Raw genomic sequence first — 144,179 nt, forward strand, 5'->3', positions numbered from 1 at the left:
TTCTGTATGTCTTCCTTTTTTGTGTCAATTAAAAGGGGACTATGATCAGAAAAAGAATGCACTAGATGTTGAACTTTTACCTCAGGAAACAAAGAAATCCAATTCTCATTTGCAACACCCCTGTCCAGATGTTCTTGTATATTTGTTTCAGGTAAATTTCCTCTCTCCCAAGTAAACCATCTACCAAAATATCCAACATCAATTAGTTGACAAAATTTCAAACCTTCTCAAAACATCTCTATTCTTCTTTCATCTCTAGGCAAGCCCCCTTTTTTTTCAAAGCCATACATGATTTCATTGAAGTCTCTACAAACAAACCAAGGAAAGTCTTCGTCTTTGTAAATATTTTTCAGGACTGCCCATGAATCTTCTCTATCTTGTGCATACAGGCTCCATAAAATCCTGTAAATCGCCATTTAACATCTCTTTCATTATCAACCACTATCACATCAATATATCTTTTAGAAAAGCTTTGAAGCTTGATGTTAACATCATTTCTCCATGCCAAACACAAACATCCTCTAGTGCCCTCTGAATCTACTTCAATACCATTCACAAAACAACATCTCCGTCAAACTTTTTCCATCTGGATTTTACCAAGTTTAATCTCCATAAAGAAGACTATTTGGGAATCATAAGTCCATAGTGAGTGCTGAAGTCTTCGTATTGTCCGTGGACTCCCCAATCCACTGACATTCCAACTTAAGATTTTCATTGCTCCCGGTCGGCTTGCCACTTGGCAGCCGCCGATGATAAGTGATTAAGATCCACCATTCTCCTACTTCTTGCCATTATATTACCCATCTCTTTTTTTTCTGTAAAATCATCAAGCTCCCCTCTAGATCTCTTCTTCCCCTCATTCTCTACACGGATTGCATCCTTTAGATCATGATTCATCACATCTAAAGCTTATTCTGTCAGTAGATTCTCCTTTCCTTGGTCGTCAGATGATGAACCTCCTTCTAAGTTAAAACCAAGAACTAAATCCACAGGCTTCCCATATTTTACTTTGTATCCCACCTTCCACTGGCCTATTCCAAATCCTCTATTTTCCTCACCAATTCCTCCCATATCCCCATCACCTTCCTTACGTAACCAGACACTATTCATGGTCAAAGCCCTTCGAGATTGTACTCGTATAGATAAGTCCCAATCCATTTCAGTAATTTCCACTCCAAGGTTTATTTTCGCTTCACAGAATGAATTCCTATTTCCCAATCTTCCACAATAAAAATAGAAAAGTGATAATCACTCATATTTAAAAGTAACATATGAACATCTCCCACCAAATAAAATTTGCTTCTTTCTTTTCAAAGGATGCCTTATATCAATTTGGCCTTTATTCGCATAAAATTTTTATTCTCTTTCCCCAAATTGAAAACATCGTATTCTAAAAAATTCCCCAAAAAATTACCTAATTGCATTGCTAGGTTTTCAGAAAACAGACCAATAGGAACATCATGTATATGAACCCAGAAATGTGTCAAGACTAGAGGGACCTGTAACGGATCCTCCCCCCATTGCAATTTGTAAAGCATCAGCAAATGATTATTAAAGGTCCAAGGAGAACCTTTAAAACCCTTTCCATATCCATAGCATGAAAGAATTGAAACAAATACCTTTTTTCCCTCAAATCTCAAATTCAAACGCCTCAAACTGGATGCCACAGATTCGTCATGATACTTTTCATGGCTGGAAAGTGAATTTATACTGGCTGTGAGAAAACAACCCACTAGTTGAAAAATCTCATCCCTTCTTCCCGAGCCTGGATCTATTTGAATTTGAATAGCCTCCTCTTATTCTTCATTAATTGATAATTGGGCTAATTCATTCTCCATTTTTCCAAGTATAAATCACTCACTTGTGAATCGTACTTTATGTTGAGAGAAGATAGACTTGCGTGAGACCTAGATTTCAAAGGACAAAAGAGAAAAGAACAAGAAAAACCTAAAGCTCTTGCCAGGGGCGGTAGACAGAAAAGTGCTAGGGTAGCAGACCTAGTATATCTTCCATTCATCACTGGTCCATTTGATTGTTAATTTCAGGCCGATCCATTTAATTTATTTTATTGTTTACCAACGATAAAAAAATTTAAAAAAATATATTTTATATTAATATTAATAATTACAAATATTGTTAAATTTTAAAATAATAAAATAAATATATAATGGAGCTTCAATCGGGCCTGCAAAGGATGGGTATGAAAGTGAAGGCGGCACGTTGGGTGTATTATTGTGAGAGGAAAGTGATAATGGTGGCAACTAGCAATTTAAGAACAACACACGTTTCTCACAGTATTGTTTTAAAAGGTTAGCACTCATTATCTTTTATTTTTATTAGTTGTTCAATTTTTCTACCCATCATGTGATAATTACTAGCATATATTTTTATTCTAAATTAAATAAAATATTTTTTCAACAAATTAAATAAATAATATTAAGTAATTGTTGTTGATGAAATTAAAGCTTTGCTTATTTTTGAACCTATGTCATGAAATTTTAATAAATGAAAAAAATAAAATAAAATAATTTATTTATGTTACTCTCCTACATGGATGTTTTCTCTGGATTAATATTGTACTTTCTGACTTCCTTTTTTTTTTAATGGAAAAAGAAAATGAAGTACCTCTTTTAGAAAAGTTGGTTTTATAACTCAAATGCAAAGCAAGGTATATTAATAATAGTTTTTTGAATTAGTCTCTCAATGTTAAAAATTACATCCATTTTACTGTAATTAATCTTTCTACGTCATTATGCTAAGTGGTACTATCTGATTGTTCCATCAACCCCATTAATACTTAATAGAAAAAATTGACAGAATTTTTACCGAAAGGAACAAAATCAATTTGCTTTTTTTATTTAATACGGGGTAAAATATAATCCAAAGACTTTTACTTAATTTTTAAAATTATTTTTCAAGATAATTATATTACCAAAATATATATTTGAAAGAATTGGAGTTTTTATTCTCATAGGTTGTAGTTTGAAAAGAAAAAACCAACTGGGCCCCCAACCATCATATTCATCAAATCAAAAATGGTACATCCTTAATAATTATTTTATTACTACCTTTTGAATTTTGCAGCAAAGCAAAAAAAGAAAATCACAACAAAGTGGGTTTTCATGATAATTACATAGATTCAAGCATTTCCAGAAGTTCATGTACCCCTCTCCACCTCCATTACCTTAACCACACCTTTTTTTTTGAAATATTGGGTTTTGTTTTGTAGAGTTGTAATGTTTAGATTAAATTTATAATTGAATTGGATTATATTCTAAATTCAAATTCGAGTTATTGTTTAAAAGATATCGAGTTTATTAACTTTTATATATTTAGTTGAAATTACATGATTAAGACATTGAAAAAGATTGGGGTAGCACATGATGGATGGCTACAACTCAAACAAGGTTCACAATTCCATGGTCCCAATGTATGTGGGGTTTTAACTTTTTTTCAAACATTCTAGCACTTTGAGAGGACGAGGAAATTGGGAATTATCCAGCCCCCTACCATACTTTTTGTTTTGCCCTTAGCATCAAATCTATGAGAAGAAAAAGATAGGAGGGAAAACAGTTGAGTAGTGGGTGGGGGAAGGTGGCACACTAGAGGAGAAAAATAATAAGGGGTTGCAAAGCATACAACACCACAAACTAGGAAGCAATGCCAAATATATATAGCCCCAGATGTCAATCAATGGCTAATCAGGATATATTATTCCCTTTTTGTATGCAATTTTCATCGTATCACTTGTCATTCATGAACTTGAGGTAGGACAGGCTTTGGGGAAGTTGTTCTTCATTAATGTTCTCCTTTATTCCCATTGGTGGAGAGAAAATAACTCCATAAATAAGTGAAACTGGATGTATCGAAATATGATAAGGAAGATTGAAGTAGAATCTGTAACGTTGAGTGTAGTAACAGATGATGATGGTTTGTATGATTGAAAAGACTAAATGTAGTTGAGAATGAGGCTGAATAAAGGAATAGTCGAGAGAACTCTAGAAAAGAAATGTTAGAAATGCCAAAAGTTCTTTCACAAATTATGAAGAACTCGTATTTATTGATTACAAGAATAAATGGGTATGTGTTTAAAACTTGACCTGCTAAGCGTAAATGCTTATATTCACTTGGTAGGTTATCGTGCGCTACGTACAGTTCATTTTGACGAAGTGCTCTTGCTCTGTTGTATTTGTTGTTTGTTTAGGAAATTTTACGCACTCAAGCTCTTCGTAGAATTAAAAGAAAAAACCTCGATAAAAAATAATACTAACTCGTTAAGGAGTTAACAAACTCGTAACATATGACACTTTAAAGATTTTTCCCCAAGAAACCGACCTCTTCTCAACAATTATAAATTTAATTTAAATTAACATCGGTGGCGCACATCAAATTTATTGTGGAGATTCTTGAGTTATGATGAAATAAATTAATTTTTAATATTTTAAATTAAATTGATTAAACTAAACTAATCGATTGCTTACTTCCACAACCACTAAAAAACCTTTGAAGTTTTTTAAGTAATCTTGGAGGCAAATATATCATGATATATTGAAAGAGGCATAATTGAAATATGACCCTTATTTTGAAAAATTAGATTAAAGTTTTAAACATGATATTTATATGGGTAAATTATTTAGTTGGTCACCTAATTTTTTGGACCTTTTTTTTTTGGTCATCCAAATGTAATTTGGTCATTAACGTTACAATAATTTATTGTTTTGGTCACTCAACCATTAGTTGATTGTGCATGCCATGTCATCATTTTTTTTTACTTTTTTTAACATTGTTACTATTCATCTTCTTCTTCTTCAACTCATTTTTTCCCTCCACACCACCCCTGCTTTTTTTTAAACAAAGCTACCTTGTTGAGAAATTTTGGGTGAATCTTTTCTATTATCTAAGCACATTGTTCCAATTAAAAGTAATAAATGTGAAATAAGCAGGTTTAATGTAAAGTCCAAACTTTTGCTTGTTAGAAGAAAAAAAAGGTCCAAATTGTTGGCAACAGAACAAGGCTAAATGTTGTAAATAGCAAATGACTACCATATATGAGGATTGCTCTAGATATCTATGATGTGATGATTCTGTTGCGGTGGGAACTGACATTTTGTCAGTCGTATCCCATGTTAGTCTCCAAAAAGCAAAGTTGGGATGAAGGCATTTCATCCAATTTCTCCGCTACTTCTGTCAATGATATTTTCAAGGTTTGTTCCTCTATCAAATTTATTTATGTTGATGGATTTTTTCTCGGTCCCCTTTGGGAGCAATTCTTCCATATTTACAAGGCACGATTTTTTGATGTGACATACTAGGGGATAGTTAGGCGCCATGCATATGACATGTTCCCTCTTTATACTCGACACGTACCCTTAAACATGTCTTTTTGGGTAAAGAAGTATCATCGTAGAAAGTGCAGCTCACGAGGTGGTGAGGAGAAACGTCGATGACGTGTAACCCGCTTGTATGGCTTGCGAGGTGGGCGAGGCATTGCTAGCTTGTTAGACGTTGTCGGTGTGCACCCTGCACGTATAGCTAGCAAGTGGGCGAGACGTTGGTGGTGTGCGGGAAATGTCCAGCTCACATGTAAGGCTCGTCTGATATATAACTCGTCAAGTGCACAGTTTGCATGAGTGGAGAGCTAGCAGAGTGGCAAGCTAGCAAAGATGGCGAGCTATGAGCGAAGTGGCAAGCTATATGACATCCTTTCCTTTATCGATTTTGATTCTAGATCACCTGAGCGGATTAGATTTCGGGTAATTGAGGGTTTGTTATGTAAGTTTTAATTGAAACTTACTGAATAAACTTTGTTGCGTGTCAACGACATGTAAACTTTGTTTCATTGAATAGTGCTAGTGATACTGATTTAGGTTTTGATGTTTTTTCATAATAATAAAACTACCACTTAATTTAGCATGTAACATTAAGGATAACAGTAATGTGTACAGTGACCAGCATAGCAAAAATACGACGAACTGTATGGAGAAAATACCTGCAGTATATAGAAAAATTAGACAAGCTATACAACAAAAATTCAGCGAGCTATACAATGAAAATTCAACGAGTTATGCTTTAAAAATAGTGCAATTAGTACTGCAAAATACTGCGAACTGTACTTAAAAACTACGTAAATTTTCTGAAGATTTTGCAACTTTAAAATTGAAATCAACTGCATGAGAAAGTTGCAATCTTAAATCAACAAATGTAAGATTTTGGAAATCTTATAAGTATGAGGCTGAGATCTTAAATCGACGAGCCGCAAGATTCGAAAAATCTTGTAAGTATTAAGTTGCGATCTTAAATCTTAAATTTTAAATTAGAAAATCGTAATATTCGAAAAATCTTTTAAGTATAAGGCTACGATATTAAATCGGTGAGTTACAAGATTCAAAAAATCTTATAAGGTTGCGATCTTAAATTGATGAGCCACAAGATTCAGAAAATCTTAAAAGTATAAGGCTGTGATTTTAAATCGGCGAGTCGGGTTGCGATATTAAATTGGCAAGACACAATATTCGAAAAATCTTGTAAGTAGCGAATCTATGGAAGAAGAAAATCGTGGAGCAAATTGAAGGAAGGAGAAAATCGTGCCAATTTCATTCTACTAACAAAGCTGCCAAAATAAAAGAGAGAAAAACCCCAAAATAGTTTCGATAACTCTCCTCGCTACTTACTAACACTCCTCGTTAACTCATTATTTCACAATTCACCACTTCACATTCTAGCCCATAACACAATAGGCTATTATCTACTAAAAACATGAAATTATAATAATAAAAAAACACAAGCATGATATATTAAATCAAGTTACGAAGATGTACTTTCTCATAGACTCGTGCTGGGTCTTTGAAAGCTTAGCAGATAACCACCTGGCGAATAGTTCTTGTGTTATCCCCCACTTTGTATCCACAAACTCTACGGGGTGTATACTGGTTGCCCATGAGTATTTGACCGCTGCCTAGCTTGCCTATATTCTCGGTGAAAAAAACGAGTTGACCTTTTGATTTCCTCTACTTCCGCGAGCTTGTGAGCTCTTTCATAAAGGTCTATTGGGTTTTACAGTTTGTTACCTATGAACAAATACTGAACATGCTCACTCAACAGCCTCATGATGAAAGCATCAATGGTCTATTGATTTTCCAAGTTTTTTATATTCAAGGATGCCACATGAAAACGTTTTATATACTCTTGCAAAGACTCATCTTCCTTCTGATTGACCAATATTAAGCCTATTGAAGTACTCAAGATTGTTCTGTAGGCGCGAAATCTTCCTAGAAACAACTAACCTAAACTGTATGAGACTTGTAACAGAACTCTATGAGAAATAAAAATATTAATCCTTAGCGCTTCCCTTCAAGGTCATGGAGAAAACCTTACACTTTGCAACATCCGAGGCTCCCAGAAAATTCATGTAGTCGTTGTACTGCATCAGATTGTGGTCGTGGGTCCCTTCTTCCTTCGAAAATCTCTTTTGGCACTTTAAACTCTGAAGGTAAACCAACCACTACAATTTCTATGGCTAAAAAATTGTTAGAACAAAAGACTCAATCCATGTCCTCGATGTCAGGATGTAGCGTCTATATGTCTGCACAAGGCATCCATTTTCTGTTGCCATGGCCTTGCTGTAATAATCCAAATTTTACGGTTATCGGAAAAAGTGTATTTTTGGAGTCTCCGTTACTGAAAAATAGATCCGTAAATAATTATCAAAAATATTTAAAAAGTTAATTAATTTAATTAAGTGAATTTAGCTTAATTAAGGATAATTGATAAAAGAATTAAATTGAATAAAGTGTAAAAGTTTAATTATAGATTAAAAGAAAATAAAAGGACCAAAATGGCAATTAAGCCATTAGCATAAGTGAGGCGGCATATAAACTTAGATTTCAAATTATAAAATATATATATTTATTAATAAATGATATTAAATTAATTTATTATAATTATATTATAAGATATTTATATGATAAATAAATTAGTACAAAGACAAATGTATAGTAAATAAAATATATAAGTGTATGGATAAAAATACATATATTTGTAAAATATGTATTAGATATTAAATAGATATTTATTATTTTATAAAAGATACTTATTAATTAAATAATTATATTATAAGATTTTATATGATAAATATATTAAATAATGACAAATGTATGGTTATAAATGGATACAAATGTACTAATAATATACACATGAATAAATAAAAATATTTACTATTTAAATATAAATACATGTGTGTATATATATATATATATATATATAAAGAAGAAAGAATAGAAGGGAAGAAACAAAGCAAACGAAACAAGAGAGCAGAGGAAAGAAAGAAAGAAAAAGAGAAAAGAAAGAAGAAAAGGGAAAATTGAAGGTGTGAAGCTTGGAAGTTTAGTAGGTAAATCAATTTAGCCCTTTTTACTTAATTTTAATGTTTTAGAAGCTTTGGAACAAGATTTTGATAAAATTAAGTTGATATTTTGAAAGTTATTAGATTTCTAGATAATGTTCATGTTGAGTAAAATGATGAAATAAGGGTTTAATTGATAGAAATTCAAGTTAGAAATGAAATAAGGATTGAATTGTAAAGTAATTCATAAGTTTTATGTTGAAGGGCTAATTTTTAAAGTTATTATGGATGAGTGCTGGAAGCATATGATGAATAAACATAGAATTGAAGCTTTAATTTTGATATAAGATAATTTTATTAAGTAAAATTGACAGAAATTGATTTTAGGACCTAATTGTGAAAATGTTTGGAATTAAAGTCTAGTGTCGAAATTATGATTTCCAAAAGTTGTAAAGTAGTTTAAGGTGATAGAATAAAGTATTAATTGAGAAAAATCAGCTCAATTGAGAGGCTAATTGATTAGGGATGAAATTGTTATTTATTAAAGTTTGGGGGAAGAATGGTGATAAACAACTTACACAAAAACAATATTAGACAGCAGCAGTAGACTAACTTTGAAAAATCACCATAAATTTTATAAATTTAATTAGAAGATGAAAAAAATATGAAATTAAAGCTTATTGAATCTAGTTTCTCATAGAAGAAGCGGTGTAAACAATAAATTTATAAATAATGAGATATAATGAATTTTGTGAAACAATGTTAGAATGAATTTAGGTTCCCTTGTTCTGACTTTGGAAAATCATAAAAAATTGGATAAAAATAATTAGGGGCTTAAATTTATATGTTTAGAATCCTGAATGAGTCTAGTTTTAAGAGAAATAAATGGAATATCATTCGAATTCTGTACGAGGAGATAATTAATTTTAGTGAAGAAGGGTTATAATTTTCAGACAGCAGAACAGGGGTAACTTTAAAGAATAAACTGTACTTATTTCCTAAACAAAAAATTCTGAAAATTTTATTGTAAAAATATATATGAGTCTAGTTTCAGGAAAAATTAGCGGATCTTAATTTGGATTTCTATAGCTCTAGATATAAATAATTTAGTTACTATGACACAGATGGACAGCTTGAATATTCATAAAAATAAATAATAAAAATTATAGATGATGTTACTTACAAGTGTGTTATATACTATAAGGATGTGGAATGGAGAGGAGGAGGAGGAAAATATATATGAATATTCAGCTAGCATGACTAATTTGTATGTTCTAGGCTTAAGGACTAAATTGAATAAAAGTAAAACTTCAGGGGGTAATTTTGTAAAAACGTAAAAAATGACCAGATTGAAGAGAATGAATTGTTTTATTATCTAAATTAATAAATTGAATGAAATTATCAATTTAAGATCGGGTGAAAAATCGAGGAAAATGAAAAAAAAATTATCAAAATGCCCTTGAATCTTGGTATTTTTGTAATTTAGTCAGGTAAGTTCGTGTAACAAAATTATGCATAATTATAAGCTTGAATTAAATATCATACTTGTGAATTGTATTTTTGTCATGCATATGAAATTGATATGGATATATTTGATAATGCCCGATAAAATTATACATCCCGTTGAACAAAGGAAAATCAATGGATATAAGTTTCCCGAATTGGTTGTAGTTCTGCATATGTTGCAAACACACCATAGCTCGAAAGAGCGTCCCAATATTAGCCCTCTCAAGCTCCCCGTTATATGGTTCTTGCGAGCTTCCCGTTATAGCTCTTCGGAGCGTCCTGATAAGTTGTGATCCGCATGTGTTGTGGACACATAGTAGCTCTTAAGAGCGTCCTGAAATACAGCTCTTTGTGAGCTTCCCGATAGGCTCTTTGTGAGCCTCCTGATAGTTCTCGCTTGAACTTCCCGATATATGGCTATCTGAAGCTTCCCGATAGGCTCTTCGTGAGCTTCACGATATGGTTCTTTGTGAACTACCTGATTTTAGCTTTATTGAGTTTCCCGTTATAGCCCGGATTAGCTTCCCGATATAGCTCTTTATGAGCTCTCCGTTAAATAGCTCGAGACAGTAAAAAGGATCTAGCCCGGACGGGTGATCCTATCCTGATATAGCCCTCCCGAAGAATATGTGTAAAATGGATTTAGCCCGGACGGGTAATTCGAATTAGGGTCTGAATTTAGCCTGGACTGGTAATTCAGATCCAAGCTCATTAGAGTAATTGTCATTGTAGGGGATTTAGCCTGGACTGGTAATCCCGGCAATACTCTATGAGTTTATATTACAGGGGATTTAGCCTGGACTGGTAATCACACTGTAAGGATGAGGTTCGCGGGAGTGTGCTCTTTGAAATGAAATATGTAAGACCATGGTTGAAAGATACCATGGCAACCTGATATGAAATGTGTAAGACCATGGTTGAAAGATGCCATGGCAATGTGACATGAAATGAATAAGACCATGGTTGAAAGATACCATGGCAACATGACAGAAAACGAGTAAGACCATAGTTGAAAGATACTATAAGACCATAGTTGAAAGATACTATGGCATCATGTCGAAGATAAACAAAATTGTGAAAGAGAGACGCCAAGATATCTATTGATCAACTTATATTCAGGTAATATGTACCAGATGACAAATGGTTATATGAATTGGTTATACAAAATGGTTGTGTGAAATGTTTACAGGAATTGGTCATATGGAAATATATGTACAAAATAGTTGTATGAAATAATTAAGAAGATAGATAAATGAAATAAGTATAGGTACATGGAATTTAATTTATGTTGAGTTTAATACGAACTATTACCGAAATAAATATACATAGAATATAAGGAAATGATGGTGCATGAACTATTGATATAACGAAATGAATAATATATGCTTATGAAGAAACAGAAGAGAATAATGTATTTTCTAACATGTACATATATAATTATCTTTGATATGTTAATACAAGGAAATTATGTAAGTTGAGAATATTATTAAACTCAAGTGTGATATGTTGAGAAAATAGGTATATCAATGTTGAATTTATATGAAATATGTGCAAGAATACTAACAATGTTGTTGTTTGACGTTTAGACAAATGTTGCTGTTTGACGTTTAGACAAGTATCAAGCTATTGACTGAATGGTAACATGTTTAATTATAAGGAGCATTGAAATGGTAAATACTTAGAAGAAAATATAATTTAAGATTTTGGGAAAATTTTTTCTATGATCCCGATTTTATTTCGGTTGATTTCTAATGTATGTTTTGGGCTTCAAGGGCCCAATAGAGAGACATTATGATTATTTTTAAATATTAATAATAAATGACTTAGAAATTATCTGAAAATGTTTAGTAAACTCCGGTAATGCCTCGTACCCTATTCCGGCAATGGATACAGGTAGGGGGTGTTACACTTGCATATACTTTATAGCCCTCCTCCTATAAGGGCATGTTGTTATCATGATGACCAAAATGGTTTGACTGCATCTTTCGCATCATCTTGTCATTTTGTCTAAGCTATTCTTGATGAAAAAGTTGTTGCTCTTCATGTCTAACATTCTACAGTACCATCTGCTCCTTCAAAATGCGTACCTGCTCTTGTAGGCTTACAAGTTGTTGTTTCAAAGTCTCCTGGTTAGATGGGTTGGAAATCTCTTGATTTGACAAAAAATTAAGGTTGAAATTACAATGTGTTTCCTGTTGATCTGAGTTGTCCAAGTTTTTGGCAGGTTCGCGAACCATTTCGCAAATAGGTCAAGTTTATCGGGATGATTACTAACCTCTCCTCTAACATTCTGGCTTGAAAAAGGTGTGTTGGGGGATCTCTCGTTTGGGTGAGCCATATAAATCTGTGTTCAATCTGAAAGCCGGAAGTGTGTCCATGCTTACCGTACCAATTATTGATAGTTTTTTTCTCGGCCCCCATTAACAGCAATTCTTCCACATTTATAAGGCATGATTTCCTTATGTGACATAATAGGGGATAATTAGGTTCCATGCATATGACACGTTCCACCTTTAGACTCAACATGTACCCTTAAACGTCTTTTTTTAGATAGAGAAGTATCATGGTAGAGGGTGCAACTCGCGAGGTGGTGAGGTGAAACGTTGATTGTGAGCTAGCGGAATGGTGAGCTAATGAATGTGGCAAGCTGGAAGCGGAATGACGAGCTAGCGAAGGTGGCGAGCTGGGAGTGGAGTGGCGAGCTAGCGAATGTGGCGAGTTGGATGACATCCCTTCCTTGATTGAGTTAAGCTCCAAATCACCTGGACGGATCAAATTCTGGATTTGTGAAGTATTATATAACAATTTAATTATGTATTTTTTTTTTGAAATTTTCATTTCAGGGCAAGAAAGTTGTCATCTTTGAACTGCCTTGCCTGTAAGTTCTTTTTCCCCTTGTTTCTGGCAATATATATGGAAATTGAGAAATGGAATTTGATTTTGTGAGATTTTATTTGGAAAATCAGAGTTTAAAAATGTATATTAATTAAATCTGATTTATCTATATATGAGGTACTATATACATGATTTACTAAATAGTTAATAAAAAGTAATTTTTCACTAGGTTGTTGCTAGCTTGGATTGTCTAACCATGAAGAATGGGTAACAACTAAGAAGCTCCTAGGCAAATAAATGGGAAGTTTGTTTAGAAAAAAGAAAGGAAGAAGAAGAAAAAGAATGGTGGAAGCAAGAATATGGCATAGAAGGAAGATGATGAACAGTAATGGGGTAAAAAAAAGAGTAAAAAATGATGACATAGTGTACATAATCAACTGTCGTTAGTGATTTAACAAAAGGGTGGTTAACATAATAAATAATTATAACGCCAGTAGCCGAATTAATTTTTTTATTTGAATGATCAATTAAATAGTTTACCCTATTTATATAAATATATTACAGATATAATTATTCAAACAAATAAAATTGTCACAAAAGTAGCATTATAACACAATGTATGAACATGCTAGCGAATTAATTTTTTATTTGAATGATCAATTAAATAGTTTACCCTATTTATATAAATATATTACAGATATAATTATTCAAACAAATAAAATTGTCACAAAAGTAACATTATAACACAATGTATGAACATGCTACAATTTACATAAAATGTATTAAGAGCCTATAAAAATTTACATAAATTTATACAACTTTAAACATGCAAAAAGAAGTAACACAAAAATTATAAAGACATATCTTTCTTTAAATTAAGGCCCTGTTTGGCAATTAGTTTTGTTAGGATTTCGACCAGATTAAGCAATGAATAAGAAAATAGCGGAATAAATTGAGAAATTGAACACATAAGTTTAACGTGGAAAAACCCCTCCAAAAAGGATAAAAAATCACAGGCAAAGATAATTTTACTATAATGACAAAAGAACGAATAGTACAAAAGATGGAGATAAAAACTAAACCCCGGAAACTCGAAAACAAAGAACCCACAAAACGTAAACACAAAATTCTCTAAATGTGTTATGAGTTCTAACCTCTAATGGGTATATTTTCTAAGGTTGTAAAAGAGCCTATTTATAGGCTAAATTCATAGATCAAATAATAATAAAATAATCTAAACTAATCAGTGTTTGATTGAAACAAGTAAACAGAATTTAACTGAAAGATTATTTTTCAAATTTGACTGAAAATAGGAGTCATATTTAACAGGTTTATAGGTGATAGTTGATTGCTGATTGTTGATTGCAGTGGGTGGTTTGACTAGCTAATTCTATTAACTAATTTGATCAACTGATTCTATTAACTGTTTATTTAAAAGTGTTGGATAAAACTTAGCTGATAGCTGAAAGATAATATGTGTAAAATGATAAATAAGGGCGTGCCACATTTTATTGTTAAGTATTTATTTTATAATACTTTAATCATTATAAAGTGAAATTATTGAAATAAAACATTATTACCAAGGAATTAAAACATCTTTTATGAAAATTAGTTAGTGAATATTTTTGAAAATTTAAATAAACAAATTTATTAAGTTTCTTTTTGTAAATGTTAACCTTGTGGAAATTGATAAATATTAATAGTGTATCAATATAATTGTAAACTATATTCTTAGTGATAATTATGTCATATTCTTAGTATGTAAATTAGTGATAATTATGTCACACTTTGAATAAATTTGTTAAATAATATATTTCAATTAATATAAAGTTGCATAAGAAATTATTTTACACAAGTAAATTGAAAATAAATTAAGAGGACATAAATATTCAAGAAATAGATACATGTGGCAAATGGAGTAATTTTTTAGCAAGTATGGCCGGCTATGCCATTTCATATATCTCATTCCCAATCAACTGTGAAAAAAGTTGTTCATCCTTGCGTTTTTTGATTTTGGAAGTTTTAGCTTAACAAACTCTTGCAAATCTCAATTTACCAAACACTATAATTAAAGAATTTGACCATCCAAACCTCTATTTATGCTCAAATAAATTTAAAGAAAAACTCAAAATTCTATTTACCAAACATCCTTAAATCTTTATTATGTTAGATATGAGATGGAATGAGCAACAACATAAAACGAGTCATTAACATATAAAATATCAAATATTTTAATACGGACAAGAAACACAAATTTTATATAACTTTATAATAATCTGAACAAAATAAATACATATTTTATAATTCTCTTCTAATTCGCAATTAATGGGACAAATTTTAAGTTGGATTGTAGATTTATTTTTTATATTTAAATAATATTTAAATTTAAATTTTAAAATTATTATCTGAAATTGTATTGCTTATTTAGATAATAAATGCGGATTTATATATTTAAATTCACCTTATAAATTCTATTTTATATATAAATAAAAAGAATTTTAACGAATTTGAATTTTGATTTTGAAATAGTTTTTTTTTTGCAGATTCATATATTTGATAGATAATAAAATTTAATTTATATTCCAATTGGAATAATAATTTGCGGAATTAGATAATAATGCAATTATTTGAATAAAATTTTAATTAGAAAAGGTAATGAGGTTTTTACCGTTATTAATATTAATCTCCAAAATATAATTATTATTATTAAACACAAACACCTGTTTTTGTTATATGGTAGCAAAGGGTGAATTAGCTTGATATATCATATATATATATATAAATGGACAGGTTCATTGTTATAATAATAACTTTTTTTTGGCATTTTAAATTGTTTTTCAACAATGTCTGCCCCAGAGATGATATATGGATTGGACTTAGTCCTAATGTGGGTTAGTAGATGACAAATATAGTCCATGATGCAATAAGGGTTAAATTCCGTAGTAAAATTACAGGTGGAATATATGAGGTTGTTTTATTTAATTTATTTGGCTGATTGAATTACAGAATATAAGATTACTTAAAAGTATATTTTACTCATTTATTTTTGTTGTAGAATTTATTCTTTTAACAAGTTTAGATCTTTTAATATTTTTAGTCTCAATTTTCATAACATTATGATAAATTATTACAATTTATACATTAATAAGAAAGTATATTATGTTGAAATGAATTTATAAATAATAATGTATATTATGATTTAAGAACTCGTATTTATTAATTACAAGAATATAAGATTATAGGTTTAAAACCTAACTCTGCTAAGCGCAAATGCTCATATTCCCTTAATTTGTACAGTTTTTTGTTATGTATTTACATCTTATAAATAATGTCCTTAATTTGTAAAAGAAAAAAAAATTGTTGCAATCACCATTGATTTTAAATTCACTATTGCAGTATTTAATTTTGAAGGAGTGAATAAAACTCGATTCGATTTAAAAAAATTAATTTTTTAATTTTGAATTAATTAAATCGAGCTATTCTGAGTTAATAGATTTTTTAGAATTAACATGAATATGTAATTCAAATTTTTGAGTTCGAGCCGATTTAAATTTTACAGCTCAAATAATTCAAATAACTCGAATAACAAATTGATGTAAATACTCTTTGAGTCCCGATAGTTTTAAATATGTGCAAATTGGTCCTCTAAAAAAATTACAAAGAATTCAAAATAATCTTCAATAATTCAAAATATTTATAAAAATATCTTTTTCCAAAATTTTATAAATATATATTCAAAATATTATTAAAAATATTTCAACTATATAAAATGCTAAATTATATATATTTAAAAATTCCATAATGATAAATTTGAGGCAAATATAGTTTATCATTGTTCTTCTCTTTGTTTTAAAACAGGTTTTAAATATACATGTCATTTATGTTTTTAATTTGTAATTTAGTGATATTGCTAAGAAGATTTAGGATTGGTTTAATTTATTTTTAATTTAACTTCAATTTATTTATTTATTTGTGAATAAATAAACAACACAATTACATTAGATTAAAAGATCAAAACGCCTCTTGCTTTGTCTTGTTGGAAAGTATGCAAGACTTAATTAGGGATAACATCACAAATTTGTAAACTCGATTGCCATGTAAGACTCAACTTGGTCAAGTGATCCACAATTATGTTATTTTCTCTAGGTATATATCTCAACTATCATTGTCCTTCAGCTCTCAAGAGTAGTTGTACTCTTCTAAGGACTGTAATGCTTGAGTCTTCCAATCTATTATCAGCCAAGACTTTGATCACTTTTATATTGTCAAATTGAATTGTGGCTCTTTTGTATTATTTACTGGAGTTCAGCTTCAAAAGGCATACACTGACCTAAGTATCTATTGAACTCAACTCAAATTTAATTTCAATGAACTTGATTCAAGAAAAAAAATTCAAATTGAATTGGCATAATAAAAATAAAACTTGTCTACTTAATTCGAAAATTTCACTCGTGAGTAATCTATGTCTTGTGATCTAGAAGGGTATGCGCTTACTGCATTCTTCTTTTCCCGCTTAAACTTTTGGTTTCTTCTAGCTACTTTGCCAACTGCTTTTGTATTGTCATATCCTTACTGTATAGCACTCTTCTTTTTCGTTGGAAGAAAAAATGGAGAATAAGAAGAGACGGCAGAATAAGCAAATACATTAGATTACAAGACTAATATAAAATTACATCCATTCATGATTCATGGAAAAATGGTGGATGGATTTTTCCAAATTCCCATTTGTTATTCACTCTACTTTCTTCTACAACACCTTAACTAGTACATTAAAACCAAAAAGGATTAATGAAAAACATCACCATATCTATACACTAAGGAAGTTTGTTTTCTTTGGTTTGTTGCCTCCTGTTCTTCAATCATCACATTCAAATCCATCACCACTTGCCTTTCCCCCGCACCCTAATTAGCAGATAACACAAGCATTTGGATTCTCTTCCATGCTTTGAACATAGTAATAAGTGGTCATTTGAGGATTGTATGCTCTGTAAGCCTTCACAAGCTCCAAGACAGGGTCCGGTGGTGGCAGCAGCTGTGGCTGCTGCTGTGCTGGTGGCTGTGGTTGTTTCTCTTCTTCTTTCTTTGGCTCCTCTTCCTTCTTGGGTTCCTCTTCCTTCTTGGGTTCTTCTTTCTTTGGCTCCTCTTCCTTCTTGGGTTCTTCTTTCTTCGGCTCCTCCTCCTTCTTGGGCTCCTCTTTCTTGGGTTCTTCCTTCTTCGGCTCCTCCTTCTTCTCCGGCGGTTTTGCTGGCCCTACCGATACTATAGTGGTCGACCAGTTCTTGCGCAATTTGCTCACCACATTCACAGGATCAACCGTTCCAATCACTGTCAATTGCTGTGCTTTCATATCCATGGCAATGGAATCAATTCCTATCAAAATTTTCAAAGCCGAAAAAGACAAAGCTATAATCAATAAAAAGAAACCATTACTTTTTCCATGGCCAGCTCCAAAAGAACAACAACAATATAACATGAAGAAATCTCAGAAAATATAAGAACAAATCACTGTTAGCACGAAGATATTGTTGTCATCAAGATCCCTTAGTCATAGATAAAAAGGGGTTTTAACAATCCAAGCTAAAGTTCAAATACATATATAAATAACCAATGTATGTTGCATCGAAATCTGATATTCGAAACAACAATAATATCGAAAGATGTTAGAGAATATATATATATATATATATATATATACGTAATATGAAGCAGTCACATCATTTTCTGTAATTTAATATAAGAAACATTTGGACAGATACCTAAGTAAGCAACACTTTATAATAAAGATTGTGCATGTACCTGAAAGAGTCGAGACTGTTTTTAGAGCCTTGTGCTTGGCTTTATCATCATGCAAATCCAACTTCAGCACAATCTTCTGCAATTAAAATAAGAGAAAATAAAAGAGATCTGTTTCAGTATCTTTTGTGTAAGAATCTTGGTAAATCGATATGTAAATATATAAATGCATTCAAGTTACATACATTTTAAATATGAACATAAATCAAATTACTCAATTTTTTTTCATCCTTTTCCATTACTTAGCACATCAAATAAGATGACAAAAACCAAAGACTGTACGGATTCTTTTGAGCTGAAAAAATGACAAGAATCAAAACCCAATTCAAGAACAAGGCCTTATGATTCTCTTTAAATCCCCACGACAAATATTACAATAAAAAATTAAAAGAAAAAGCAAATAAAGAATCGGAACCCAATCAAGGAAAAGAAGAAGAGATCCCAAAGTAGGAAGCAGACCTTCATTTGGGTGGCACTTGAAACCCTTTTTTTTTTTTTGAGGGAATTGCAGAGATGCTTTTTTTGGAGGAAAGGAAAGTGAGATAAGAAGGAAAAGGAGGGGGGTGTTGAAAACAAGAGATAATAATGGAGGGGTTTGAAAAAAAAGGGGTACAAAGAAGAGAAAGATTTGGACAGATAATTGTAAAGGAAAAGAAAAGAAAATCCGAATGAAAACAAGAAATGCAGAATAGGAGAGAGAAACAAAAAAAGGAAAAAGGTGGGCAAACGAGGAGAACAGAGAGTAACAGAACATAGAGAAAGAGAGTGAAGTGTTGTATTGAAGGAAGTGAAAACTAGCGGGCAAGGCTCTTTGTCTCGACGAGGCTTTTAAGTTTTAATCGAAAAACACAATTAAAAACACAAAATGGGTTTGAATAGGTAATAGGGTGCAGTAAAAATGCGTCTTATTTTTTATTTTATATTATAATATTTAATTTTATTGTTATTAATATTTTTAAATTAAGCGCAAATAAACATATTGTCTATCAAAATTTAACCATAAACTTATAGTATGGTCCAGACCTATTTTTCTCAATTATAAACATGGATGGGTAAGTTTTAAAGGGTTATGTGTGGGTTTTCATAAAAATAATAAATAAATAAATAAATATCAAAATAATATTTTTTTAAATTAATTATGAAAATAGGTCATTTTCTGCAGTAAAATTAGGTGTTCTCTGATTAGTTGATTGTACCACTTTTATTTTTTTCTAAATTATAATGCAATCAAATAAATTTTTATTATTCTTGAATGACACATTAAGCGACACAGGACTAAAGTGTGATATATCAAAACGTTTAAAGACTTGAAAATTTTCCCTTTTAGATTGAATATTGTAAAAAAAAAAAACCTTTAGGTTGCATTTTAGGTTGGCTAATATTTCTTAAAAATTCACTTCAATATTTTAAAAGAATAAAGTATTGGCATTATAAGAGTTGAGATATTAAATTATGTCAAAAATAAAATAGAGATTAAATTTCAAATTTGAACCAAATATAAGGATGAAAACTAAAATTATCCATTATTATATAATCTCAAAAGAATATAGGGATTAAAACTAAAATTTAACGACCATCTTTTCATGTAAAAGAAAAAAGAAAAGAACAAGTTTCATATAATGAAAGGGACTAAAGTGGTTATTTTAAAAAATAGAAGTACCTTAAAAAGAAAATAATAAGCAAGGAAGGGTTTATGAAACAATTATGCCCCAAAACATATTTGGTGCCGCCACACTATCATGCAACACTAAGGTTTTTTTTTTTTTTTTATACAATAGTTAATCTAAAAGGGAAAGTTTCATTTCAAGTCCTTTTATGTTATGGTTTATGACATTTCAGTCTGGTGTTGCCAATGTGGTAGGTGGCACCAATAAAAACTCGTTTTTTTAAACTTAATGATTTGGAAAAAAAGGGTGGTGTCACCAACTAGTCAAGTGGCACCCAACTTTACAGTAGAAAATGATCTATTTTCGTAATTAATCTAAAAATAATATTATTTCCTTAATTAATTTTTTTGTATTACTTTTATAAAAAAAACCCAGGCTAAATTAACTACATATGTCATTTCTTATTTGGCTTTTTAGGGTTTAGGGTTTAGGGTTTAGGGAAATAGGATATTTTTTGGAGAGAGAAAAGAAAAGTGCGCCTAGAGAGGGTTAGGGTTTTCTTAATTATGTTAGGTTTAGGTTTTTTAAGGGTTTAGGACTACGGGTGAAATCGTAAAAGTTTATAGGTAGATTTGAGGGGTTGGGGATGTGATAATGTGCCTCAAAACACATACATTTCATATGTCATGGCGAAATAAGACCATTATCTCAGAAGCCCATATTGGGAAAGTCAGATTTGAGGGGTTGAGGTGACAGTGCTTGATACAGTCACGAGTCGAAGTATAGGTGGAGGTCCTAGTCGATGGTCGTAATATGATCACGAGATCAAGTATAATCGAAGGCCAGTTGAAGGTTGTTATGCGGTCACGAGTTCAAGCTTCTTGGATACCCGCAAATGATACCTTATATATACACCATAGATAATATTGTGGTCATAATCATAGGGAAAAACGGAGGGATTTTTGGTGTAATTAACATAATTTTTTACTCTATTTCCAAATAGTCAGTATCTTTAACCTTTCATTCTTATCTAAAGGCTGACACCGAGGTGGACACAAGAGGGCTCTCAGGCGGAGAGTGGATGTTCTGGCACAATAGAGGTCAAACTCAAGTTGGCTTGGTAGCGATTGTAGTTATTAATGAGTTGTTTAATAACGACAAGTGTTATCGTCACTTGTGATGCTTCTGTTTAGTTATCGTCAATTGTCGATACTGTTGAAGCCGTAACCAAACCCAATCCCCGACTTTAAAATTCAACTCTCTGTGCCCCAAATCATAAGTGGCTTTCATTCGTTGCTAAGCTTGCAAGAGTCTATCTCGAGCATTGTGTAAAAGTGCATCCCTATCTTGTAGAGCCTTATCCACAGCTTTAATCCTTGTAGAACCAGCTGAATAGGAGAGAAGTCGAGGTGGATCCCTACCGTATACTAATTGGAAGGAGTGGCCTTTAGGCGGTGTGATATGAGGTGTTGTAGCAATACTCACCCATGGAACCCAATCGACCTTTGTCGTGGACGATCACTAGAGAGGCATCGTAGGTACATTTCTATTGTTCAGTTAACTACCTCTGTCTGACCATCAGATTGAGGATGGTATGCTGAGGAAAAAGTGAGCTTAAAACCACTTTGACAAAATAATTCCTTTCAAAACAGGCTGAGGAAAACTTTATCACGGTCTGAAACTATAGATTCCGACAAGCCATGAAGTCGGAATACCTCTGCAAAGAAGACGGTAGCAACAGATATAGCAGTAAATGGATGGGACAAAGGTAAAAAATGAGCGTACTTCGACAGTCTTTCCACAACCACCATAAGTACCAATTTCCCTTTTACTTTGGCTAGACCCTCCACGAAATCCATAGAAATGTCAGCCCAAACATGTTATGGTATTGGAAGAGGTTGAAGTAAACCTGCGGGCTGTAAATTTTTCCATTTGTGGCGTTGGCATACTAAACAATGTTGCACAAATTCTGAGGTTGCAAGCTTCATTCCTTTCTAAAAAAAATCTTGGCGAAGACGATGCAATGTTTTCAATTCCCCTTCATGTGCCATAGCATGTATAGAGGAGATAAGAGTGGGAATAATTGGTGAGGTAGGTAAAAGGTACAACCTCCATTTAAAGAAAATCAACCCATCTTGTGCAACCCAATTGGACCCCAACTCTCATTGTAGAATTCTTTGCTGGAGTTGTGATAATTCTGGGGAAGCTTCTATTTCTCGTCTGATGGCTTTAAGAATTTCAACTTGAGGGAATGAAACAGTCATGAGGTGTGGTAAGTCTTCGTCTTTTCTAGATAAAGCATCTGCAGCCCTGTTCAACTTCCCTGTTTTATATTCCACTCGAAAATCAAACCCCATTAGCTTGCTGATTCAATGTTGTTGTGGGGATGTCGTAAGTCGTTGGTCTAGCAAATACTTAAGACTGAAGTGATCAGTACGGATGAGGAAATGCCTTCCCCAAAGATAGGGTCACCAATGAGTCACTGCCTTTGCCAAACCAATTAATTCACGTTCGTAGGCAGCCAACTTAAGGTGTCGATCTGCAACCTTGCAACTGAAAAAGGCAATGGGGTGTCCCTTTTGCTGTAGTACAGCTCCAAACCCGCTGTCCAAAGCATCACATTCAACCACAAATTCCTCCGTAAAGTTGGGTAATTGCAAAACTAGGGCTGCTGAAAGAGAAGTTTTTAATTGGGTGAAAGCAACATCAGCTTCCTTAGTCCAGTTGAAGGCATTTTTCTTTAGAAGATATGTTAAGGGTACAGCCACTTGTCCATAATTCTTGATGAATTTTTTGTAATATCCTGCCAACCCAAGAAAGCCTCGTAGAGCCTTGGTAGTTTTAAGAGTTGGCCAATCGGTGACATCTTTAATTTTAGTGTGATCAACCTCGACCCCTTCACCATGGATGACATGACCGAGGTAGGTTACTTGAGACTCTCCAAAGAAACACATGGATTTCTTTAAGAACAACATATTATCCCACAAGAGTTCAAAAACTAATCTTACATGATGCATATGTTCAGTCCATGTTTTGCTATAAATTAATATGTCATCAAAGAAGACTAAAACAAACTTACACAAGTAAGGGCGAAAAATGTCATTCATCAAACTCTGAAATGTGGAAGGGGCATTGGTAAGCCCGAATGGCATGACAAGAAACTCAAAGTGTCCATGGTGGATTCGGAAGGCTGCCTTTTCCACATCAGTAGTTGCCATTCTAATTTGAAAATATCCCAATCGTAAATCCAATTTTGTAAAATATTTTGCCCCATGAAGTTCGTCCAACAATTCATCCACGACAGGAATCAGATATTTGTCTTTAACAGTGCAAGCATTAAGCTCTCGATAATCAATGCAAAAAGGCTATGACCCGTCATGCTTATTTACTAATAGTACTGGAGAAGAGAATGGTGATCTACTGGGTCGAATGATTCCTTGTTGTAACATTTGGTCACACTGCTTCTCAATCTCATCCTTTTGAAAATGTGGATATCGATAAGGCCTGACTACAATTGGTCCTGTTCCTGGTTTGAGAGTTATACGATGGTTACATTTGCGGTTAGGAGGTAACCCAGATGGTTCTTGGAATAAATGCGCAAATTCTACCAGTAACTTATCTAATACTATATTAGTTAAATCCTGTCCCTGTATCAAGCTGAGTCGTGGAATTTCCTCTGGGTGCTGCCCTTGCCAGAGTATCTTCTTATTGTTTACTGCAAATTGCATAATTAAGGAGCTGAAATCCCATAAAATTGGACCAATGGTACACAACCATTTAACCCCCAAAATCATATCAAACCCTTCTAATGGTATTGTATAAAAATCAGCTTGAAAGTTGTCATTGGCCACAACGAACTGTACTGATTTACAAATGCCAATGCTAGGAACCCGTTCTCCGTTTGCCACACATACTTGCAACCCCCTTTTCTTTTGTATTTTCAGTCCCAATCTTGGCACTAGACCTTCGCGTAGAAAGTTATGTGTACTGCCTGAATCAACGAGAACTAACACTGTTTTTCCTGACACCTTTCTTTGGTAGTTGCATAGTAGATAAATTGCAAGTTCCTCTAATGGCATGTAAGGAAATTTCAAGATCATCTACCTCATCATCTTGCTCATCTTCAATATCTGGTACTTCTATCCAAAATAGCCTTTTACATTTGTGCTCCATGGAGTAAGACTCGTCACAATTATAACACAATCCCTTAGCCCTTCTCTCCGCCATCTCTGCTCGTGTCAATCTTTTGATAAATGGTGCGGAAGAACCTATTTTGCTGTTATTCCCCATTGGTTTCGTTGTTTGTCCTCCTCCCTTTGCAAAGCTCTTAGTTGTTGGAATAATGGAATTGCTGCCAGTGTTTTGGGAAGCTGACCAGTTTAGATTGGTTTGAGATAACATCTTGGAAAAGACTTTTTGTTTCTGTTCCAAAGCTCGAGCTATATTCATTGCAACTCCAAGGTTTCCCGGTTGTTGCATCTCGATATCAATTCTAAGTTCCTCTACTAATCCGGCAGTAAAAAGGTTTACTTGTTGCCGAGGTTTAAGATCAGTAGTCCTAGCCAGTAGTGATTGAAATTGACGTTGATATTCTTCTACCGTCCCAGTTTGTCTCAAGTTTGCAAGTTCCCCCAAGGGGTTATTACTCATAGGTGGCCCAAACCTGACATGACAACACTCTCTAAAGCGCTCCCAATCAAGATTTGCCTCCTCTTCCTCGATTTGATCAAACCACAATTGTGCTTATCCTAAGAGATGGAATGAAACTAAGCCGACTTTGTCTTCTTCGTTGGTCCGCTGATTGCCAAAAAACTTTTTGCATCTTTTTAACCATTCTAAAGGATCACCAACACCATCATAAGTAGGAAATTCCATCTTGGAGTATCTTGGCACCATGCCCCCATCGTGTTGTGAATCTGAATTTCTTTTTTTGCCTCCACTGCTGCCTTGTTCTTTATTATTTTTTTCTAAATTCTCTTTCGTTGTCTTTTGGACCGAAAAAGATAAAATCGCCATCTGCTCCTCTAATACTTGTTGCCTTGTAGCCATTTGTTCCATAAATGCCTCCACTTGGTCATCAAAGTTTTTGTCACCCATGACACCGGCTCGATACTAAGTTATTATGCGCCTTGGCGTAAGATCTAGTCACAGGTCTAGACGAGAAAGTATCCTTGCTTCGACTTATGGTTACTCAAAGGCAGATTCGACTTTGACTGAACCCCCTTCCCAAACTAACGTTTGTGATAAAAAATAAACTCCCCTTTTATTTCATATTGGCAGCCTTTTTATAGGCTGTTAATTACAAAGGAAAATCCTAATCTAATTCCTAATTTAAAGTCCTAATAGAGTTCCTAATTTAAAATTTATAAGGAAATAAAAAACCTAGTAAAACTAAAACTCCTAAAAAAATTAAATAAATGTAGAATTCTAATTCCTATTCCTCCGTTGATATTGTTTTCCAATAAAAACATCTATATCACCAATAAGCAAGTAATAAGATAAACAAGAATGTCACTCACCACAGTTTTAGAAAGCACTTCTCTTCCACTTTGGGATAATAAATTACGCTGCCAACTTTCCAATTTAGTATAAAATTTCTCTTTTAAAGTTTTCATAACCTCATAATTCGTTCTACCTTACAAGGAAGAAGCACCTAAGTAAGTTCTAGGATTGTCAGCTTTCTTTATACATAGAAGGTCACTAAGCTCTCTCTTTTTTTCCTCATTCACATTCATACCGAAAACAACACTAGACTTCTCCAAATTAACTTTTTTATTAGATTCTTTACCGTACTCCTCAATTATCTTGGTAAACTACCTACAATTTTTCCCATCAGGCTTTAAGAAAAAATAGAGAATCATCTGTAAAAAGAATGTGAGAAATAATAAAACTTGACCTACTAATTCAAATAGGAGGGATCTAGACTCCATTGCCTTAGAAATCATTCTTGAGAGAACATCAACAACAAATAGAAACAAAAAAAAAAAGAGATAATCGGTCTTCTTTGCCTAAGACCCCTAGTTGGTCTAATGACCTCACTATTTTTACCATTAATGACCAAAGAGTAAGACACAGAGGTTACACACTCCATAATCCATGTTATCTATTGTTTATCAAACCCAATTTTGGTTATGATTGCCTCTAGAAATCCCCATTCCACCATGTTCATGTCCAACTTTATACCCACCTCATACTTTCCACCTCTTTTCTTCAATTTCAAGCAGTGAAAAACCTTACCAACAATCACAACATTGTCTCAAGCCATCCTACCCTCAATAAAATCACTTTGGTTGCATGTAACCAATCCTCCCATCAATGATCTCAATTTGTTAACCACCATTCTTGAGATTATTTATAACAAAATTAGAAAGACTTATAGACCTAAATTGAGATACCAACTCAAGCCTTTTCACCTTTGGAATAAGCACAATCTCAGTCTTTTTCATTTCCTTCAACATTTACCCATTATGAAAAGAAACTTTGCACATACTTCACAACATCCTCCTTCATCAGACCAAAATTTTTGATAAAAAAAAAAACCCACAATATCCATCGGGCCCTGGGGCTTTCAACCCTCTCAACTGAAACACAACATTTTTAATCTCATCAATAGTCACCATTTTGACAAGATCCTCATTTTGTTCAACAGTTATAGACTTCTTCTGTAATGACCCGAATTTTACCGTTACCAAAAAAGTGTATTTTTGGGTCTCCGTTTCTGAAAAATAGATTCAGTAAATATTTATTAAAATATTTACAAATTAAATTAAGTGAATTTAATTTAATTAAGTGAATTTAATTTAATTAAGATTAATTAAGAAAAAAGACTAAATTAAATAAGGGTAAAAGTTAAATTATAGATTAAAAGAAAATAAAAAGGACTAAAAGGAAATTATACAAAAGTATAAATTGAGGCGGTCTACCGTGAAGAAAATCTAAGATTTTTTTATGTTTAGTATATTATTTTATTATTATATTATTATATAATAAAGATATTTTATGTTTTAATTATATTATATTATATTATATTATATTATATTATATATATAAACTAAAGAAGCAAATGAAAGGAAATAGAAACAGAATGGAACGAAACAGAGAGCAGGGGAGAAAAAGAAAGAAAGAAGGGGAGAAAAGGGAAAATTGAAGGTTTGAAGCTTTAAGCTTTAATAGGTAAGTCAATCAAGCCCTTTTTACTTAATTTTGATGTTTTAGAAGTTTTAGAACAAAGTTTTGATGAAATTAAGTTGATATTTTGAAAGTTATTAGATTTCTAGATATTGTCCATGTTAAATAAAATGATGAATTAATGGCTAAATTGATAGAAATTCAAGTTAGAAATGATATAAGGATTGAATTGTAAAGTGATTCATAAGTTTTATGCTTTAAGGACTAAATTGAAAGAATTTCAAAATTATGGTTTTATGATGAAAAATAGATAATTATGTCTAAGTTTGGTTAAAAATTGAGTAGAAATAAAGTATGAATTAAGATAGAAAAGTAAGTGAATTTAGTTAGGATTAAATTGAAATTAAAGTAAATCAATATTTTGTACTAAGACTATTTTGGACAGCAGCAGTAGTCTAAGTTTGAAAAATCACCAAAAATTGTAGAAATTGAATTAGAGAATGAATAAAATATGGAATTAAAGCTTATTGAGTCTAGTTTCTTATAGAAGAAACGGTATAAGCAATTGAGTTGTAAATTATGAGATATAATGAATTTTGTGAGATAAGGTCAGAATGAATTCGGGTTTCCCTGTTCTGACTTTGGAAAATCACCAAAAATTTAAGAAAAATAATTAGAGGCTTAAAGTTATTTGTTTAGAATTCATAATGAGTCTATTTTCAGGAGAAATCAACGGGAATATTATCCGAGTTCTGTACTGTGAGATAATTAATTTTTAGTGAAGAAGGGACGAAACTGTCAGACAGCAGAATAGGGGTGAATTTAAAGAATAAACTGTATTTAATGGCTAAACCAAAAATTCTGAAAATTTTATTGTAATAAGATTTGTGAGTCTAGTTTCAGGAAAAATTAGCGGATCTTAATTTAGAATTCTGTAACTCAAGATATGAATTAGTAATGTATTAATGATTATGAATTGTATTAATTTCGTAGTCAATGTGGTACCGGAAATCTCGGCTAAGAAAGGACAAGACAAAGTCAACGGGAGTTAGCTCGAAAATTACGGTTTGTATTTCTATAATCCGAACTTAGTTATTATTTGTTATATTTATATACATATGGCAATTATTAGTGTTAGAATTATGATGTTTTACAATTGGAATGGATTGATTTTGGTATGCGATGAATTTATTGAATTTATAGTGATTGAAATTATTTTGATTGAATTTATATTGATTGAATTATATAATATACATGATTTATGTAGAAATTTTAATATTGAATGAATGTTATATTGAAAAATATATTGATTGGAAATATGAGGAAATTGATATGAATATATGAGATTGTGATATTTGAATATTTGATATTGAAAAGTGAATTGAATTGTATTGAATTATGAATTAATGTGAATAATTGAAATATATTATTGAATTGAATGAAATTGTATGAATTGTGAAAATGGGTGAATATATGTGATTATCAGAATGGTATATTGATGAAAGAATTATTAAATTGAGAAAGTGAATGAAATACCCTATTAACTAGTCGGGCTGAGTTGGATATAATTGGCATGCCATAGGATCTGGAAGTGTACGGGATTTGCCGGCTTTACCGATCAGGCACTTTATGTGTCATATTTCAGGCACCTCGTGTGTCGTTTTAGGCACTTTATGTGTCGTACTCTGATCAGGTACTATGTACCGTTTTAGGCACAATGTGCCGTACTGGTGTGTTTGGGTTGGAATTCGTGTATCCGTCAAAGTCCGGGTTTGTTAATAGGGGTAAATAAGTAAAAGATAAATCGAATAAATTTGATTGATCAAGCTATTGAAATGAAACGAGAAATTGAATTGAGAATTGAAAATTTATATGAAATTGAAAATATGAACCAAAGGTTCATGAAATGATTGAAGTTCGAATTGATGATATATGATGTCACTTGATGAATTGAAATGTGATTTGAGATATATGAATCGTATGTTTATAGTGAAAGCTATCAGGGATAGTAAGCTGATATGATATAAATGAAATTGATTGTTATTGAAATGAATTAAAATGGAATATGATTGATAAGTGTATAGTTGAATATAGTTTAATGATATTGAATTGTGAATAAATTAAGGAAAGCTATACCGAATAGTAAGTGAAAGAATGGAGTAAATAATAATGGATTTAATTAAGAATTGAACAATTATGTTATTGTGTTTATTATATGATTTGTATAAAATTTATATTGTAGGTAGTTGAAATTTATCTATGAATAAATAATTGAATAATTGTAATTGTTATTATGATCTTAAGTATTTGTTATATTATAAATTGTTCGGATTATAGAAATACCACTGAGTATACCATACTCAGCGTACGGTTTGTTTCCGTGCGCAGGTTAAGTAAAGATAGTACGTTGAATCAGCATCCCAGCATGATCCCGAATTCATTAAGGTAAAGTATGTTGAGTATTGATAGTGACATGTACCCAGGATGTTTAATGAGAGTCATTTAGGTTGTAGAAGTATTGATGAAATGAGTAAATTATGGTTGGCAACGGTATGTAGTATGAATTTTGAAATTTACTAAAAATCCGTAGTGATTCTAAATTAGTCCCGAATTGAATTTACTGTTCATATTGGACCGCAAGGGCCCATTAAAGGGACGACATCTTAAAACTAGGATGTGTGTGAATATTTATTTTAATTAATGACCAGAATTGGGCTGTACTGACTGGTAATGTCTCGTAACCCTACTATCAATCCACTTCCCACACCCGTTTTTTAAATGAATCACCTTATTCCCCTGTCTCCTTCTAATAGTCTTATCACCATACAATTATTTTATATTTATATATCTACATCACACATTTTGATCTAATATTTTCATTCGAGTTAATATATTATTTGGTATTTGAGTTTGTCTCTAATATTCAGTTTAAGACATGAATTTTTTTGTCTCAATTTGATACTTGATTTTGATTTCAATATTCAGTTTGGTAGCTAATCTTTTCCCATTTGATGCTTGAGTATTTTTGTCCTAGTTAAGTACTTAAATTTGGCTTCAATATTCAATTTGATACTTGAGTTTCTTTTTTATCCAAAATTAAGTATATATATATTTTTTACTAAAGCACAAATGTCAAATATTCATTGGGTCATGTGATGTCATTAAGTCTAGATGCCAAATTAAATATTAAAATCAAACTCAGGGATAAAATTAAACATTAAAATCAAATTTGAGTACCATATGTTATATTCACCTTTACATTCGGTTCCCTCAACATTGAATCTTGCCATTCATCCCAACGAGGCCTTAATAAATTTATGTTCAGGGCTTGATTCCATAAAAGCAAAAGCCCAACAAATTGATGGCTGGAAGGAGCCACTAACCACCGACTTCGAGGGCTTAAGAAATCAATGATTGGGCCATGGCGTTGATTATGCCAACATATCCACACTCCACTGTGTCTTTTATAGTTATTCATTCGGTTTTAACGATTGCCCTTTTCCATCTTCTTCCAGTTTCAGGTGGGGGTTTCGTTTTGACACGGTCTATCTGTTGTTTTACCCATTGGCCAATTGCCATCACTTAAAAATTTACTAAAATTTACAGCCAATCTCTCCTTTTTTTTTCAAAAGAACCATGGAATCGCTTTTTATCATGATTGTTTATTTATGCCCATCATTCCTAATCTTCCAGAAACCCTAATTTTATTGTTTTCTCTAACGATACCTAGTTTCGTTGTTGACCCTGCAGTTTTCTTAACACATGGATCTTCAACAGCTTGATCCCTTGCAAATTTCAATCCCGAAAGCCTCGAATCCCTACAGTATCATAAACAATTCCTCCGTATGGCTTGAAATCCGTCTCTTTTACGTTCGGATAGCGCCCTGCGTAATCGATAGCGCGCCGGACCACCTCACCCTCTGCTACCTCCGCCGCGAAATCGGTTTCTCCCTCGAAGTCAACGGCTCTCGTGTCCCGGCTTCCGATTCCGCTTCGTTCACGCTCCGCCGCGACCGTCTCGACCGGGAGTCGTCGGAGGTCACTTATTTGAGCACCGATAGCGTTCGCGTCACCGGAGGGTTTGAATTCGAGGTGTACGAGAATGAAAAGATGATGTTGTGTGGCTCTTTGGAAAGGATGGAAGGGGAATGGAGCATGGATTGTTATATGGCGGCAGCGCTTAAGGAGCCTGGGAATTCTTCGTTTTTCCAACGGAAAAAGGGGGTTTCAGCGCCGGGCATTGAAGTTTACATTGCGGGGTGTTCCGCGGGTGTGCCTGTGATATTGACGAAGACGATAACAGTGAGTCGTTGGAGGAAAAATGGGTCGAGGCTTAGTTCGACATTGGATGCGATTCCTGAGGATGAAGAGATTGGCAAAGGGAATAACAAGGGTAGTAATGGATTGATTAGACACCGGAATTTGCAGGTAAAATTGGCATTGTAACTGATCATAAATTAATAATGTAGATTTAGATTCCATCATGTTAAGGGAATTGGCATTATTGCGTGAGAACCCTTGATTGCTTTTAGAATCTTATAACAGAGTTTAAGATGTTACTTTATGGCATTAGCATATGAATACTGTTATTGCTTTTATTTATAAGTATGCTGAGTTGAAATTGAAATGTTGCTGCCTTTTTGTTGTCTATACATGATGGGAGGTTTATTCTGTTCTTAGAGAGTAGGCGTATACAATGTTGTTGCTTTACCTGTTTCGTTATAAAAGCATTCTGTTGTCTGCTTCGGTCGGTATAATGATATTGGATTCTTCATTTGTAACTCCCAGTCCTTGCCACAGATTGTTTTCTGCTTGTTAAGCACGCTGAGTGGTTTAGGGTATTCATCAGCCGTTCTTAGTAAACTTTTTCAATTCGTCTCCTAGATTCAACTTTGAGGTTCTTTTGGGGGAAATGTAATTTTTTTCAAGTTCTGGGAGCATAACAACAACAGCTGCCTGTTATGACAATGAACAACATAGCAAGGTCTTAAAATGTAGGGTGACTGTTGCTTTGATGTTCCTTTTTCTGTTTATCATAGGTGCATTATAAGTTTGTACCTTTACTATAACAATAAGCTTCAAAATAATAATGGGGATACTGAAATGTGTTCATCAAGTGTTTTGGCAGATTCTTAGAAACTTCTTTGGGCTTTTCATACTTCTCAATTTGTCCAGAATTGGATTTCTTGTCCTCACATGCTGTTCTTTTTTTTACCATGTAGATTACTGAATCCGGACTTGAAGATTATGAGTTTGATGGAAAAATCGGACACGGCTACTACTCTGAAGACGTGTATGCTGGCGAGGATGGTCAGCTTTCATGGTTTAATGCTGGTGTTAGAGTTGGGGTTGGAATTGGCCTTGGGATGTGCCTTGGGGTTGGAATTGGAGTTGGACTGCTAATGCGATCATATCAAGCAACTACCCGGAACTTTAGGAGAAGGTTTTTCTAAGATAGATCCCATCACTTTGCAGTGTGACGATGTCCTCTTTTAATTATGAAGAAGTTGAATGGAAAAAGAAATTCAGGATTTTTGTGGCAGCCTGGAAGATATCAGTGTTGCAGGCCAAAAACTATCCAAAAGCTCAAGATAGCACCTCAAACTTATAGGCCTGGTAGGTTGTTATAGAAAGTGGATAGAAGTTTCTAAAGCATCCCTTACCTTGACCGTGAACTGCGAACATACTTGTTTATATAGAAAAAGAAGACTAAAGATGAAGGACAAATAAGAAGAATGTGCTGCCATATAGAGTTGTTCAACAGTAGGTGTAATGTGAGAGTGTATATGTATATATCTATCATTCCAATTCATTAGTTACAAAAGCCGCGAGTTGTTTTCAATTTGTAATGTATTATAGTTGTATCCTGGATGAGAGAACAAAAAGTGTTCAGTTTTAAGTAAATTTGAATGAAGGTTTTTTGGGAAGTTTGATTTGATCTTTCTTAAAAGACTGCTCATGCCCTTTATACGCATATTCTGTTCCCTACGTACATGGAAAAGGGCCTCTCGCTAATCGCCAAAAACTGGGACAAAACTGGGATTTTTGAAATTCTAAACAATGCCAAGATGAGATCTTTTTCAATCAGATACGAGATGCGTTTTCAGTCGACCTTACAATCTCCATCATTTGATATTTAGCCCCTGCAAATGCCTAAATTTACACCCATAAACCCTAACCTCAATTAACCACCACCCGAGAAATACTTTTACTGCCCCACTCCCTTGCTCAGTGATTCATTGGAAACAATAGCGTGGGATCCGAGGATGAATACATTCATCCCAACGACGTCGTCTGGGCTCAGATCCTCTGCCACGATGCCTCGCCGTAACAACCCTACGCCTCTCCCTTTGGTCGTTTCCCTCAACTGCGTTGAAGATTGCGTCCTCGAACAAGAATCATTGGCCGGCGTCTCGCTCTTCGAGCACGTCCCTCTTAGCCGCTTAGCCGATGGGAAGATCGAGGCCGCCGCGGCTGTCCTCCTTCACTCTCTTGCCTACCTCCCTCGAGCTGCCCAGCGTCGCCTCCGTCCTTACCAGCTCATCCTCTGTCTCGGCTCCTCTGACCGCGCCGTCGACTCTGCCTTAGCCGCTGACCTTGGACTACGCCTTGTCCATGTCGATGTCTCGCGAGCGGAGGAGATCGCTGACACTGTCATGGCGCTGTTTCTTGGCTTGCTCCGTCGGACGCACTTGCTCTCCCGCCACGCACTTTCGGCTTCCGGCTGGCTTGGCTCGGTTCAGCCGCTTTGCAGGGGAATGAGGCGGTGCCGAGGTCTAGTGTTGGGAATAGTTGGCAGATCTGCGTCGGCCCGGTCTCTGGCATCCCGTAGCTTAGCCTTCAGAATGAGTGTGCTTTATTTTGATGTTGTGGAGGTAAAGGAAACAAATTCCAGAAAGTTTACGTCTTTATTTCTTCACCAATTGGATTTTTAACAACTAGAATCTGCTTCATTGTTGAGATTATCATTTGCTATTAATCAATTAAATTTTGATAACTAGGTGAAACAAATTAATTTAGCAAATTCTTGTCGAATCCTAGCAATTTTGTGCTTGCATGTTTTTGGAATTTAGGAAAAACTAAATCTCTATTCTTTTATCTACTTTGTCTGGGTACTTCTGGAAAGTAGTATAGAATTTCTCATTAGGAGTAGAACTTAAAATGCACACCATTTGAAAAGTTTAAGCAAATTTTTGTTCAACTGTGGAAGAGTTTAGCATAATATAGCTGAATTGCTAATTTGCTATACTCATTTTGAGATGGATCTAAGGATCTTAAAGTTATAGTCTTTCTCTTATCATGTTATTGGCTAAATTTTAAAAAAATTAACTGGTATTTGTTAAATGTATTTAAAAGAAAATGATCTTCACATTTTTATGTTGGAATAAATCTCCTCTGATTCATGTTTTCAGGAAAATGGAAAAGTAAGAAGATCTTCTATAAGGTTTCCGCCAGCTGCCCGCAGAATGGATACTCTTAACGATTTACTAGCTGCAAGTGACCTTATATCGCTTCATTGTGCTTTGACGAATGAAACTGTTCAGATTATAAATTCTGAATGTTTGCAGCATGTAAAACCTGGTACATTTGCTTCATATTTTGAGATCTCTATTTCATTTTCTTTATTTTTTATTTCATCCCTTTCTTTTGTCTAAATTTGTTCCCCTTTGGGGTTGTTTCATTCAGGGGCTTTTCTTGTGAACACTGGCAGCAGCCAGCTCTTGGATGATTGTGCATTAAAACAACTTCTCATTGATGGCACCTTAGCTGGGTGTGCTCTGGATGGAGCTGAAGGGCCGCAGTGGATGGAAGCATGGGTATGAAACATATCTTAGGCTATGAATTCAAGTGTTGCTGTGGTATGCTGTTTCCTTAGGAAGGTAGTCGCTAATCAAATTATGATAACATCTTTGCTTCAGGTGAAGGAGATGCCCAATGTACTGATACTTCCACGAAGTGCAGATTATAGTGAAGAAGCATGGATGGAGATAAGGGAGAAGGCTATCTCTATGTTGCAATCATTTTTCTTTGATGGGGTCATTCCAAAGGATGCCATCTCTGATGAGGATGAGGAAGAAAGTGAAATAGTTGATGAAAAAGGACAATTTAGAATACAAGACAAAGAAAGTGCTTTGCAGGGATCTAGTGCTGAACAGTTGATCAATGAGATTCAACAAAGTCCTGAAAGCTCCCTTAAAAAGGATTCCAATCAATCTAAGCAGTCTAATCAGAGCCCAAGTCCTGGTTTACCTCATAACATTGCTGCCAAATCAGAGGGGAGACGCAGCAGATTGGGTAAAAAGGCCAAAAAGAGGCAGGCCCGTCAAAAAACCCTACAAAAATCAGATGAGCCCTTGATATTAGAAAAAGAAAGTACTTCACAAAGAGAAGATGACACTGCTATGAGTGGCACTGATCAAGCACTAAGTTCTGGTTCTCAGTCTCCAGAAGGCTCAAGAAGTAGGAAAACCCCTATAGAATTAATGCAAGTGTCAACTTCTGACCAGCTTCTTAAAACTAGCAAGAAGCTAAGTGAAGTGTCTGGTGATAGTCTGAAAGATGGATATATTATAGCTTTGTATGCAAGAGATCGTCCTGCACTCCACGTGTCCAGACAAAGAGTTGAAGGTGGTGGTTGGTTCCTAGACACCATGTCTAATGTAACCAAAAAAGATCCTGCAGCACAGTTCCTTGTTGTCTACAGAAACAAGGTTTGTTGGCAGGAACTTGTGACATTTGCAATTGGTCCTTACTTTCTGCCTTTACTTAAAATTACTATGATGGATGTATTTTGAATTAATTAACTACAGTTCTGAGCCTTTGGGCCAGCGTAGCTGAAATTTTTTATGCATATTTTTCAGGAGACAATTGGTCTACGATCTTGTGCTGCTGGTGGGAAATTGCTGCAGGTAACTTTACTAATTATTACATTGTTCGTCAAAGGATTGCTTTTTCTCTCAGTAAACCTAACTATGAATTCTCTAATTTATTCTGCTGTAGTTGGTTAACATATTCTCTAAAACTGAAACAGGGTTTCTCTCTGAGTTGTTCCTCTACTTTTGTTACTTCTTACGAGGAGTAGGAGTAGTTACTCTTAAGAATAATGCAAGTCCTATGACATCATTAGCCTAGAAATGATGGTGGTCTTGTTTTTGGCCCCAAAAGACAATTCTGACGTTTACTTTAAATACATTGAAATTGCCATATCATTAGGTCAAGTAACAGATTTCAGTTGCAATTTATTAAAAAAAAAATTCTTGTATTGTGGAGGAACTGAATAAGAATGCTGCTAGAGCAGTTGGTGTAGTGACTAGTGAGAAAGTCTTCCCCCCCTCCCCCTCCCCTCTCATTTGTTCTAATTTTTTATCAAGTTTATGCTTTTTGATGACTCACTGTTTTGTGCTGTGATGGCAGATCAACAGAAGAATGGAATTTGTATTTGCTAGTCACAGCTTCGATGTTTGGGAGAGTTGGACATTGCAAGGTCCTTTGGAGGAATGTAGGCTGGTCAATTGCAGAAATCCTTCAGTAAGTTCCCTATTATGTCGGACTATATAGTATAGTCTGACCTTAATCTTCGGTACAGGCATTTCTCTCTATAGATTTTGTTCCCCTTTGTTTCCATTGCTCTATTATCTTGTCTCATTTTAATTTGATTGAATGGCAGGCGGTTTTGGATATACGCATAGAGATTCTGGCGGCTATAGGGGAGGATGATGGGGTGACTCGCTGGCTCGATTAGATTATGAACATATATATATTTTTTCTTTTTTTTTTTTTGGGGGGGGGGGGTTTACTTTTTATGGTCTTGCTTGTGTTTGTGGGTTTTAATCATCTGAGTTTGCCTTTTTGCCAATTTGAACAGTGTGTAAAGCATTGTTTTTATTTGTTTATTATGATTATTATATTCATTTTGGGGGGTTGGGATATTTAGAATCATAATGTTAAAGGTGGTTTGTTGAGGCTAATGATGTAATGAAATGTGGTTTACGCTAGAGGTTTCCTTGGTTCTACTCCAAAACCAAAAGCACCTGTGAGTGTCAGTTCTTATTGTATTAGTAGGGTCTTGGGAGATGATGCGCATGAAACGTGCCTCAGTGGTCCTCCATCTCTAAGTTAAGTTAGTTGGCGTTTGGAGTACACTGTACAATTGTGAAAGCCCATTCACTCACGTGACTTTATTTCCATACTAAAAAGGAACTTCCATTTCGATTTTCTGACCTATCGGAGCAATTTGTCCATGCTTTACATCAACGAAACCATTCTTTTACAACAATGCCCACTTATTTTCTATTCCATCATCATTTTTTCCTTTCAATCACATCTTATACCTTTTACATCAAGCAAGCTAGCTGCCATGTGGATCACACATGTTGAAAATATAAAATAAAGCATACATTAAATTGGTATTTTATTTTGTTTGTTGACTTTTAATAGGATTGAATTCAACCTTGAATTACACGAAGCAATTACTTGTTACTGTCGGTTTGGCAATGTTTAAAGGTAAATCGGCGTCGTTATCAATTGTTTTGAGCATACATATTTGGTTCGTAGAAATCTGGGTCTAGGGTTTAAGCAAACAATCAGAAAAGAAAAATGGGAACGTGGAGGATAAGATCACGCTGTTTCAGTTCTGACTTCTAACCTGTCGCATGCGTGTCTATTAAATTTTCATTTTTCGGGGGTAAATTGTGCTATTAGTCCCTATACTTGTATTAATTTTGAGATTTAGTCCCTCTACATGAAAAGTTAAAAAAAATTAATATTATTAATTTAGTCCCTATACTCATCATCATTATTGAATTTTCTGTCAAATTTATCAATTTAGTAAATTTTGACGGAAAATATCAATATTATTAATAATTAGGCCGAAATTTTTAAATTAAAAAAAATTAAAAACCTAGCTTTTTAAATATTAAAATAGAAAGAGTAACAACAAATTTTAACTTTTTTTTATAGAAGAAGAAAAGTAAGTATGCTTTTGGCTGTTTATTTGGTGCATACTAGGAAGGGTGCAGCTGTAATTTTACCTTTGGCGACATTTGCGGCACATATGGCATCTATGTACTACCGCCGCCGTTCAATTGACGAATAAAACAATCATAAATAATAATTTGCGATGCGGATTCAGAATTAAATTGGTTGGGGTTTTTAATTTTTTACTTTGACTCGGAATATCGTGCTTTAATTTTCTATTACTTTTTTATTAAATAATTTCTAATTAATTTCATCTTTTTATTGACATCTATAAATGTTATACGTCAATAACTTGAGGCTCGGGTTCTAGAAAGAATCCGAGCCTCCAATCCACGACCCGACCACGAGTAAATAATAAGGTGAACCAGCTTTCAAGACAAGGCTATAGACCCACCTAACGAGAACCTTGCGGAAGCTCGTAACATTAGTCCGCGGATCCAGCTCGCAAGGCAAAGTTGCAAACCCAGCTCGCAGGAACCTAGGGAAGATGGCAGTCTCACTTCGCATACGCCCAAAGGACTCACTGAAAGGGCCACGTACGTCGTAGGCCATCCAGACTTGTGTCCAGTAAGTATGAAGTTTGCCCAGAGCGCCAGTCCAAAAAGCAGAAAAGATCGCGTACTCAGTAGATACGTGCCCAAACCTGGGGTTCGCAAAGAATGTCAGTACCAGAGGAAATATGATGGGCGTCGAAACCACCAAAAATAATTCCTACAAAATAACTCTAAATAGTAGTAAAGAGTGGTAGTAGGGTCGAGTCCACAGGAATTAGATGTTATAATCAACTTTCGTGTTTAACTTGTAACCAAAATTTTTGTCGTGTCAAAAGTCGTGCCCACGACTCCAAACGGACTTGCACAAAAAAATAAACAAATAAATCAGGGAGTTTTGAAAATGTTTAGAAAGTAAATAATCGAATTAGCGTAAATAAATAAATAATTAATATTGGAAATAAATTTAAATCGGGAAATAAATTTGGGTTTTTGTAAACAGAGATAATAAGCCTTAACCGTAGACTTAGTAGATTCCGGATTAAGAATCGATCCTCAAAAATTAATCTTCTCCTCCAAACGATAAGCTGGTTATAGCAGTTAAGAACGTCTTAACCACCAATTCTTCCTCTCGTAGCTGCAAACCAACCATTACCGATTATCTTATCGGGATACATATGTTCCCGATTCAAGATTCCGGCAGCCTTACGCTCTAAAGAACCCAACTCGAATTAACGGTCTCATTCGCGTGGGTCGTTTAAACCCGATCACTTTTTCCTTGATTTGTTCTCGGAGATCTGAATACAGCACAACCAACTTGTTTCTCCAACTGTCAGCAAACACGACTCCAACCTAACATGCACTTTTTAACTTGAAATCGAGTTAACTTTAAAGGATGAGTTGTCAATCCCGATACTTATGAAAAATGTGAATACCGATTAGAAGAATTTTTAGCACGAATAAGTATCTCACGATTTCCAACCGGAGAGAACACCAGCCTAAAACTAAGATGGAATTTAGTGAAGCATGAAATTATTCATGCTTTATAGATTTTGAAATGTGATTTGATGATGATGGTGAATAATGGGAAAGAAAGGTACTTGGAAAGCAATTAGACCAATTTTGAAAGAACAAAGCAATGTCAATGGAAACAACAAGATATTCACGTCCAATTCGAAAGAAAAAAGAAAATAATTCTATTCAATTCCAAATTGAAATCAGAATGCAGAATTAGATGTGTCTTTCCTAAGTGTATTAAGGCCCTATTTATATACATAGAATTTACTAATTTTGGCCTTAATCACTTTAACATAAAATTAAATAAAAATAAAATAAGATTCTTTTTTCTATTTTTGGCTTTTACAAAGTCAAAAAAAATCTGATGAGTCATTGGCTTTCTCCACATTTTTTATTCGGCCTCATTTCATTGATTGTGTTTTAATTTGGTCATTTTCTGCTCGTTTTTGTCTTTTAGCATCTCAATTGCATCCCTAACAAGATTAAAACATAAAAACACTAATTTATCAAGGATCAATCCAAAAAATAAATCGAATTAAACACAAAATGTCATGCAAATTAACATGCTATCAAAATAGAATCAAGACAAGGTAGTGAAGCCCTGCTATGAGCTGTAATAATACTTATAACCGTATATATAAATACTCCAACATTCCTATCAAGACATAAGAAAAATATTACTCAACAATTGGTGCGGTAAACTTAGACAGATTTCTGATCATCAGATTTTTTCGAATTTGATTAAGTTTTTTCATTTCTAGAAACAAATGACTCACCCGAATGAAAATCCCCTTATCAATTCATTATTAAGACAGGCCAGAGCGTTTGGTTCCGGTACTTAGCATGACGAAACAAACTTATTCGTCAGTTAGTTCGCTAACAGACCGAAAAATTTTGATAATGCAGTTTATCAAGAAACCTCCATACCTTTGGATTTGAACCTTTCTACCAGCCAAGGGCCGCCATTTCCTCTCATCTAAGAGGCACCCCCAACAGTTCCTGCCATCTAGGAGCAAGTAAGGCTCATGAGGGAATAGATGGTCTTTCAGGAGGCACAATTCATAGAGTAACAAGCCTTCTAGTAAGAGTTGTTGAAACAGAACAAAGAGTTGCAAAGAAATATGCATATTGATAACTCCAATCCCCGGGGCAATGTAAACACATAGGACAAAGCCCCAGCGAAATAATGGTGAAGCAAGATGGATGAGCTGAGGAGGGACATGCAAATGTTACATACTGAATCACAAGACATGGACTGGTTATTCTGTTCTAATAACTCACTGGCCACTAAAATCGTGGCAATAGGCTTATTACGCAACTTCAGTGTCCCGAAAGATATGTTCAAGGGAAGAAAAGACCTTTGAGCTCATCTGATGCAGTACAACGACTATATGAACATGCTAGGAGCATCGGACACAGTGAAGTGTAAAGCTTTTTCCACAACACTCAAAGAAAGTGCCAAAGACTGGTACTTCTCCCTTCTACAAGGTTCGATCTGAAACTTCTCACAGTTAGGTCAAATGTTCTTGGGAAGATTTAGGGCCCATAGGGCAATCATGAACATACATATGTTATTGAAAAGCACGTTCATGAGCGAGCATGTGCGAATCTTATAAGAAACATTCCCAATCCTAAGAACTCATGGCATGAAATTGAATCCGATGAAGTTTACTTTTAGGGTGCGAGCTGGTAGGTTCTTAGGCTTTATGATTTCAGAAAAGGGAATAGAGGTAAACCTAGAGAAAATCCAAGAAATCATGGAAATATCCCTTCCGCAGATAATAAAAGATATACAATGTCTTACGAGAATAGTAGTAGCACTGAACAGATTTATCTCGAGGATGGCAGACAAGTGCCTCCCATTATTCAAAACTTTAATAACCTCTTTCTCATGGACAGAAGAGTGCCAAGCAGCCTTCGAGTAACTACAACTATACCTCACTCCCCTTTACTATTGAAATCGCCTCAGATAAGAGATACACTATACCTATACTTAGTTACCTCAGAAGAGACAACTGCAGTCATATTGGTTAAGTCAGAAAGTGTCCACCAGTTCCCGGTATACTATGTTAGCTAAGTACTCCAAGATGGCGAACTAATGTACTAAAAATAGAAGATTGCATCTATGTTCTGGTTGTTGTAGCTTGCAAATTACGACCTTACTTTCAAGCTCATCCAGTTCTTGTGGTCACCAATCAGCCTATGAAAGAAGTACTATCTGTAAGACCCCTAACCCGTAACTATCGTCCGAATAGGTTAAAGGGCATTACCGGACTTATAACTCAGATCAGAACTGTCATAAACCAAATATCATCTAATTTCAATAATTATAAGTCATTTATATTCAATATGAATTTAAATCGAGCATACAAGGTATTTAGAACCAAATTAGTAACATATAAAAGTTTTTGAACTTAGAAAAATTTTCAACTCTTCGAAGGTCATACGCCCGTGTGAATAGGCTGTGTGCCTCACACGGCATTAGACACGTCTATGTGTCTAAGCCGTGGTGAAACAGGGCATACATACTGACTTGTCTACACGGCCACAAGACACGCTCGTATGCCTTGGCCGTGGTCGAAATTGACTTAAGTCACACGATTGACTACACGTCTGTGTATCAAGCCCGTGCTTAAGACTGACTTTAAATTGTAGGACTACCCGAGGGGACACATGGCCGTGTAACATGACTGTGTGCCGTACACGGCTGAGACACACGCCTGTATCTCTGCCCGTATAGACAAAAATAGGCCATTTGAAAAGCCAATTTGCCACTCAATTTAAGTCTTCCCTACAAGCATCATTCAAGCATCAATATACTACATTTTCAGTCAAGTTCAACTCCAAACATGTATCAATCAATCCATAATATCATCAATCAATTTCATGTTCACTTTCTATACCAAAACATACCAATATCACATGCCAAATTCATTTACTCATACATGATCAACATATCAAATTACCATATCAATCTTATACCAAGATTATACCATACATACATACCATAAAACATACTTCCCAAAATGAACTCATATCATGCCCAAATATACACAAACATTAACATCTTTAGCAAGCTATTTTCGTATGGCTACATATAAATACACAAGTCAAAATGAACCATCTCAAAACTAGCCTATACATGCCACATTACCAAAACTTAAAGCTTTTATTTACCGAAGCGATAATCGAATAGTGTGATGATGTCTACTCCAACTTTCAACCCGAGCAAGTCTCTGAAACTCTATAGACATAAGATAATACACAGAGTAAGCTTTGAAATCTTAGTAAGTCATAAGCAATTAAATCATTTCAATGATATTTATAGACCAATATCGCTAAACCAAAATTAACAAATCTCAATCAAATATACCTTCATTGTACTCTTAAATTCATGAAACCACATTAAATAATTCACTTAACTTATTTAATAATGAATGTATACCCCCACTTTCAAACTCGACTAACAACTGTTAGCTCATTCATATAAATCAAACTCACACATATTCATTTCATCGCCGACCAAACCATGGTCATTTATTACAAATCATACATAAAGTTATACCAACTTCTTTATAAACACTTCCAAACTCGAAAATCCATAATTTTCTTATTCACCTAAACCAAATTTACATACATGACTCATATAGCCAACTAAACCATTTTGATTTCATTATCTGTCCAAGTTTTTGAACCAAGCATTCATACATCAAAGCCATGTCTTACTTTTATTCCACATCTATAATCTTTTAAATAGCATTAATAATGCTATCAAATCCAACTCATTTCATCATTCATTTACATAATTTTTCATCTACTTCATACTTAATATCATCAACCACATAGGTTCCGTAAATACATGTACCATTATGTTCTTATCTATCACATTTATCACTCCAATGCTTGAAACACTAATTCATTCGATCGTCCTTGAACATTCAACGAACTCGCACACTTAGTGCCAATTAATTAGCTGAAACTATAATTGTATCGCACACTTAGTGCCAATTAATTAGTCGAAGCTATAATTGTATCGTACACTTAGTGCCAATACATTAAACCGAACTTACATCGGTATCACACACATAGTGCCCTTTTCTTAACCAATGTTGTTATAATCTTGCACACTCAGTGCCATTTTAATAGCCGTAGCTATTTCATTTATCGCACACTCAGTGCCTCAAATTCAATTCACATTTTACATATTTCAACTTCACAATTATATTTCTTTGCAACTCAATTCAGCACATATAATGCACATATATTTTAATTTAACAATAATTATTTACTTATGAACTTACCTCGTACTAACACGAACGAACCGAAACGACTATTCGATAATTTTTCACTTTTTCCGATCCAAAACCGATTTCATCATTTCTTAATCTAATTCAATAAAAATTTAACTTATTTAATAACATATTTACTCAAATTCATCCAAAAACACATAAATAGGGTAATTACACTTTTGCCCCTGACATTTCACATTTTTCGCAATTTAGTCCCTATTTCACGAAACACAAAAATAATCAAAATTTGACCACAGCCATGCTTGGCCGAATTTTACCCAATCTCAAATCAGCCCATACTTTTCACTTTATTCATACTTTTAACCACATAATTTCATAATTTCACAAATTAGCCCGTAATTTGCATTTTTACTTAAAATCACTTTGTAAAATATGTAAAACTATCATCTAACTTCCACATTTCATCATCAATCATCAAAAAAACATGAATATTCATCAATGGAAACTCACAAATTTATCAAAAAATACAAAAATTAGAGTACGGGCTAGCTAGAACACGAAGCAACGATCACAAAAATATAAAAATCATTAAAAACCCAGCTCGAAACATACCTCAATTTAAAAAAACAAGGGCCGAACCCTCAAATGCTTTCATGGCTGTTTCTTTTCTTTGCATGCGGTGGAAGATGAAAGAATATAACATGATTTTAGCTTTTATTTTATTTATTTCTAACTTTAATAACCTATTTACCTTTTTTACCCTTTAAAAACATTAATAAATACACCAAATGCCACTCCACTAACCTCCAATATCTCATAAATGGGCTATTTACCAATTAAGGCCATCATATTAAAAATCCAAGGCCAATTAACACCTTTAACTAATAGCATGCAACTTTTACGCTTTACGCGATTTAGTTCTTTTTACCGAATTAACCATTTAAACGGTAAAATTTCTTCATGAAATTTTCACACAATTCTAATATCATACTGTAAATATTAAAATAATAATAAAATAAATTTTTCAATGTTGGATTGTGGTCCCAAACCCACTATTCTGACTAGGGTCTAAATCAGGTTGTTACACTATCTAAGGCAGATACTTCAGGAAATGTAACAAAATGGAGTATTGAGCTCGCTAAATATGAAATTGACTTCACCCCGTGAACTACAATAAAAGGACAAGTGCTGGCTGATTTCATAGTAAAGTATTTCTTTGGAAGAACTGTCGAAGCTGTAGGTAGTGTGGGTTAAGATTTGATATTCTAGATAATATATGCCTTGTAAAAATTGTAAACTATGTGAACTTTGATGAATGTTAACAACTTGATCTATTGCATTTATAACAAAGCATGACATGCTAATGATTCAATGAGTTATATTTTATGATGAGGCATCACATGTTTCACATTTTATACTATAATTGCTCTTTCATTTGTTGAAAGTCGTTTAATAACTAACCACTCATCAGAAAGTACACAAGCAACTGAAAATCCAAAATGTTAGCTAGTTTACGTTGATGGTTCCGCAACCAAAATAGGATCAGGGGTAGGAATACTGATAATCGACCCCAATGGCAACTAATGGCAGTATGGATTGTCATTTAGGTTGCAAACCTCGAATAACTTACTAAGTATGAGGCATTGGTATCAAGATTGCAATTAGCATGCCAACTAGGAGCAAATGATCTAATTGTCCACATAAATTCACAATTTGTGGCAAAGTAGATGAATGGAGAATACGACGTGAATGAAGCAGTGCTGAAAAAATATTATAAAATGGCAACTCAGCTATTCAAAGGATTCAACAGAGCCCAAATTAAGCATCTTCCGAGAAATGACAACACACGTGCTGATGCTTTGTTGAAATTAGCATTCTCTATCATCATCGAACAAAGAGGAAAAATCCTGCTAGGGCATAGGGAAACCTCAAGTTGTGACGCACCTTAAGTACTTTGCATGGCTCAGGAGAAGACCTGGATGACACCAATAATCTGTACACTCTAAAGCAAGCAAGACAACCAAGATATGAAAGAACTTACAAAATTACCTTGCAAGGTTGCGAGGTATGCTATCATCACAAACCATAAATATTTGCTAAACTCCTAATATATGAATTGCATATTTGAATGCTGCAAGCTTATTATGTGATGAATTAAGACAGTATGTTTTATCTTACGATTAATAGATGCACTCTTTTGGAGGGTGTACTGTATAGAAAAGGGTTTTCGCATCCACTATTGCGGTGTTTATTGCCATCTGAAGAAGATTATGTTATGAGAGAAATCTATGAAGGAATTTGTGGCGATCACTTAGGAGGTAGATTATTGGCCTGAAGTCTATGAGAATGGCCACAAGTTAGTTCATACGTGCTATTCCTGCCAGAGGAATGCCAAAGTCCAGCAACAACCAGCGGAGCCCCTCTAAGTCATGACAGGTTCATGGCCATTCGCAACTTGAGGGTTGATATCCTTGGTCTGTTCCCTGTAGCCATAACACAAAAAAATTCATAGTAATGGCTGTAGACTACTTCACCAAATGAATTGAAACAGAAGCTGGGCAACCATCACATAAAAACAAATGGAGTCTTCAAGATACCTCGTACGATCATCATGGACCATGGCATATAATTTTAGGGAAAATTCAAAATATTCTATACTGACCTCCAAATAGTTTTGCCTTAAAGCTCAATAAAAATGCCACAAACCAACAAATAAATGGAAGCAATAAACAAAAAAATTCTAACGGCCCTCAAGAAAAAAACGGGCGAGGCTAAAAACTCTTGGTTAAAAGAGTTATCGAGAATTTTATGGGCTCTGTGAACTACAGTCCACACTGTAACATTAGAAACAACTTTCTCTCTGGTCTACGGTGTGGAAGCTGTAATCCCTACAAAAGTTGGTCTAAGGTCGCATAGAATATAACACTTCAATGAAGAAACTAATCACGAGGCTCTCAGACTCAACCTCAACCTGATTGATGAACTTGGAGACGCAACTGAAGTTAGAAGCACAACGTGTGCCCAACAGGTAGCTCACTACTATAATTCCAAGGTCAGAAACAAACAGTTTCAAGTGGACGACCTTGTCTTAAGAAATACTGAGAGCTTACCTACTTCTTAACGAGGAAAAATGACCCTAAAATGAGAAGGGTCATATAAAGTGATAGAAAAAAAATAAGTTACGAAGCGTATAAACTAGCAAGAATAGAAGGCACAGTTGTAGCGTGAACTTAGAATACCTGACATATCAAAAAATACTATGTATAACTCCTTACCCTATGAATGAAAAAATTTCCCCAACAATGTTCGTGTGATATTAAGGTTCGTAGGCAAGGAGCCGCAACCTCCAAAATAGTTAGCGAGAGCAAAGCTCCCAATTGTAACATTAAGGTTTGTAGGTGAAGAGCCGCAACCTCCAAAACAATTAGTGAGAGCAAAGCTCCCAGCTGTAATATTAAGGTTTGCAGGCGAAGAGCCGCAACCTCCAAACAGTTAGCGAGAGCAAAGCTCCAACTATCGTATTAAGGTTCGCAAGCGAAGAGCTACAACCTTCAAAATAATTAGTGAGAGCAAAGCTCCCAATTGTAACATTAAGGTTCGCAGGCAAAGAGCCGTAACCTCCAAAATACTTAGCAAGAGCAAATCTCCTAGCTATAATATTAAGGTTCGCAGACGAAGAGTCGTAACCTCCAAGACAGTTAACAATAGCAAAACTCTCAGTTTGTTATCTTTCAAAATTTTCTTAAGTATAAAACAGCTCGTGGATTAACACCCCCAGCTATGTTAACTTTCAAAATTATTGTTAAAGGTCATAATTAACGATCTTCGAAGGTTCTTCATAAATACTGAAAAAATTGTGCGATAAAAATAATTAAAGTCGCAAAGGCACAAAAACAATGACTACAAAATAAAACATATTCTCATTAGAAAATAAACAAAGTATAGAGTATTCAAAAAATCAAGGCATGTTATCCCTATCTACGCCTCGACAGACAGTATTATAAGGAGTAACGTCGTTGTTCGCAGCAGAGGGAACCACATCTTTAACAGGATCCTCCTCAATATAAAAATCTAGAAAACTCCTCCAAGTTGACACAAAAGAGTCTTATACGACACCTGAGGGACATAACACATCAAAGCCCAGCGAGCTTATATCCACCTCTTCGAGAGCATCAAAATCCATCTTGCAAACATCAAAGGGACCAGCAACGACTTCGGCGTGGAGAAGAATGTTTATCTTCAACTTCGAAATAGAACTTAAGACATTCTCAACTGTCTTTTTCTTAAAATTCTCAAAGACCCAAAGATGTTTGATAAATGATAAAAGTAATATATTTTAATCTCGTTCTTAATGCGTTTTTGGATGATTAATTATACAAATTAGTGATTTTTGATGCTCTTAATCCTTTAAATTTATGTTTCTATACTTAAAAGAGCATTTGGGAGCAAAAAGTGAGCCAAAATCAAACAAATAGAGCTGATTTCAAGAGCCACACAAACTAGGCCTTTCTACACGGGCTGGACACATAGCCACGTGTTAGCCCGTGCCGATTTTGCAACTCGCTTCCCAAACACGCCAAAGGACACAATTTTTAGGCTTTTTGAGCATTTTAAAGTCTATAAATACCAAATAGAAGAAAAAAATAAGGGAGCCATCAGAGAATATTGAAAAAAAACAACTTGAAGAACACCATTGGAGCTAACTCTGAAGTAGATCCCAATCAAGATCGAACACCTCCTTTTAATTTCTTTTGAAGTTTTTTTAGTTTCTTTGTTTCTTGTGGTTTTTTTTGACTTTGAGATGTTTTATTCAGAATTATGAACTAATTCCTTTGATACATAGGAAAGATGAAACCTATAATGAATTCTACTATTTGATTTATATTTTATGCAATAAATACTTGATTTTTGTTCTCAATTATGTGTGCTTATTTCTTATTTTAATATTTTTGGGATATTAATTCATGTTTAATGTGCTTAATTCAATGGAATAAATTCCTTATTTAAGAGTAGATCTAGCATAATTGAGTGGAGTTGCATGCAATCCTAGAAATAGGACGACATAAATCTACCAGATTAGAGTCAAATCTAATAAGGGAATCCATAAATCGAGTTAATGCGATGATAGGGGTTTTAATTAGAAAGAAATTTCAATTAATCAACTTAGAGTCAGTTGCTTTTGCTCTCAAAAGAGATATTAGCATAATTTAGGGATTTCTACGGATCAAGATACCAACAGAATAAATCGTTTAATTTAGATTCATAATAATATATGAAGTCTAGGTGGATTCTTTACTAGGTACTGTCTCTCTCATTGGTTATAATTCGATTATTTTTCTGATTTATTCTCTATTGAGTTCTTAGTTAAATTAGTTTAGTAATTTTAGTTTAAAACCCATCACTCTAAATTGTTGACTAATAATAGAAAAATAGTAATTACTAATACTTTTAGTCTTCATGAATACGATATCTCTACTCACCATAACTATACTATTTATCGATAGGTACACTTGCTTTTGTTGTATTTTTAGTTAGTCACGTGAGACACATCAATGTTCCCTGATTGTGCCTTCCACTTGATCTTGACACTCACAAATAATCCTATCCGTTTCGGCTACATGCTCTTTTGTAAGCCTGTCCAACTCAGCTTGTAGAGCCTCTTTACTTTTCTTTCCAACAGCCACCTCACACTCTAACCTATTTGCTTTAGTCTCTACTATGGCCAGACACTCTGTGAGATATTCATTTTGCTTAAGGATGACTTTATTTTCCTTCATCATCTTACGATGCTGCTTGCTAACTCTCGTCGACTCTGTCTTAAAATTCGCGAGCTCTTTTTGATGGGCTTCCTCATACCTTAGTCCAACCACATTGGCCTCAGAAAGTAAAAAATATAGAAAGGAACATAGGCTTAAGGCTGAAGGTAGTTGCGTATTGCTTGGCCTAATAGCTTTTAGAATTGAGGTTTGCCATCTGAGGGCTGTTACATCAAGGTTATAAGAGTACTCATGCGCGCTCAAGTCCCCATGCCAAGGAAATGAACCTTCATTACCCCTAATTAGCGTTCCTCTACCGACGGGCATAAGAGGAGAAATACGAGCAGTAGGTGAAGGGGTAACATCAGCATCAATAATCAGTGAACTAATGGGGGGAGTAAAAGATGGTAAGTTTACCGGTAGAAAACGTTTAGGACTTAAAGCTTCTTTAATAACCCCAACAGGATCTGTTCTTTTTTTACTACGACGCTCTAGTTGTGCAATATTCCTCTCCTCTTTACTTGCATAGCTAATACGCATAGCCCCTGAGGTGGTCTTATGCTTTTTGCAAGTATTACCGACTAAGGAATCGATGTCCATTACCTCGTCAAGTTCAAGAGAAAGGCTATCAGTCCCACTTGAAGTATATTTAGACCCTTGATCAATTCTTGCACCAACAATAACCTTGTGATCAGTGGGAGCAATTAATAAATTAATATCTGACCCAACAACCCCTTTTGCGTAAACTTAGGTAAACTTAGTAAAAGTAAACGGACGAAGCTTCATCTAACAAAAGTGGTAGATGAAGTTAAAGGGCTCTGCCATGTGACGTAACAATATCTGGGTCAATTGATCGAAAAAGTCATGAGGCCAGGTAACCCTCTCAGGCAACGCGCCAATTGACTGAGCGACCTCTTGTTTATCATCAAGCCTTCATCTGCTAGGCTAAAACCCTCCAAACAATATCTAAAGGGATCCCTCACAGTAATGAGAGTCTCCAGAGTCTGCGAGCGACCAATGTGAAACTTCCGAAACTGGGTAACAGCTTCATCTGTAGTAAGGCTTCGTTGAAATGTACACATATCCTTACTAGGTGAGGATTATCTTATAAGAAATCCAAAGTCCTTGCCAAGTATATTGCGAACTCGGACGTACTTTCTTTGGTTCAGATGAAGGTTAGAAAAATGATTTCGAATAATTGTTTGCACTCTCTTACGAGGAGAAAAATAGTAGAACCCTAATAAATCCTTCGAACCATGACCCTTCAATTGATACAAATGCTGAAAAACAGCGAGTATAGGTATCTCGCCACACTGACTACAGCCAAGGAAATACGTTATGGCAAGCCACCAGGAAAAGCCTGAAAGTTGGCCGAGAGCAATGTTGTAGTCATTTAGAAGGCTATAGAAGAAAGAGTGCAACGTTAAATGAAACCTAACCTCCAATGTTCGCCGGATAGCTCATTTCCAAAGGAAAGTTTATAACTATTCATCCGACTAATCCTAGCTATCATCGGTGGCCTCACACAGCCAATGTGACCCATTTGGAAAGGAAAACTCATATGCGAAATTGGGAACTTTTATTCTTCGCACCGACAGGACTCGTTCTAGCTCATCCTGTTTAGTGGTGCATGCATAAGATTTCTCTGTCACCAGAGTTGGAGTAGGCCAATGGACTAGGACAATGCGGTTACCAGCTTCTCTTATCCTCACCATGCTATCGATAAAAGAAGGAAACATAATTTTTAAAAGAAAAAGTAAAATTTCTAAAAATTACCTCTGTTTTGATTGTAGAAAATGCAAAGAGTGGAGGATTTTGGGTTAAAAAATATATCCTTTTAAAGAAGAAGTCCCATTCCCGCCTCTTAGACAATTCGTATGATAGCCCAGATGCGAACAAACGTAAACGATTCAATATTCAACAATCAGATACGCATACGCGAGAACCACTTGCGCACGTGGTTGAACAACCATTATGTATCACAGTTTGCAGCGTACCCAACAAGTTGCATTTAATCCTGATGTGATGGACCTAAGGAGTGCCATTTTATGACACCCCTTAGGCCTACTTGAGGGAGAGTAGATTGTTATACGTCAATAACCTGAGACCCGAGTCTTAAAAAAGATCTGAGCCTCCTACCCACGACCCAACCACGAGTAGACAACAAGGCAAACCAACTCGCAAGGCAAGGCTATAGACCTAGCTCGGGAGAACCTTGCGTAAGCCCACAGGGTAAGGTCATAGGACTAGCCCATGGATCTAGCTCGCAAGGTAAAGTTATAGTCGCAGGAACCTAGGGAAGAGCGCAATCTCACTTCGCATATGCCCAAATAACTCACTAAAAGGGTTACATATTCCGTAGGCTATCCAGACATCTGTCGAGTAAGTATGAACCCCGCCTAGAGCGCCAGTCCCCAAAGCAGAAAGGACCATGTGCTTTATAGACATGTGTTCAACAGACCTGGGGTTTGCAAAAAATGTCAGTACTAATGACAGCGAATGTTAATATCGAAGGCAATAGAATCAAAACAAAATAGTGGGACCTTACTATGAGCTGTAATTATACTTATAATCGCATGTATAAATACTCTAACATTCGTATCAATAAAACATAAGAAAAATATTACTAATAATAAACAATTTATTTAATTTCCAATCATTCATTATATTACATTTGACAAAATATATTTTATTTTTTATTGATTTGTTTTTTAAAAAATTAACTTTATTTAATAATCCAAGTACAGGACACAAGTACCAAATTTCACTTTCTTTTTTCAGTCAGAAAATACCTAAACAGCTAAATCCAAGGTGTACGGGCAATACCAAACCGGTAAAACTTGCCCCTTTAATGGCGGTGGAGTATCCTAACTGCCTTACTCAGTAAAACCCCTTCTTTTATTAAAAATAAACAAATTGCCAGAATCCGCCACTTGTCCACTTCCATCAATCCTATGGTTAATATTTCTCCATTTGTACGGTCACTTCTCACCCCTTCTTTAGGTAAAATCCAGAGATTTGATTTTCCTATATATAAAAAACCACGAGCTTGTCAGTTCCTCACCGCATTTCGTTTCCCACTGTTGTCTGACTTTCCAAAAAACCTAACTGAAAAACAAAAACAAAAATTCGAAACTAAAGACTCAAATTGAAATCAAAGAGAGAAGCTAAGCTAAAGATTGCGAATTGCTCTTTCGGAAGTTTTCAAGCTTATGGTGTCCGTGAACCCCAACCCAGCTCAAGGTTTTTACTTCTTCGATCCGATGAATATGGGTCTTCCTGGTGTTAATTCAGCTCCGCCTGCCAATAAGGTGGCGCCGCCGCTTCATGTTCCACCTCCTCCTGCCACCTCCGGTGCTGGTAATACTACAGTGTATCCGGAGGATCCCAGTAAGAAAATTCGAAAGCCTTACACTATTACCAAGTCTAGAGAGAGCTGGACTGAGCAGGAGCACGAGAAGTTTCTCGAAGCTCTTCAATTGTAAGTAAATTTGTTACTTTTTTTTTAATTTTAATTTTTTATTTTTCTTGCTGAAGCCTACGGATTTTTGTGATTGATTAATCTACTTTTTGGTTGGTTTTGAAATTGAATCGAGTGAAGGGGGACACAGTCTATTCTTTTTTTTTTCGATTTGATTTAATTGTATTATTAGGTACCTCGGAATTAGGGTTTTAAATTGGGAGTTGTTAATTAAAGGTGACTATGTAGTTATAATGTTTACTTGTAATGTTTTAGTGATCGTATGGTACATTTTTTGAGTTTAGCTGGGCGTGACCATACCGTAAATAGGTCCATGATCGTAATTTATATCCCAGTTTGCACTGCTATTATTCATTTGCAGATCATCTGGTTTTTTCCCTGCAAGAAATGATCTTGTTTGGTTGATAAGTAACTGGAATAGGATATTGATTTAAAATCTTTAAATCCAAGTGTGTGGGATTAAGTTAATTGAGTGCATACAATTTAAATTAATACTAGCCCCCAAGGTACTTTTACACTGAGCAAGTTTTTTGCTTTACATTTTAGATGCTTACTTTTTATCTCTTGGTGCTGATGTGTTTTTTTTTTTTTTTCACATTACTCGTTTTAGATTTGATCGTGATTGGAAAAAGATTGAAGCTTTTGTCGGGTCAAAGACAGTGATCCAGGTAATTTAGAAGATGTCTTGATTTCTTTCTGTAACTACTAGGCTATATGTTGTCTTCAACATGTTTCTCTGATTGTTTAATGGATGTTCTTGGCAGATCCGTAGTCATGCACAGAAGTATTTTCTAAAGGTTCAGAAAAATGGGACAAGTGAACATGTACCTCCCCCTCGACCAAAAAGGAAAGCAGCTCATCCATACCCGCAAAAAGCTCCCAAAACTGGTCAGTATGGCCAACATTTCAGTATCATCTATATCTTTTTTCTGGGTAGTTCTTGATCTTGAATTGACCGTTGGTTATTTTTGCATCTGTATAGCTTCTGTTGTACCCCAAGTTGCTGGACCATATCAATCTTCATCTGCTTTGCATGAACCTGGTTATACATACAGACGAGATTCATCATCAACACCTGGAAATCCAGTTGCCACTGCATCTTTGTCTTCCTGGAGTTACAACTCTGTGCCGCCTGTCACTGTGTCTCAAGTGACTAAAGGTTTTTAATTGTTTCTGCACTGTTTTTACCTCATATTTCTTCTCAAATATTAAAAGTATAACATATGGTCATGTATTTTGTAGATGATGCAGTGTTAGCTGGACCAACTATTGTGCATAATTCTTGTTACAGTAGCAGTAGTGAAAGTACTCCCAGAACTTGGTCATTTGGTGAAACAATTGATAGAGGAGATCACTGGAAGCAATCTAGAGGTTAGCATATTATTTCTACTTTGAGCTTGATGATAGCACTATTGGACCATGTTACCATATCACATGTCCAGAGGAAACATGTTTCTTCATTCATGCAATTTCTAAAAAATAATGGCATCTATACTGAAGCTTCATATAGCATTTTTAATCATCTACTATGACTTGCCTCAACTAGGATTTTAATACCTACTTGTGATTACTGAATTAAGTGCTTGTCATCAAAAGATAAGTCTGATTTGTTTGACATATCCACTTACTTATTTTCCCATCAATTTAAGGTTTGTTTATTGTTAGAAAAATATTCATGTTTCTCCATTTGCAAGAAAATGATCATCTTGTCTCATATGCTTACATGAAGAATTCTAGCTGCCTTATGATGAAGAAACAACTTATTTGACTCTGGGATTTTTTGGATTGTATTCTTCCCTTCTGCTTTTCTTTTTGCTGTAAACGTTGATGATGGTATGACCTACTAGGTTATTCTGAATTCTGTTGCTGCTGTTTTTAGTTTTTCCCATATTTACAGTACTGAAAATAAACATGTTACTTGTGGCCTTTGAATTGCCTAGTTTAAACAGCAAAATGCTTGAATGGGAATTATTTATTTTCTTTTTTTGTTGTTGATCGAGCACTGGATTATCAAGAACACGTGATAATAAGTGTCTTCTTGAGTAGTTCCTATCATCACATCCTTAAGTTTCCTTTGTCCCATTGATGATAAGTGTGCTTTCTATACTGTGCAGTTTTGCCAGATTTTGCTGAGGTGTACAGCTTCATTGGCAGTGTCTTTGATCCTGGTACAAGTGGGCACTTGCAGAAGTTGAAGCAGATGGACCCAATAAATTTGGAAACTGTATGTCATCCAAATGATATTAATAATTTTATTTTATTTCAATTGGGGTGTGTGTGTGGAGGAGATTGGAGTGTCATATGTTTACTTAAAATCCTATGGTCAACTCAAGCTGCTTTATTTGCCTCTTTGCAGGTATTATTGTTAATGAGAAATCTCTCCGTCAATTTGGCGAGCCCTGATTTTGAGGATCATGTAAATTCTTGTTCCTTGTCTTGAGCATGTTTTTATATCCACTGTTGGCTCATACATACTATATTTTATATTATGATTCAATTTTTCATGTTTGAATCTGAACTGATTACTGTTATTTCTTATCTTTGTTTTAGTTTCTTATAATGCCATCCTGTGATATTGCTTTAGAGTTTTGCATATCTACTCTGTTCTTCTCCACATTGGAGGTCTATACTTCATTGAATTAATTCCGAAAGAGTTCAAGACTTATCAGAAGTCTGACTTTAATTCCAAAAGAGTTCAAGATTTATCAGAAGTAATTTATCAAAACATCATTTCTTATGGATATATTTTGATCATAAATCACCATCGTCCTCTTGAGTGTTATATTTCTTATCCACACTTGTTTGACTTCTCTCTCATTCTGGCTTCACTTTTTGAGCCAAGGATGTTGTCATTACTGCCACCTCTGGCTTAGCCATACTCTGCAAAAGAAAATGGAAACTGGTTATTGCCGAAAGATTAAGCCCAACATCTATCACCTCAATATATAGGTTTCATTCTTTTCTAACTAATAACGAAATCAATGCAGAGAAGGTTGCTTTCAACATATGATGCAGGGTCCGAGGGTATCAAACTCGGTAGTCCATACAATGATGTTCACACTCGGAAATCAGCAAATGCAGTTCCAACAGCATGATAAGGTACAATCCAGTGTTCCCAAAACAGTGCACTCCCTTTTCTTTTCATCGTTGACTCATTGCTCATTCCATGACCTGATTGAATGCCACATGTTGCAGATAAAAAAGAAATCGAACGCGTTAACTTGCTAATTGCGGTTAGATTTGTATGTATGTGTAACATAGGTATGATGTTCCCAGGACTTGGCAACTTAATATCATAGCTTGTAAATACACTGATGTCATCTCTTATGTACCGTGTGTATATCATACAAAAGTCAACCTGTTAGAGGCTACCGTGTGTATAGGGTTTTGAGTGCTGCTTTTCTGAGTTTTGGCTGTATATATTTTTTTTCAGAATTCCTTCTTGGGGTTTTGATGGTGTAATAAAGTTAGTTTTGGGTGTCTTTTTTTTTTTGTTTGCCACCATTGTGGGTACACTGCTCTGCAGTACCAAAAACATTGTTCTCGAGGTTGTTTTACTCTTTCAAGTTATAAGCTAAATTGGATCACGTATAGCTGAATCCATCATTTTGGGGTATTATGGATTATGGATTATAATAGCAGAGCTGCAGAGCTGTTAATATCAAATCTGGGGTTCCAGTGATGGAGAATAATCCTATGTTTTATTTCTTTAGGATCTTTGTGTAATTATTTGTTTCTTTAGTTTCCAGTTGTTTAATTCAACAAATCGAAAGATGCGAAAAATAATATACATGGTTTTTAAACTTCTAATGATAAAAAATAAATTAATGAATTTTAAATTTGCAATTTCATAAAGATACATTTTTTTGGGGCAACAGTTATAGTTGAAAGAGAATGAGAAATAAGATGAAAATTTAAAACATACGGTTAGTTTTTAAATAAGTAATTAACGTTTTTTATTATTAAAAACTAAGAAATTTGAATATTATGTTTTTACCCAAAAGAGAAAGTAGCCGCAATAACTAATAAATTTGTATAAAATTGTAATTCGATTCCATTAATTATTCATCTAACATAAAAATGTGTTAAATTTGAAAATAATATGAATTCAAAACCTGATGTGAGAGGTAAATTCTACTAAAGAAGTAGAATTAAAACAATCTGAATTAGAATCGCTTGTTAGCGGCGGGTAAAGACTCTCTGAGCTCTGCAGCAGCAATGAACGACTAAGGATTACAGCGAGGAAACCAAGGAGAGTGGGCCCTGTTTCATTCAACTACATTTTTTATTTTATCTCTTCACCCGAAGAAACTGTTCATCTTAAAAGTTACCGCTAATTATAATTTACCACCAGTTGCAGTCGCGGCTTCCAATCAGGGAAACACCCGCATGTTTAAAAGATTCCTTGTTCGATGCTTAAAACCCAGACGGCCAATATAATTATTAACTCCACTCGAAGCAAAATATGGTAATGGTTTGCTATTATAATCACTTACTGACGCCTGTTGGTTGGGTACGGTTTTCGATTGCCAAACCTTCCGTTTTGAGAGCCGAGACCAACAACCCCATGGCTTCTGATCTCTCCTCTGACCGCTCTGTCTTCCGCGGCGTATCCTCCTCTTCTCCTATCCGCCGCCGTGATCTAGTCTTCATCGTCAATCCTCGAGGTTCTTATTCCTTTCTTCCCTTTTACTCTTAAAAATGTCTTTGCCACCCGGATTTATTACCCTTGTTTTAACAAGGGGATTTGGAGGAGCAGGTGCTAACGGGAGAACCGGTAAAGAGTGGAAGAAACTGCTTCCTTATCTTCAATCTCGCCTCGGCAGTGATTGTAATGTGAGTGTTCTTTTTTCCCTTTTTTTTTTTCCATTAATCATTGCTCAATTAATAAGAAAATCTCTTGCATTTGTCTCAGATATGTGAATCTTTGACTTCGGGTCCTTCTCATGCAATTGACATTACTAGGGAGGTAAGAATTAAGGGCTTCGTTTACATTTTATTTTATTTTTCCCAATTTAGACAATGAAACTGAATTTGGTCTAAGATGCCTATGGAAAACTTGAAGTTACGAATGACTATATATACTTGTAAGTTATAAGTGGGTAATGGTTTGCAGGCAATAAGGGAGGGTGCTGATGCCGTCATTGCAGTTGGAGGTGATGGAACGCTTCACGAGGTGCAGAATTTTCTTTCTTATTTTCATTTTCAGTATATAATCAAATACTGTTCTGAATTTGGAAGAGCAGATGATAAATTGAACTGTGATAAGCAGGTTGTTAATGGGTTCTTTTGGGATGGGAAACCTGTTGCTAATTGGAATACAGAGGCAGTTCATTCAACCGCTCTTGGTGTAAGAATTCCCATCAAGCTCTTTCTTTTCTTCCCCTCTTTCATTTTGTAAGTATTGTTGTTAGTCTCTGATTGAATGAAAGCCTTGGATTTATATATACGTCTTACTCATTTGTCTTTGCTTGCGCTATAGTAGAATTGTTCGATTCCCCCCCCCTAGGAATATATAACAAGGTTGGCCCTTCTTGCAGCTCATTCCCTTGGGGACGGGGTCAGATTTTGCCCGAACATTGGGCTGGTTAGTTTGTGCTAATCCAGTCTAGATTCATTTGTTATAAGATTTTATGATATTATTGCTTTCTCTCAAGTGTTTATTGTTATGCTTTTCCCAGGAAAAATGATCCCCGTGAAGCCATAGACCGGATTGCTAGAGGTATTTTATTCCCTTTCCGGTTCCTTGCCTCCCTTGTTACTTTTAGTAAATACAAGATGTAGATCCTTTTGATTCTAGGATTTGCTGATGCTGCTGTATTCTAGGGGTGAGATCACAAATTGATGTCGGTGTCATTAGCAGAGAAGGGGAAGGATCTCATTATTTCATTAATGTTGCTGATATTCATCTGTAAGGTTTACTTGGCCATTTTTAGAATTAAATCTTGATAAAACATAAGCTCATTTCACAAGCCTCACTGCAGTGTCTTTTGTGGAAATTTACAGGAGTGCTAAGGCAGGTTATTATGCTTCAAGATACAAGAAATTTGGAAACTTGTGCTATGTTATTGGCGCTTTACAAGCCTTTATTGGCCACCATAATCAGGACCTTAGAATCAAGGTATGCATTTTTAGGGTTTAGCAGTGTATTCCATTTCTAAAAGTTATTTTATTGACCAGTACATTAGCCTATGCTTTAGCCCTAGTCATGCTTATTTTCACATGACGGTGTTTAGACTTTTGACCATGAAAGTAATTTTACATGCAGGTGAATGAGGGTGAGTGGCAAACATTGTCTCAAGTGACGGCCCTCTGTGTTGGAAATGCAAAGTACTTTGGTGGTGGCATGAAAATTACACCAAATGCTGATCCTCACAGTGGAAGTCTTGAGGTGGAATAGTTTTTCTATTCATCTCACTACATGATTACTAGTATTTGTTAATTCTGAAGTGCGCTGATGGTTTGTTTAAGTTTTGCACTTCACTTTGCAGGTTGTCATTCTTCAGGACTTCAAGTGGTATGACTTCATTCTAAAACTGCACAAGCTCTACAACGGCACACTTTTGTCACTGAATAATGTGACCTCAAGAAAGTAAGCACCATCTCTTTTTAGTCTTGCAGCATTGTTTTAGTATCCTTTCTGCTTGCCCTCTCCCTTTTGTAGGTTTTCTTGTCTTCTTTAATGATTTAGGTGGCTTCTTTTTCAAAGGGGCAAAAAGTGCTCATAACCCTAAACTCTTTAAACACAGCATTTCTTCTTATATGGTTTTCCACTGTCATGAAAATTTTAAAAACTATTAACCATCCAAAATTCTTGTTGTCCTTGAATCTTTGCGAGGTGTTTAAAGCTTCTTGTGGTTATTGATTATGTTTTATTTCTGTGAATTATCGTGTTACCAAAAGCAGAATCTGTATGCCATCTGTTGCATTTTACCTGGAGCATGATGTCATTTAGTTTTCTTATCCATAGTATCTCAATATATGCATGCTTACAACTGAAGCTGTTTTCTATTGTTGCAGTGTATATACGATTGAAGTAGATGAGATTTCAGGGGGTGGAAACATTTTCATTCAGTCTGATGGGGAACATCTAGGATTTCTTCCTAGGAAGTTGTCTATTCTACCTGGTGCTATCGAGATGATATGCTAACGTGAACCCTGGAAGAAATTGATCCTATACAACCGGCGTATCAGCTTACTCCGAAACTATGCATCTCCATGGATAGAGTCCAGTAAGACAAGCAATTGACGTCATCAAACTTAGAAGTAGGAAGATATGGGACAGAACAAAGATAGTGATGGAGATGAGTCATTAGTGTTACCCCTTATTTAATATTTTAGTTACTTGTGCTTATGTTGAGTAAATTTTGTAGCAAGCACCATCCTTCACCAAAGCTGAGGACTTATTTTTCATTTATGCTGTGTGATTGGTTGTTTTCTTGCCAATGCCTTACAATAAATTGCAGCAGGGAGTCAGTAATTGAAAGTGATTTTGGAGGAGACTTTGGTAGATGGATTCTGGGAGAAATGAATAGCCGGCCACCAACACCGTGGCCAGCCCGTGGAGTAAAAGCATAGATATGGAAACCAAGCGACCAAGCTTGTTCTTATTTAAAAGGAACAGAACAAGCTTTGTGTCTTGTTATCATCTGCTGTGTAATTTGATAATGATTTTTTGTAAATGTTGTCATCCATGGAATTGCAGATCTTTATGAAATCTTATGGAGCTCGCCTCTTACTGCCTTTAAGAGGGAAAAAAACAGCTGAAGAACCACTTAAACTATCCTCATGCTCATCAGATTGGGATGAGTTTAAATACGAATGGGTATTATATTAATGAATCACGAGCAATGAGATATCACCATTTATGCCTTATTTAGGGGCTTTTCATATTTTATTTTTTTTCATTAGATTATAATTGGAGAAGAGATTGAAACAAATAAAGTTAATTTTCAAGAGTCTTAATTTGATTTACTTAATTTAAAAGAGACTGATTTTGAATAAATTAGATCAAGCAAGGACTTCTTTTTAGCCCCTTAATGTGTTCATGTTTCTTTACATAAATGATTCATTTTTCTTTGAAGTTATCGATTTTGAATGAAATGATATCATGATATTGGGAGACTTCTTATTCCGTTCACTTTGGAACTTGCTTTTGCATTGTATAACTAGACTTTTATATTAGTATTGTATACTCAAATCATGTTTTGTACGGGTTCATTTACAGTGAATTACTCTTTATACACGTATTTGTAGACAGACAACTTTGGTGTCGAGTAACCCAATGGTTTCCATTTCTATACTAATATTTGACTAGAGGAACAAGCTAATTTGGTAGGGTTGTTAAAGCAACACTAATATCAAGCAACTTCACACTAATATCAGTCTTAACAAAACCCTAACCAATCTGTGAAGAGTTTTTGTTTATGCAGCAGTAGTTTGGTGTAAGGATCTATAATTAGGGTAAGTTTTCTTTTTGGTTTTGTCTTAACTTTATATTTCTAGATGCCTTTGTGTTAGAGTTTCTTCATATTAATCAGATCTGGCTCTAGTTTATCTGTTCTCGATTTTGGATGTTAAATATAGTGTTTAAAGATTTGATTCGTTTAAATGTTTCTTTTGAGTGATTCGACTGTTTCTCTGTGCCTAGCTTGGACTAATAATGTTCAAGGAGGAGCCGTGTAGAATTAGAACCGAGGTAAGAGTGTTTAACCAGAGATGAAATTAATACAATCAAGGAGGTACCGGTTACTTTACCTTGATTGCTGTTCTTTCGCCACTCCTTGATTTATTTTCTATGTATTTGCCTTGATTTCAGAGTGAATAAATGTTCTCCACTGCTTTCAATCATTTGTTCAAGTCCAGAAAATCAGCTTATTCAATGGCTTATGAGAGTGATGGTGGGTCGTGGGGTTAATGGTTTTCTATTATTACGGAGATGGTGAATTTAAAAGCTTTTCTGGGTGTTTCTGTTTGTAATAATCCATCAAGATGATGGTGATTGAATTTTGTTCTTCGCTTCTGGATTTTGCAGTAAATACTTAAACATGAGCCGTCCTCAGGAACCACATCGCCCATTCTTCCATTTTGGAAATCCTTTACCAAAGGGTTCTCAGTTGTCTCCAAATCTGCTTTCTTTAATGAACGCATTTGAGGTCAACTTGTCAAAGAGGCTGCAAAAACTTGTGCCAAAAGACAAGGATGACATCCTAAGCTTGTCATGGATGAAACTAGCGACGGAGTCACTGAGATTCACCGTGACATAAACAACCTGATAGCTGATCTGGAAATCCCTTTGACTGATTGGGATGATAAGTGGTTAGATGTCTACCTGGACATAAGTGTGAAGTTGCTTGATATTAGTCTTGCTTTTACCTCCGAGATTAGAAGGCTCAACCAAAGCCATCTCTTACTTCAGCGTGTCTTGCATAAGTTGGAATCTCACTCCCCAGAGCGGTTCATGCAGGCCTGTTCCTCGCTTGATAGCTGGAGACAGCATATAGGCACAAAAAATCCTAGACTTGAAACTTGTCACCCAATCCTGCACAGTCTTGTGGAATCCTTAAACTTGCCCAAGGTTAAGAACTCTGCTAAAGGAAAGGTTTTGGTGCGTGCAATGTATGGAGCTAAGGTGGCTATTGTATATATCTGTAGCGTCTTTGCTGCAGCTTTATCTGGTTCTGCCCCAAATTTGTTAGATTTTTCTGTTCTTAGTACACTACCATGGGCATCGGTATTTTTCGATGTGCAAACTACAGTGAATTCAGAGGTTAGAAAAATGTTTTCTTGCGGAAAATTTACAGGTCTAAGAGAACTGGATGCCGTTGATGCATGTGTCAAGACATTGTATCCTTTGCTCCAAGATGGGTTCGGTTCTAATGAAGGGGAGTGGTTCCAGAATTCAGTATGGGATTTGAGAAGGACCGCAGAGGAACTATCACAAGGGCTGGATAATCTTTTAAAGGCAGTAGCTGGTTATTTCAAAATAGTTTCGACTGGGGGTTATGCTTTGCTTTGTAATCTAAGAACAAGCGTTGGTGTCCCAAATTCAATGCTAGGAAGAAAAGTAGAAGAGCAAGCTCTGAGATGAATCATGAATGTATTCAAGTTGAAGCTAATCTTGTCTTATACAGATGGTTTAGGTTGAGACCTTATGTTATCTCAGAAGTAGACATGCATAACCTTTACCTTGTTCGGGTTATGGCGGTACATGTCTTGTGAGTTGTAAGGTGTGTTACAATACTGAGTTTAACTTGTTTATACAATTACCATGCCTGCATTATCTCCATTACTGAACCATAATAGTAGGAAACTGGTCTTAACAACCACAGAGAGCTGTTTTGTGATTAATTTGTTTACATGGTGAGTAATAAGAACTCCATCTCTTCTTACATATGCATTTTTTACATTTCTTGAATTGCCATCTGCATAGTCAGTAAGTCCTTGGTATTTCAAAATTTATTAGATTTGTTGAAAGTTGAAACTGACAAATGATGTTTGTTAGCGATCGGACACTCATTTTGTTCAATATTATTTTTCGATTGAGGATTTTGTTTCTCATTTTTGTCAAGAGCTCAAACGCTTAAAAAGATGTCGATTTCATAGAACGGAAACATCCAATGGAGTGCCTGAATAAGTGAACTTTGACTAAACTTATGTCCTATAACATATAGGCATTTGAAGGTGAGCATCCTATCACTTGGGCTAACAATGTTGGATCTAGAAAATATTGTGGCTATGGCAGGTGAACCGAGAAGATATTTTTTGTGGTTAATCATGACCCGATGCGTAATAGAAATTGCCTAGTTGGTTATTGTCTTAATGCAACGGGTAGATGCCATTTGCCTCGAGTTAAAAGATTCGGAGTCTGAATGACATTCGATCCACTCTTCATAAATGCTGAGAAATTGCATCTTTCGATTACTAAGCATGTTAGGATTCATGGTCATCTATTTAGAACCCAACATCTACTCAAAAAGTGAAAGTGTTTAGATAAAAATATAGATATGAAAAATAAGTTTAGACAAAAAAGGAAATTCGTTTTCTAAATAGGCCAAGTCTCAGATAAGATTATTTGCCTGGCCTCGACTCGATTTGTTTAATTTTTTATTTCTGCTATTATTTTACTACCATTTCTCTATTATATTACTACTAAGTTATTATTATTGTTTGAATATTGTATAACTCTTGTTCTATTGTTAATTTTGTTACAATTATATTAGTATTGTTCAGTATAAAGACTTTTGTTTAAATATATTTTTTATTTGTAGGAAACATTTATTTCAATATTTTTAGTCTGTTTGATATATTATATTTTTAAATTTATTTTTATATAAAAATTTAATATAGGCTAACTAAATCAAGTTTAGGTTTAATATTTTTATTTCAACCAAATTTAGATAAAATTTTAAATCTGGGAAAGAAAATTAACTTAAAATTTGATATAAGTTTGTGCTGGTGTATTACTAAATATGTAAAAAGGGAAGTTTGACTATTGATTTGCAAGACTTGAACAAATATTTGTCTGACTACGATTCTGATGAGCTTGATAATAGTTTTGACTTTGAAACACAATGCAAATTGGATCTTAAAAATTCATCTAAATTAGAATTCAGGGTAATCTCCAAATGTTTGTAAGATCAGAATTCAACAGTACATTGGCAGTTCTGGGATTCAATTAGCTTCACATGCCTGCAATTGTTAGTGGCGCCGCCATCACGTGTCCATCTTCCGGATTAAACGGTGGGACTGGACCCAGTGCAATAGTTGTCTTCGAATTAGACTTTGAATTATATCAATTTTTATTTATTTATTTTGTTATTAATTTATAGAAAAGACCAGATTATTTTTGAATTAAAAAGCTACCATTTAAGTTAAAGAATAATTTTTTAAATAAAATAAAATGAAAATGATAAATTAAGAAATAAGTATAAGATTAAAATGTGAGAGATGAAAGAAGTGGAGAATGTGCCTGCAGCCGCAAATGGAAAATATCTTCTTCATCTAGTTTCTATCATAAATCTCAGTTCTTCTTGATTGGTTAAACTTAACCAACAGTACGGACAGGAGAATAACAATAACTTTGACTACATGAAACAGAAAAGTCATCCTTTTTTCCAGAAACGACTTCCAACAGGCAATTTCTTTGAACTGTAAACCCTTTTTCCCTGGAAAAAGCCATCAGGATAGAAAAATAAAGCCAAGTTTTATAAAAGAAAAGAACAAAACAAGTGGGAATCTTCACGGAACTCTCGAGCTTTTCTAGTTCAAAAGGTTCACACTCATCTTCCAATATATATATATATATAAAGAAAGAGTTCATACCTACCCACGCGCTCTCCCAAATTGTAACCCTCATTTCTTCACTTTTTCCTGTCTCTGAATTTCAGCTGTTATTAACATTACACCAGAAAAATCTTTCTTTCAATTCGGGTTCTGAGTTGGGTTCGGGTTATATCCAGGAAACATGTCAATGGGGTCAGGGGATCAAAGCATCAAAGGTATACCAACTCATGGTGGACGCTATGTTCAGTACAACGTTTATGGTAACCTCTTCGAAGTTCCCTCAAAATATGTTCCTCCTCTTCGCCCCATCGGCCGAGGTGCTTATGGTATTGTCTGGTAAGTTTTTTTCCGCTTTTTACTCCCTTTATTTTTTTTTCGAATTTTGTTTCCCTTAAAACTCCCTGTTTTGATTGATTTCCAGTTTTGGTTTGTCCCAATCACGATGTTCTACATGACAGTTTTTTAGTTTCTTTTTTGTGGGATTTTAGTAAATATTAAGGCTTGTATTTGTAGATTGATAATTTTTTTTTCCTTTTTCATGGTGAATTTTGATGATTGACAGGATTGAGAGTGACACTTTTAGTGTGGCTCTCATTTAGCATATCTTTAGCTGAATTTTGCAGTGTAATTGCTTTTAAAGGAAATTAAGGTTGCCAATTTTAGGGTCTAATTGAAGTGAATGGCTCCGGGCCGAACTTCCTGGTTGAGGATATTGAACGAAAGTGACCATTCTGTTTATTAGGCTCACCGGTGTATTTATTATGTTATTCATGATGTGAAGCTGAGATATGATTTGCTCCCCCATTTCTGTTAGTGCTGCTGTGAATTCAGAGACACAGGAGGAGGTTGCTATCAAGAAAATCGGTAATGCATTTGACAACCGGATCGATGCCAAAAGGACATTGCGAGAGATCAAGCTTCTTCGTCACATGGATCACGAGAATGTAAGTTCCTGCTAGCTCGACACTCTGCATTTTCACCTCTTTGATGGATGTTTCGATAATGTTGTTTAGATCAATAGACCCCCTAGTTGTTAGGCTCCTTGCATGCTTCAGGGGTCCGGTTGCTGTTGCCATCTAAACGATTAGCAGAAATGAAACAGGTCCTTTCTTCCCATCAAGTAAGCCTTTGACCATCCTTAAAAAAGGAGACAAAAACAATACCCACATTTGTTGTCCTAATTTTGTCTAATTATAGGAATTTGGCTAACCTTTAAGTTTATTTGAGTTCCTTGGGAAAGATCATCTTTGTACCCTACTAACTTTTAACCATTAAGCTAGGGCCAATCTTATGATGTCGTGCGTAAACCTTCAATCTAACTAGGAATGCCTACTTCAAATTACTAAGTAGTTAATGCTGATTGTTTGTTTTTCTTCAGGTGGTTGCCATCAAGGACATAGTACGGCCTCCACAGTGGGAGAACTTTAATGATGTTTACCTCGTTTATGAACTGATGGACACTGATCTTCATCAAATTATAAGATCCAATCAACCATTGACAGATGATCATTGTCGGGTTGGTATCAAATTCTTCCCCTCATATGAAATATACTGGGATGTTCCTACTGTTCGTTGTCATATTTAGCTAGGAACATGGTATGATTCCTGTTTCTGTGCTGGAACTATTGTTGATTATGCAGTGCTACTCTTGCAGTACTTTCTATATCAGATTCTTCGAGGGCTCAAATATGTACATTCAGCAAATGTTTTGCATCGCGATTTAAAGCCTAGCAATTTATTTTTAAACGCGAATTGTGACCTTAAAATTGGAGACTTTGGGCTTGCAAGGACAACATCTGAAACTGATTTCATGACAGAATATGTTGTTACTCGTTGGTACCGGGCACCGGAATTGCTTCTGAATTGTTCTGAATACACCGCTGCAATTGATATTTGGTCGGTGGGCTGCATACTTGGCGAAATCATGAGTAGACAACCCCTCTTCCCTGGCAAAGATTACGTGCATCAGTTGAGGCTTATCACAGAGGTACGTTATCCAGATTTCTCACAGGAAAAGTACCTGAAAACCCTTTAGATGTTCTTTAACACCTTACTTGTTCTTGTAGACCTGACGTTATTTGTTAACATTATGGCCCTTGGATGGTGAGGCTCTTCTGATGTACTTCTGATGTATTTTGCATAACCTTGAATTCTAACGAAGAGATCATCCATTGGCTCAGGACTTGCTTTTAACCTCATCTATCATCCATCTTTTACCTTAGCTGTTTTTGATTATGTAAACTTGATATTGGTTCTGCATTTGTATGTGATCTTAATGTGCTTGTTCTTTTAATAGTGCTCGTATTTCATGAACAATCGTCTCCTAAAAAATGCCTGCGATATTGTTCCTATCTCCCGAAAACTGAACACATAGTTTTTCCTCTTGATGGAAGTTTAACAAGCCTGCTAAGTTGTAAACAATTCCCTTTCTCCTTGGAACAGCTTATAGGTTCTCCTGATGATTCCAGCCTTGGGTTCCTTCGAAGTGACAATGCACGAAGATATGTTAGACAGCTTCCACAATACCCAAGGCAAAATTTCTCTTCTAGATTTCCTAACATGTCACCTGGTGCCATTGATCTGCTAGAAAAGATGCTCATCTTTGATCCCCATAGGCGCATTACAGGTAAAATTGGTTGCTAATTTCTTTACTGCTACTCCACAGCAATAACATTCTGACAAATATTAGATTCAGACAAGTCTAAACTTTTGTTTTAGCCACAACTTGCTATTCTGTGATCCATCGGTCCGTTCACTTGCTAACTACTATTTATTGTTTTGTTGCAGTGGATGAGGCTCTATGCCACCCTTACTTGGCACCACTTCATGATATCAATGAGGAGCCAGTTTGCCCAATGCCTTTCAGTTTTGATTTCGAGCAACCATCTTTTACTGAAGAAAACATCAAGGAGCTAATTTATAGGGAATCGGTAAAATTCAATCCAGACCCAATGTATTAAGGCTTATATGTATTGTATTTGTATATGACTCTGCAAGTGTGTGCCTAGCGGCATTACCGTTTGTGACCCATCATTCCCCTTTGTGATTAGAAACATTAAGAATAGAATACTCTTAAACTGAATGACAGTTTATTCACCTTCTTTTGCAACACGTGAGGTCCATTGACTCCTCCGATGTATCTCCACAGCCATAACATGCATACATGCATGATAATCGGTAAAAGTATATATATATATATATATGGTCTTCAGTTGCACGAAGCTTGAAATTGAATTCATCCATGTCCAAATCATCCTTAGAGTTTTAAGGGTAGATCAAAAGGAAAGATCGATAATTTCAGGTGGGATTAGACAAAATTTTATGACATAGAATGAAGAATTGGATGTTGCCTTCATAGTTTGTGTAAAAGTTTTGCAATTTTTAGAGTTACTTTCAAATCTCTCAAGAACTTTTCCCTCTGCCTTCTCTCTAAGAAAGATGGGTTTCCCTCCGCTTCCGGCGCGGCCAATGCGGACTGCTCTAACTTATCTATTTCTATTTCCATTCGTCCTTTGGCATAATAACCTCGAGAACATCCCCCATCTCCTTTTGGCCTTTGAACGACGAAATGATGGGCGGTCGGTTTCTCGACGTCACCATGGATCTTTTTCACCTTTTCCTTGGAGCTTGTCTCCTTTCTCCAACGGAGGGTCGCCTCGGTCTTGTTTTCTTATCTCTCTCGCTGCGGGTAAGGCGCTTTTGCGCTGTTGGAGCGTCGTTGCTGCTTTAACCTCCGATGGCTTGTGCTTGATAGTTCCTGATTTCATCGCACCAGATTTGAGTTGTTTGGTGGTTAATGACGTTCTCGGTGGTAGTGGGTCGCTCTCTTTCGAGAGTTTCCACTGGGTCCACGGAGGCGTAAAAGCTTCGTTTTTAGGCTTTCCCACAGCATAGCCTCTCCGTTGGTGGGGAGCATACCGGCGGTTGGTTCCTGGGCTACCTTAGCTCTCCTCTATCTTTCACAGCGGTGGCTGGGTGGGTCAGTGAAGGCTAGGATTTGTCCTCTCTTTGAGCCCTTGGGTCTTTTGGTTGTATTTTTCGTGGTTTTCTTTTTGGGCCTGGGCTTGTATGCGCTTCTATTGGAATGAAATTTCACTTTAAAAAAATGGTTATCTTTTAACAACTAAATGAATCCATTTGCGGAAATAATCACAACTGGAGTTGGCGTAATAAAGTTGTTAAATCTTGGTATCAAATTCTAGGGTTCAACCCTCATCCTTTTTCTCAAATATGTAATGATTAAGCAAAATTTATGAAAAAAACCCAATACTTTAATGGTTGGAATTATAGAGAATCTTGTTGTACGCTCTGTAACAAAGATTTTAATTTATACCAAAATTTCTAACGTGGAGCACATGAATGATGTAGTGGGTTTGACTTTTAGGTTTAGATATTCAATTGTATGGCCCATTTGGAGAGACAGGATGGGTAAGTTAATATAAAAGGCAATGTTTGAGCTTTTCATTAGTGCACATTACCTTTAGAGGGCATTTGATATGATGGAAAGTTTTAACTTTTCAAAAAATTTAGTTAGTTGGAATGTTTGGTGTGAAAAAATTAGTTTATTTTATTGGAATTCCTTTGGGAGTTTTTTCACACATTTTTAAAAAAAAAATTAATGCCAAGAGAAACTATTGAAAGTCTTAGAAGCATGTGTAACCTATCATGTGCCGCAGTTCAAAGCCCGTGACCATCGCATCAAATGCATCCGATGAAGGTCTATTGTATAGATGGGGATCATTTGGCTCGCAAGAACTGGCCCGATTCGGCAACCTGTTGGAGAAGCCTATCAAATTGAAGCCTGGTTGGCCCGATAATGAAAATATGACAACTTAACTAATCTTGGAAGATTGATAGGATCATATCTTGTAAATATTAGATTAGATTTGATATGACATATCATATCTTATAAATATTAGATTAGATTTGATATGACATATCTTGTAAATCCCTAAAATGAAGGGATATAGTTAATCTCGTTCGTCGATGTAAATGTATCTTGACCGTCGGTTTTGGGGGAGTTCAACATAAATAGAGAGCCTCCCCCCTCATTTGTACTCACTCCATTCGTTGTTTCGTTATTCTTTGTGAATAAGAGAATATTGAGAGCATTTACTCAAAAAACCTTGTGCGGGTTCTTTCTGTTGTTCTTTTGTTGTTTCTTTTGGAATAAATCGCTTCCGCTATATAAATTGGTGCCTTAGAGGAGTTCTTAATCATGTAACACCTTGTTATCAAATGATCGTCAAATCTGAGCAACATAATGTTACATTATTTGCTGAAGCAACCACAAATAAATCATGCTTAAGATATGCAATTTATTGATAATAAATCAAACAATTATACAATCATCAAGAAATACAATCATTTTAGGGCTTAATACGAGCTTACAGAAGCTCTAAAATTAAATCAAATTTGAATGACTCAAATGAAAAGTTTCAAAAATGAGGGCCAATGTCAATTTTGTAATGCCTATAGAAATTCACAACAATTGGTTCCCACGTCTTTCATTTCAATAACTCGATCTTACAAACTGGATAAACACAATCAATTATCATTTCAAACCATTTTATGTGGCATTGTACTGTTTTACATTTTAATTTCCTATTAACCTGACTAAGACTTAGACGGATGTATGGATCCAACCAATCACACCAATTTGGTACCCAGTGCTCATTGGATAAATTTGAAGTATATGAATTGCACTTTGTGCTCTTTGGTATAACAGAAGTAATTTGGCACCCAATGCCTCATCGACCTGTAGTCGAAGCAACCCTAAACTTTTCCTCTCCTATGGGATGCCATCTATATCTGACTTTGCTCGAACCGTTAATAGGGTAACAATGAGGGCCGATGTCGTGACATGAAGGAGTTCGTCGTCACACACGTCACGATGTCACTCACTGTCCAGTCTCGTTGCGATGATGGGGTTCTTCATCATGACATGATTTGGAGCTCAACCTCATCCTGACGTCCCGATTTTTGATGTCACGATGTGGATCCCTTATTGCAACTACAAATGAACGAAATCGCAACGTTATAGGTTATTTCTGCAAAATAATCCTACAAAAACCTGTAATTTTTAACAACACTAATTCACCATTCAATTTAACATGTTCAAATCATGCACCAAAACTTTTCAATTGGTGATTTCAAATACCTAAAACCTACCATTTAATTTATACATGCAAACATATAATACAATATTTCAACCACCATTACAAATTCCTAATTTTTCCACCAAAACTTCAACCAATATAGTATCAAATATGTTCAAAACTCATCCAAACAACATAACATGTTAAGGCAATTTATTCCCATTTTCCTTCAATAATATGCATCCTATGAACTTAATTCTTCCAACTATCAATACCAATCTACCTATCATAGCACACTACTTCCAAATCACCTACCAAAAAATCATCATACATGCACATGATTCCATCCATTACCAAGATTATATCAACATATATAAATATACAACTTACATCAAAACATCAACTCATCTTTCAAACTTAACACTAAAAGGCACAACTAGTTAACAAAATGACATGCTTAGGTCCATTCCCTTTACAAAAAAAAAAAAGAAATTCACCAAGGTTGTTGAGTTCGCGATTCTTAACGGATGCTGAGAGTAGATGATCGATATATCAAAACACCTAACCTGTGCATAGAAAAAAAACCGTACGCTGAGAAAAAAAACTGTACGCTTAATAAAAAATTTGTAAATGCTTGAAACATCAATCAATGTTCAATACAATACAACATAACATGATATAACATTTTCTCACATTCATTATCTCATTCGTATTCAATTTACTAGCATATAAATATAGTCAATTTTGTAATGCCTATAGAAATTCACAACAATTGATTCCCACGTCTTTCATTTCAATAACTCGATCTTACAAACTGGATAAACACAATCAATTATCATTTCAAACCATCTTATGTGGCATTGTACTATTTTACATTTTAATTTCCTATTAACCTGACTAAGACTTAGACGGATGTATGGATCCAACCAATCACACCAATTTGGTACCCAGTGCTCATTGGATAAATTTGAAGTATATGAATTGCACTTTGTGCTCTTTGGTATAACCGAAGTAATTTGGCACCCAATGTCTCATCGACCTGTAGTCGAAGCAACCCTAAACTTTTCCTCTCCTATGGGATGCCATCTATATCTGACTTTGCTCGAACCGTTAATAGGGTAACAATTTATCAAATTTTCGAATGTAGTTCCATTTATACAACATCATTTCAATCCATCAACAAATCATCATTTCATATATATATAATATCATGAATCAATTCAACTCAAGATTCATTTCACATTTTCATAAAAAACCAATATTTTTCATTCCTTTCATTTTCGTCTTCTACATCTCTAACCAAATCAAAATTGTATTAAATCAACTCAATTTACCAAATTCAGCTCACCTCATAGTCTTTCTATGCAAAACAATATAAAAATGCAATAATCGAAGTAGTTCAAATTATAGAAACACAAACTGAGAACCCTGAGTTATTCATCGACGACTTTAGCTTTTCCTTTCTCTTTTGAGGATTCTAGGTCGACGTTAGCTACAAATTAACATAAAAATATAATATAATCAATAATAAATCAAAATCAGATTCAATTGTCAATTTACACAAATTTCATATTCAATTTAATCCCTAAAATTGAGACTTACATAACTTTAAATCTAAAACTCATATTTTCAATCTAGTTTCACTATAGTCCATTTAGTACCTCTAATTTCTCAATTCTGCCACAAATTTTGAAATTTGTGCATTTTATTCCCTATAGTAGAAAACTATAAATTAACTTCTCAACTTAGTCCATTTTCACTCATAAGCTTAAAATCTATCAAATTAACGCCTAAAACTTCATGAATTCATTAATGACATCATTCTAAAACTTTAATAGTTCCAAAAAATAACACGCAGGTCAACTAGATTAAGCTCCTAGGATTTCAAAAACGTAAAAATTTCAAGAAAATGACTAAGTTGCACTAGTCGAATTAAGCTCCAAAGATTAAAACTCAAAGGTCGAATGCTCTTTCTTCTTCTACTTCCATGTCAACATGCAAAAGAAGGACAAGAGATATGTTTCTATTTCTCTCCACTTTGCTAATTTTATTTCTTTTTTCATTTATTATTATTTTATGATTTATATTTAAATTATAAGTTTTATAACATGACCATTTCCTATTTAATCACTATCCACTATCATTAGCATAATGGTAAAATTGCCACTTTAGGCCTTAACCTATTACTATTTATTAAAAAGAAATCTATAGTAATTGAATATTTACCAGCTTTACAATTTAGTCTCTAAACCTAATTAAACTCTAATTCAACAAAATTATTTATCAAAAATTCAATTCACCTATAATATAACTCTGTAAAAATTTAACAAAATATTTACGGGCTCCGTTTGTGAAACAAGGTCTCGAAATCAAATTTTCTGGCACCATTGACTTTTGGGTCATTACAATTCTTCTGTCCTTAAGAAATTTAGTCCCCAAAATGAGAATACTAGGTTTTTATGGTCTCTTCTGATTCCCAAGTTGCTTCTTCTACACTATGACTACGACATAAGACTTCCACAAGTGGAATGCATTTATTCCTTAGTTCTTTAACTTCCCGAGCTAGAATTTCAACTTGTTCCTCCTAAAACGATAAGTCAAGATGAATTTCAATTTCTTCCACTGAAATAATGTGGGACTTATCCGAACGATATCTCCTAAGCATCAGTACATGGAACACATCGTGGATCTTTTGTAATTCCTTCAGTAACGCTAGTTGATATGCTACTAGTCTGACCCTTTCGATGATTTTGTATGGTCCAATGAATCTGGGGCTCAACTTTCCTTTTCAACCAAATTAAAGAACTTTCTTTTACGGAGAAACTTTTAAAAATACATTATCTCTTAGAGAATACTTGATATCTTTTCATTTCAGGTCAGTGTACAATTTTTGCCTATCAAAAGCCGATCTTAATCTATCCCTGATCAATTTAATCGTATTTTCAATTTTTTGAATCAACTATTGCCCAATAATCTTTCTTTCACTCAAATCTGACCAGTAAATATCTCTTCTACACCTTCGACCGTATAATGCTTCAAATGGAGTCATCTAAATGCTCAATTGGAAACTGTTATTTTACACAAATTCAGCTAATGGTAAATAACGTTCCCAGTCTAACTCAAAATTGATTACACAAGCTCGCATCATATCTTTTAATATATGAATAGCCCACTCTGATTGGTCATCTGTCTGAGGGTGAAAAGTTGTGTTGAAATTTGATCTTGTACCTAAAGATTCATGTAACTGCTTTTAAAATCTTGAAGAAAAGAGAGGATCACAATCAGAGATAATCAACGTAAGTACACCGTGCAATCTAACTATCTCTTGAATGTAAACATTAGCTAGCTTCGGAAGTGACCAGTAGGTTTTAACTACTAAAAAATGGGTTGGTTTCATTAATCGATCAACCATTACCCAAATATCATTTCTTTTGCTTGGAGACAATGGTAACCCAATCATAAAATCCATTGTAATACGCTCTCAATTCTATTCAGGAATCGAGATAGGATAAAGCAATCCAATTGGAACCTAATGTTCTGCCTTTATGCGCTGACAAGTCATACATTTGGCAACAAATTTGATTATCTCTCTTTTCTTGTTGGGCCACCAATACATTTCCCGTAAGTCACGATCTATTTTCGTTCTGGCAGGATGCATAGGAAAGGGATTATCTGTAACACCTTTAACCCATATCCGTCGCCGAAACAGGGTTACAGAGCATTACCAAAAGTTTATTGATCAAATACAGACAATTTTCCCGTAAGTTACGATCCATTTTCATTCTACCAGGATGCATAGGAAATGGATTATCTGTAACACCCCTAATCCATATCCGTCGCCGAAACAGGGTCACAGAGCATTACCAAAAATTTATTGATCAAATACAGACAATTTATATCATTTCACATTCACATCAGAAATCAATCACAATGTCCCTTATATGAGCCCTCGAGGCCCTAAATATGCATTAGAAATAGAATCAGGACTAAACCGAGTACTCAGAGAATTTTTAGCAAAACATCAAAATTTTTCCAAGGTCTAAGGGATATACGCCAGTGTGGCTAGGCCGTGTGGGCATTCGGAGTTGCGACACACAGCCGTGTCCAGACCCATGTCCAATTTAAGGTGCTCACTGACTTGCATGCTAACTTGCATTAAATAGGTGTAGAGATCACACGGCCAAGCCACACGCCCCTGTGTTAGGCCGTGTAGATAATTTTGAGCATTTTGTTTCTCAATGGACACACGGCCAAATCACATGCCTATATGCTATGTTGTGTGTCACACACGACTGAGACACACGCCCATGTGGACGAAAATAAGCCAATTCCAAGGCCACTTTTCTCACTCAATTTGTCTTCCACCTACATCAACACTTTCACCAACTGATACAAGACATTTAAATCAAGCCAAAACCAAGTTTAATACATATCATAACACCCCATATGTCCAAGTATTCAATCTTACTTAATTGATCATACAAACCTATATGCATGTTTCTCTAATCATATATTATCTCAAACCATACATTATTATACTCATAAATTATTCATTACTCAACCACATTAAACATAACAAACATATTAAGCCACACATACATAACATATCAAAATATATCCAACTCAAGCCATTCTAATGGCTATTTACATAAAAATATTTTTAAGCCAAAAATTGGCTAAATTACCCTATACATGGGCCGATGGATAGTGTGATGTAGCTCCGATCGGCTTCCAACCTTTATGAGCTTCAGAGTACTGTAAGACAGAAAATAAAATAGAGTAAGCATTTAATGTTTAGCAAGTTCGTATAACGGGAAATTAACTTACCATACATTTGCATTTAAGGTAAGCATATATAATACAACCAAAGCAAATTGGTTAATAACCTAAACATATAACCTCATCAAACATGTTAGTAATGTATTTCACATGAACACCAAGAATCATGTATGAGCTCATCAAAGATCAAATTCCATGTATGTCATGCATATACGGGTAATTATTCATTTTGAACTCTTATTTTCTCATATTAGGATTTTTCCTATAGAATTATTTAAAATATCGATGGATACACAGGTAGTACACACGAAGTGCACAAATCTGAAATCCGTCAATTCATATTCAGGAATGCTCATACGAGCACATAAATGGGAAGCTCTGAAGAGTTAGTAACAGGAAGCTCATGTGAGCCAATATCGGGAAGGTTCAAGAGAACCAATATAGGAAAAGTTCAAGTGAGCCAATATCAGGAAGATCATGAAAGAGTCATTAATCAGGAAGCTCTAAAGAGTCATATATCGATACGCTCATAAAAGTTTCAGTGTGTCTACAACACATGCAGGATCACAACCAATCGAGATGCTCCGAAGAGCTATTAACGGGAAACTCACAAGAACCGTATAACAGGAAGCTCATAAGAGCTAATAACGGGACGCTCTTTCGAGCTGTGGTGTGTCCACAACACATGCAGGACCACAACCAATTCGGGAACCCTATATGCATTGATTTCATTTATTCAAACGAGAATTAATACTTTTCAATCATCGTCGAATATGTAATTAATTTCATACATGGCAATTACACAAGTCACATACACAACATTCAATTCAAACATATAAATATACAATTTAGTTACACGAACTTACCTCGACAATGTTCGTGTACACAAAAGCTACTCTGTATTTGATCTATCCGGATCTATACGAATAAATTTGGCATCAATTTAATACAATTCATATTTAATTCAATCCAATTCACATCTTAGGAAAAATTATCATTTTGCCCCTATACTTTTGATTAATTATGATTTTGTCCCTAAGCTCGGAAAATGAAATTCATGCAATTTAATATTTGTTCCAACCCTAGCCGATTTTTACATGTAACAATAGCAACCCATGTATTTCACAAAATTTATAATTTTTCCATAAATTTTACATCTTTTCAATTTAGTCCCTAAACTATAATTTCATCAAATTTCTCTTTACAAAAGTTGTTTATTTATCAACAACCTTTCATTTTCTACTATAAACTTCATGATTCATGTATACTCATCCATGTCAAAACTTTAATACTTTAATAACTTTGCAAATTAATCCCCCAGATAGCTAGATTAAGTTATTACAATCTAGAAAATATAAAAATTACTAAAAACGAGACAAGAATGCTTACCTAATTAAGCCAAATAAGCTTGCTTGAACTTCGATTTTCATGGCTAGGGTTTCCATCTTTTTATTTGGGAAAGATGATGAAAAAAATGATGATAAAATACTAAAATATCATCATTTTTTTCATCATCTTTCCAATTTAATCATTTTCTTTTCTTAAATATCCAATTATGAATCATTATACTTATCTACTAACTCCACTAAATGGTCTATTTTCCATATAAGGACCTCCAATTTTGAATTTCATAGCTATTTGATCCCTTTAGTTACTAGAATTCAACTTTTGCATTCTATGCAATTTGATCATTTTCATCAAATTAATCATATAATCGGTAAAATTTTTTTAACGAAATTTTTATATAATATTTCTATCATAATGCAAACCATGAAATAATATAAAAATAATTTTTCTTCTGGACTCGGATTTGTGGTCCCGAAACCACTGTTTCGAATTCACTAAAAACTGGCCGTTACACTATCGTGAGCTTCGCGAAGTATTAACTACTTTAAATTGGAAACATATAGAACACAGATTCAGTTATAAAATCTCAAACAACCACGATCATCTATACTGAAATTCTCAATTGTGCTTGTTGAACCATTTTCATTTTCTCAATTAACTTTTCATCAGTAAATTGTGCCTCTTTAATTTTATCAGGCAACACCGTTTTAATTCTCAGTTTGGCCATCAAGCTACTGTTTCTGCAAATATTGAGCTAGGAAAACATTGCTTGCAACTCAACTGCAGATTTCTTACTCAACACACCAGTCACGATATTAGCTTTCCAATGGTGATAATCAATGACACAATCGTAATCTTTCAATAACTTAATCAAACGAAGCTGCCTCAAATTTAGCTCCTTCTAGGATAGGAGGTATGCTAGACTTTTATGATCTGTATAAATATGGCACTTCTCATCATACAAATAGTACTTTTAGATTTTTAGAGCAAAAACCACTGTGACAAGCTCTAAATCATGCGTCGGATAATTGCATTCATGCGTTTTCAGCTGTCGGGACACATATGCAATCATCTTTACATATTTCATCAAAACTCAGCCCAAACTACTCAATGAAGTGTCACTATAAACCACAAAGTCTTTCCCTAATTTAGGAAAAGTTAAAATTGGTGCTTAAGTCAATCCTCTTTTCATCTTTTCAAAGCTCTCCTGACATTGATTTTTCTATACAAATGAACATCATTTTGGAGCAATTGCATCATTTGCATAGCTATTTTCCAAAATTCGTCCACAAACCTTCGATAGTAAGCAACCAAACCAAAAAAACTATGAACCTCTGACACATTTCTCAGTGTTTTCTATTGTAACATGGATTTGAGCTTTTTTGGCTCAATGCAGATTCCCTTTTTCGAAATAACATGTCCTACGCATACAATCTCCGATAAATAAAACTCACATTTACTGAACTTCCCTTAAAGTTGTTTCTCCCGCAAAACTTGCAAAATAACTGGCAATGATCCAAATGATACAATTCAACCTTCAATTTCGAAGGTCAATGAATGATGATCCCAATCAACACCTCAAGCGGTTTCTAACCATTTGTGATATTTTCCAATGTAATGGGGTATCCGATGACACTATTCGTTTTCAGTTATTCCCTTTCTCTTTTACTGGTGATACTTTTATGTGGTTAGATTCGTAGCCGATAGATTTAATTAACACTTGGGATGAGCTAGAGAGCAAATTTTTGGCAAAATATTTTCCACCAAGCAAGATGATGAAACTTCAGATGAACATTATGAATTTTTTACATTTGGAAGGAGAGTGTTGCGCAAGTGTTCTTACCATGGTTTACAAGATTGGCTGCAACTTTAAGTCTTCTACAACGGGCTTGACGGGATTTTACACTCTAGTCTTGATGAAGCATTCACCGGAGCATTCATATCAAAGACTTACGTCGAGGCTTGTCAACTCATTAAGAATATGTCAATAAACTCTTACAAGTGGCCAGCTGAATGGTTCACATATCGAGCCAAACAAGCGTTATCAAAGGTTGTCACTAGCGAAGATAAATATCAACAAGTCCTCGAGAGGTTTAATCAATTGGAGATGAATATGACCAAGGTGCAAGTCCAAAACCAACCTAATCTAACCAATTTTAATGCAGGGCTCGATAATGAGAGCAACCATATGGAGGCTAATTATGTCGGGAATATAGGATATAGCTCTTACTCCAACACCTATAACCCCGAATAACATGACCATCAAACCTTAGGTGGGGAAAGAACCAAGCGGGACCTTCAAATTAAGGGAACCAAAATTCTAACCCTCTAAAACCCAACGAACCATATCAACTTCCATTACCTTTTAGAACACCCCAAAACTAAGAAAGGAAGCCAACTTATAATACTGACCATCTATTGTAAATTAGGGTGAGTAAATTAGAGGTTTGCATGTACTGCAAGTTGATGTGCGTCAAGTCTGAAATCAATTATCAAATTAACAGATGATCAATCAAATTATCATTAATAAGATTATAATTCAAATGAACTTACCTCGACAACTATGATTGCAATAACCGAGTTGAAATATAATCCAAAGCTTTAGATTTTTCCCAATTTAAGTCCGGTTGTGGTTTATTTTAATCTAAATAGATAATTACATTAAGTACTTCAATTAACATCAAGCATTCAATTCAACCCCTAATTCATATTATCATAAAATTATGAATTTACCCCTCCTATTTTAACTTTTTCACAAATTGGTCCTTAAGCCCTAAACTTGTAAAAATACTATTTTTACCCTCCATACATGCTAGCCGAATTTCTTATGGACCCAATACCAGCCAATTAAATCATCATTTCATCATGTTACTATAAAATTTTACTATTTTCATAAATAAGTCCCTAAACCCTAAATTCATCAAAAACCACTTAATTAAACAAGTTTGTTTAACCATCAAGTTTAATAATCTATCAAGTAACATCAAAATATATTCAAACTCAATGATATCAAGTCCCTCAACCTTTAATATTTTTGCAAATTAACCCTCGGGCTAAGTATAGTTTAAACTAAAATGAGCTTAAAAACATAAAAACTACGAGAAACATATTAAAAATGAACTTACATGCAACACTAGCAATCGTCGAACCCTAAAAATCCATCCTTCTTTCTTCTATTTTCGATGGAGAAGACAATTAATGAAGATGATACTAATTTGTTTTATTTTAATTTAACATTTATTTATTAAATTACTTATTTATCCTTAGTTTATTAGTTACAAAATAACAAAAATAAACCCAAAATTGTCCATTAACCTTTCATATGGTATAAATACCATCTAAGTACATTAATTTGCATTTCAATAGCCACTCAATCCATTTAACTAATAGAACTCAATTTTTGCACCTTTTATAATTCAGTCCTTTTTACCTAATTAACCATTTAAACTTCAAAATTCTTTAACAAAAATTTAATATTACTTTAAATTAATCCAATAGACATTAAATAAATATTAAAATAATTACTCACTTGTTGGAGTTGTGGTCTGGAAACCACTATTTCTAACATCGCTAAAATTGGATTGTTACACATCGAGATTTGTTTTCTAGTTCCCATCTCTTTATCTTTTTTAGTTTATTCTGTGACCATAAATATGAATACTTGTTATGTTGATGTTCCTAATTTAATTAAAATGACTTAAATCTCATTCATGTTAGATTAATTGCATTTTGCCCAGTTGAGTTTTTAAAACATGTTTTTGTTGTTATTAGGCCTTGGTAAATTGTTCAATTAATTAAAATCTTGTCTATGTTATGTTTGCATTTTAATTGTAAGGTAGTGAAAGAATTAATTATTAATCGGATTGAAATTATAATTAATTGACACAGTATTTAATTAGTGCATGTTTAATCTTCTAAGGTAGTTGAGGATTAAATTAGTGATGGTATTCAATAATACTTTAGCCTTGCATAGCTTGTAAGATTATTATGTTTAAATTGTTTCAATATAGGAATATATTGTTACATCACTTTATCTTTTACTTGTTTATGAAAATTGATTAATTGTTTGAACTGACATAGAAATATGTTTAAGAGATTAATTGATTTAGTAAGTATGTATGTGAATTAGTTAACAAAAACCAAGTTGCCATGAAATTATTTGTAAAAAACATGAATATCATTTTAATAATTCTAACTTAAAGAATGAAATTGATTTAACACATTTATGTTATATTGATTAAAATCGTTTTTAAAAATATTGCATTTGGAATTTTTATTTACTTAGTTAATCACTTAATTAATTTTTATTTTTATTTCACCTAAAACAACATATTTTTCATCATCAAATTGTTTAATTTTACATTTCATAAATATTCCCTTGCATAGTTACTGTGGGTACGATAACTCAGCATACTGGTCACTTTATTACTTGTTACGATTGTGTACACTTGCACATTTCTATCGTTTTATAAGCAGAGATAGAAGTTGGTCTGAAGGGCTTCAGGATGCAATGAGTGGAGGGATTCAAACCAAATAGGATGTGCAAAGTGGCATTCAAGATGAAGATGTTTTGGTGTTTCCCTACAGGTCATACATTAGGGATAAAAGTTATCAAACATAGAAAAGTATCGCCAAAGGAAATCCTTATTTGGAAGGAAATATTTGCAAATCTTCCAGAGGAAGACTATATTTTAAAAAGGGGTTTGAGGTGCCATAGGTTAATTCATGCTTAATGGGAAGTTGATCCGGTAGTAAGTAAGCATTTTTAATAGAGAACATACCCTTGTGGTCAAATTTCCAAACAATCTTGTATCTACTGCCTTGTATTGAAAAAGGTCTATTAAAGAGATCAGAGGCATAAGTAGGTCCAAGAATCTCTAAAGCCTTTTTATAGTCTCAAACATTTGTATGAAGATTGAGACACTATTAGGCTTCAAAGGTTGAGTCATTTAATCTAACTGTATCCAAGAAAGGTCCATTTAGGTTAGTGGCAATCCACCAATTTCTCCAAATTCAAAGTTGGATATCTTTTACTTGATTATAAGTGTCTTTTCCATGGAGAACGCCTTTCCAAGCACAAGAGTTAGAATGCTTAGGTGTAACAATTTCAAAAGGATATTGCTTGCAATATATAGCTCGTAACACCCTCGAGATTAGGCAATTTTGTTCAGTAATTATATGTCATACAAGTTTTAAAAGGAAGGTCTCATTAAAGAGTTTAGTTTTACAGATTTCCATTGTGACACCCCTTACCCGTACCCGAGACCGGCACAAGGTACGAGGCATTACTGTATGCAAACATGACATTTTCAGAAAATCACGGGCTATAAAATTTCATCCCAAATTAAAACCGATCAAATACATTCATAGTGTCCCTATTATGGGCCCACGAGACCCAAAACTTGCATTAAGAAAGGTTCGGGACTAAACTGACAGCTTAAGAAAATCTTAGGAAAATTCCTAGGTTTAAGCCTCACACGCCCGTGTGGAGGCAATGTATACGCCTGTGTGGAGGCAATGTACACGCCCGTGTCCTTTATCCGTGTGGAATTAATTGAATTTATTTTCCATTTTGAACCTACAGGGGTTTTCACAAGGCCGAGCACACGCCCGTGTCTCTAGCTCGTGTCTTTCACATGGCCTAGACACACCAATGTTGTTTCCTGTGTCCAAAAACCTGAGTATTCTATTTATGATGTCATCATGCATTTAAGGGCACACGGCTAAGACACACACCCGTGTGCTAGGCCGTGTCCTCCACAGGGTTGAGACACACGACCGTGTCTCTGCCCGTGTGTTTACTACCATGCATACTGACCTAAAAATTTTAGGTGTAGGGGACACATGACCGTACCACACGCCTATGGAACTGACCGTGTGTCACGCATGGCCTAGACACAGGCCCTTGTGTCTACCCGTGTAGACCTTTCTGAAGGCTACAATCCAAGCCAATGGTCACCCTCAACATCAACTCACATCTATGAACTTCTATGGTATTTAACAGGGCCTAAATATGCCCAATGACTACCTTCAATGGTTTATTGCATGTTAATCTCATCTCATTGGTTTTATACATGCTAGATTATCCTCTCTGTATTAAGGATTACCATATCATCAAGCACATTTAGACTTGGCTCATTTTATAACTCATTGCCAATAATGACCTAGCCATCTCCGAGTGATTTAACTATATTCCATATGTCCATTCATGATATACCACATTTAACCATCTCATGAACATTTAAACACCAACATGCACAATTAGTAGGTTACAACCTACATCAAAATGAGCCATGTTTTATGGCCATATACAAAATGAATAGGTATATCATTTAAGCCCTTACATTGGTTAATCAATGACACATATAACAAAATAACCAAAAACCTATACATGCCATTGTAATAAAGTAAAGGTATCTATATACCAAAGTAAGATAAGCTGATAGTGTTGACAATACTCCAATCCTTTTCCAATCTTCACGAGTCCGCGGACTCTGTAAAACAGGGAAAGGAAATGGGGTAAGCATTAACATGCTTAGTAAGTTCAGATAACAGGAAGATAAACTTACAGGTTATTTTGCACACAAGCATAAAAGATATTCATGCCAAACATGCATAGTACAAATTTTCTATCACATACACTCAATCATCAAGTTAGTTTCCTCTCAAGCAATATAGCATTAATCTTGGTGAGCTAATTCATTCACACATATCCATTCTCGTGACTGATTACAGTCCCGTTGAATTTCTCAGAAATCTCGATGGGTATCCCATTTACCGCCAAGTCATGCTAGTGACCATTTTAAATATACACTCCTGTGAACCTCACTCTTATGGCGGGACTACCAGTCCAGGTTCAATCCCTTATAACATAAATTCAATGAGTATTATCGGGATTACCATTCCAGGCTAAATCCCTTACAACGATAATTATTCCAAAATGTTCGAATCTGAAATGCCCTCTAGGCTAATTTCAGTCCTTAATCATATTACCCATCCGAGCTAAATCCACAATACACATATATTTATCGGGAGGTTCGATCACTTAAGGAACACCCGTCCGGGCTGGATCCTTACTATACTGAGATCATTGGATTACTCGTCCGGGCTAAATCCTTTTTTGCAACACAAGTAGGATCTCATGTCATGTAAACAAGAATTTACCCATCAAATATCCCTTTTTCATTCAACCGAGACAATTGTCATCCTTTTTTCATTTTACATTACCACATTTCATGGATTGTCATGCAATCAATATCTAAATTAACATACACTTAAGAAAATGCATTTTCAAGTATATTTAAAGTTTATTTTGAGTTACACGAACTTACCTGGTAATTGCTTCGGTTTTGTATTTCGGTTATTCCAAAACCTTTCTTTTTCCATAGTCGACCTCCGAAATTGGTTCCTCGGGGTATATATCAGTAAAAATAAATTACTAATACCTCATATTATTCATTTTGGACCTAAATTTTACTCTCGAGCAAAATGACCATTTCGCCCCCAACATTTCACATTTTTACAAATTAGTCCCTAGGCTCGTATAATAGAATGCATGAAATTCCTTGGTTACCCGTGTCTAGCAGAATGTATCTTAAGCTCATACTAGCCCATAATTTCCTCTATTTCACATTTCTACCACATATTTTATACCTTTTTACATAATGGCCCTTTAGGCCATTTTCATAAAAACCTACCTAGTAAAAGTTGTTTACCATCCTTTAAACTCTCATATTCCTCCATAAATCATCAAAACAAAAGCATCTCAAGCATGGGTAAATTTCCAAACATGAATCCTAGCTTGAGATATGGGTAGAAATAGATAAAGCATGTTACGAAGATCTTAAAATTACAAAGAGCATTAAAAACGGGAGTAGGGGGCACTTACTATTGAGCTTGAAATGTTGAAAACCCTAGCTTATGGAGCTCTAGGAATTTCGGCAGCTATGGGGAAGAAGATGGCTGATTTTGGCTTTGCTGATTTTGGCTTTCTTTTTCCCTTTTTATTAAGTTTATTACCAAATGACGAAAATGCCCCTCCTTACAAAACTTTCAAAATTTTCTATACATGCCCATTTTTGTCCAAAAACTTAGAAATTGGGCAAATTGCTATTTAAGACCTCATAATTTATAATTCAAAGCAGTTTCATGCAAATTGCTTCTAGAACCCAAGTTTTGCAATTTATTCAATTTGGTCCCTAATTTCCAATTGGACACCTTATACTTAGAATTTATTCATGAAACTTTAACACATGCTTAATTTCATATCCTAGAACTCATAATAATTGCAAAATAAATATTTTAACGTCGTATTTGTGGTCCCAAAACTACTGTTTCGACTTGGCCCTATTTTAGGATGTTACATCCAGTCCCCTTTCAAAGATAAGGGAATAGAGCTTGTCCCATTTACAAAGATGAAACTTCTTTTCATTGGTGCCATGTCCCCACCAAAAGTTTTAGATAATTTATCAATGCTATATACACATTTTTAGGGGCTTTCAAGACAAAGAAGGAGTATAAAGGAAGGGAGGCCAGAGTGGTTTTGATAAGGGTAAGCTTTTCCTTGGCTGAATGACATTTAGATTTCCACGATGCAAGCTTATTGTTCATCTTGTCAATGATGTTATTGTAGAATTCTTTTTTTTCTCTGTGACTTTCCCATCTCCAAACCAAGGTATTTGTCAAGTTTGTTGACCCTTTTAGCATTTAGGATACCACTTAGCCATTTCTTTACCTAAGGAATTGTAGAAAAGACGAGGAAGAGTTCAGATTTATTGAAATTTACTTAAAGACATGAGAGACTGCAAATTTTACTAATATTCATTAATAAATTTATAATATATAAGATATTTAAAAGATAAAAATATTTTTATAAATTTATATTGTATTAACTCTAAATACATATTGTATATTTACCAAATAAACCACATAAATTTTATATTATTATTCCAAAATGAATCATAATTACACGTGAATTATTCAAAAATTTAATTTCATACATAAAAATAGACTATTTCAATCAACAATGGACAAAATTATATTGTATCATAATTACATTGTAATTATTTTAATTTACAATGTACACAATATTAAATCAAATATATTTTCAATTTACAAATTCATGAGGCTTAATTTCGATTTGGCTTCAAACTTTGGTTTGTATCAATTTGGTATCTAAAATATATTAAAGTTATATTTTTGGCCCTCTTTTAACAAAAGTTAAAAAAAAAGTTTGGATAATTTTAATCAAAGAAAGAGCACCACTTATATTGTGGCCAATAAGAAAAAACACCACTTCGCATTCCTTTATAAAATATATCATTTTCTTTGATAATATATATATATATATATATATATATATATAAATCATTAAAAGTCTTAAAATAGAAATAAAATATAAAAAATTCAGAAAAAATATATAAAAACATCTAAAATGTATGTCAATTTTAAGAAATTATCAAAATATATAAAAATAATCTAAAAACATATGTAAAACAATTAAAAATAAATAAAATCTAAATACATTCTAAATATATAAAATAAAATCTAAAAATTTATCACCCATAAAATGATTAAAAAACATGCATCGGAACAAAACTCATAGCTTACGGAAGAAGAAAAAGAAAAAGAAAAAAACAGCTTCCTTAACTTACTGTTTTTATTTCTTGTCTTGGTTTTCGTCATGTTATTCTTCTTCATCACCAGCTTTGGTACTTTGCTCTTTATTATTCGCACCTTCATTCGATAAGGATGAGATGGTAGATGAGTTTGGCATTGCTGGCAGGTTGTTTAAACACTCGGAAGATTCCGGTACGGGACAATGATTGGAGACTAGCTTGAAGCTTCTGCTCAGTGTCCAGCTGCAGTAGTGCTTGAGACAATGGTGGTGAAAGGATCAAAAGAGGCTGCTGCATAAAAGAATCGAAGAAATCTTGATAGATGTCAAGAAACTCCATGGAGCCTAATGAATCGCACTTATCTCCAGGGGCGAAGCTAGAATAATTTTTAAGGGCGGATGAAATTTCAATTTTTTATAATCTATATCTTTATAATTTGTAAAGGATTAAATTAAATTTTTATAATTTTCAGATGTCAAAGTGTAATTTTATCTTTACTAATTTAAAATTTTTAAAAAAAATTTAATGGCATAAATAGCAATTTTACATTTTAGGGGGGGCCGAGGCCTTGCCAGCCTCCCTTAGCTTTGCCCCTGCTTATGTCCTTTGCCATCGCTGTCACCTTTAGTCACTACCATGTTTGCTGCCGTTGAATTCTCATTAGAAAATTTTATATTAGCAACCGAAATATAACTTTAAAAAAAAAATCGAACCCTCAATTTTTATGTTCGCATTGCATTCTAAACAAATTATAAATTTATTATTATATAATAGATTTTAAATACTTTCTGAATTTTTATATATTTAATTATTTTATATATATTTTTCAGATTATTTATATATTTTATAATTTCTTTCTATTTCTATAATTTTATAATTCATATGTATTTTTCGATTTTTATATATTATGAATTTTTATATTTTATTTCTATTTTAATGATTATTAATGGATTTATATGCTTTTGTAAAAGAAAAATGGTATATTTTGTATAGAAATAACAAGTAAGGCTGTTACATTGGCCACAACATGTCAAATGACGTTGTTTCATTGTCCAAATTTACCCTTTTTTATTTTTTTTTCTAAAGTATGTTAAAAGGGGGCAAAAAAACATAACTTTGACTTACTTTAATTATTAAATTAGGACCACAAAAATTAACTATCAAAGTTAAAAATGGATATATTTAAAACCTTAATCGTAAATTAAGCTAATTCATAAATTAACAATGTACAAATATTATAATATGGAACACTACATATAAAATTTTATAATATGTCATTTTGGGATAATATATAATTTAGCTTTTAAATTTGTTATTTGTGCCTAGTTGGTTCCTAAATTTTTTGGACCTAATTGGTCATTGAACTTGTATTCTATCTACCAAATTGGTACTGTCGCACCAGTTAGTTTGTGCTGGTGTGGCATTACCAGCCAATCAATATCATATTTACTTGTAGTTCCACCAAAGTCTTGGGTTGAAATCTATTAGTACTATATTGAAAGTAAAAAAAAAAAAAAAACTAAAAATTGTTATCATGAAAATTTTATAAAATATGAGGACTATTCATCATCTTTTACCATTCTTCATTTGAATAGAAAAAAAATTATATGAAAGTTGGTAAAGAGTCAGCAACAAATCGAAATCTTTTTTCAATTTCAAGTTGATTGAATTATTCGATTTTTTGAGATAACTCAAATAAGTAATTCAGTTTTCAAATTTGAGTCGAGTTGAAATTTACAATTCAAATAATTCAAATAATTTGATTAACTCAAAAAACAGATTGATATAAATATCTTTTTTATCATTGTCAATTTAAAAATGGACAAATTGTTCTCTTTCAACAAAAGGTTATAAAAAATCAAAATAATTTCCAAAATTTTAAAATATCTATAAAAATTCCAAAATTTCATATTTTTAAAAATTATATAAATTAAAAAATTAAAATTCTAAAAAATTCAGGTATAATATTTTGGATAACCTAAATAAATAAATTACCAATTCAAGTTTATCATACTAAAGTGTTTTTTCTCTTATATTACTTTGATAGGATTTTGAAATATATATGATTTCAAATTTATGTGTTTTAACCTGGAATGAGTTATATTCTAACAAAATTTTACTTTGATATGTTAAGTTTTTTTAACTTAACTCAAAAAATCTCACTCAATTCGATTCGGCTTGATTTGAAAAAAATTTCAAATCAAATTAAAATGATAAAATAGAACTTATCAACTTGACTAACTCAAATTTTTTTTCACTTGATCTAATTTGACTCGATTTCATCTAACCTGAACCATAAAATTCAACAACCGGAGATACCCTCTAAGCTTCAACTTCAACTATTTTGCAAATTTTCTTTTATTTCATATATATATATATATATATATATATATGTCCATTGAATCAAAACTGTAATAAATTTAGTTGGTATCCATCTCGAATCAAATTTGGAACCTATAGAAAAAGGTGTGTCAATTTCAAAGTTGTTCATAATAAGTCCATTTTCACTATTGTTTCAATTAGACAACTCAAATGAGACTAAAATTGACAACGCCTTTGGAAAACAGCTAAGAAAACCAAGGTCCCAAAGTGTGACATTTGACAAATAGTTTATCTAAATAAAGTCGCTTAAGATAGGAGATGTAAGCAAGCATTGACTATCATAAATTTATAAAATAAATAGATATAATCATAATCATATAAATAATGGATTTTTTCTCAGCTGGAGGGAAGAAGAAGACATGTAAATAATGAAGGAAAAAGAAAAGAAAAATGGAAGTTGCTGAGAGGGACGGAAGGGCAGATGAAAACCACAAAAGGAGAGAGAGCAGTGCTAAAGGGGAAAATCCAAATGAAGAGTCAAAAGCCACGTTGGGTGATGAAGATAAAAGCATTTATAATTGAGAGAGGGGACATGCATCAAACATTTCTTTTAGGGTTTCTCAATCGGGTCCCATTTTTGCTTCATTAATCTTAACCATCTCCACTCGGAATCATTCTCTGCTCTTTGTATGTATTCCTATCTAAGTTCCGGTGAGTTCATTATTTTTTTTATTAAAGATATTTTAAATATATATTTAATATATAAAACTTTTAAGGACATTAGTTTCTCTATTTATGTGATATAGTTCTTGGATGTGATGTCCTAAGTAGGCCTCCATGCATACTAAAACGTACCCTATTCTAAGGTTAACACGTGTTCCTTAAGTGTGAGTTTGCTTGCATGATGATGTAGACCCACCACATGCGAATTCATGTAAGCGAACTATGCAGGCTATCACTACTGAAGTAAAAAGGATCAGGTCAGTCCCAGTCCGGTAACCAAATAATAAGTGTGTAATGGCAAACACCATAACAATTTGCCCCCCACCTAGTTCGAAGAAGAGTTATAAAGAGACTCTTCTAAGAACTTGGCCAAGCAAAGTGGGGGATTTTTTAGAATGAAACTTATTGTATATGCTTTTCGTTTAAAATTGATGTATACGCTTTACCACGTGTTAAAGGGAGGTACAACTGCATGAAATTGATTGGACTTTCATTCCTGGACATGTGAATTGTCAGGATTTGAATTTTTTTAAAAGGACCTAACTTTAACCATAAGTATTGAACTGTTTTGTAACAACCCATTTTCGATAAAATTAGAATAATGGTTTAGGGAGCACAGATCCGAGTCCAAAAAGAAAAATTATTTTAATACTATTTTATGATCTACAGTATGATAATAATATTGTATGAAAATTTCGTAAAGAAATTTTATTGATTATATGTTTAATTTGATAAAGGATCAAATTGCACAAAGTGAAAAAATTGAGTTCTAATAGCTAAAGGGATTAAATAGCTATAGAACTTTAAATTGGAGGTCCTTATATGCTAATTAGACCATTAAAAATACTTAGTTGTTAAGGATGATGATTTATCCATGGAAAAAAAAATTAAAGAAAAGGACAAAATTGGAAAGATGATAAATAAAGATGATAAATAATAAAAAAGATGAAAATATCATCATTTATCATCATCTTCCCCAAATATTTTGCATGGAAACCCTAGGAAAGAGAAAGCAAGCTTTCTTGGCCAAATTAGGTAAGTATTCAAGTCCCGTTTTTAGTAATTTTTATATTTTTGAGATCGGGACAACTTAATTTAGCAATTTTGGGATTAATTTGTAAAGTTATCAAAGTATGAAAATTTTTCCATGGATGAATATGCTGAAATTTTAAAATTTATGATAGAATATGAAAGGTTGTTGATAGATAAACAACTTTTACAAAGTGAATTTTGATGAAAACATGATTTAGGGACTAAATTGAAAAGTTGTAAAAATCATGGAAAAATTTTGTATTTTATGAAATACATGGGCCGTAAATTTTATATATAAAAATTAGCTAGGCTTGGAATAAAGATTTAATTGCATGAATTTCATTTTCCGAGCCTAGGGACGAAATCGTTATTAATTAAAAGTTTAGGGGAAAATAGTAATTTTGCCTAAGATGTGAATTGGACTGAATTGAGTTTAAATTGTATTAAATTGATTTAAATTTATTCGTATAGATCCGGATAGACTAAATTCGGAGTTAGACTGAAGAAAAGAGGAAAATATCAGATTAGTAGATTTTATGTACATGAACATTTGTCGAGGGAAGTTCGTGCAACTATATTGTGTATATTTATATGCTTGAATTAAATGTTCTGTGTGTGAATTGCATAAATATCATATACATATGACATTGAAAACATATTTCACAAAACTCGATACATGATAAATGATAAATATGTTACTTTTATGCTTGAAATGAATGTGGAATGTGTTTATCTGAAATATATGAATATTGTAAATGCATGAAATAATCACATGCCTGATAATACCTGAAAAATGTTAAATCCCATTTGAATTAATGAAAATCAATGGATACGTGATTTCCCATAATGAATATAATCCTGCATATGTTGTGGACGGGATTTAGCTCGGACAAGTAATCATGATATAGCCCTCTCGAGCATAATGTTATATAGTTCCTGCGAGCATCTTAATCGATAGTGATTTAGCATGTGTTGTGCACTACCGCAACTCTTTGTGAGTGTTCTGATATGTGATCGATTGTGATCCTACTTATAATGCTGACACAAATGCAGCTCTTCATGAGCATCCTGTTAAGCTCGCTTGAATTCCCTGTTACCTTATCCGGTGCTTCCTGATAGTATCTTTTCATAGATATATGATAAGCTCTATGAGCTTCTTAAGTAAAACTCTGATGAGTTTCCTGATTTGCCCTGATAAGTGTCCTGTTACACGATTACATGGTTCATCTGAGCATCCTGATATGTGGCTCGAGAGTGTGCTCCTTGGTTTTGTGCCCTGACGGGTACCCCTGAATATAAATTGATGGATCCTAATTTGTACAACTCGAGTACACTACCTGTGTATCCATCGATATTTCGAATAAATTCAACGGGTAAAAATCCTGACATGAAAAGAGTTAATACACGTATCTGCCTGAAATATATGAAAATAATGATATATGTTATGTGGAAGTACGAGATGATAATATATGAACATGGAATTTGTTTAATAAACATGTTCATCCATGAATATAGATTAGTACACCTTAAGTGTATTTCCCATGGGACATTGATATTTCAAATGATTTAATGTGTAAAGTTCTGATATGAAATAATCTGAACTCAAGATGAATTATTATGATGATGTAATTGAAATACCTGGATAAGATTTGTATATGTTATATAAATTCATGATGTGAAAAGTATATGAATATGAAATTTAGTTATTGTCGAGCCATACATGGTTCCTGATATTTATATGAAATATATGACTGATAAGGGTGATAAGGATATCTGTTAGGGCTCGTGGTTCAATTGACTGAATATGCCTTGTATGTTTATATTGAATTTAATTGAATGGTAAGTTTATTACCATGTTATACAAACTTACTAAGCATAATATGCTTACTCTGTTTTAGTTTCCTCTGTTCTATATTAATTCGGAAGCTCGTTGGTTTGGAAGCATTGGCGAAGATCACTCACACTATCCATCGGCACATCTTGGTACATATGGTAAATTAACTATAGTTATAATGGCATGTATAGGTTAATTAGCCAATGTTAGCATGTAAATATTTAGGTTATAACTAGCCATTGGAATGGCTAGTGATGGACATGTGTGGTATATGCTTGAAATGGTGGATTGATAAAAATTATATTGGCATATTAATGATTGAATTAAGTTAGCATATTTGATAAAATATGTATATAAGTGAACATGGTAATTTAAGTAAATCTATATACTTGGTTATATGAGGTATAATATCATATATATGACTTGAATTTTAAGTTGGTTTAAATGACATATTTATTTGTGAATATGTTGAAGTGTTGGTATAGGTTGATGACAATTTGGGTGAGAAATGTGGCTTGGAAAATAGCCTATTTTTGTCCACATTGTGTATGATCTGGCCGTGTGTCCCTTTTAACTTTAAAATGTCAAAACATAATGCTCAGAATTGATCACACGGCCTGGCACACGGGCGTGTGACTTGGCCGTGTGACCCCTTCACCTATACACGGCTTAGCACATAGACGTGTGACGTGGCCGTGTGTCCCAAGTCAGAGAGTTATACGACCTAAGACACGAGTGTGTCCTTGGCCTTGTGAACCGTACGACCTGACCACATGGGCGTCTAACCTCTGTACCTAGGAAAAATTTTAGGATTTTGTGAAAAATTTTCTGAGTACCCGGTTTGGTCCCGACTCATTTCTAATGCATGATTTGGGACTCGATGGCTCATGTAAGGGACTACATGATTAAATTCGATTGAAATTTGATTAGAATGTTAAATGCTTGTGAAATGTCTCTTACTTGACCTGTAAACTCTGGTAATGCTCCGTAACCCTGTTCCGGTGACAAATTAGGGTTAGGGGTGTTACATTTATTAGTATCAGAGTTACGATTTAGTCAGTTCTCGGACTAAACGTAGCATATGTGAAGTCTAGAAATACATGCCATTATACAACCTATGATAGTGTGAGATTTCCCGATTCTGATGCGAATTGTTTTACTAATAGATAGAGATGCTTTCCAACCGAGCTAATTTCGTTAATGTTGAAAGTGATACTTAAGTATCTAAGTAAAAATGTTACTTATGATGAGTATAGATTCATAAAGGTATGAAATAAATGTTTTACAATGAACATGCTGATGATAAATGTTATGATATATGTGTATTTATGAAAGTTAAATTTTAATGCTTTACAACCTCTATCCCTTTACCAGTACAATTTTATACAATGAAATTTATAAAATTTATATTGATTAAGTTCAGAAGTGAGACACTGAAAAGTTCAGTGGCTAAATGATTAATAATGCAATCAGAGTTAAAAATGGATTAGTAAGTAAATATGGTTTTAAAAGAGATATCAGATCTTTCTAAAGATTATTCGAGATACGCATTGTTACTGTCAAGGAAGAAGCTATTCATGAGTAATCGATCTATTCAGATATGATATGTACAGAACAGATTAACTGTGAATTTCTTCTGAAGTGGTTTCTTTAGTGAACTGAATAATGTAAGATTATTGGTGACTTTATTAGTTAATGGAATAGTGATGAAAATGCAAATATATGTGAATGTAGCTGTTATAATCGGATATATTACAGTAATCTCTTCTGGGTATTCTACATGTTTTGTTATTCTCAGAGGCATATGAAATTGTTCATGTTCAAATGCGATATTTATCATATAGAAAGATTGGCGAATCATGATATTAGACAGAATTATTGTTAGTCTGGTTGGTTTACGATTGACATTGCTCTATCTTTCTATGGTCTTCTAAAACTATTATGTTTGATAGAAGATGTAATAGCCCAAATTCAACCGGGCCTTAAAACCAAATAAAAATAGATAAATAAATAAATATTTATTTATTAAACAGTCCAAGTCCAGGTTACAAAGCCCAAACAGTAGGCCCAAAATCGAATACCTCAGACCCATTACCCGTGTACCCAGGTACTACCCAGCAGGCCTAAAATTACCCAGCAGACCCATTTACACCCTTGACCCAAACAGAAAACCAATAAACCAAACCCAAATAAAAAACGGCCCAAAAGCCCAAGTCACTTTAGGGAAACAGGAAACCCTAGGGTTTCTGAAGACTCTAACGCCAAGAAGACTTCGGAAGCCTCGGGGAGCATCTGTTCAACTCCCCAAATCGAGGCCATCAATGCACTGACGCACCATCAATGCATTGTCCAATAGTTTTTCCCTCTCACGACCGTCCAGCACCGTGATCTCAGGCCTTATCTCCGACCTTGGTACCTCCGTTGATGCCAAGATCTCTGCAAAAGAGACTATTTCGTGGTCATCAGTGCACAAATGGGTATCTGCCGAGATTCGAATCCATGACAGCACGATCACCATCGAGATCCTCGCAAGTTACCTGCAAGAAAAGGAAATAAATCAAAGCAAAAAAGGCAGCAGATATACTAGAACAGGAAATGGAAAGAAATCTTCTGATTTATTTCCAAAATAGGCAGTAGTTTAAGGCTATAAAGCCTTTTGCAAATCTGTAAAGACTTACATTTTTTTTACATACACAATAGTAGAGAGAATACATACAAAAACAAAAAAAAAGAAAAAAGAAATAGAGAAAAGCGAACGGGTGTAAACTTTTCGAAACACATATATAAATAAAAAGCAGTTTCAGTTGAGAAGGTAAAAAGACTGTTATTTTCCTTACTTACTTGCGTATTTTCTTTCATATATATACAAATCTTCCATTTTTTTTCCTTTTTTCAACAAAAAAACTAAAGAAAATAGAAAAGGAAAGAAGTTACCTGAGGACGGCGAAGAAAAAGAAGGGTTTTTCGAACCTTAGCCTCCATGTGCGGTGGTCCTGATGACGGCGTGTCGGCGCGTATGGACCACGCATGACAGAGCTAGGGGACGAGCCAGGACGGCCTTAATCCAGGAGCTCAGAGGGCTGGGGAATTTTCAGAGGATTTCTCTTAGTTTTTTTTTTTAAATCAGGTTTCTAAATGATTTTTAGGATAGATTTTGGCTTATATAGCCTATGAGGAACGGTGCCGTTTAGGCTTAAGTCAATAAGCCTAGAAACGGTGTCGTTTTAAAGCACAGGATCCGCGCATTGACCTGTGACCCGGGGAGGATCCGCATGTTTTTTAGAAAATGGGCAAATTGCTCAATTGATCCTCCTGTGTTTTCTGAATTTTCAATTTGGTTTTATTTTATTATTTAATTTGACCCTAATATTTTAGAATTGTTTCAATTTAGTCCTAACGGTTCTTAAATTACATTATGGTAAACGGCGTCATTTAGGATTAGGGCAAATTGCCCAGTGGGTCCTTTGTCGTTTGTAACTCTTGCAAATCAGGCCCAGAATTTATACTATTTTGCGAATTAGCCTTGTAATTTTATTTAAATTCAATTTTAACCCATTTTTTTATTATTTTTAAATTTTATTATTTTATTTTTATATATATAATTTATTTATTATTATTAATAGTACCATTTATACATTTAAAATCTTTTATCATATATTATTTTCCTATATATATTATATTTTATTATATAACATTTATTATATATTATTATTTTTTATATGTTATGTATATTATATATTATCTATCATATTATATATGTTTTAAATTACTCATTATATTATTTATAATTTTAGAATTTGTAAATTATTATTATTAAATTACATTTTAACTCATATTACATATATATTTCATTATTAATTATTTATTATGTGATGTTTTTATTTATTATATAATTATTTTGTAAATTATTTTATATACTTTCTATTTTATATATTATTTTTCTTAAAAACAAATATATTTTATTTTATACATAATAATTATTCTTTTGTAAATTTTTATTATTATATATTATATATTGTATATAAGATACTATTTTTAAATTATTAAATATCATATTCTTATTTGTATTATAACTATATTTCGTTAACAATTACTCATTTTATTTTATATTTTTATATATACTAATTCTTTTATATATTTTGTATATATATTTTATGTATTAAATGTTATCTTATAATTATTATTTAATGTTATATTTTATGAACATGTACATTGATATTATATTTCTTTTAATTGTGTATCATGCATCATTTCTTAATTATTACTATGTATGTTTGTATGTTCTCTTATCCATCTTCAATATAAGCTAGGTGTATCTTTGTATATATGATGTTATGTAGTTTTAAACATGTATGTATGTATCTAGTATATGATTTTTGTATTATTGCCATTATATCGTTTAAATGCGTGTTTTATTCACTTATTATTGCAATATTCTATTCCATAATGATAATGTGATTTCTCGTGCATTAATTAAAAACAAAATTCCAAAGTTTTCAAAAAAGTATAAAGGCAATGCTTGGTGTTTGGGAATTTCGAGAAAAGTAGTGCCCTAAATTATTGGGTTGCGACTTTTCTCGTTGAGTTCGAATAATCAAATACCCTTCTAAGTTTTTAAAGGTTTTCTAAATGCAAGCAATCGTCTTGGAATTTCAAAGCAATATGTCTTAACTTACTGGATATGGCGTTTTGTTGTTTCGAGATAGGGATTTCCAAAAAACTAACTTAGTGTCAATACTTTGATACGAGTGAACCCCAAATTTCAAAATCAAAATATTTTAATGAAGACTACATCTTAAAATTTTTGAATTTCTGACATTAAAGACACTTGATAATCAATTAGGTACCAATTTTTGGGCGTTACGAGGGTGCTAACCCTTCCTCGTACGTAACCGGCTCTCGAACCCGTTTTCTGATTTCGTAGACCAAAACTAATGATTTTAAAACAAAATGTTTTAAAGGTGATCCAATCGCACCTAAAAAGATTGGTGGCGACTCCTGATTTTGTTTTAAAGTCGATTCCCATTTTTCAAAACTCGATTTTAAAAATGGTTTCAACAGCTTGGCAACTCCACTGGGGATGTCTAAGAGAGTCAAGTCGTATAATTAATTACCTTTTGTCTTAATGTCGGAAATTTGAAAATTTTAAAATCAATCCTCCTTGCATTACATGTGTTTGTATTATTGTATATTCTGATACGCATTGCATTTGCATGACCGTTGTGGTCACACCCTTAAGTGAGAGTGAGAAACTACGCCTTCGTGAGGTTTTCGCCTCCGTGCAGGATAGTGGATCACTTTCGGGATACATTCGTACCTATGGTTTCGTGAGATTTTCATCTCCGTGTAGCCATAGGGAAATGTATTTCCCTGAACTGAACTCGATTAAAAATGAGCCTATAATGGGTGAGAATCGAGGAATCTTCTGGTTCGGGTACCTCAAACTTTAGAACCAACTTCATATCAAAAAACCGTAAGAGCCCAACTTAGTTAGGTTTAAAACTTAGATATTACCCTTATAAATTATCGTTGAGATTTATTGATATCATGCGATACTGACTATCTCTTTTCTTTTGTTTGCGTGTCATTTTGCATTTACAAAGGTATCGATTCACGATCAGTTTCTAAGTTAGGAAGTTTTATTATGGAGAACGGACTTCTTGATAGAGTGGAGGGCAACGCCAATGTCCATAGATGGCCTGAGCAAACTCAACTAGAAAAGGAAGACAGTATAGCTGTGGGATACGTGTCAGAGCTGTCAGATTACATTCGTATTAGTGTCAAGCAGAATAATCTCCAAGAGCTTAAGGAAATTTGAGATCAATGGGGCAAAAAGACCAAGCAGTTATTCTACGATAATTACGGAGACTTACCTTACTTGCTCGATGTCCAAGTAGACGAGCACTTATTCCGGGCCCTTGCTGAGTTTTGGAACCCAGCGTACAGTTGTTTCACTTTTGGGGAAGTAGACTTGGTACCTACTGTGGAGGAGTACACTGCCTTACTTCGTTGTCCCAGGTTTCAGAATGATAGGATCTATTCTCGAGCTGCTTGTGTCCCTACGTTTTGGAAGAAATTGATGATTATTACGGGGATGAGCGAGCAGTGGATCACGGCCAGAATTAAAGAGAAGGGTGAGTGCAAGTGCGTTTCGTGGGACGCTTTGAAAGATCTGATTCTGACACACCCTGATGAGACGAAGAAAGTAGATGTTTTTGCTTTAAGTTTGTATGCACTGATGGTTTTTCCTAGGGCTTTGGGATATGTGGATGAGGCAACCACGGATCTTTTTCATTGACTCAATAAAAGGGTCACTTCCGTCCCTGCCATTTTGGCGGAGACATTCAGGTCCTTAGGCGCATGTAGGAGGGTTGGTGCTAGCAGGTTTATAGGGTGTGCTCAGTTACTTTTGGCTTGGTTCTACAGTCATTTCAGATTAATAAATACGGTGGTTTGTCGGTCTTCTTCGAGGATTATTCATCGTTGAAGGACATAGCGCTACTTCAGAACCTTCAGTCGAAGGATGTCGAGTGGAGAGCTCCGTGGATGATTCCTGGCGAGATTCTTTACCGATGCAGCAGTTTCGATTGGGTCCCTCTGTTGGGGATTTGGGGTGCCATTGGTTATGCCCCTTTGCTCGTGCTAAGGCAGCATGGATTGAGACAGTTCGTACCGGCGACTCAAGGTTTAGCTTAAAGTGAGTTTGTATATAGAGGAGCCGATTACAAGAGGAAGGCTGTGAAGTTTCTAGTGCTTGGAAAAAGGCTTATCGGTTGAAGGGAGTAGCTATTAGCCCTACTACAACACTAGAATACGTCGAATGGAGAGGCAGAAGCGTTAATGATAATATCCCTAAGCCAAGCGTGGAAGGAGCTCGACCGATAGAGGAATATTTGCAAGTAATACCCTCAGAGTTAGAAATTATGAAGTAAGAGTTCGAGAGAAAGAACTTGGAGTTCGAGAAAAGGGTAGCAAAGCTCGAAGAAGAAAAGATGTACTTGAGCTTGGACGTCGACGTTCAAAAGATGGAGGTCGAGAAAGAGAGGAAAGAAAAGAGAAAGATTGAGGAAGATCGAGATGATCTAAAAGAGCATTACAAAAAGGCACAAGTATCCTTGAGGACAGCGAGAGTAGGAGGATCTTCATATCAGTTGCAGAAAGAGGTCCAAGAGGAAAAGGCTAGAGCCGAGTATTGGGAGAGAAAGTTCCAAGAGATGCAGTCACAGAATTTCGCATTAGAGGAAGAAAATAAAAGGTTGAAGACTAAGGTAACTGAGCTTGGAAGATCCTTAAATTGGCACCAAAACCATAATTCTACGGTCGAGTTAAAGGAGCTAAAAAGTAAGATTGAGGATTTGGAAGTGGCATTGCATGACGGTGAACTTCGGGTTGAGCAGCTAGAGGCGCAAGAAGATTATCTGAAGGGAGAGCTTCATCAATCTAGAGGACAGGTTAGAGAAAGGGATCACGTCATTGGTGAAATCGTAGCCCAGATTCGAGAGGTTGCTGAATATGTGCAAGACTTGGCAATTCGAGCTGATGTATTGAGTCTGATGTATTCATCGTCGTCGGATATAGGACGAGAGTTAGCCCTTTTATTAGATAGAGTTAAAACTTTGGGCCTTAGGGTGAAAGCGTATTTGTAATCCTCTTTTATGCAAAGATATTCTTTTTCTAAATAAAGTTTTCTAAATGAAGTTGAACCAAAATCGATATCCTTTTTACATTCATGCATTTGCATCTCATAGCATTTCATCGCATCATTTACATTCAAAGTTATAGAAAGACCCTAATTAGTTAAAGTTTACTTCCAAAGGTAGAAAAGAAAATCTGGAAATCACACATCCTTACGGTACTCGTACTAAAACTAAGAGTATGGATCAAAGGTTCGAGCAATTACAAAAGGATATACAAGACCAATTGCAAGAGCAGTTGGCCAAAATGTAGAATGAAATGAGGGAGCAAATGCTAGAGGCTCAGAGGAATATGATAGCTGAAATTGCTCAGCTGCTGAGAGCCACTGATAAAGGAAAAGCTTCCATGGCAATCACTGAAGAGGAGAATGAAGGTCCTCCTCCGGGCTTTACTCCGCCTCATGTGCCACTGCAAACTGAGGCACCTCCTAAAAGGCTATCTGTCACCGTGAGGCCTCAACATGGGCCAGTTGATGCTGGAATCCCCGTGAATTGCTCATCTGGGTTGGGAAATAATTTGGGTGATAGCTCGATCAACCCTATCACTCCTGATCTGGATCTGATGAAGAAGGAAAGAATGGCAACCGAATCCTCAAAACAGTTGGAAGATCGTTGCAAGTGGTTGGAGAAGAAGTTTAGGGTTTTGGAAGGCGCTAGCAATCATCATGGGATTGATGCCAAAGACTTAAGTTTGGTCCCAAACTTGGTGCTTCCTCACAAATTCAAGATGCTGGAGTTTGAAAAGTACAACGGGACTACTTGCTTAGAAGCACACATAACAATGTTTTGTAGGAGAATGACTGGGTATGTGAACAATGATAAACTTTTGATCCATTGTTTTCAGGATCGCTTAATAGGAGCAGCAGCTAGATGGTACAATCAGTTGAGCCGTGAAAGAATCAGTTCATGGAGAGATCTTGCACAAATCTTCATGCAACAGTACAACCATGTGACTGATATGACGCCAGATAGGATCACGCTTCAAAACATGGAGAAAAAGCCTAATGAAAGTTTTAGGTAATACGCACAACGATGGAGGGAGGTGGCAATGCAAGTACAACCACCATTGTTAGAAAAGGAGACCACCATGTTATTTATCAACACTTTGAAGGTGTCGTTCATTACTCACATGATTGGAAGCACCACGAAAAGTTTCGCGGATATAGTTATGGCAGGAGAAATGATTGAGAACGCCATAAGAGACGATAAAATTGAGGGGGAAATAGCTAAAAGATCGGCCCAAGGAGAAAGGACAATGAGGTGAATAACATGAATAACCTCAACTCGAGGACAATCACAGTTGGTCAACCCAAAGCAGCTGAGGTCGAGCAACAAAGTACTCGGAGATAGGAATCGGGAATAAGACAAAATTCGAAAAGGATACAATTCACGCCTATCCCTGTGACGTATCGTGAGCTTTATCAAAGCTTATACGATGCACATGCCATTGCTCCATTTCACTTAAAACCACTACAGCCACCGTACCCCAAATGGTATGATGCAAATGCTAAATGCGAATATCACGTGGGAATACTGGGGCATTCGATTGAAAATTGCACCGGATTCAAGAAAGTCGTGGAGAGGCTTATCAAGATGGGGGTTGTGAAATTTGACAGTACCCCTAATATTGAAAATCCGTTACCAAATAATGGCAATCAAGGAGTGAATACCATCGATGAAACAAGGGAAGAAAGAATCAAGGAAGATATTACTGAGGTGAAGACACCTATAAAAGTAATATGGGAGGAGATGGTAAAGAGAGGTATGTTGACCTCTGGAAAAGGTAGAAGAGGAATAGAGAATTATTATGAATTCCATGGAGATGTGGGTCATATGATCCAAAATTGTGAGGAGTTCAAGGCAATGGTGCAAGGCCTTATGTTTAACAAACAGCTACAGATTTTTTAGAGTAGTTCTTACAAAAGACAAATATGTGTGCTGGAAAATGAACGATAAGGAACCAGCCGGCCAAGAATTATTATTTCCTTACCGGGGAATAATGAAGTGGGGGCGCAAACTGGGCCCAGGGTTGTCATCTATAAACCCAATCCTTTCCCTTACAAGGATGACAAGAGGGTGCCATGGAGTTATGATTGCAGTATAACAGTACCTGAGGGGGAGAGTATAGCCAGCGCATCTAGGGGCATGCAAAACAAAAGTTCCCATACGCGGAGTGGGAAACGTTATGATACGGGGGGCGTTAGAGTGGAGCTCACAAAGACAAAAGGTGTCGAGGTTGAGAAAAAGAAAGAGACTGAAATACCCATCAATGAGTCGGTGAAAGAGGAGGAGGCTAAGGAGTTCTTAAAGTTCCTTAAGCATAGCGAGTATAGTGGGGTCGAACAGTTACGTAAGCAGCCAGCGCGTATATCAGTATTAGCCCTACTTCTGAGTTCTGAGGTGCATCGGGATGCATTATTAAAGGTGCTTAACGAAACATATGTCACCCACGACATATCCGTTAACAAATTGGACCGGTTGGTAAATAACATCAGTGCTGACAATTTCATCTATTTCAATGATGATGAAATTCCACCTGGGGGTATAAGGTCAACCAAAGCCTTGCACATCACTACTCGGTGCAAAAGATACATGCTGCCAAGTATACTCGTTAATAATGGGTCTGCTTTGAACGTCCTGCCATTATCCACCTTGAACAGATTACCCATTGACAGCTCGCATATGAAAACATGTCACAACGTGGTAAGAGCCTTTAATGGAACTGAAAGGAAAGTAATGGGACGAATCGACATCCCTTTGGAAATTGGGCCAAATACATATGAAGTTGATTTCTTGGTGATGGATGTCAAACCTTCCTATAATTGTTTATTAGGGAGGTCATGGATACACTCGGCAAGAGTGGTGCCTTTCTCATTGCACCAAAAATTGAAGCTAGTGACAGATGGACGGTTAATAACCATTAATGCGGAGGAGGACATTATAGCAGCAGTCACTAGCAAGGCCCCTTATGTCGAGGCGAATAAAGAGGCTATTGAGTGTTCTTTTCACTCTTTAGAAATCATCAAAGCAACCTTCATTTTGGAAGGAAGTGAGGAGCCGGTACCCAAAATATCTAGAGCCACAAGGATGGCTCTGCAAATGATGATGGGGAAAGAGGCATTGCCAGGAAAAGGACTAGGAAGACAGTTGCAAGGAGGGATTCAAATCCCAAAACTGATTGAGAAGAAAGATCGCTTTGGTTTGGGCTTTAGGCCAGACCATAAGCACAAGAGGCAAGAGATTGAGAAGCGCCAAGCGAGAAGAAAGGCGCGTCTAAACGGAAGAGAAGTGGAGTGGGAACCGATGACATTCCCACCTATAGCCAGATCCTTTAAGTCGGGAGGATTACTGGTAGAAGAAAGGCATCAAATTAATGCTGTACACGATGAGGGATTGGAGCAAGGAAACCTTGAAGGCATTCGCCCTTACGAACCGGTGAGCTCTCTGAACAATTAGACTGCGGAAGACCTTCCTGTAGTCTTTAGGAATTTTTCAGAGTAATTCTCGAAACATGTCTAGGGCTTAGGAGTAATAAGATTACATTTTTGAAATAGGCTTATGTTCATCTATTATTATTTAAATAAAACATAACTTTTATCAATTTAAATGAGTATTGTTTCATTTTTATCAACCAATATTCCTTTAAATTTTGGCAATTTTTATTCTTTTATTCATAACACATAAACAATCATTCTTAAATTCATTCATTCTTTGTATATTCTTTCATACCCCCACAGGTCTCTAAATATCAATGATATGAGCACCGATACTGCAACTCATGATTTCTCTTGCGAGCAAGACATGTGTTTAGAGGAACCTCAGGATTTTGAAGATGTTCAAGATTATGACGCATCTCTTGATCTGTTAAGAATGGTAAAGCAGGAGGAGAAACAAATCATGCCATATGAGAAAGAGGCAATAGAGAATATAGCTCTAGAGGAAGGGAAGGAGTTAAAAATTGGAACGCTAATTACCGAGGACACAAGGCATGGTCTGGTTGAGTTGCTTCGAGAGTTTAAGGATATCTTCACCTGGTCATATCAGGATATGCCCAGATTAAGTACCGACATTTTAGTACATCATCTTTCTATAAGACAGGATTATAAACCAGTCCAACAGAAGTTGCGAAGAATAAGACCAGATATTGTTCTGAAAATAAAGGATGAAGTCAAGAAGCAGTTCGATGTAGGATTCTTGCAAGAAGTGAAATACTCCGAATAGGTAGCTAACATTGTACCAGTTCGTAAGAAAGATAGGAAGGTACGAATGTATGTTGATTACAGTGATTTAAACAAAGCTAGCCCCAAAGATAATTTCCCTCTGCTACACATAGACACTTTGATGGACAACATAGCAGGATATTCGTTGTTTTCCTTTATGGATGGTTTCTCAGGATACAATCAGATAAAGATGCATCCAGAGGACATGGATAAAACCACTTTCATAACCTTATGGAGTACCTTTTGCTACAAAGTAATGTTGTTTGGACTGAAGAACGCAGGACAACATACCAACGGGCCATGGTAAACTTATTCCATGACATGATGCATAAGGATATTGAGGTATACGTTGATGATATGATTGCCAAGTCGCATACAGAAAAAGAGTATATTGAGGTCTTGAGAAGATTGTTCTTGAGGTTGAGAAAATTTCAATTGAAGCTCAATCTAGCAAAGTGTACCTTTGGAGCCAGATCGGGAAAGTTATTAGGCTTCGTAGTCAGTGAAAAGGGAATTGAAATCGACTCAGACAAGGTCAGAGCCATACGAGAGTTACCTCCACCAGGCACTCAGAAGGAAGTTCGAGGATTCCTAGGAAGGTTGAATTACATCGCTCGGTTCATTTCACAACTAACCGAGAAATGCGATCCTATCTTTCGTCTCCTCAGAAAGCACAATCAAGGTACTTGGGATGAGGAGTGCCAGAATGCTTTTGAAAAGGTCAAGCAGTATTTGTCGAATGCTCCGGTATTATCTCCACCAAGCCCAGATAAACTGTTGATATTGTACTTATCAGTGTTCAGTAATTCTATGGGATGTGTGCTTGGACATCATGACGAGTCAGGGAAAAAGGAGAAGGCAATTTATTATCTCAGTAAGAAATTCACTGACTGTGAGATGAGATATCTACCAATTGAAAAGTTGTGTTGTGCACTGATTTGGACAACTCAGAGATTAAGACAGTACATGCTATACCATAGTACTTGGCTCATCTCAAAGCTAGATCCATTGAAATACATGATGGAGTCAACGGCTAAATGGGAGAATGGCGAGATGGCCAATTTTGCTTTCAGAGTTTGATATAGTCTACATAAGTCAGAAGGCTATAAAAGGAAGTGCGGTAGTAGACTTTTTGGCCAGTAGGGCTCTAGAGGATTATGAGCCATTGAATTTTGATTTTACAAATGAGGAGTTAATGTGTATAGCAACAACTGAAGATTCTCCTTGGAAGCTAAATTTTGATGGGACTTCTAATGCAGTTGGAAATGGAATTGGGGCAGTCTTGGTATCCTCAAATGGCGATCATTACCCGTTCACGTGCAAGTTGGACTTAGATTGCATGAACAATATGGCTGAGTATGAAGCATGCATCATAGGACTTCAAGCAGCTATAGAGCGAGGTATAAAAAAACTAGAAGTATATGGAGATTCTGCGTTGGTAGTTTATCAGCTTAGAGGCGAATGGGAGACAAGGGACCCTAAATTGATCAATTATCGAAAGGTAGTTTTGGGGTTACTTGAGGAGTTTGATGACATCACCTTCAATTATCTCTCACGAGACGAAAATCAGATGGCAGATGCTTTGGCAACCTTGGCATCAATGATTAAGGCGAATAAAGAGGAAGAGATGAGACCAATTGAAATGAGTGTCTACGAGGCTTCAGCTCATTGTTCTAACATTGAGAAGGAAGAAAAAGATGATAGTCCTTGGTATCAGGATATATTACGATATGTGAGAGATCGTAAATACCCTGAACAGGCCAATGAAAATGATAAACGAACTTTGAGAAGTTTAGCTTGCGACTATGTCTTGGACGGAGATATCTTGTACAAGAGAAGGAAAGACCAAGTACTTTTGAGATGTGTCGATGTTGCGGAAGCTAAGTTTATTTTAGAAGAAGGTCATGAAGGTGTATGTGGGACACATGCAAATGGGTTCACGATGGCAAGGCAAATCATGAGGTTTGGCTATTACTGGGACACTATGGAAGGGGATTGTATCAACTATACCAAGAAATGCCATAAGTGTCAGATTTATGAGGACAAAATTCATGTACCACCTTCACCTTTGCATGTTATGACTTCTCTATGGCCCTTCTCTATGTGGGCCATGGATGTTATTGGACCGATATCACCGAAAGCTTCGAATAGACATCGGTTTATCTTCGTAGTAATTGACTACTTTACAAAATGGGTAGAGGCCGCCTCTTATGCGAATGTTACTAAGTCAGCTGTGAGTCGATTTTTGAAGAAGAAGATCATTTGTCAGTATGGAATGCCTGAGAAGATCATATCTGACAATGTATTAAACTTGAACAACAAAACGATAGCAGAGGTTTGTGACCAGTTCAAGATCAAGCATCACAATTCTTCTCCCTATTGTCCAAAAATGAATGGGGCAGTGGAGGCCGCCAACAAGAACATTAAGAAAATAGTGGGGAAGATGACTGAGATTTATAGAGATTGGCATGAAAAATTACCGTTTGCACTCTTGGCCTATCGAACATCTGTCAGAACCTCTACTGGGGCAACCCCATTCTCGTTAGTTTATTGGATAGAAACAGTGTTACCAATTGAAGTAGAAATACCTTCTCTTCGAATTTTGACAGAGATAAGGTTAGATGAATCTGAATGGGTTCAATCCCGATATGACCAGTTGAACTTGATTGATGAAAAGAGGCTTAGGGCCATTCGACATGGTCAGATGTATCATAAGTGAATGATACGAGCTTATGACACGAAAGTTCGACCTAGAGAGTTCCACGAGGGAGACCTTGTACTGAAAAAGATTCTTCCCATTCAAAAGGACTTTAGGGGGAAATGGATGCCGAATTGAGAGGGGCCGTATATCGTGAAGAAAGCCTTCTCTGGTGGTGCATTGATCTTAACGGAAATGGATGAGAAAATTTTACCCAACCTAGTGAACTCAGACTCAGTTGAAAAATACTTTGTCTAAAGGAGAAGAGAATCCAAGGTGAAAATCCACAAAGGGCGCCTTGAGATTTAAAAAAAAATGGAGAGGCCAAGTTGAAAACCCGCAAGGGCACCTTGTGACCAAAGGGGTTTTGAGTTGAAAACCCAAAGGGGCAGCTCAAATCTTGAAGAATATACAATGATCTTGCTATATTTGATCCAATAAAGAGCAAATCACGTTGCATATTGGGGCATCAACAAAGTACTTTGGATCTTTTAAACACATGTTGAACTCAAGAAAGATTTCATAGAGCTGGTGTATAGGCACTCGAGCGGCGATATCTTGGGGTATCTAACTTTTATCCTGTTTGCTATCTTTAAATCCTATTTCTTCTTAAAGATAGGCTTTCAGATTAATTTCCTTTGTATCTTTTTTAATAATTCATTCAAATCCAATTACTCTTAGAAATTTATTTATCTTCCATTGTTCTTTAAGTATGTTGCATTGAAATAATGATAGATGAACTAAATATGTTCACAAACGAAGTTTTGCGCATTACTCTGGAATTTTTAGATAATACAAGGAACTAAAACAGGACAATTGTTCGAGAAATTCACGTAAGTAAGGGATGAAGGAACTCGAGGGATTTCTTTCTTCCAGTCTAAAAGGAAAATGGACAAAACCAACGATTCAAGGAAAGAATGTCTTGCAGACATCCTCAGTGGATCGTAGCATTGGAGTAAGGGAACAGGCTTACAGGCTGAGCAACAATGATACTTTGAAAAAATAAGAGAAGGAATGAATAATGACGTCTAGGATAGGGGTTATATTCACAACATTTCGCATCATAACATGTTTAATTAGGAACATTCGATTCACTTCGATCATAGCATCCTAATTATCAGGCATAATCATTCTATAGGTTATCAAAGATTGGCGCGCCTTAATCCCCTAAGCAGTAGGGTAATAGCCGCAGCATAGCGGATCAGGCTGAAGCAAGATTCAAAATGGTTTGGAATCCTTGTGCTTACAAGGAATGAACCGAAGACATAGCTGGTTAGACTTTCACGTGCTTACGATGAAGCAAATCTAAGATGATTTGGCATCTCTGTATTGTCAGAGAGCAAATTGAAGTCAGGCATCTCCACTTCAACGGGGAGAAGATACATAGCAGATCTCACCTTCAGATGTTTATACTGAAGCAGATCCAAGATGGTTTGATATCCTTGTGCTTACAAGGAACAAATCGAAGACATAGCTGATTTGGCTTTCACGTGTTTACGCTGAAGCAAATCTAAGATGATTTGGCATCTCTGTATTGTCAGAGAACAAATCGAAGTCTGGCATCTCCACTTCAATGGAGAGCAGATACATAGCAGATCTGACCTTCAGACGATTAGACTGAAGAAATATCCAAGATGATTTGGCATCCTTGTGCTTACAAGGAACAAATCGAAGACATAGCTGATTTGGCTTTCGCGTGTTTACGCTGAAGCAAATCTAAGATGATTTGTCATCTCTGTTTTGTCAGAGAACAAATCGAAATTTGGCGTCTCCATCTTCAACGAGGAGCAGATACATAGCAGATCTCACCTTCAGACGATTAGACTGAAGCAAGATCCAAGATGATTTGGCATTCTTGTGCTTACAATGAACAAATCGAAGAAGCAGATTTGGCGTCTCTGTGCTCGGCGGAGAGCAGATCGAAGATATCCAACATGTCAGTCATAAGTTTACAAGAAGCAGATTGAAGACCATGATTTGATAAGACCGGTCAAATTTGGTCTTTTTGAGTCTTTGCTCAATTCCTATTACACAGCAATGAGCAAAGAGGGGCAGCTATAATAGCCCAAATTCAACCGGGCTTTAAAACCAAATAAAAATAGATAAATAAATAAATATTTATTTATTAAACAGTCCAAGTCCAGGTTACAAAGCCCAAACAGTCGGCCCAAAATCGAATACCTCAGACCCATTACCCGTGTACCCGGGTACTACCTAGCAGGCTTAAAATTACCTAGTAGACCCATTTACACCCTGGACCCAAACAGAATACAAATAAACCAAACCCAAATCAAAAACGGCCCAAAAGCCCAAGTAACTTTAGGGAAACAGGAAACCCTAGGGTTTCCTGAAAGACTACAGCGCTGCAGCAGCTTCTAGAAGCCTCGGGGAGCATCTGTTCAACTCCCCAAATCGAGGCCATCAATGCACTGACGCACCATCAATGAGTTGTCCAATAGTTTTTCCCTCTCACGACCGTCCAGCACCGTGATCTCAGGCCTTATCTCTGACCTTGGTACCTCCGTTGACGCCGAGATCTCTGCAAAAGAGACTATCTCATGGTCATCAGTGTACAATGGGTATCTGCTGAGATTCGAATCCATGACAGCACGGTCACCCGAGATCCTCGTAACTTACCTGCAAGAAAAGGAAAGAAATCAAAGCAAAAAAGGCAGCAGATATACTAGAATAGGAAATGGAAAGAAATCTTCCGATTTCTTTCCAAAATAGGCAGTAGTTTAAGGCTATAAATCTTTTCGCAAATCTGTAAAGACTTACGTTTTTTTTACATACACAATAGCAGAGAGAATACATACAAAAACAAAAAAAAAAGCAAAAAGAAATAGAGAAAAGCGAACGGGTGTAAACTTTTCGAAACACATATATAAATAAAAAGCAGTTTCAGTTGAGAAGGTAAACAGACTGTTATTTTCCTTACTTACTTTCGTATTTTCTTTCATATATATACAAATCTTCTATTTTTTTCTTTTTTTAAACAAAAAAACTAAAGAAAATAGAAAAGGAAAAAAGTTACCTGAGGACGGCACAGAAAAAGAAGGGTTTTTCGAACCCTAGCCTCCATGTGAGGTGGTCCTGATGACGGCGCGTCGGTGCGTATGGACCACGCACGACAGAGCCAGAGGACGAGCCAGGACGACCTTCAGGCCAGAGCTCAGAGGGCTGGGGAATTTTCAGAGGATTTCTTTTAGTTTTTTTTTTTTAAATCAGGTTTCTAAATGATTTTTAGGATAGATTTTGGCTTATATAGCCTATGAGGAACGGTGCCGTTTAGGATTAAGTCAATAAGCCTAAAACGGTGTCGTTTTAAAGCACAAGATCCGCGAGTTGACCAGTGACCCGGGGAGGATCCGCGTATTTTTTAGAAAATGGGCAAATTGGCCAAATGATCCTCCCGTATTTTTGCTAAATTTTCAATTTGGTTTTATTTTATTATTTAATTTGACCCTAATATTTTATAATTGTTTCAATTTAGTCCCAACGGTTCTTAAATTACATTCTGGGAAACGGCATCGTTTAGGATTAAGGCAAATTGCCCAGTGGGTCCTTTGTCATTTTTAACTCTTGCAAATTAGGCCCAGAATTTATACTATTTTGCGAATTAGCCTTATAATTTTATTTAAGTTCAATTTTAACCCTTTTTATTATTTTTAAATTTTATTATTTTATTTTTATATATATAATTTATTTATTATTATTAAAAGTATCATTTATACATTTAAAATCTTTTATCATATATTATTTTCCTATATATATTATATTTTATTATATAACATTTATTATATATTATTATTTTTTATATGTTATGTATATTGTATATTATCTATCATATTATATATGTTTTATATTACTCATTATATTATTTATAATTTTAGAATTTGTAAATTATTATTATTAAATTACATTTTAACTCATATTACATATATATTTCATTATTAATTATTTATTATGTGATATTTTTATTTATTATATAATTATTTTGTAAATTATTTTATATACTTTCTATTTTATATATTATTTTTCTTAAAAACAAATATATTTTATTTTATACATAATAATTATTCTTTTGTAAATTTTTATTATTATTATATATTATATATTGTATATAAGACACTATTTTTAAATTATTAAATATCATATTCTTATTTGTATTATAAGTATATTTAGTTAACAATTACTCACTTTATTTTATATTTTTATATATACTAATTCTTTTATATATTTTGCATATATATTTTATGTATTAAATGTTATCTTATAATTATTATTTAATGTTATATTTTATGAACATGTACATTGATATTATATTTCTTTTAATTGTGTATCATGCATCATTTCTTAATTATTACTATGTATGTTTGTATGTTCGCTTATCCATCTTCAATATAAGCTAGGTGTATCTTTGTATATATGATGTTATGTAGTTTTAAAAATGTATGTATCTAGTATATGATTTTTGTATTATTGCCATTATATCGTTTAATTGCATGTTTTGTTCACTTATTATTGCAATATTCTATTCCATAATGATAATGTGATTTCTCATGCATTAATTAAAAACAAAATTCCAAAGTTTTCAAAAAAGTATAAAGGCAATGCTTGGTGTTTGGGAATTTCGAGAGAAGTAATGCTTTAACTTATTGGGTTGCGACTTTTCTCGTTGAGTTCGAATAATCAAATACCCTTCTAAGTTTTTAAAGGTTTTCTAAATGCAAGCAACCGTCTTGGAATTTCAAAGCAATATGTCCTAACTTACTGAATATGGCGTTTGTTGTTTCGAGATAGGGATTTCCAAAAAACTAACTTAGTGTCAATACTTTTGATACGAGTGAACCCCAATTTTCAAAATCAAAATATTTTAAAGAGGACTACATCTTAAAATTTTTGAATTTCCGACATTAAAGACACTTGATAATCAATTAGGTACCAATTTTTGGGTGTTACGAGGGTGCTAACCCTTCCTCGTACGTAACCGGCTCCCGAACTCGTTTTTTGATTTCGTAGACCAACACTAATGATTTTAAAACAAATGTTTTAAAGGTGATCCAATCGCACCTAAAAAGATTGGTGGCGACTCCTGTTTTTGTTTTAAAGTCGATTCCCATTTTCTAAAACTCTATTTTAAAAATGGTTTCGACAGAAGATTTGATTCCTATTTTCTGATAAGATTCATATAATACTATTTTCTACTTCTACTAGTTGAAGCCCTGAATTGCGAATATGCAATTTATATTGTCTTTATTACAATTGTTTCTACCGCGTATATGCGATATTACTCTTCTGGATTTTCTCTGAGATATCATCAATTTCTTTATTATTCAAACATCATTTATCTGTGAAAGATATTTATCGGTCGGAGGTAATTACATTTATTACTGTTATAAATGTTGACTCGGTCATGAAATTTGGTGATAAGGATCACAGATTATAGAAACTATATTACTGCACTGATTATTATTGGGGTCACTTTCGATTTTCCTCTTCTAATTTGAGGTGCACTATTGATGTTGAGGTATTGTTTTATTTATACGGTTGAAATGTCAGTCATATTATAGCACTATGGTTTTAATTTATCTAATACGTGTAGTTTCAGAAAAATTCAAAGTTCTGAGGATAATAATTGAAATAGCTCCATTGATGACACGGTTATTATAGAAAAAAATATAAGATTTGAATGGAACAATAAATGTCAGCAAAGTTTTGACCAGTTGGAAGCCCTATTGACTAAAGCATCAGTTCTAATTCAACCTGAATCGAGTAAGGAATTTGCGATTTACAGTGATGTATCGTTGGATGGGTTAAAACTGTTTTTTGATGCAGTAAGGCAAAGAAATAGCCTGTATTTCCAGACAATTAAAGCTACATGAAAAGAATTATCCAGTACATGATTTAGAATTTGGCAGCTATTGCATTTACACTGAAAATTTACTGACATTATTTGTTTGGTGAAAAATATCATATATTTGTTGATCATAAAAGTTTAAATTATCTGATGTTGCAAAAAAATTTGAATCTGAAATAGCATGGATGGCTTGAACTATTGAAAGATTATGATTTGATTATCGATTATAATCTGGGAAAAGCAAATGTGGTTGCAAATACTCTGAGTAAAAAGTCTCTGTTTGTTTTGTGAGCCATGGATACCTGATTTTTATTGTCTGATAATGGCTCAATTTTAGTTGAGTATAGAGCTAAACTAATGTTTCTACAACAGATCAATGAAACTCAGAAAAGTGATAATGAGTTGTAAGTTAAACGAGTACAGTTTGAATTAATTTCTGATTCAGAATTTCAATATAGATCTGTACTTGTTTGTTATTCAGAGACAGAGTTTATGTACTGAAGAATTTAGAGTTTGTACAGAAAATTTTACATGAATGACCACAGTAGTATTATATCTGTTCATTTGTGAAATAATAAACTATACAATGATTTGAAAAAAGATGTTCTGGTGGCCCGGAATAAAATATGATATTTCTAGATTTGTATTTAAATGTTTGATATATCAGCAAGTTAAAGATGATACTTTCAGGATGGTTACAGCCAACAACGATACTGTAACACCCTCTTACTCGAGACCGTCGCCCGAGTCGAGCACGAGGCGTTAACAGACTTAAATTACTACTTAAACAATTTCAAACAATTTATTTTACCTTTCGTAATAAACTGCCCATCTGCATCACAGTTTCTAAAAAATTCATATCTCGAGTTACGAAACTCAAAATTCAAATCCATAAATTTTTTCTGAAACTAGACTCACATATCTATTTGTTAATTTTTTTCCAAAATTTTTGGACAGACCAATTTGTACATTTTATTAGTTAAATTTTTCCCTGTTTCAGTGTTCGACTGCTCTGACCTCTATTCACTACAAATCACTTTTCTCTCTGTACAGAATTCAGATGACTATGTCGTTTGTTTCTCTTAAAATTATACTCAATAAGTAATCTATACATATAAATTATGACTCCTAATTTTTTTTGTACAATTTTTAGTCAATTTCTAAACTCAGAACAGGGGATTCAAAAATTGCTCTGATCCTATTCCACCAAAACCCAAATATCTCATGAGATACAAATCATTTACCTGTTTTTTTTTTTTTTGTTCCATATGAAAATAGACTTAATAAGCTTCAATTTCATATTTTACTCACCATCTAATTCTATCCCTACTATTTTTAGTAATTTTTCAAACTCACATCATTACTGCTGTATGATATTGTTTTATAGCAAATTTCACCTTTTTATGAATTTCCATGGAATAAATAGCACATTAAGCATACATAACACCAAGTATGATATTTGATTAGCCATTCCAATGGCTAATCATTACCAAGCATTTCCTTACCACTCAATAGCCATATCATAAGATTATATACACAAAAAAATTATAATGATATACATGCCATACTCAAAATATACAAGCCACTATACCAAAATGGTCCACGGATAGTGTGAGCGAGCCTCCGACTGTCCCAATTTCCAAACTGGCTTGTCAAAACTACAAAGAATGGAAAGGAGGGAGTAAGCATAAATGCTTAGTAAGTTCACATGCAAATAGCAAGTAACATAATCATGCAATCTAAAATAAAACATTATTTGCATAAATATCACCAAGACATTCATGTTACATTTGCATTTAATATCTTACCACGATTTCATCATATCAAGTTCTCAACCCGAGGGTTTAAGCACATACCTGTCAAATTTTCTCATTCACCACACTTATAAACATGTCACCTTCATTTTAGGTATTCTCTTTGTTCACTTAAGATTCTCCTGTTGAATACATAGGAATATAATTCGAATACACGGATTGCATGCACATAAGTGCCATACCCGCAACTAGACAAACTCAATAGCCTGTGGAAATTATGTAGCCAAGCTACCATGTAACCCTCCCATAAGCGAACTCGGACTTAACTCAACGAGCTCGGGCGTTCGCTTCCATAAGTGAACTCAGACTCAACTCAACGAGTTCGGAATTCAAATATCCTAGTGACATGTCACTTGTATTTTAATCTATTCCCAAGGTTCAAACGGGATTTTTCTCAATCACACATCTTTTCCGTCTTCCACGGAATGTCAGAACCGATACTTGGTAGCATTTCATATTTATTAAGTAGCTCACATAATTTGCAAATTACTCAATAATAACCACAAAGCATAATATTTCATGATAACAATCATCATATCATTTTAATATCATTAAATTACTTAAAATGACGATTATGTTACCATATTTACACATGAACTTACCTTGGTACAAAATGTTAGAAATCAAGCCTATTCCTCGTAAACTTTATTTTTCCCTCGATCACGACTCGAATTTCGTTTCTCTTGATCTAAAATACCCAGTTAATTTATTCAATATACACATTCATCAAAACAGCCACTAATACGGGCTTGGATAAAAATTACCATTTTACCCCTAGCTTTTCAATTATTTACAATTGAGTCCTTAAGTTTGTACAATGAGTTACATGCATTACCCATGACATCTAGGCATAGCCGAATTTCCTAGTGTCCATAACAGCTCATATTTTACACTAAAAATCAGATTTTTACCATCAATTTTACCCTTTTTTACAATTAAGTCCCTTTTTAAGTGTTTTCACATAAAACTACTAAGTAAAAGTTGTTAAACACACATCAAACCATCATATTCCTTCATTATTCATCAAAATACAATTATTTCACACATGGGTAAATTTTCATGCATGCATCCTAGCTCAAAATATTGCTAGAAAATGATAGAACATGCTTTCTAGATTTTAAAATCGAAAAGAGCATTAAAAATGAGCATGAAAATCACTTACAATCAAGGCTTAAAAATGTTGAAAACCCTATCTATGGTGACAAGAAAAATTTGGCAGCCCTTATGGAGAAGATGAGTCCATTTTTGTGTTATTTTTCCCTTTTTAATGACTATATTTACCAAATGACAAAAATGCCCTTAATGCCTTTCTTTGTAATTTTTCATGTACAAGCCTATTTTTGTCCAAAATTTTAGAAATTGGTTAAATTACTATTTAAGACCACCTAATTAATATTCCAAAGCAATTTCATACTAAAATCTTCTAGAATGCAAGTTTTGCAACTTATTCAATTTAGTCCTTAATTTCAAATTAAGCACTTTATGCATAGAATTTCTTTACGAAATTTTCACATAATCATGCAATCATATCATAGACCTAAAAATAATTATAAAATAATTATTTCTATCTCAAATTTGTGGTCCCGAAACAACTATTCTGATTAGGCCCTAATTCGGGATATCACAGATACCGAAATGGAAATAAGACAAAGTTACTATGAATTTTATATCGGGATTATCCTTGTCTATGAAAAAGAAAGATACTACTTGAGTAATTGTTGATTGTTTGATGAAGCTTGCACATTTTATCCTAGTATAAATGGATTCTTTACTTAATAGATTTTTTGAATTATCTATTTTTGATATTGTCAGATTACATGATGTGCCAGTTTCTATTATTTCTGATAGAGATCTACAGTTCATATTCTGATTCTGAAACAAGTTACAAGAAGCTCTAGGTATACGATTACATTTTAGTACCGCATTTCATTCTCAGACAGATGGTCAATCTGAACGTATGATTCATATTTTTTTTATAAAAAAAAATGCTCCAGTGCTATGTTTTAGAATTTCAAATTGGTGAAAAAATATTTTTGAAAGTTTTTCAATGGAAGAAAGTTCTCCGAATTGGCCGTAAAGGCAAAATAAATCTATGGTTTATCGGGCCATATAAAATCATTAAAAAGAATCAGACCTGTTGCAAATTGATTGGCATTATTACCAGAGCTCGATAAAATTCACAATGTTTTTCATGTGTATATGTTACGATAGTATCGATCGGATCCATCATCTGTTATTGTTTTGATAAATGTTAAATTCAGCCTGACATGACTTACAGAGAGGGATTGACTGAAATTCTGACATGTGAAGTGGAAGAAATTATGAGAAAATAATATTTGAATCTCTTTACTGGTAAAATTTTTGAGGACGAAAATTCTTTAAAGGGGGAGAGTTGTAATGACCCATTTTTAATAAAATCAGAATAGTGATTTCGGGACCACAGATTGAGTCTGGAAAGAAAAATTATTTTAATACTATTTTATGATCTACAATATGATAATAATATTGTGTGAAAATTTCGTAAAGAAATATTATCGATTATATGTTTAATTTGATAAAAGACCAAATTGCATAAAGTGTAAAAGTTGAGTTCTAATAGATAAATGGATTAAATAGCTATAGAACTTTAAATTGGAGGTCCTTATATGCTAATTAGGCCATTAAAAATACTTAGTTGTTAAGGATGATGATTCATCCATGGAAAATAAAATTAAAGAAAAGGACAAAATTAAAAAGATGATAAATAATAAAAAGATGAAAAATCATCATTTATCATCATCTTCCCAAAATATTTTACATGGAAACCCTAGGAAAGAGAAAGCAAAGCTTTCTTGGCCAAATTAGGTAAGTATTCAAGTCTCGTTTTTAGTAATTTTTATATTTTTGAAATCGGGACAACTTAATTTAACAATTTTGGGGATTAATTTGTAAAGTTATTAAAGAATGAAAATTTTTCCATGGATGAATATGCTGAAATTTTGAAATTTATGATAGAATATGAAAGGTTGTTGATAGATAAACAACTTTTACAAAGTGAATTTTGATGAAAACATGATTTAGGGACTAAATTGAAAAGTTGTAAAAATCATGGAAAAATTTTGAATTTTATGAAATACATGGGCCGTAAATTTTATATATAAAAATTGGCTAGGCTTGGAATAAGGATTTAATTGCATGAATTTCATTTTTCGAGCCTAGGGACGAAATCGTCATTAATTAAAATTTTAGGGGCAAAATGGTAATTTTGCCTAATATGTGAATTAGACTGAATTGAGTTTAAATTGTATTAAATTGATTTAAATTTACTCGTATAGATCCGGATAGACATTAGAATGAAGAAAAGAGGAAAATATCAGATTAGTAGATTTTATGTACATGAACATTTGTCGAGGGAAGTTCGTGTAACTATATTGTGTATATTTATATCCTTGAATTAAATTTTGTGTGTGTGAATTGTATAAATATCATATATATATGACATTGAAAACATATCCGACAAAACCCGATAAATGATAATGCTTTAAATAAATGATAATGCCCGATACATGATAAATGATAAATATGTTACTTTTATGTTTGAAATTTATGTGGAATGTGTTTATTTGAAATATATGAATATTATAGATGCTTGATAATACCTCAAAAATGTTAAATCCCGTTTGAATTAATGAAAATCGATGGATACGTGATTTCCCGTAATAAATATAAACCTGCATATGTTGCGGATGGGATTTAGCTTGGACAAGTAATCCTAATATAGCCCTCTCGAGCATCATGTTATATAGACCCTGCGAGCATCCTGATCGGTTGTGATTTAGCATGTATTGTGCATTACCGCAGCTCTTTGTAAGCGTCTTTATATGTGATCGGTTGTGATCCTGCATATAATGCAGAAACAAATGCAAACACAAACGCAGCTCTTCATGAGCGTCATGTTAAGCTCACTTGAACTCCCTGTTACCTTATCCGGTGCTTCCTGATAGTATCTCTTCAGAGATATCTGATATGCTCTATGAGCTTTCTGAGTAAAACTCTTATAAGTTTCCTGATTTGCCCGGATAAGTGTCATGTTACATGGTTACATGGCTCATCTGAGCATCATGATATGTGGCTCGAGAGTGTGCTCCTTAGTTATGTGCCCTAATGGGTACCTCTAAATATGAATTGACGGATCTTGATTTGTACAACTCGAGTGTACTACCTGTGTATCCATCAATATTTCAAACAAATTCAACGGGTAAAAATCCTGACACGAAAAGATATGAACATGAACATGAGTTAATACATGTATTTGCCTGAAATATATGAAAATGATGATATATGTTATGTGGAAGTACGAGATGATGATATATGAACATGGAATTTGTTTAATAAACATGTTCATCTATGAATATAGATTAGTACACCTTAAGTGTATTTCCCGTGGGACATTGATATTTCAAATGCTTTAATGTGTAAAGTTCTGATATGAAATAATCTGAACTCGAGATGAATTATTATGATGATGTAATTGAACTACCTGGATAAGATTTGTATATGTTATATAAATTCATGATGTGAAAATTCTATGAATATGAAATTTAGTTATTGTCGAGCCATACATGGTTCCTGATATTTATATGAAATATATGGCTGATAAGGGTGATAAGGATATGTGTTAGGGCTTGTGATTCAGTTGACTAAATATGCCTTATATGTTTATATTGAATTTAATTGAATAGTAAGTTTATTACCATGTTATACGAACTTACTAAGCATAATATGCTTATTATGTTTTATTTTCCCCTGTTCTATAGTAATTCAGAAGCTTTGGCGGAGATCACTCATACTATCCATCGGCACATCTTGGTACATATGGTAAATTAATTATAGTTATAATGGCATGTATAGGTTAATTAGCCAATGTTAGCATGTAAATATTTGGGTTATAACTAGCCATTGGAATGGCTAGTGATGGATATATATGGTATATGCTTGAAATGGTGGATTGATAAAAATTATATTGGCATATTGATGATCGAATTAAGTTAGCATATTTGATAAAATATGTATATAAGTGACATGGTAATTTAAGTAAATTTGTATACTTGGTTATATGAGGTATAATATCATGTATATGACTTGAATTTTAAGTTGGTTTAAATGACCTATATTGACTTTTGAATATGTTAAAATGTTGGTATAGTTTGATGACAATTTGGGTGGTAAATGTGGCTTGGAAAATAGCCTATTTTGTCCACATGAGCAGAGACACGAGTTTGTGTCTCAGCCGTGTGTGACACACGTCCTAGCACATGGGTGAGTGATATGGCCGTGTGTCCCCTATAACTTTAAAATGTCAAAACAGAATGCTTAGAATTGATCACACGGCCTGACACAAGGGTGTATGGCTTGTCTTTATGACCCCTGCACCTACACATAGCTTAGCACACAGGCATCTGACTTGGCCGTGTGACCCAAGTCAGAGAGTTGCACGGCCTCAGACATGGGCATGTCCTATAATACAATGCTTGTGAAATGCTTGTGAAATGTCTGCTACTTGACCTGCAAACTCTGGTAATGCTCCATAACCCTATTTTGGCGACAGATTCGGGTTTGAGGTGTTACACGTTTGGTGTTGGAAAATATAGACATCACATATATAATAAGGGTAATTACATGTTATTATTTACTATCATGATAGGTTAGCCCAAATTAAAAGTGATCTAATTTAGTTAAGGTTTATTGGGCTTTAATTATTAAATAAAGTATAGGTCAAATATGTGTAGATACTCTAGTTACTAAGTTCTAATATATTTCTAATTAATGATGGGCTAATTAGGAATTAGGGGTAATGTGCCAACGTTTTATATATTAGAGTTATGGTCCCCAAATTACATACAAGCTAACTTTTCTAATATTCCATCTTTAGAAAAGAGTGTCGCATTCTTTTGATTACTTGTGTGCTAATTTGGAAGATCAAAACCTCAAGATCTGTAGATTTCAAGAAATCAATGAATTCAGGTACGCTTCCGCATCTAGTTTTGTTTTTGATTTATTCTTGATGATTTGACATGACAGATCTTGATTTACGCTTCTAATTTTATATTAAATATTATTTACAGTTCTAACATTTAGATTTGAAATTTTGAGGAAGAATCAATGAAATAAAATATTATAAATAAACTCCACAAATAAAATTTATGATTTAAAAATTAAAAAAAAAAAAAAATCATCTCATACCTTAAACAACAATATCATACATTAAACAACCATATTATTTCCAACAAAGTCATCCAATATTATGCACATAAAAGGAAAGTCGTTTGAAATAAAGTTCAAAGGTCGAGTGAGTTTTTTATTTTTATTATTTTTAGGTTTTATATTTTAAATTAGAAAATGTAAAAGAAAAATAAATATAAAGTTAGATTCATTATAGTTAACTTTAAGCTTTCATTCAAACCTAAAATTTATTATGTACTACTATAATAGTAAAAAGTTAGAATAAAGTCTAAGGTTTAATATTTCTTTTTTGGAAAACGAAATTTTACTAATATCAAAGTATGAGTTATTAAGACTTAAAATAACATAATAATATAAATCTGAAGTGTTGATAAAAAGAAAGTTTGTCCGATGAGTGGTGCTAAAACTTTGTCCGATGATCGGATTGGCGAGAGAGAAGACTCCACTGTTGATCGTAATACCAAAAAAGTTCGATTTAAAGATGAAAGCGATGACTCTCTGACCAATATGGTGGTTAACTCGTCTCCGACAAACAGAGTTTCTTGGAAAGATAAACTATTAGAAGAATTGGCCTCTAACTCTACTGATGGTGCTGCTAATTTTGATTTAGAGTTTGAAGAAGGCGATATTCGCAGATCTAACCTTCATGGTATTCCTACCATTGACTTCTCGAATCGTATTACCAAAATCTTGATCAAAAGAATGGAACTCACCATAGTGGTCAAGTTGCTTGGGCGCAATATATGTTATAGGGCTCTGCTTAATCGTATCAATAGTCTCTGGAAACCTACGCAATCTTTTCGTTTCATGGACGTCGCCAATGAATATTACCTTGTTTGTTTTCAGTGCAGGGTCGATTATGATGTGGCGCTAACACAAGGTCCTTGGATAGTGTTTGGGCACTATCTCACAGTTCAACCATGGTCAATGGACTTTGACCTATCCAGACCTTTTCTATGTGGCATGTTAGCTTGGATCTGATTTTCGGGGCTGCCAGGATTCCTCTATCAAAAAAAATCCTAGAAGAAATTGGAGGTCTGGTTGGAGAAATGATTGAACTTGACATTAAAATAGATAACAGAGAAAGAAGCCAATTCGCCCGAATGGCTGTTTTCGTCGATTTAAGAAAACCGCTTACCTCTCAAGTGCTCGTCAATGGTCATCTTCAACGTATGGAATTAGAGGCCTTACTCGAGGTATGTTTCTCTTTCGATAAATATGGACATCTTAAAAATTTATGTCTCTCTTCTTTGGCAGATCAGAGCGGTCACGGTCGTGTAGAAACTTCCAGAAGCCCTTCGAATAGTGGAATAGATTTAGCGACAAAGAATGATGCTTTACCGATGATGGGGGAATCCTTTGGCCTGTGGATGGTGGTTAGTGCAAATCTTAGCGCAAACAGGAGGGATTTCGCGGACAAAATACACAAATTTCGGATAGAAATCAAGAGGGTTCCAGATTTGAAAAGTTGCCTTCAATGGCTCTTGAATCTGTAACGACAGATTTGAAGGCGCCTTCTAAGGAACTGGAAGTAGCCAGGTTTATTCAAGGGGACTTTATTAAGAAAATTAAAAGCAAGGAAATAGGTTAAGAGATTGGGTCGGTGGCGGTGATCAATTCAGATAAAGCTCTATCGGGCTGCATTGGTGAATGTGGGCCAGACTCCAATCCTAGGTCTTTGAAGGTCATAAATGTGGAACATGAGTTTGGATTAATAACTCATCAGTCACCGTAAATTATCGATATGGCCCTCGATAATTCTGGGCCCCATACAGGTATGGATCTGCTCCAAATAAACAACAAGGTCCCGTTGGAACACCTTGATCTTCTAAATGCTGCGGGCCAGACTTCACCTACCATTAATTTAGGCCTTCTGCAAATGGCTAATGGGGCCCTGCTGGACTGTCCTGACTCTAAAGGGGTTGCGGGCCAGATTTTAAAGAATTCTAATTTGGGCTTGGAGGCTGTAGTAGGTTCTAGCAAAAAAGGCCCATCAATTCCTATTTCCTCCTCAAATATTAAGGCTTCCTCTTTGCACTCGAATCCCACTTTTGAAAAATCTCCTATGGCTAAAGTGGGGTTAATCTCCGATGCTCTTGACCCCAAAAAGCATTCTGTGGTCACTTTCCAAGAAAAGTTGGATAATAAATCCAAGTTAAAGGCGCATGTGAACTCTCCAAATATTTCTAAAGGACATAATGTTGAGAACAGAAAAAGAATTGGACTTAATAGGAAATCTTTATTTACATCTATTCATGGACGTAGGGAAAATTCAAACCGGCAAGTAATTCACAAGTCTCCCTCCCTGAAGCTATGGGCTCTATGGCAGAGCTCATTAGTGCGCAATCTGGAATTTTTGCAAATAAATCGGACATCAAATCTGGCAGTGTCTGAGCTACTGTTTTCCTTTTTGAGGTTAGCCTTTTTCTCATATTTATTTTATTTATGAATTTTACTATCTTTTCTTGGAATTTCCAGGGATGTGCAAGTTCAAAATTTGTTAGAGTCTACCGTGAATATAATCGTTAACATAGTCCAGATTTGATCAGTCTTTTAGAATAGTCCAGATTTGATCAGTCTTTTAGAAACTAGGGTTTGTGGGGAGAAAGCAAATTTGGTTATTGCCAAGCTCGGTTTTCACAATTCTCACCGTGTGAAAGCAGTCGAATTTTCAGAGGGTATCTGGATTTGGTGGAAGGATTCAGTTTGTGTGGAGGTGCCCCATAGTCATCCCCAATTTGTCTTAGCCAAAGTTATTGATAGCTCTTTTCAGCATCCTTTTCTGGTCTCCTTTATGTATAGCAGTCCTAATAGTCAAAAAAGGAAGCACATTTGGGAGGTTTTGCAAAATTCTATCCCATTAAATGGGTCCTCATGGGTCGCGATTAGTGACTTTAATGCCATACTCTCTTCAAGTGAGAAAAAAAGGAGGACGAGTTCTGGGAAAAAGGTGTCATTTCTTTGAAAACTTTATGGATTTGATACAACTTCATGATTTAGGCTTCCAAGGTTCAAAGTTCACTTGGCAATGAGGAGGATCGCTAAGCGCTGTGTAATGACCTAATTTTCAAAGGGTGTTTAACAAGGATTCAAGATCACTAAATCTGACAAATGGGTAGGAAATATTATTAATTTAGTGAGTATAAGTTAAAAGTGAAGTTAAGAAAAATTTTGAAATAGTGAATAGTGTACTAAAAAAATATTAAAATAATTAGAATCGAAAACGAGGTATCGAGAACTTGAGAATTTTAAATGGAGCCATAAATATTTTTATAAATATTTATGGAGTGTTAATAAGTTAGTATTAAAGTTTCGTTAAGAAATTTTAAAGTTCTGATAGTTAATTGAACAAAAAGGTCTAAATTGTATTAAATGCAAAATTATGGGAAATGATTAAATAGCTTAAATGATAAAAGAAAGAGGGTTTAAAAGGAAAATAGACCTAAGGTCTCTTTGGGCTGGACGGCAAGGGCATGAAATCAGTAAGAAAATAAGGAGAATCAAGGGAAAAATTGGAAAATTGCAAAATTTACTTAATAAAGCTAGGACTAAAGTGGAATTATCTAGATTTCTCTTTATTTTTCTGCATTCTCATCAGAAAAAATGCCATGGAAGAGTTCCCTTAAGCTGGTTTTTCATATTTTTACTTCAAGTAAGTTCAATTCTTGAGCATTTCTTAAAATTTTTATGTTTTTGTGACTTTTACAACTAGGTCCACTTGTTGAATTCATTAGTTTTTTATTCTATGAAAGAAATTGAAAGTTGCTATGAATATGTACTGGAAGTATATGATGATTTGGCATGGAAATTAGAGCTTTAAATTGTTTATATGCTGATTTTAATGAAAGAATTGAATAGAAAGTGAATGTTTGGGACCTAATTGTAAAAGAGTTTGAAGTTAGAGTTTTATGTGGAAATGATGAATTTCAATAGTTATGAAATAACTTATAATGTCTAGTAAAAGTATTAATTGAGAAAATTATCTTAATTGAGGGGTTAATTGAGTAAGGACTGAATTGTATGAATTGTGAAATTTGGGGCAAAATGGAAATCAATATTTTGCACTAAAACTGTTTTGGACAAAAGCAGTAGTCTAACTTTGAAAAATCACCAAAAATTTTATAAATGGAATTAAAGGATGAATAAAATATGAAATTAAATATTATTGAGTCTAGTTTCTTATAGAAGAAATGATGTAAGTAATGGAATTGTAAATCATGAGATATGATAAATTTTGTGAGACAAGGTCAGAATGATTTTGGGTTCCCCTATTCTGACTTTGTAAAATCATAAAAAATTGGATAAAAATAATTATGGGATTAAATTTATATTTTTAGAATCCTGAATGAGTCTATTTTCAATAGAAATAAACGGGAACATCATTCGAATCCTTTACGAGGAGATAATTAATTTTTAGTGAAGAAGGGTCGGAACTATCAGATAGCAGAACAAGGGAGAATTCAATGAATAAACTGTATTAATTGGACCAACCAAAAATTATGAAATTTTTATAGTAAGAAGATATGTGAGTCTAGTTTCATGGAAAATTAGCGGATCTTAATTTGGAGTTCTGTAGCTTCAAGTATAAATAATTTAGTGACTATGACACGGGTGGAAAGCTTGAATATTCACATAAATAATTAGTGAAAATTATGGATAAGGTTACTTACAAGTGTGTTATTTATACTAACGATGTGGATGGACAGGAGGAGGAGGAAAAAATATATGAATGACTCGTGTATAAATTGATCACATGCCCGATTATAATCGATAAGTGTTGGATTAGAAATGATATAATGTTTTATTTGGAACATTTATTATGAAATTATGATTATCGTTATAATACAAAAATTGAACTTGTGAGTTTATATGGCTAAATTTTAGTGATTATTTGTTAATTTTATGAATTTCATGATGTGTTATTTCATATGTATTGATGATTAAAATCGTGAATAATGTAAAAGCATGAAAATTGAATAAATGATCAAATTGAGCATTTCAGTTCAGTGACAAGATGAATTGAAGGAAAAGACCATGGCAACAAGTGATAAGTGATAGCTTCGGCTACACTTATCTGATCAAGGACAAATGAAAGTGATAAGTAATAGCTTCGGCTACACTTATCTGATCAAGGACAAGTGAAAGTGATAAGTGATAGCTTTGGCTACACTTATCTAATCAAGGACAAATGACAAGTGAAAAGTGGTAGCTTCGGCTACCTGATCAATGAAAAGTGGTAGCTTCTGCTACCTGATCAGTGAAAAGTGGTAGCTCCGGCTACCTAATCAGTGAAAAATGGTAGCTCCGGCTACCTGATCAGTGAATAGTGGTAGCTTCGGCTACAAGTGACAAGTGATTTCCGTATAAGACCATATCTGGGATATGGCATCGGTGTGATATATGCTACTATATAAGACCATATCTGAGATATGGCATCAGTGAGATATGTGATTCGTGTAAGACCATAGCTGGGCTATGGCATCGATATGTGATATGTGATTACATGTAAGATCATAGCTGGGCTATGACATCGATATATGAATATGTGTAAGACCATAGCTGGGTTATGGCATCATTATGTGAAGATGTGTATGACCATAGTTGAACTATGGCATCGAGAAAATGAAGTACTCAATTCCGTACGGCGTTCACTAATTTGACAACGTTTGGTAAGTGTTACATGGAATTATGTGATACAAGGAAGTACGAGTTGATAAGATATGAGAATAGAACTTGGTTGATAAATGAATTCATTTGTGATTATATAATTGTTCATCTTGAATGTACTGTCCATATGTATTGATAATTCAAATGTTTTAATGAATAAAGTTCCGACATGGAATAAATTGAACACAAGACAAATAATTATGAAATTAAACTCGAAATTCATGAAAATGACGGTTATTGATATATGGAGACATGAGACATTGATATATGAATATGGAAAATGTTTGATAAATGTGTTTATTCATAATTATGGAATTATATACCTCATGTGTACTATTTGCATAAAGATGATATTTCAAATACTTTGGTTATTTAAGGTTAAATATGAAATAGAATGAAATCAAGATAAGTTGTTATGAAAATATATTTAGATTACAGAGACATAGTTGATATATGTTGTATGATTACATAACGTGAAATTGTGTATATATATGAGAAATTTAATGAGAATTGAGCCCATATACGTTTCTTGTTATTTATATGAAGTGTACGACTGACAAGGGTGATGAAGTTATAAACAAAGAGTTACACGGGTTGAAAACACGAGCGTGTGACTCTCCAAAGTGTGAAAATTTTCTAAGTTTTGCAAAAGTTTTATATGTTTACTGTTTGGTCTCGAACCATCCTGAATGTATGTTTTGGGCCCCGTAGGCCCATATAAGGGACGTTAAACATATGTATGAAAGTTTTTAATTTAAAAGAAATTTTATGGCTGATTTTTATATGATTGATCATATTAAGTTCGGTAATGCCTCGTACCCTATTCTAGGCTCAGAATACGGGTAGGGGGTGTTACGGCCTGGACAGGGCTATATGCAATATTGCTTGGAACACAAATTTTTCAAATTCTATGGTGACCCATTTACCATGGGTCAAGTCTGATCATAGGCCTCTTAAATTGTCTTTTTTTCTTGAGATTCATTCTTTACAAAGGCGCCCATTCAGATTTTTAGCTGGTTGGATTGAACACCCTTCCTTTTTTAACTTTGTTAAAGAGAATTAAAGGTTGTCTACAAACATGTCATCCCTTCATTATTAGTTCACTGATCAAGTTAAGATTTGGAACAAGGAGGTTTATGGTCATATTGTCACTCGTAAAAAACTTCATCTCGTAAACTGGAACATATTGAGATTGAACGTGAAAGAACTAACTCGAAATTTCTTAAACAAGTCGAGATAGATGTGAGAGAAGAATTGTAGAATGTTCTTCATCATAAAGAGATTCTTTAGCGACAGAAAGCGCGCTGTGATTGGTTGGTTTTGGGGGATCATAACACAAAATTCTTTCACTCACGCACTCTGAGAAGACGTAAGCAGAATCGAATTATTACTCTGAAAAATGGTTTAGGGGAGTGGATTATGGATAATGACCAACTGAAGCTTGAAGTGGTTAACTTTTACTCTAATCTGTATGGCGAGTACCCTAGATCAAGAAGTGATTTCCCTCCTGTTGCTTTTCTGTGTCTTAATGATGAAGATTTCAATACTCTCAACAGAAAAGCATCAGATGAGGAAATTAAAGCCGCACTTTTTGATATGGCACCCTTGAAGACTCTAGGGAGTAATGGTTTTCATGTCTTGTTTTATCAAAGTCAATGGGATCATGTCGGTCCCTTGGTCTGTGCATGGATTAAAAAGGTCTTTGAAAGGAAACGTATTGACTCGGAGTTAAACAATTCACTTCTTGTGCTCATCTCTAAAATTCAGAATCTTGTGGAGTTCTCCCAGTTCTGGCCAATCAACTTATGTTTGGTTCTTTATAAGCTGGTCATGAAGATCATTGCCAACCTTTTTAAAGTGGTCTTTTTTAGGCTCTTAGCCCGCGAGCAAGCTAGTTTTATTGCAGGAAGGAATATCACTAATAACATTATTATTGCTGAAGAGGTTATTCATTCCATGAGAGGTAAACAAAAAAATAGGAAATAGATGGCCATCAAAATTGATCTAGAGAAAGCCTTTGATCGAGTACGATAAGATTTCATTGAGGCGTCGCTCTAAACTACAGGTATTCTTGTTTTCCTAAAAAATGTTGTTATGACTGCAATTTTTAGTTCCACCATACAAGTCTTATGGAATGGGGTCCCAACCCAAAAATTTCGACCAACTAGCGGCGTTCGTTAGGGATGTTCTCTATCTCCCTATTTGTTTATTCTTTGTATGGAGTGGTTAGGTCACAGTATCCGTAAAGCTATTGATGTGGGTAATTGGTCCCCTATTAGGCTATCCCGTTGTGGCCTACCATTATCCCATCTTTTATTTGCTGATGACTTTAATCTTTTTGGCCATGCTGATGAAAACCAAGCTCGAGTCATTAAAATTATTTTGGATGAGTTCTGCGGCTATTCAGGTTATCGAATCAATTCGTAGAAAATAAATTTCTTTTTCTCAAAAGGTGTGGATGATAACTTAGCAGAGCGTATCAGTAATTTCTTTGGTTTTCAAAAAGTTACCAATTTGGGGTATTACCTTGGAGTCCCACTATTTCATGATAAAGTCACAAATAGTACCTTGAATTTTGTGGTGGAAAGGGTGCGTAACAAGTTGTCTAATTGGGAAGCCAGTCAGCTTTCTTTAGCTGGAAGGGTTACTTTAGTGCAATCTATTCTTCTCTCGATTTCAAGTTACTTCATGCAAACAATAATGGTTCCCAAAGGTGTCTATGATAAGATCGAGTGCATTGTTCGAACATTTGTCTGGGGAGCTCAAAATGGCAGTCCAGATGACCTTGGTTAGTTGGGATTCGGTGTGCCAACCTAAATCTCACGGAGGTCTTGGTCTTAGACAGCTAAAGGATCAAAACACCTCTTTCATGATGAAGGTTGGTTTTAACATTGTTTCTAATACTAATGCCCTCTGGATTTAGGTTCTTCGGTTAATATAGAATCCTTAGCGGTTTACCAGATGATTTGTCAATGAGTCAATGTTCCTTCTTATGGAGATCTATTTATAAGGTTTGGCCTCGTATTCATGAGAACTTAATATGATCAGTTGGAGACGGAAATAGCATCATGTGTTGGCATGACCCCTGAATTCCCAATTGTGGTCCCTTATTTAAATTTATCCCTCATTCTGCTAACCCTTTTCTAGATTGTTCTCTTAATAGTATGGTTGCAGGTGATGGCTCTTGGAAGCTTGATTGTTTTTGACCTTGGGTTCCTGAGGAGATTATCAACAAAATAGTAAGCGTTCCACCACCTCATCCTTCGTCAGGTCTAGATCGGATTATTTGGGGAGCTACCTTGACTGGCACTTTTTCTCTCAAAAGTGCTTATGAGAAGGTTCGTGGAGGGGCTTTTAATTTAAAAGATCGACTCTGGAAATTACCATGGAAGTATCAAGGCCCTTATTGGATTAGATTTTTCATCTGGCTGGCTCTTAAACAAAGTCTCTTCACAAATACTGAGAGGGTAAGACGAGGTTTTAGGAGTAGCAGTGCATGTAGCCTTTGTGGATACGATTATGTACATGTTTTGCATATACTCAGAGATTGCAATGTTGTCAGAGGCATTTGGGACAAGCTTATTCCACAGCAAGATCTTTCTGCTTTCTATTCCGGATCTTTTCTCAACTGGACGAGGAAAAATCTTTAAAGACACTCTTCTTCTTGGGATGGAATCGATTGGTCATGTCTCTTTAGGATTATCTTGTGGCGTATTTGGAAAAACTGAAACCTGTCCATTTTCCAAGGCATTACATGGAGTGCTGACGACATTATTAAAATCTTTTACAGTTGGGCGAGGCAATTTTCCTCATTTTCAAGGAATTTATCTCATAAAGCCCGAAATCATCTTCAACATTGGCCCTTACCTAACAGCTGGGTGAGTTTGAACACAGATGGCTCGGTGAGGTTTGATAAAGGCTTCGATGCAGATGGTGGTTGTGTGAGAGATCATAATGGTGAATGGATCATTAGGTCTGCCAAATACTTGGGCAATTGCATCATTCTGGAGGCAAAACTTTAGGGAATTCTAGATGGGCTAAATCTTATTCTGGATAGGCATTTCCGAAAAATTCTAATCCAAATCGATAGTATTGAAGTTAACGTTATCTTAGAGGACTATCCAGAACTCTTTCGCTCTACTTTGGTTTGGAAAATTCATTTCATTTTAAGGAAGATGGATCAATGGAAAATTTAGTATATACCTAGAAAGGATAACTTAATTGCTGATAGTCTGGCTAAGTCAGTTCATACTAGGAGCCTAGGTTTAAAATTGTTTTAAGATCCTTCTTTGAGGGTCTAAGTTGTTTTCTTTGTATTTCTATCTTTTCACCAGAAAAAAAAAGTTCGAATTTTTATATGTTTTAATATTATTCATACATTAGTCAGTGCATTATGTTTCGATCGATGTAATTAGAATTGAGTAAAACAAGTTAATGTAATTGGTATAGATCAAAATTTTCATTGATGCAAAGATTAATTATTCCGATTTATTACTAAAATTGCATGCATCTTCCGGTATAATTGGAACCAAAACGAAACCAGCCATCATATAAATTTTAATGCCTTCATGCTTCTTCTTTTTTTACAAATGCAAGGATAACCATAATTACAAATAAAAATAATATACATCTAACATAGTTTTTTTTTTTAACCGGAGATGAATGAAATAGTAAGATATATTGTATTTTCAATAAGAAGATTTGAATTTAAATTTTGAAAGCGGTATTATTAAGAGAGGCAACCACGAAATTTTAAAAGAATTAATTTTTATAAATTATAAAACAAATATAGATAATGCATTGGGAAATGACTAAAATCCTTTTCTAAAGTAATAAATATAAAATCTATAAAATTCAATTATTTTTATACATATATTTATTATAAGAATAATATCTTCCCACATTGCAAGTAATATACATGTATATATCAAAATTGTGGATATACGAAATTACTAAAATTTCCTTCAATAATTCATGATTAATCTAAAAGGAATAATGACTAAAATGAAAATTGGCATAAAATAGTACTAATAAGTTGTCCCACCCATTTACCCATTTTCCAAAATATGCATTTAATTCCATGTATAGTGATGGGAAGAAACCGAAGATTTGAAATATCCCACGAGATATGGAGAATTGTCATCCATAATTCAACTTGTCATGTTATCAATCAACGTGATAACCATGTGATCATGAATTGTACTCTCCCATCAAACCAAATTTTAGATAGCAACAACAATTGGGTGAATGTATGTTCCCTATCTTATTAAACACTCCTCTATTATTTTAATTAATTAATATTAAATCATTATTTAACAAATTTATTTATATTATTATTTAAGTGGTTGATTAAATTGATATTACAAATCAATTTAATATTAAACTCAATTAATGAAATTATCAACGTATCTTTATATATTTTAAACAAATTATATTATTATAAGATATTTTTGTACTTTTTATATTAAAATTTTAATAAATAAAATTACAAATGTTAATATTTAGATTGATGCCACTAACATTTACAAAAAGATAACGCTCCAATAGAATATTTCTTTTAATATTTTTACCCATTCTAATGCTATTCTGCGTTTTTATTGTGTATAATTTTTATATGTATTTACATGTGATAAATAATTTTAAAAATTTTAAATTTTATAAATATAATATTTTATTTAGAACTAAACTGACTTTGAAGTACATTTTGTTTATAATTTAATAATGATAAGCATGGGAGTTGATGAAAGAGAGAAGAGGAGGCAGTAGGGGTCATGGATGTCAGGCGGAGACGGAGTAGGTACAGGGGCAAGAGTAAGTGATGGAACTTGATCGCCGCGCATCCTTTCACCCATTTCGCTTTCGAAAGGACCATATCCTAATCCACCCATCTCACTTTGTTGGTTGGCCAGGGCTCTTCTCACCGACGATTTTTCTCTTCTTTCTTTTTTTTTTTTTAAGATTTATTTCTATCTATATTCGATCATTTTTTCTAATAATGATAACAAATATTGAAGTTTTACAGTATTTAAAATTTATATTCGAAATTTGAATTTGTTTTTTCAATAATATTGTCTAAGTTTTAAATCTGAATCTTCTATTTTGAAGTATAATATAATTTACTATTATATCTAATAATTTACAAGTGATACATATTAATTTTTAATATCATTTAAAAATAAAAAATACATTACTAATATACTAACTACTCACTTATAATACAAATAAATGTTTGTGTGGAGGCCGTTGTTAATTATTACAGTTTTAAACTTTACATTATTTTAGTACACGACATGACTAATTTGAGCATTACTCTATCAATCATTGTATTAAATTATTAAGCATCCAGATTTCAATTTTGAAATCATTTTATTAAATTAATAAAGGATCTAGATTTCATTTTCAGACCTCAAATAGTCAATCTCAACTTTCACTCATAATGCGTTGGGACATCCAATCTTATATATCATTAGACTAAAAATTATTAAAACTTAATGATTAAAACTTATTCTTTATTATAAAAAATGACATTTTATTTTTAAACCAAAATTTAAACATGAGATTATATTTTGATGAGGTTTTTTTTTCGAAAATATTTCATTTAATTTTGTTACTGAATATCTTAAAATCACTTTTTAAAATATATTTCGATGCATTAAAATTTATCACATAACTGTTAATAATTGTAAACTTTGTTGATGTGTGATATCAACAAGAGAGGTGACATGAAGGAGGATTTGGTGGTGTAAAAGAAGGTTGGTTCACTTTGGTTGGGTGGAGAGCCGAAGGAGTAATATTGTGAGTAAAAAAGAGGTTGCGGATAGTAAGAAGGCTAGAATATTTGAGGATCGATCCCTTCTTCATTGAGCTGGGGGTAAATATAGTGGAGGTTTTATTTTTGGAGAAGTAGTCATCATTTGCTGAGTGTTTGGGGAGGATGCATGTGATGAGACTCATTTACTATTCTTTCTGAGTTGTGGTGTAGAGTTATTAATATTCATGTAAGGTTTAATAGCCTGACAATCACATTCTTAACAAAAGAGTGAGTGTCTTGAGGAATGAATAGGCAAAACATTTTCAAAAGGAGCAAGTAACTAGTTTGCAGAGATGATCAGCCAAGACCCTTCTAAGAAGAACAAGAGGTTAATTGGAATCAAGCCACTAGTCTTCTAAAGACTAGCCAGCTACTTGTGAGTAGAGGGGTGTTTATGAACACTTTGTTATATTGTCACATGTTGTAAACCCAAGGGAGTATAACAAACTTTAATAAATCTTTTAATGACATCCAACAACCAAATATATTTTATTTTAAATAAATAAATGAAGATGAATCATGCTGTTAAGAAACTGTTTTTTTCTAAGGAGGACGATAGCTGAAAGCATTACATTACAGGGAGTATGGTAATACTTTTATAATTAATACCAATATATCTTTTTTATTAATTTTTTTCTTATTTGTAATTCACAATCACATGTAACTTCTTTTATTTATTTTCATTTTCAGCTCGGCATCCATTTATAATATTTTTTTAAAAAATCTATCTTTTATGCAGTTTTTAAAATATTTATAAAAATCGAATGGAAATAATAAAATAATATTTAATTAGTAGTGCATATAAATAAAATAAACCCTTGAATAATGAAGAGGTGAGGCGTGCAAAGGCCAAACAATGATTTGTGATGGCGATGGACAGTTTGGAAAATGATTAATAAAAAAATAAAATGTGAATTGCAGCTTTAAAATCCTTGTTTTCCGAGAAATTAATTATTGCTTTCACAGCTGCTTTAGAAATAATTAATGTTAGTAGAGACAGTGGAAGGCAAGCTTTGTATTTAAGACAAAATTTAAGTCTTGCATTTTGGGGGTCCATTTATTAGTTAAAGTAAAAGGTTGTCCTAACATTTCTTTTTACAACCAATACCACTCAACTATATATTACCTTTTTTTTTTAACCAAAAAATATATATTGCTTTATAGTTATTGAACTGTAATAACTGTATAATTCAACAATCTCAAATCTCATTCCTTAATATTTTATTTAGTTTAGTAAACAAAAGGACGAGATGGTACTTGTTCCATGTTCCCAAAGGGAGACCACCCCAAAAAGGGCAGCGTCGTAACTCCCAATTTCACCCTCACCCTCCAATCACAACTTGTCGATTCATGTTACAGGCAGTGACCCAATCACTCACATCTTAGTACGTATAAATAATTATTTAGTGGATTTCCACATAGCTTAGCTGAATGCAGAAGCTTCCTGTTTTCTCTTTCGCTTTGTCTCTCTCCACTTTTTTCTACCTATATTTACGTAAACAAAGGCTTTTCTCTTTACAATTTTGATTCCATTGTTGATATAATTACATATACGATATTTTGTAAAACTGCTTTCATGGGGTTTCCAGTTGGTTACACTGAAGTTTTCTTGCCAAAACTCTTGGTTCACACGCTTTCCTTTCTGGGTTTCATCCGTAATCTGATCTCCACATTTTTTAATTTCTTAGGACTCACCAATTTCCTCGAAACAGACGCAGTCTGGCTCGAAAACCCAACCCGAACGACACCCGAGCATCCGCCCGTATCAGCTCTCCTGATCCGGGAGATACTTCCAGTCGTAAAGTACGAGGAGCTCGTCATCGTAGGGGACCCACCGGAGAGCTGTGTTGTTTGCTTGTACGAGTTCCAAGGTGGGGAAGAGATCAGGTGGTTGAGGAACTGTAGACACGTTTTCCATAGGGCATGTTTGGACCGTTGGATGGACCATGATAAGAAAACGTGTCCGCTTTGTAGGACGTCATTCATGCCCGATGAGTTGCAAGACGAGTTTAATCAAAAGCTCTGGGCTGCTTCTGGGATTGCTGATTTTTACGGCAAATACAGTTTGGTTCCAGGATTGTAGATTCTTTCAAGGGCGATAGAGAATGGCCCTTTTTCTTTTTCTTTTTCTTTTTGGCAATGAGCTTATGAAAATTGTACATATTACATATGGCAATTTGGTGCATAACCAATAAAAATTGGAAAAAAAAAAAACCAAAGTTTTCTATATACATTCTTATTGTTTTGAATGTTACAAATATGTTTTGTTTGATTGAGTTATAAGTAATAACCAATATAAAACCTCTAATTATGCTGATAATGCAAAAATTAACTAAGTTGATATTAATAAAGAAAGTTCTGTAATACCCCTTACCCATGTTAGACGCCGGGAAAGGGTACGAGACATTACCGGACTTAAACATAACATTCATAAAAAATTGGGTCATAAAATTTCATCCAATTTAAAACCATTCATGCATATACATATTGTCCCTTATACGAGCCTACGATGCCTAAAACATACATTAGGGGTGGTTTGGGACTAAACTGAAAACTTTCGAACTTTTACAACACTTAGAAAAATTTTCATACTTTGGAGAGTCACACACCTATGTGGCTTGGGACACGCTCGTGCCCTCAACCCGTGTAACTCTTTGTTTATGACGTCATGTGCCAAATGAGGTCACACGGCCAAGGCACACGTCCATGTGGGCAGACCATGTGTCACACACGGCTTAGACACACACTTGTGTGTCTACCCGTGTGGACAAATACAAGGCTATTTTCCTAGCCATTTTCCCACCCTCACTTGCACACATTCACACAACATCACATGACACAATTCATGGCATATAAATGCCTTCAAAACAACTACCATCAAGCAATAACATATCATTTTCACACCATCATCTAGCATGCATTATAACATCATGCCTTACCCAATCACTTCATGCTAAATTTACATTCAAAAGGCATTAACATATGAATAAATTCATATCCATTATATATCAAGCAAATATAAACTACATCACAAAACATTGACATGTGCACGTACATAATTATATGGGCTTACAACCAATTAGCCAATATAAGCCAATTTGCATGGCTACAAATTACATCCAAACTTTAGCCATCACAAGCTAATACATTTAGCCAAATCATAATTAATCATACACCAAATAACCAAGTCCCTATACATGCCATAAACTTAAAGGGGTTTGCATTCACTTATACCCAACATGTAGCTTGATAGTGTGATAGTATCTCCAGCGATCTCCAACTCGAGCTAACATACACCGCTATAAAATATGGGAAAGGAAGGGGAGTAAGCTACAAAGATTAGTAAGTTGGCATGTAAATAATAAGCAACGTTAATCAAAAAATATCATACACATAACATAATTTAAAATTTATCACAATATCATCAAGTATCATAGAGATTTCGGAACAATTACGGATAATTATTATATTCACTTTTCATAACAAAACTGTCGACTTGAGTCATAGTCACTAAATTTTTTATATCTAGAGCAATGGAACTCCAAATGAAGATCCACTAATTTTTCCATAAACTGAACTCACATATATTCTTACCACAAAATTTTCAGAATTTTTGGTTTAGTCAATAAGTGCAGTTTATTCTTTAAATTCACCCATATTTGGTTGTCTGACTGTTCCATCCCCTCTTTACTAAAAATTAATTATATCCTCATATGGGATTCGGATGATGTTCCTGTTTATTTCTTTTGAAAATATACTCATTATGGATTTTAAGCATATAAATTATAACCAATAATTATTATTTTTTTATATTTTTTAATGATTTTCCCAAATCAGAACAGTGGATTCCAAAATCATTCTGACCATGTCTCACTAAAATTCAAATATCTCATAATATGAATTTTTTTTGCTTACACGGTTTCCTTTGTATGAAAATAGACTCAATAAGCTTTAATTGCATATCTTATTCAACCTCTAATTCGATTTCCAACATTTTTGGTGATTTTTCAAAGTCACACAACTACTGCTGTCCAAAACTATTTTATTACTAAATTTCACGCTTTCATGTTTTTTTTTTATAGTAACTTTCATTGTAACACTTACTCCATATCAATCTTACCAAAGTTCGATCGCATATCGAGCACATTGCTCATAAGTTTACACATACGTACCTACACTTATTCATCACATAGTCATATTCAATACACCTAGTCATTTCCCGTTGAACACGTCAAAATAATAACGGATACCCGGTGGCCTACACATAGTACCACCCTTGTCGTCAAAGCTACCTTCTTCAAAAAGTGGCCTTCACATAGTACCACACTTGTGACCAAAGCTATCTTTCTTTACAAAATGGCCTTCACATAGTACCACACTTGTGACCAAGTTATCTCTTCTCAAAGTGGCCTTCACATAGTACCACAATTGTGTCACTAGTGACATGTCACTTGTATCCTATTTTGTTCCTAATGTTCAACCAGGAAATTTTTCACTTTTCGATACTTGTCAATTTCATTCAATATTCAGCCACATTTCATAAAACATAATAAAATGTGATAATGTAAATAAAAACGATGCATTATTTACATACAAACTTACCTCGGTGCAAAATATGACGAATTTGCAATTTAGTCCACAACCTTTTCATTTCCCCAATCAAGGTCAATTCCTTATCTTTCTTAATCTATAATAACACATTTAACTCATTCAATACTCACACTATTCAATTTAGTCCAAAAATCACACTATGGAAAAATTATATTTTTGCCCTAAAGTTTCACGTATTTATAATTTTGCCCCTAGGCTCGTAAGATGAAAAGCACTTATTTTTCTTAATTCCTAAGCCTAGCTGATTCATATTCCCTCTTCTAGCAGCTCACATTTTTCACTAAATCACATTTTCTACACATAATTTTGCAAATTTTACAAATAGGTCCTTTATGCAATTTCATCAAAAATCACATAGTAAAAGTTATTTATCACACCCCAAACTTTCATATTTTTCCATAAAACATCAAAACACATGCATTTCATTCATGGGTAAATTTTTAAACACAAACCTAGCTCAAAATAATGATGGAAATAGCTAAACCGAGCAACGAGGATATCAAAAATGTAAAGAACATTAAAAACGGGGCTAAAATAGACTTACAATCGAGCTTGGAAGCTTGAAAAATCCTAACTATGTCTTCCTCATGTGAAATTCGGCCAAGGGGTTGAATATGGACAAAAATTGGCTTTTAATTTTGTTTTTAATTCATTTTAATTACTAAATGACCAAAATGCCCCTAACTTAAAAATATTTTATTTCACCTATTTCATGTCCATTTTTGTCCAAAAAATTAACAAATGGTCTAATTACCATTTAAGGACCTCCAATTTAAAATTTCATAGCAATTAGACACCTCTAGCTTCTAGAACTTAAGTTTTACACTTTTTACAATTTAGTCCTTTTAACTAAATTGAGTGCCCAAACGTCGAAATTTTCGAACGAAATTTTCATGAAATCATTCTGTGAAATTATAGACCATAAAAATATAATAAAAACACATTTTTCTATGTCAAATTTGTGGTCCCAAAACCACTGTTCTAATAGACCCAAAATCGGGCTGTTACAAGTTCTTTTTTGAAGTTATAGATTTGGTAAGACTCTTCTTTTGAATGATTATATGCATGAACATTGGTAGTGATGAAGTGTTGATCAGCTGTAGTTTTAGTGTGCTCCCAGGCTGATTGGTTACGGAAATGGTTAATGCATTAATGGTGGTGGTCAGCCATTTCTGCATCCATTTTCTTCTTTTATTTCTGCTCTTACATTTGATGGTTATAGTGAATTGCTGGATTCTGTGCCCAACCCATCCTTTTCTCAAGTATTGTTTAATAACTTAAAAGACTTTAAATTCCAAGCAAGCTCTGCTACACTGTGAACAATGATGTCAAAATACAGTTGTTTTTTTTTTTTTTGTAGGCATGGAATATGAAATTCTGAATCGCCCCCTTCTCCCTGGTTGCCTGAAGCTATGGTTGTGAATATGGGCCCTCCCAAATACACCCATGGAGACAAGAGAAAGTTGAATTTGCTAACTTTCTTTATCTCAACTTCTATCAAATAAGAAACTTAAATCCACGTAAAAATTTAGAGTATTGTAGATTAAAAAAAATCAATGTTGAGAGATCAAAAGTGACTGACTTAATATAACTCCTAATTTAACAAGACCAATGTCACTATGGGAGATTGTGTTTAATGAGATATATATATAAATAGCAATTTAAAGTTAATTCAAGGAAACAGTTTAATATGGCACAATTAAAAATTATCATTTGGTACCTTAATTATTTGTTTAAGTGTTTTTATTTACTAAAATCTAAAATAAATATTATTTTAATCTAATTTCTTCACTATGCAGAAGGAGGAGATTTGTGCTCCCAATTGGTACATGTAATGACCCGAAATTTATAGGTATCGAAAATCGAGTTTCTGGTTTACTATTTCAGAAAATTGGGTTCATAAATATTTATTAGAAATATTTACGAATGTTAGTTGAGTGATTAATTAGATTTTAGCTAGGTGAATTAGCTTGAATTAAGGTTAATTTAGTGTAAGGACTAGATTGGACTAAAGAAAATTGAAGGGACTAAATTAGAAAATAACCCATAAAAGGGAATAGTGCCAAATGTATGGAAAATATTATTCCATGTGTATGTATAATATACATATATTATATACTTAGTAATTAAAAATTAATATAATAATATATTAATATAATATAATATAATAATAAAATAAAGCATATATTAAAACATAAAAGAAATAAAGAAACAAAATTGAAAAAGAGAAACAGAAAGTGGGAACGAAAATTGGGAGAAAAAGAAAGGAGAAAAGAAAAAGGGGGAAATTAGGGATTTGAAGCTTCAAGCTTAATTTGGTAAGTCAATTAAGTCCCTTTCTTTATTATTTTGATGTTTTTGGAGTCCTAGAGACAAATATTACTTGATGTAAGTGGAAATTTTAAAATTTAATAGATTTTTAGACATGGGTTATGTTGAACAAATTGTTGAATTAGGGATTTAATTGAAAAAATTTCAAGTTGGAATTGATTAAGGGATTAAATTGTAAAAGAAGCTATAAGTTTTATGTTTGATAGACTAAATTGAAAGAAATTTGAGATTAGGGTTTTACCATGAATATTCAATGTTTAAGTAGAATATGATAGGAAATTGAATAGAAATGGAGTATGAATTGAGTGGTAAAAGTAAATGTGTTAATTAGTATTAAATTGAAAATTTAGATATGAATTAAATAGAAATTCAATTATTTATTGTGAATTATTGTTGTATTAATAGTATAAATTGTTTAATTTACGTAGCTAATGTAGTACCGAAGACATCAAAAAAGAAAGGAAAAGAGAAAGTTAACGAGGAGTAATCCGAAAAATTACGGTTTGTATTGCTATAAACTAAACTTAATATTAATGCATTTATTATATATATATGGTAAGTTGTATAGAGGTAAGTATTGCTATTATTGTATTGAATCCAATTGAGTTGTGAGTATTTGAATTGAAATGTATATTGATTGTTATCTGAAAATTGTTAGTGAAATAAATACCCTATTAACAATGTCGGGCTAGGTTGGATATAATTGGCATGCCATAGGATTGAAAGTGTACAGGGACTTTGACCTTGAGTCGATGAGGCACTAATAGTGTCGTAGCGTTACTTCGACTTTGTGTCGATGAGGCACTTTGTGTGTCGTACTGTTACTGATACCTCGGTTTAATCTGATGAGGTATTATGTACCATATTGTTACTATTTTCTTTGGCAATGTCGATGAGGCACAATGTGTCGTACTGGTGTGTTGGTTAGATCCGTGTATCCACCAAGGTCCGAGTTATTTTAATAGGGTAATTACCGTACTGGGCTATTGAATGACTGTGCTACTGTACTGAAAATCGATTGTTGTTGATTGATATTAATTTGAACTGAATGTTTCATTGAAAAAGAACTTTGAATATAATTAGTGCTATTAGATTTGAAATTTAGTAGCTTAAATGCATTTTGTGTTAATAATGATTTAAGTATTGGTTTATAGAAATACCACTGAGTGGATACTTAATGTACGGTTGTTTCCGTGCATAGGTTAGGTACTAAAGCGACTAACAACTCAGCATCCAAGACAAGCCCGAACTCAAATACTTGGTGATGTATCTTATTTTGAGAAATGGCATGTACCTAGGTTGTCTTTTAAGGTTATTTTGAGTATGAATGTTATTAATGTAAGAATGTTAAAGGTTTATATATATATATGAAGACCTATGCCAAATAATATGGTCTTTTCATAGTTTAATTTGAATTGAATTTGAATGATACCAAAGTATATTGTCTGGAGGTTCTATGTTAAACACTTACTAATACACTCGAGTTAGATCGTAACATTGATGATTTTAATGTGAAATGGATGTATTTAATCATGTTTTGGATTGGTTGAAAGATTGAATTTTAATTTGTTTGTTATTAAAGTTTACAGGGTTGGTAAACTTGGACTATAAGGTTCATTTTGAGTCCACACGGGGTGGCACACGGGCATGTGATCAGACCGTGTGAGACACACGGGCCTTATATAAGCATATGAACAGGCTGTGTGTCCCCTGCATCTAAAATGCAGTAAACAAAATGCTCAAGTATGGCCACACGGGCAGAGACACGAGCGTGGGTCTCAGCCGTGTGAAGTGCACGGCCACAGTACACAAGCATGTGCATGGCCGTGTGAAAACTGCATTAAGTTCGAATTGAAAATAAATCCACACAGGCTAAGCACACGGGTGTGTATCTTGGCCGTGTAAATCTAGTTTGTTCTAGGTTTATAAGTCAAAGAAGCACGTGGGTAAAGGACATGGGTATGTCCTAGCCGGGTGAGTCATACGGAGTGACAACACAGGTGTGTCTTAAAGACACACGGGCGTGTCTCTAAACCACACAGGCATGTGGTACTGTTCATTAATAGAAATTTTGAAACTTTTACGAAAAAAGTTTATAAGCTTCTGATTGAATTCCGATCTGTTCTTAACATATTCTATGGGCCTTGAATATTCATCAAAAGGGGTTAATAAGATATGTTACTGAATTATACAATGTTTAATTTTATTTGATTTGTGTTATAAACCGTAGTGATAGTTAATGCTCTGTAATCCTATTTCGATGTTGGAAAAAGGTTAGGGGGTGTTACAGTACATGTGCATATGCTTGTTTTGCTTATGAGAAAGTCTTTATTTTGCTTTTTGTGTGGGAAGTTAAGCTATGGGGAAGTTTCTGTCCATTGCGAGCTATAACATTGAAGCATAAGATTGTTTTTCAATGGGATATTTCCTTACACGCTCTATCGCGGAAGGCTTCCATATGGAAGTGCAAATGGTTGATTGAGGATGAGGAGGGAAGAGGGATTAATTTTAGAAATTCCATGATCAATGCGGATGGGATTAGGGGTGATTCTTCCAAATCTTATCCCTTAAATCAAGGAGTTTTTAGTGCTTTGAATTCTAATGTATTCCAAATTAAACTGAATAAGGAGATGGAAATAAGGTCTGTAAGCCCAAAAAGGAGAGACGGGTTGGAACTTAGTGGTCATTGCACTAATGTTAACTATGATGAAGAAATGTCGCTAGTGGAGGGGGAGGATACACTAATTCACCACTCGGAAGGATCTAAAAGGTCACATACGAAACTGAATGAGGTAGAGGATGAGGATTCGAATGTTTCGAAAGAAATTATGAATATATTGGCATAAAACTCAGAAACTATGATATCGGCAAGCTTTGCTAAGTAGGCCAGTCGGACGCAATAAAACTCATAAGTTGGAATATCCGAGGTTTGGGGAGACCTTGGATAATTCGACATCTCCGACATATGTTGCGAGGCTTAAATCCCTCTATGGTCTTTTTGATTGAGATGAAGCTAAGTGCGTCTCGAATGG

General features: G+C 34.2%; 6 protein-coding genes, 3 long non-coding RNA genes and 1 pseudogene across 12 annotated transcripts; 8 read left to right on the forward strand and 2 right to left on the reverse strand.

Moving 5' to 3' along the window:
• Positions 1-17,315: 17,315 nt before the first annotated feature.
• Positions 17,316-19,306, reverse strand: LOC108468864 (heavy metal-associated isoprenylated plant protein 39-like). Of its 2 annotated transcripts, none has more exons than XM_053018054.1 (3): positions 18,935-19,306; positions 18,479-18,551; positions 17,316-18,052 (listed from the first exon to the last, which is right to left on the reverse strand). In XM_053018054.1, the coding sequence occupies exons 1-3, from the start codon at positions 18,938-18,940 to the stop codon at positions 17,589-17,591; spliced, it is 543 nt and encodes a 180-aa protein (XP_052874014.1). In that variant the 5' UTR covers positions 18,941-19,306; the 3' UTR covers positions 17,316-17,588. The 2 variants fall into 2 exon arrangements, with proteins under 2 accessions (XP_052874014.1, XP_017625213.1); XM_017769724.2 differs by having other exon boundaries at positions 18,479-18,554.
• Positions 19,307-27,135: 7,829 nt separating this feature from the next.
• LOC128296353 (uncharacterized) lies at positions 27,136-29,979 on the forward strand. The gene is made up of 3 exons (XR_008286937.1): positions 27,136-27,255; positions 28,204-28,275; positions 29,599-29,979. It is a non-coding gene; the product is annotated as an uncharacterized LOC128296353 (long non-coding RNA).
• A 641-nt stretch (positions 29,980-30,620) lies between these two features.
• On the forward strand, positions 30,621-37,430 carry LOC108469773 (C-terminal binding protein AN). Of its 2 annotated transcripts, XM_017770800.2 has the most exons (9): positions 30,655-31,638; positions 32,433-32,653; positions 33,476-34,085; positions 34,623-34,791; positions 34,897-35,027; positions 35,130-35,921; positions 36,072-36,119; positions 36,625-36,738; positions 36,878-37,430. In XM_017770800.2, exons 1-9 carry the CDS (start codon positions 30,973-30,975, stop codon positions 36,950-36,952), a joined length of 2,826 nt encoding a protein of 941 aa, XP_017626289.1. In that variant the 5' UTR covers positions 30,655-30,972; the 3' UTR covers positions 36,953-37,430. The 2 variants fall into 2 exon arrangements, with proteins under 2 accessions (XP_017626288.1, XP_017626289.1); XM_017770799.2 differs by lacking the exons at positions 33,476-34,085; positions 34,623-34,791; positions 34,897-35,027; ... (2 more) ...; positions 36,625-36,738; positions 36,878-37,430 and having other exon boundaries at positions 30,621-30,731; positions 30,961-31,638; positions 32,433-33,160.
• A 15,295-nt stretch (positions 37,431-52,725) lies between these two features.
• Positions 52,726-56,848, forward strand: LOC108467711 (protein REVEILLE 5-like). Its single transcript, XM_017768451.2, has 9 exons — positions 52,726-53,182; positions 53,793-53,850; positions 53,947-54,070; positions 54,165-54,341; positions 54,425-54,553; positions 55,297-55,406; positions 55,539-55,598; positions 56,170-56,281; positions 56,378-56,848. Exons 1-8 carry the CDS (start codon positions 52,914-52,916, stop codon positions 56,275-56,277), a joined length of 1,035 nt encoding a protein of 344 aa, XP_017623940.1. The 5' UTR covers positions 52,726-52,913; the 3' UTR covers positions 56,278-56,281; positions 56,378-56,848.
• A 402-nt stretch (positions 56,849-57,250) lies between these two features.
• Positions 57,251-60,899, forward strand: LOC108469749 (sphingoid long-chain bases kinase 2, mitochondrial). Its single transcript, XM_017770768.2, has 12 exons — positions 57,251-57,849; positions 57,942-58,018; positions 58,098-58,151; positions 58,299-58,358; positions 58,455-58,532; positions 58,723-58,769; positions 58,864-58,904; positions 59,009-59,093; positions 59,189-59,303; positions 59,451-59,573; positions 59,674-59,774; positions 60,203-60,899. The coding sequence occupies exons 1-12, from the start codon at positions 57,648-57,650 to the stop codon at positions 60,330-60,332; spliced, it is 1,113 nt and encodes a 370-aa protein (XP_017626257.1). The 5' UTR covers positions 57,251-57,647; the 3' UTR covers positions 60,333-60,899.
• Positions 60,900-62,009: 1,110 nt separating this feature from the next.
• LOC108469750 (protein BPS1, chloroplastic-like) lies at positions 62,010-63,447 on the forward strand (annotated as a pseudogene).
• Positions 63,448-65,110: 1,663 nt separating this feature from the next.
• On the forward strand, positions 65,111-68,578 carry LOC108467468 (mitogen-activated protein kinase homolog MMK2). Of its 2 annotated transcripts, XM_017768086.2 has the most exons (7): positions 65,111-65,455; positions 65,644-65,803; positions 66,282-66,411; positions 66,846-66,983; positions 67,122-67,454; positions 67,910-68,093; positions 68,255-68,578. In XM_017768086.2, exons 2-7 carry the CDS (start codon positions 65,649-65,651, stop codon positions 68,425-68,427), a joined length of 1,113 nt encoding a protein of 370 aa, XP_017623575.1. In that variant the 5' UTR covers positions 65,111-65,455; positions 65,644-65,648; the 3' UTR covers positions 68,428-68,578. The 2 variants fall into 2 exon arrangements, with proteins under 2 accessions (XP_017623575.1, XP_017623573.1); XM_017768084.2 differs by having other exon boundaries at positions 65,111-65,803.
• Positions 68,579-83,873: 15,295 nt separating this feature from the next.
• Positions 83,874-85,667, reverse strand: LOC128296485 (uncharacterized). The gene is made up of 2 exons (XR_008287093.1): positions 85,580-85,667; positions 83,874-84,185 (listed from the first exon to the last, which is right to left on the reverse strand). It is a non-coding gene; the product is annotated as an uncharacterized LOC128296485 (long non-coding RNA).
• A 524-nt stretch (positions 85,668-86,191) lies between these two features.
• LOC128279461 (uncharacterized) lies at positions 86,192-87,843 on the forward strand. Its single transcript, XR_008269647.1, has 2 exons — positions 86,192-86,242; positions 87,476-87,843. It is a non-coding gene; the product is annotated as an uncharacterized LOC128279461 (long non-coding RNA).
• A 47,552-nt stretch (positions 87,844-135,395) lies between these two features.
• On the forward strand, positions 135,396-136,436 carry LOC108475169 (brassinosteroid-responsive RING protein 1-like). Its single transcript, XM_017777158.2, has one exon. The coding sequence runs from the start codon at positions 135,782-135,784 to the stop codon at positions 136,286-136,288; it is 507 nt and encodes a 168-aa protein (XP_017632647.1). The 5' UTR covers positions 135,396-135,781; the 3' UTR covers positions 136,289-136,436.
• The last annotated feature ends 7,743 nt before the right edge of the window (positions 136,437-144,179 follow it).

The sequence above is a fragment of the Gossypium arboreum genome, chromosome 8 (assembly GCF_025698485.1).
Source record: "Gossypium arboreum isolate Shixiya-1 chromosome 8, ASM2569848v2, whole genome shotgun sequence".
NCBI lineage: Eukaryota > Viridiplantae > Streptophyta > Magnoliopsida > Malvales > Malvaceae > Gossypium > Gossypium arboreum.

Coding starts and splice junctions, on each gene's coding strand:
- LOC108469773 (XM_017770800.2), top strand. CDS start 30,973: ATGGATCTTCAACAGCTTGATCCCTTGCAAATTTCAATCCCGAAAGCC. Junction 34,792..34,896: donor TTTGCAGCATGTAAAACCTG/GTACATTTGCTT, acceptor TGTTTCATTCAG/GGGCTTTTCTTGTGAACACT. Junction 36,120..36,624: donor CTGGTGGGAAATTGCTGCAG/GTAACTTTACTA, acceptor CTGTGATGGCAG/ATCAACAGAAGAATGGAATT.
- LOC108475169 (XM_017777158.2), top strand. CDS start 135,782: ATGGGGTTTCCAGTTGGTTACACTGAAGTTTTCTTGCCAAAACTCTTG.
- LOC108467468 (XM_017768084.2), top strand. CDS start 65,649: ATGTCAATGGGGTCAGGGGATCAAAGCATCAAAGGTATACCAACTCAT. Junction 67,455..67,909: donor AGTTGAGGCTTATCACAGAG/GTACGTTATCCA, acceptor TCCTTGGAACAG/CTTATAGGTTCTCCTGATGA. Junction 68,094..68,254: donor TCCCCATAGGCGCATTACAG/GTAAAATTGGTT, acceptor GTTTTGTTGCAG/TGGATGAGGCTCTATGCCAC.
- LOC108468864 (XM_017769724.2), bottom strand. Junction 18,053..18,478: donor AACAGTCTCGACTCTTTCAG/GTACATGCACAA, acceptor AAATTTTGATAG/GAATTGATTCCATTGCCATG.
- LOC108467711 (XM_017768451.2), top strand. CDS start 52,914: ATGGTGTCCGTGAACCCCAACCCAGCTCAAGGTTTTTACTTCTTCGAT. Junction 53,183..53,792: donor TTTCTCGAAGCTCTTCAATT/GTAAGTAAATTT, acceptor TACTCGTTTTAG/ATTTGATCGTGATTGGAAAA. Junction 54,342..54,424: donor TGTGTCTCAAGTGACTAAAG/GTTTTTAATTGT, acceptor TGTATTTTGTAG/ATGATGCAGTGTTAGCTGGA.
- LOC108469749 (XM_017770768.2), top strand. CDS start 57,648: ATGGTAATGGTTTGCTATTATAATCACTTACTGACGCCTGTTGGTTGG. Junction 57,850..57,941: donor CTTCATCGTCAATCCTCGAG/GTTCTTATTCCT, acceptor TTGGAGGAGCAG/GTGCTAACGGGAGAACCGGT. Junction 59,304..59,450: donor ATCAGGACCTTAGAATCAAG/GTATGCATTTTT, acceptor TTTTACATGCAG/GTGAATGAGGGTGAGTGGCA.